At 42.7% G+C, this 104,232-nt stretch overlaps 7 protein-coding genes and 1 non-coding gene across 13 annotated transcripts; 4 read left to right on the forward strand and 4 right to left on the reverse strand.

The window, feature by feature from the left end:
- Positions 1–9,981: 9,981 nt before the first annotated feature.
- LOC109403168 (zinc finger C4H2 domain-containing protein) lies at positions 9,982–15,499 on the forward strand. 4 transcript variants are annotated; one of them, XM_019675912.4, is made up of 6 exons: positions 9,988–10,216; positions 10,278–10,567; positions 10,629–10,800; positions 12,636–12,817; positions 12,880–13,152; positions 14,724–15,491. In XM_019675912.4, exons 2-6 carry the CDS (start codon positions 10,509–10,511, stop codon positions 14,854–14,856), a joined length of 819 nt encoding a protein of 272 aa, XP_019531457.3. In that variant the 5' UTR covers positions 9,988–10,216; positions 10,278–10,508; the 3' UTR covers positions 14,857–15,491. The 4 variants fall into 4 exon arrangements, with proteins under 4 accessions (XP_019531458.3, XP_019531459.3, XP_019531457.3 ...); XM_019675913.4 differs by having other exon boundaries at positions 9,982–10,567; positions 12,636–12,814; positions 14,724–15,499; XM_019675914.4 differs by having other exon boundaries at positions 9,984–10,567; positions 12,880–13,128; positions 14,724–15,497.
- Positions 15,500–29,406: 13,907 nt separating this feature from the next.
- LOC134289796 (uncharacterized) lies at positions 29,407–31,670 on the reverse strand. The gene has a single exon (XM_062856316.1). The coding sequence runs from the start codon at positions 31,257–31,259 to the stop codon at positions 30,057–30,059; it is 1,203 nt and encodes a 400-aa protein (XP_062712300.1). The 5' UTR covers positions 31,260–31,670; the 3' UTR covers positions 29,407–30,056.
- Positions 31,671–32,082: 412 nt separating this feature from the next.
- LOC109403167 (zinc finger protein 709) lies at positions 32,083–37,298 on the reverse strand. The gene is made up of 3 exons (XM_019675910.4): positions 37,119–37,298; positions 34,520–35,117; positions 32,083–34,436 (listed from the first exon to the last, which is right to left on the reverse strand). The coding sequence occupies exons 1-3, from the start codon at positions 37,215–37,217 to the stop codon at positions 32,149–32,151; spliced, it is 2,985 nt and encodes a 994-aa protein (XP_019531455.3). The 5' UTR covers positions 37,218–37,298; the 3' UTR covers positions 32,083–32,148.
- Positions 36,891–36,973, forward strand: Trnal-cag (transfer RNA leucine (anticodon CAG)). The gene has a single exon. It is a non-coding gene; the product is annotated as a tRNA-Leu (tRNA).
- A 238-nt stretch (positions 37,299–37,536) lies between the features above and the next one.
- LOC109622134 (gastrula zinc finger protein XlCGF67.1) lies at positions 37,537–56,867 on the forward strand. Its single transcript, XM_029875679.2, has 2 exons — positions 37,537–37,698; positions 56,326–56,867. The coding sequence occupies exons 1-2, from the start codon at positions 37,588–37,590 to the stop codon at positions 56,848–56,850; spliced, it is 636 nt and encodes a 211-aa protein (XP_029731539.2). The 5' UTR covers positions 37,537–37,587; the 3' UTR covers positions 56,851–56,867.
- LOC109622185 (protein FRA10AC1 homolog) lies at positions 55,828–58,213 on the reverse strand. 2 transcript variants are annotated; one of them, XM_062856317.1, is made up of 5 exons: positions 57,788–58,213; positions 57,444–57,603; positions 57,090–57,365; positions 56,956–57,026; positions 55,828–55,998 (listed from the first exon to the last, which is right to left on the reverse strand). In XM_062856317.1, the coding sequence occupies exons 1-4, from the start codon at positions 58,058–58,060 to the stop codon at positions 56,959–56,961; spliced, it is 777 nt and encodes a 258-aa protein (XP_062712301.1). In that variant the 5' UTR covers positions 58,061–58,213; the 3' UTR covers positions 55,828–55,998; positions 56,956–56,958. The 2 variants fall into 2 exon arrangements, with proteins under 2 accessions (XP_062712301.1, XP_019931974.3); XM_020076415.3 differs by lacking the exon at positions 55,828–55,998 and having other exon boundaries at positions 56,923–57,026.
- A 75-nt stretch (positions 58,214–58,288) lies between these two features.
- LOC109403148 (zinc finger protein 62 homolog) lies at positions 58,289–90,896 on the forward strand. 2 transcript variants are annotated; one of them, XM_029875675.2, is made up of 4 exons: positions 63,425–63,659; positions 63,775–64,523; positions 65,569–65,859; positions 90,779–90,896. In XM_029875675.2, exons 1-3 carry the CDS (start codon positions 63,558–63,560, stop codon positions 65,855–65,857), a joined length of 1,140 nt encoding a protein of 379 aa, XP_029731535.2. In that variant the 5' UTR covers positions 63,425–63,557; the 3' UTR covers positions 65,858–65,859; positions 90,779–90,896. The 2 variants fall into 2 exon arrangements, with proteins under 2 accessions (XP_029731537.2, XP_029731535.2); XM_029875677.2 differs by lacking the exons at positions 63,425–63,659; positions 63,775–64,523; positions 90,779–90,896 and adding exons at positions 58,289–58,531; positions 58,603–59,339 and having other exon boundaries at positions 65,569–66,223.
- Positions 86,791–100,983, reverse strand: LOC109403189 (phenoloxidase-activating factor 2). Its single transcript, XM_029875673.2, has 5 exons — positions 100,699–100,983; positions 100,539–100,624; positions 92,350–92,382; positions 91,903–92,278; positions 86,791–91,266 (listed from the first exon to the last, which is right to left on the reverse strand). Exons 1-5 carry the CDS (start codon positions 100,882–100,884, stop codon positions 90,727–90,729), a joined length of 1,221 nt encoding a protein of 406 aa, XP_029731533.2. The 5' UTR covers positions 100,885–100,983; the 3' UTR covers positions 86,791–90,726.
- Between the last annotated feature and the right edge of the window lie 3,249 nt (positions 100,984–104,232).

Genomic DNA, 104,232 nt, shown 5'->3' on the forward strand with positions numbered 1-104,232 from the left:
GGGCAGTGGAGGAAGCTTATGTTCCTCTGAATAGAGAGACAGCGTGAATAGGATTGACGATTAACACTACTAAGACGAAGTACATGATAGCGGGTAGGGACAGAGGCAGGCCTAATGGTGTTAGTGCTGAAGTAGTGATTGATGTGGATATCTTTGAAGTTGTTGAAGAATTTGTTTAACCTTGGAACACTGACAATATCGTGAAATGAAAAGACGTATTGCAGCTGCTAATAGGGCCTTTTACGGATTGCGTAATCAGCTCCCGTAACTTGCAAACGCAAACGAAATTCGCCCTATTATAAGACGCTGATTCTACGGTCACGAAGCGTGGACGTTTAAGGAGGTAGACCGAAAAGCTATAGGGATTTTTGAGCGCAAAGTGCTGCGGACAATTCTCGGTGAAAAACAAGAAACAGGCAACCAGGTAGAGACCGGCGGTTTCGTGGGCGGTCGCAAACGCACTGGCTGCGGTTGAAAAAGATCTGCGATCCCTACACTATACCTACACTGAACCAACTCTCCCGTTCACAGTTATATGTCAATCATATATTACTGCACTATTGAAATATCATATGAATCTAATCTGAGGTTGAAAATGGGAAGTGAGAGTTATATGCGACGCATGTGGTATGACTCTCGGGTCGCCATGATACTGTTATATGTCATGCATTTTGCTTCTATCATGCGGGCTGGGTGCGCCAATGTATATGCAACTCCAATAATATCCTTCACATTTTGAAAAAAAGTTCCCTCGGCTGGAGCGGGAATCGAACTCACACCGCCTATATGACCGACGCCGCTAGCCACACGACCACGAAGCTCACTTACTGGAATTGCGGAATTCTGCAAAACGTGTTCCACTTTATCTGCCAATGTTGCTTTTCCACCCAGCCAAAGTTATATGCACAGCTGATGTATCGATCGTGTTATGTGCATATAACTCCGATATGCGCAAGTGTCATTTAGTTTCATTAGAAGGTTTTTCAATCGGAACTGTTTATGATATGATACGTATAACGATTCATTTGAAGTGAACGTGTCAGACTAGGGGTATAATGTATATGTAGCGTCTGATGAAATAGGCTCTTAGAATTATTTCAGTGTACACGTTTTGGGAAACTGGAGAAACATCGCCCAAGACCGACGAAGATGGTGCTCTACTATACGCTAGGCCATGGTTTCCCAAACTGTGGGTCGCGACCCCCCAGGGGGGTCGCCAGCCTTCATCCAGGGGGTCGCGAGGGACAATAAAATATTTTACTGTAACAGACAGCAAATGAGGGAATTTCTATGGGGGGTCACGAAAACTACGTCTGCTTACAAAAGGGCGTCGTGCGACCTGAAAGTTTGGGAACCTATGCGCTAGGCGTTGGAGTAAAGTTACTTTAGGTAGGTATTGCAGAAACATTATCAGCATTAAGGCTCAATTGAGAAAGGCAAATGTTCCAGAACTAAAAAAGCACTTTTTCTCAAAACGATCTACAAAGCGAAGAAAATAAGAACGTCCGATTGTTTATTTAGTTAATTATGACAATCGGACACCAGGGTTTTGTTCGCTTTTTTGTCAATCTGGAGAAAAGTGCTTTTTCAGTTTTGGATAATATGGGATTCTCATTTGAGCCTTAAGAAAAGCCTTCCTCCTGGAGTTACAGTGTGCGCATGGAACCATAAACGGCACTGTGAACTAATTCCAGAATTTCGCTTGTCTTGCTCTGGGCCTCCTTCGGAAACGGGAGACGGTGCATTTTTCCTTGTATACCTACAAACTTTACATTTACTGTTGCAGTCGTACCTTTTGTACTTCGTACAACTTCTTCACAGCTTCACAATCACGGTGGCCGAAACGCCGATGCCATTCATAGATAAATTCTATGTTCTCCAGACGTAACCAATTAAATAATCTTTTTGTATTAAACGCTTCACTGAAATCAGGTTTGATTTCATTTCCGGTACAAACAACACCGCATCCATCGTTACTGTTCATAGCAGCATGGTCCAGCAATTCAAGCTTTCGAGATCCACGGCCAGAGGACTTCGCTTTGGTTCCGTTTGCTACCCAAATGTCTTCACGTATACCTGTATCTATTGAATCGAAAAAACTCCAGTAGTTTGATACTTTTGTTTTCATTTTCTGGGTTCAGGACTCAAATTTCTGACAATCCGCCTTTCTATGACTGGGTTTCTCGCAGGAAAAACATTCCATGACTTTTGGACCGGTTTGAAGCACCGTTTCTGAGTCATCAATGCTTCCACGATGTCTCCACTTGTTCTACTCATCAACTAGCTTATTTACTAAAGCTAATGCCAATTTACTATGCCGTTCTCAGTGGATGCACGGATCTAGAGAACTTCGTTGGCCATTCTCAGATTCTCCATACTTGACGAATAACAATTACTTCTTCAATTTCTCCTCCCAGCACTCGTTGTTCGATAAATCGAGCAGGCCGTCCATATGCTTCTATTAAGAATCCTGATTCAGGATACTTGCCCCTACTTGTATCTTGATGTAGACACGAATGTCGTGAAGTGAACCTGGTGTGATGGTTAAAGCACGTGACTATTACGCCGAGGACCTGGGATCGAATCCCACTCCCGACAAACTCGCAAAGTGTGACCCGCATGAAACGGTATCATACGATTATGATACAATTGATCGTTTCCCGATTATGCGTAGTATAATAAATTGTATGATAGATCAATGATACTGAGAATCATATTGGTGATAACATGTATCATATTTGAAGTTTGAATGATAGACCGAATGGGTTGTTAAGTATCGTTACCATTCAAAAATGGTCATTTTCGCGAACAAAAATATTGTCAAATCATTCACATTATAATCACTTTATCATTAATTTTATGATTCACTGAAAAATATAAACAAGATTGAAATATTTCATGATTCTGCATTATCGGCTTGAAAAAAAATGCACACTCCTGCGGGACAATCTGTCATGTTCATGACGTAACCCGTTCTGTTTAAATTTCGAAGTTTTTTTTTTAACCATCGTAGACTCGAACTGCGGTGATCGGCTAGTTGATTTTTTCCTGCCCATGGGACCATATCGACTTGGTGCTCGCGGGTGGCTCGAAAGTAGTGATATTAACCCTCTAATACCCAAATTTTTGATTTTGATCTAAATATCATTTTTCGTCATCTAAAATCGATTTAAACATGTTTTGGAAGATGATTCTTTTTAATTCTCAGTTTCGTAAATTTCAGTTTTTGATTTTTCTAATTTTTATTTTTGAACATCCCCATACGACCTAATTTAAATACAAGTGCGTAAACAACTCGGTCAATATTGTGGGGTTCCCTAATGTAAGAAACCGAAACAGTGATTCCTCGTCTTTACTTTTCAGAGTAATCGAATCGGTGAATTCACGGGAATTTATGATTCAAAATTATTTATTTATCATTGAGTTAATCGTTACCATAAGTTCTATGATCCTTAAAAAGTACTGAATAGTATCAATTTTTGATTTTCAATCATACAATTATTACAGGTATGGAAAACCGAATACCTACAACCTGAATGAGGTACTAAGAAGCCCTGCATAAGAGCAAAATACCTAAAATAATAACTAGTGTGTATTCTGTGCATAACAAGTGAATACTGACATCAGGTATGACAATACCTAAATAATAATCGGCGATTTTTTCATACAAATAGTTAATTTTTCATAATTGAATAATACCTCAAGCAGTCCTTAACACCAAACCAATAACTCGTCGAGGTATTTTATCAATACCTATGAAATACCAAAATAAGTTATTATCAATACCTGAGTAACCGATCAATACCTCGTCTTGGTATGATACCTGACTTTGGTATGCTGCAGTGATGTGTTAGTTATCCATTCCTGCTCGGGTACCGCTGTTGCTGCTCGCTGGTCACGAAATTTTCTGGTTGCTCCATAAATATTTCCTCCTCTAGATTACCCTGCATTATCATGGTATCCACAGAGCCTATCGTTTGAGAGAGAAAAGGGAAATTCAATACTGTGTCATGAAGCAGATCGAAAAATAAGAAAATCAGAATTTGTTAGTACATCAGACGAACCAGTTGTGTTAGACAAGAGTCTATATTCATCCGAAATCTCATCAATCCTGTTAAGGACTAGTCTAGTTAGTTCTTCCGCTTCGTCTTTGTTCGCCTTTGGTAGTTATTTCTATGATGAATCTTCAAATTAATCTGACCGCCAGAGACATGAGTTAACGAACGGTGGAGTATCGAGCGTATCAGACTCAGACTGCAGGCGTGCATGGGTATCGTTGTAGTTTACAACTTTGACCTGAGAAAATCAATCGGGCTTCACTCCACTGACTGGGCCATCGGAGTTTGTTTCACAGCAGAAATCTTAAATATTTAGAAATTCTACGTTTTCACCTCATACACTCACTTTGACATCAAGGCTTTTCGTCCTGCAGGTAACTTGGTTACCTCTCACGTGCAATTCTGGCGTTCGATTTGAATAGGTTGAATCTACATAGGAATCACAGCAAACTTAGGACCTTTTCAAATCGAACGCCTTAATACAGTGGTGCTCAGGTTGAAGCGGGCCAAATTGAGATTTATCGTCTGAGCCGCGGGCCGCAGAATAAAACCCAACATTTGAATAAAAAAAAATTGAATGAATTGTTATATTTTGTTTATTCCTTGTTGGGTAATTTAAATCACTCATTTCATTTATTTAGTTAACATCAAATTCATGATAATACTGAATCATCAATTTGCCGCCATAATACTCGATTTGCAGCTGCAGCTCTCCAACGTCGGTCACGCCCAACACTCGTCAGATCACGCTCCACCTGGTCCGCCCATCGTGCTCTCTGCGCTCCACGCCTTCTTGTACCAACCGGATGGTTAGCAAACACCAACTTTGCAGGGTTGTTGTCCGGCATTCTTGCAACATGCCCTGCCCACCGTATCCTTCCGGCTTTGGCCACCTTCTGGATGCTGGGTTCGCCGTAAAGTGCAGCGAGCTCGTGGTTCATCCTTCTCCGCCACACACCGTTCTCCTGCACGCCGCCGAAGATCGTCCTTAGCACCCGTCGCTCGAAAACTCCGAGTGCTTGCAGGTCCTCCTCGAGCATCGTCCATGTCTCGTGCCCGTAGAGAACCACCGGTCTTATTAACGTCTTGTACATGGTACATTTGGTGCGGGGGTGAATCTTTTTTGACCGCAGTTTCTTCTGGAGCCCATAGTAGGCACGACTTCCACTGATGATGCGCCTTCGTATTGTCAGCCGTTAGCAAGGAACCGAGGTAGACGAATTCTTCTACCACCTCGAAAGTATCCCCGTCTATCGTAACATTGCTGCCAAGGCTTGTCCTGTCTCGCTCAGTCCCACCTACCAGCATGTACTTTGTCTTAGCCGCATTCACCACCAGTCCGACCTTTGCTGCTTCACGTTTCAGGCGGGTGTACTGTTCTGCGACCGTTCCAAATGTTCTAGCAATAATATCCATGTCATCCGCAAAACAGACAAATTGGCTGGATTTCGTGAAGATCGTACCCCGGCTGTTGAGCCCGGCTCGTCGCATAACACCTTCCAGGGCGATGTTGAATAGTAGGCAGGAAAGTCCATCACCTTGTCGTAGTCCCCGGCGAGATTCAAATGAACTGGATAGTTCACCCGAAATCCTTACGCTGTTCTGCACACCGTCCATCGTTGCTCTTATCAGTCTAGTCAGCTTCCCGGGAAAGCTGTTCTCGTCCATAATTTTCCATAGCTCTGTGCGGTCGATACTGTTGTATGCCGCTTTGAAGTCGATGAACAGGTGATGCGTTGGGACCTGGTATTCACGGCATTTCTGGAGGATTTGCCGTACGGTGAAGATCTGGTCCGTTGTCGACCGGCCGTCGATGAAACCGGCTTGGTAACTTCCCACGAACTCATTTACTTTAGGTGAAAGACGACGGAAGATGATCTGGGATAGCACTTTGTAGGCGGCATTCAAAATGGTGATCGCTCGAAAGTTCTCACACATTAATTTGTCGCCTTTCTTGTGGATGGGACAGATTATCCCTTCCTTCCACTCCTCCGGTAGCTGTTCGGTTTCCCAGATCTTGACTACTAACTGGTGCAGACAGGTGGCCAACTTTTCCGGGCCCATCTTGATGAGTTCTGCTGCGATACCGTCCTTACCAGCCGCTTTGTTGTTTTTGAGCTGGTGGATGGCATCCTTAACTTCCCTCAGCGTGGGAGTTGGTTCGTTCCCGTCCTCTGCTGCACCAACATAGTCATTTCCTCCGCTGCCTTGGTCCTCCGTGCCTACATTCTCGTCGCCATTCAGGTGCTCGTCGAAGTGCTGCTTCCACCTTTCGATCACCTCACGTTTGTCCGTCAGGAGGCTCCCGTCCTTATCCCTGCAGATTTCGGCTTGCGGCACGTAGCCTTTGCGGGATGCGTTGAGCTTCTGGTAGAACTTGCGTGTTTCTTGTGAACGGCACAGCAGTTCCATTTCCTCGCACTCCGCTTCTTCCAGGCGGCGCTTTTTCTCCCGGAAGAGACGGGTCTGCTGCTTCCGCTTCTGTCTGTATCGCTCCACATTCTGTCGGGTTCCATGCTGCAGCATTACCGCCCGCGCTGCATCCTTCTCCTCCAGAACCGCTCTGCACTCCTCGTCGAACCAATCGTTTCGTCGACTCCGTTCTACGTACCCGATAGTGCTCTCGGCTGCGTTGTTGATGGCTGCTTTGACTGTACTCCAGCAGTCCTCTAGAGGGGCCACATCGAGCACACCCTCGTCCGGCAACGCTGCCTCGAGATTCTGCGCGTCTGCGGTGGCGACATCCGGTTGCTTCAGTCGCTCTAGATCGTACCGGGGCGGCCGCCGGTAATGTACATTGTTAATAACGGAGAGTTTTGGGCGCAGTTTAACCATCACCAGGTAGTGATCAGAGTCGATATTAGCGCCACGATAGGTCCTGACGTCGATAATGTCGGAGAAGTGCCGTCCATCAATCAGAACGTGCTCGATTTGCGATTCCGTTTGTTGTGGTGATCTCCAGGTGTAACGATATGGGAGGCTGTGCTGGAAGAAGGTGCTACGAATGGCCATGTTCTTGGAGGCGGAGAAATCGATGAGGCGTAGGCCATTTTCGTTCGTCAGCTGGTGGGCGCTGAACTTTCCAATCGTCGGTCTGAATTCCTCCTCCTGGCCTACCTGAGCGTTTAGATCCCCTATGATGATCTTGACGTCGTGGTTTGGGCAGCGGTCGTACTCGCGTTCGAGCTGCGCGTAAAATGCGTCTTTGTCATCATCAGTGCTTCCGGAGTGAGGGCTGTGCACGTTTATTATGCTAATGTTGAAGAATCGGCCCTTGATCCTCAACCTGCACATTCTTTCGTCGATCGGCCACCAACCGATCACGCGCCTCTGCATGTCGCCCATCACTATAAAAGCTGTTCCCAGCTCACGTGTGTTGCCGCAACTCTGGTAGATGGTATGATTACCTCTAAACGTTCGCACCATAGATCCTGTCCAACACACCTCTGTCGTATTCAAACATAGCCACTTTAAACGGACACACATTATTTACTATTTCCCGACCGACTTGAAGATCGAACACGATGTCGACCGTTCATCACAACAGTAGTCACAAAACTGAAGCATGATTTCCAACTCAATGACATTTAGCCGTTCCATTTTCTATTGTGTTCCTAGAAAAGTCACAGCCCTAGCTGTCATGTGTACACTGTAATTCAAATTTACTCAAAGTCTGCACAACCCAACTGTATTCACTACAACCTCCTGCAGCGCTACGATTCCGAACCCGCGGTCCTTCAGTATATCGGCGAGTATGCGGGTGCTCCCGATGAAGTTGAGAGATCTGCAGTTCCACGTACCGAGCTTCCAATCGCAAGTCCCTTTTCGTCGCTGTGGTCGTCGCCATTGGTATCGGTTCGCATTCTTCTCTTGTTGATTTTCCGGTGCTAGTCTTTTTTACGGCTGGCTCGCAGGGCCTGACACCAACCCACTAACCCAGGGAGCTGGGCTTACCTTCCCGGAAGCTACGGGTTCTGCATTGGCATTTCCTCCAACTACAGTGCTAAATAGCTAGGCTCGAGCGCCAGTCTTCGCCGGGGGTGGTGTTTTTAATGGGCGCCCAGGAGATAATATTTTACCTGAGCTTCCACATTTAAATCACTGCGAACAGTTGATTGATTTTTGGTGACAAATTGTTATATTAGATTGTTAGAATGAGTAAATCTTGGAGGTATTCTTGACTAGTGTTTCTGGCCTCAAGAATTCGATCCATTTGTAAGTTTTTATGAAGTTTAATTTGATTGATTTATAGTGGCGAATCATTTGATTCTCGACTGCGTTGTATACCTTAAAATTCAATGTGTAACGTGAAACTACAGAAGAAGGTGTCAATCTAGTGTTACAAAAAAAAATATGATCCAAATATTTATTTATACATTTCACTACTAATTAATTGTAAGAGTTTTTGACTCTTCAAGAACCTTTTGCGAAGAATATTGCATGTTCTTGAAAGATATGAAATTTAGGCGAGGTTTATAATAACATTTTTAATTTTTTCTCGGTATGACCAAATGTTCGACAATTGTGAATAAAATAAACTAAGTTATCTATAGAAGAGATTATTGGGAGCTCACTGACGTCTTCATGAATCATGGTAAATTATTGAAAAGAATTAATTTTATCATTCAGAACCGATGTTGTCACAAATTTTAAAGAAATAGTTTTTTTAAGATTGAGTTTTGAAAAAAAAATCATCATTGAAAACGATCAGCAACCTTTTTTCCTAAGCATTGCGCGGGCCGCATTCACGAGCATCGAGGGCCGCAGTTTGAGCACCACTGCCTTAATAGTTCTGCTGCAGAACTTCTGCAGGGCATCATACTTGGAAATCAATTCCTGATACGTATTCAGCTCTTTGATTACCGCCGAATGGGGATCATTATAATCTGAATACTTTTATAAAACTGTGGAGGATTCGTCGGTGCGACACTGCAACTCATGATAAAGGTGATAAAGTTTTGATACTTGTCTGGGGACACAGGCTCCTGATCTCGAGCTACTAGATCTAGCTCGATGGAATGCATGATCAACGGAATATCTTTTGTAGTAACCAACAGTTCCATCTAATAGGAGGCAATCAGTGAAGTACTAGATTGAAAGTAGTGAGCTGGATTTTTGTATGGTGAGATGATCAATTCTCCATTTCTGCAATGAAATCGTACAAACAGCGTAGGTTATATGCTTTATTGACTAATTTGATGCTGTTTGAGCAAAAGTTTGGATAACTGTGTTGCTGAAGTTGCAGGAAAAAATAATACAACAACACAGTTATTCAAACTTTTGCTCAAATAGCATCAAATTAGCCAATAAATCATATAACCTACGCTGTTTGCACCATTTCATTGCAAAAATGGAAAATTGATCATCTCACCATAGAAAAATCCAGCTCACTACTTTCAATCTAGTACTTCACTGATTGCCTCCTATTGCTGGACAGTAAGTAACTCTGGACCTGGAGTAACTCTGAGCAGTCCAGAGCAACTCGAAATAGCGGGAAAGTGGGTGAGACTAATTTGTGAAACTCAGAGTGATCTGGATAAATGCTGACAATCTGACGAATAATCTAAAATAATTTCACCTCAGACGTTTTCTACATCTCTCCCTATCTCTCCAACACGGTTCAGAACTCTATTGAAGCTGCATTACCGATTATTACGATTTAGCTCACCACTTTCCGTCTCCCGCTCTCAAACTCATGAGCTTGAGAGTGTGCATACTCTCACTAAAAATGCGTGATACAAATAAATTAAAGCCTGTGTTTGTAAACATACTCGGCCAGCAAAGAAATCAAAATGCGGGGGTGAATGAAACAAAAAAAAAACACATTCAATGTCGAAGTTGTGGATGTGTTGTCTGGATGAGTTAATGGTAAAACACCGCAAAGGACTAAAGGCTTGACAAGGGTACCAATAAACGTTATTCTCAAAACCAAGAGGAAAACCGAGTTCCATACTCCAGCAGATAACCTCTGTTCAGAATACAAAGTGTACCCATTATTGAAGTTTCGGACAAAACATTCGCTCAATGTGAGAAAAGGATGGGGAGTTGGAGGAAGTTCTGCGGAAAAGCACAACCAATGCAAATCACAGCCATGAGCTGAGGCAGCAGCGGTACCACAAGAACGGAAAAACGCTCACTTATCATCGCGCATCGGAAAGGTGTGAACAGTGAGCGCATGCAACATTGGTATATCTATATAGATGCCATACAACATTACAGGAGACAGATGAATGAAAGAAGATTAATCGGCCATTTTCCCCATCAACAACATCTCCAGCATCAATTGGGAAGAGGTTTTTTATTCGTGGAAAATTGTGGAAATTGGGAACGTTTTGTGAAGTTTAGTGGAGGAAAACACTTGCATAGCGTAAAGGGAATTGGCAGGAAATCAAGAAACTCCGTTTACTAGGAGATTCAACCAGAAGTTCGTAGTTTTTCAATCAGGTAACAATGACAGCCGTCGACGAGAGAACGATTTATGCAAAGCTGGAGGCGATGAAGGATATCCGGTAGGAATGTTGCCATTGTTATAAACTAAATTGTGTTAATGTTTAAATCAAATTGTTTTAGCTCGAAAACTCTTCAGTTGGAGAAGGTTAAGTTGAAAATAATCCGTGAGGTGGAAAACGGTGATGCGGAGGAAAAGTGCCTCTCGGAATACCGCCGGGAGCTGGAGCTGCTGATGCAGGAAAAGATGAGTCACGTAGAGGAACTCCGGCAGATTCATGCTGACATCAATGCGGTAAGTATTATAATGAAGAGCAATATGGGGAGTTGAAGTGATTAGACATGATAGTTGGATTGGAATGTTCCGGATGATCTGGTGGCCGGACTTGTGTCAATGAGCTTTGTACCGATCGATATACTCACTAAATCGCTAGTCAAGTTGATACGTTTGTAATTCATCGTAAATGTTTCATTATTTTGTATTTAATTTTGTTATACCGTTGCTTAAAGATACGTTCCTGTTTGTTAACTAAACATTTGTAGCGCTCTGGCCAATTCGGGCAAAGATTAACTATACAAGACATGCAAGTCGTTCCCTAACACGGACATCAAAAAGTAGACGGTCTTGTATTGAAGCCCGAATCGAACTGCCCCCTTTTGGATTAGAAATTCCTAGATCAAATTCGAGCTATGTAAACTGATGCTGCAAACAAAAGGCAAGAACAATAATGGAACCTCGTCATCCTGGGATTGGACTTCGTTATCTATTAGTGTAACAGGGCAAAATTTATATTCTGAGTTGTATGTCGTAAGTTTGTGATGCGTCTTCTGTGCATTTATAGGGTTCTATGTCTATGACTGATGTCTTGTCCAATATTATGTGAGCTGACAAAATGGCGACTTGTCTTAGCAGGAGTTGCCAAGCGATCCATAGATTCAGTGGTATCTGATGAATGTACACGTGAGGGTCTAGCATAATATTCTGATATAAATACTTACAAGCTGGAATCCAAAAGTCTTGTTGATCTTTTTGCTCCCTAGTGCGGATGGAGCTCAAACTGCGATCGATGAATTTGTTGACTATCACTGCAAGTTCTTGATCGGTTGAATGGAACGAAAAGTAGTGCAAAATTCGCCCTAATGAAGTTGGTTTTGCATGCCAGTCAGTTTTGACGCTGCTATCTTTCGCATTCTGTAGAGGTGATGCTTTTCCACAATGTCCGTCACGAATTTAGGTCCTCCTCAAAGTCGTCCGCTTTCTGCAATAGTATGATAACAAGTTCAACAGAAGGGATGTTGAAAATGTTCCATTTTTGCGTTACATATGTATGTTGTGTATAACCCCGGCGTAACAAGGCATTGATTTGCATGTTCAGAATTGTCTTCCTCGTTGTTGTTTTCCAGGAAAGCCCCTTCCACAAAGTTCGGCTCCGACTTGGTTATTTGTTCTTGAGAGCGGGTGTCGGTGATATTCTGATGAACATGGCTTGGTTCTTTTGTCTAAGTTATCAGCGCCGCTGTGTTTACATCACACTATAAATTTCAAGATCTTTATAGTGATACAATACATAGGAATATTATTCTTATTATTTACCTTCAAATACGGCCAACGCTTCTAATAAATCTCTCAGTGCTGGAAGCATCTTCTGTCCACAAGCCATTTTGTTTTTGTATGAAAAGCAAGCAAAGCTCATAAGAAAAATGTATGATATTTTTCATACAAGGCTTCTTCTATATTCCACAACATTGTCGTAGGGAATTTTATAGTGCTTCGTCAGCGTTCAAGACGGTTTCGATAAACTTCAGCTGGAAGTCTGAAAAATGGCAGTTGGTTAATATGTATCTGCAATACGACGGTTTCCGGAATGAAAACATTCACCTGTTTTCCAATTATTGGTTTGGTTTGGAACTTCATTGTATCCTCAGAACCTATGTTTGTTGATGAAGCCCTGAACAGTAGTGTAGACGACGTTGAACTGATATCCAACATAGATGATAAGTGTTTACGGACGGAGTCCAGCAAAGCCTGAGCCCATAACCTAGTGAAAGACTAAACGTTAAGATAAACCATCAAGTTAATGAAGTAACGGTTTCAGTGAAACTGAGGCTTATTACAATTACCCTTTCTAGATGGAAACCGTCATCAAGCAAGCGGAGGAGAACCGGATTCGCTCGATCAACATGGCCAATCGCTTCCATGAGGAGTACGTTCCGCTAAAAACGGAAGTGGACACAATGCGTCGTGAATACCTGGGCCTGGAACGGTTGCCCGAACTGCACGAGGAAGAGGGATCGATTATCTCTCCAGAGTAGTAAAAGCTTCCACACTTTGGGTAGGAACCGCCATTTCTAAGTACTTTTTTCCCCTTTTCAGTCGCTTCCAAAACTACTACACCGGCGGTAAAGCTCTCACGGCACCGACGGCAGCTTTCGCTCGGCCGGCGCTTTCCGCGCATCATCCTCTGCCTCCGGACGGGCCCGTTACGGCATTGCCTCCTTCGGCGCCACCAGGTTTTCTGCCACCGCCTCCGGTGGCCATGCGCATCAACAAACCACCGGAACTGCCCACCAATCGACTCCAGCCAGCGCCGTCATCCATCGGAATCGGCCATCCCACGTTCAGGTCTGATTTCAATGTCAATCTGAGGTGATTTTTTTGTTTGTTTCTTAATTTATGATATCTTCCGTTTAATCCACTCCTCCTATGTTACTACTAATACTATTTATGACCCTTCCGTTGAGTATCCTGTCGCCTCGAACTTCTTTGTTCTGTTCAAAACCTTATTCCAGTCGACAAGATTCATTTCAAGATTAGAAAAAGTACATACTATCGTTCACTAGCTATAACTAACGGGTGGCCACTAAATAACGGGAATGCTTTTAGCAGCTGATTAAAAACAATAGAAACGTCCATAGAGTAAACATTTTTTAGACAAAACCATCGTCTATCTATCCACAAAGTCAGCGTATTTTTTATTTTGTGTCAACTTATTCTGTTCTGCAGAAAACGACATTGAAACAGGAAGCACTACCAAAACGCCTTGGACGGCTCTACTGATTGCTCAAAACAACCGTAAAAAAAGTTAATAGTAAACCATTATAAAACTAGAACCCGCCCGGTTTTGAATGAATTCCACATTTCGGCATCCCAAGAAACAGATCCTGAAGGAAATAGAGGAAAACTAGCAAAACCAATAAGCATGATATCATTTCACATAATAAAATCTTCTTTTGTGACATGGGCTGGATAAATCAATAGAATGCCTTGTTAAATAACAAATATTTACATCAAATCACATTTACACATTGAACAACATGTAAATGGTTCGTTATAAAAAAAAATAGCACAAAAAAAGTTCAACAATGAACCGCAGTGCACAAATTACATCGACACGTTTTGGTGATACAGAAAAATAACATTTTTTGGAAATTTCTATAAATGTCATTTACGGGAAAAGGCTACAACCAAAGCAAAAAAAAAAAAAACAAGTCAGTATCCCCATTTTTTCTTATTACTGTTTGAGTGTGTAGATGCTAAAGGTAGCTGAGAAACCATTTATGTTGACCAACGATTTCACAGACGCAGAAAATGCGTGAAAGTAAACTCTGAAAAGTCGTACAAAGCAGTTGCTCCAACATCACTGCAAAAAAATACTGTACAAATTACTACGTTCAACTTTCTTAAATTTTATATTTTCCATGGACGTACATTGTTAAACCTTTATGATAGTTAAATTCAGATTGCCATTTTTAAAGATCATATATTTTTAAGAGCACATTCAAAGCATTCCCGTTATTTAGTGACCACCCGTTATTTTGTTTTCAGAGTATCCCATTAGACATAATGCCGTTAAGCTTTGCCATAATATTAGTGTTGTTTCATCTTCTTAATTTGGCTGTTCTTCATATTATGCCAAACGCCATTGAGCCAAATGCCAATTATGCCCATCGGCGTTATGCTAAATTGGATATACTCTCCCTACCAATAAACTTCTATGATTTTTTTTTATAAAATTATTGAATTTAGACAAAATAGGTTAAAATCCTATTTTTCCATTAAATAGTACTTGGCTATCTGAACGATCTGAACTTATATCACCGACGAACTTATATTCTAACGACAAGAATAGTAAAAAATAGTATATTACGTCGACTGGATCAAGGTTAACACCATATGCAAGCATCTAACTAATCGCTGAAATTCCCCACATTTCTCAGGCAACAACCACCGCCGATGAAGTCGTGTCTTTCGTGCCACCAGCAGATCCACCGGAACGCGCCAATCTGTCCGCTGTGCAAGGCCAAGAGCCGCTCCCGGAATCCGAAGAAACCGAAGAAGAAGGAACACTGAGGAGGAGAACCGAACCTCGCATCGCCGCCACGTCCTTGCCGCCAGTGAACATTTGTCGTCCGTTGCATTTTGCTGCCGCCACATTTGATTTTCTCGTCAACACAGAACGGACACGATGATGAACATCGTCGACCCGCTTTGGAACTGATTCTTTTGTGTAGGTACTTAATGACAATTCTTATTTTTATTGAACGTTGATTTTGGCAAACGTATTATTTTCCTCATATGTGACATTATTTTTATCCTTGCAATTCAATGCACACCTAAACTAGCGTAGCGTTATTATTTTAAATAAATTATGAACTTTCTAGGACGTAAGCATATGAAACAAATATAATCGACAATTTTAGCAAGTAAATTACAAACAATGGGAGGGGTGGTTGAATGAATGCTATCTCCCGTGCAACAATTTTCAATAAATGATAACCAAGTATATTCTACCCCAGTAAAAAAACATGGCATATTCTGTATTTTACTGAGGAATAGTACAAAAGAAAGTGTAATCTATTGGAGAAAAAATGATATTGTTACAATTGTTACTTCAGATTGATTACTATTCAATGATGCTTATTGTTCAACTTGAAGATACAGATACAATCTGCACAGCGCAGCACCCTAGGGACAAGACACTGCAAACGAGAGTAACACGAATAAAAAACATCTCTAAAACAGGAAAAGCAGGTTATCGGCAATGTTGTTTTGATTTTGCGATAGTAGGGACTTTGGGACCATTTGGGCACTTGCTGTTATAAGTCAGTCAATTCAAACATATTAACATGAATTTTTGAATATGATTAGATACTACGTATGTATCTGATCGTGTCACAAAAATGAAGTCAATTTGTTCAAAATTGACTGAGTTATAGCAGCAAGTGCTCAAAAGGTCCCCCTTGCCAAAAGGTCCCAGACCCTAATAGACTTCAGCAAAAACGAGAGTAATCCGGAGAAATTTTGAGCAACTCTGAGAAGAAAGGTACCAAGGTGAACGTTGGAGGTTATGAAATTGGAATCATCTGTTATGCTCGGGTTGAATCCTTTGGAATTGCGATATCGGTGATCTAGTTTGAAGGCCGAACATGTTTACCAGGAAAGTGCTTGAAACCGTTGCGACCGATGCTTCATGGGAACGGTGCTTGAGTTGGTTTGAATGCGACCTAATCAGCTTCTTTTGAACATGCAGTCGTCTGGAAGCACGGTATTGTTAACTCGACCCTGCTCGAGCAATAGCTTCGATAATTACACCGGAACCCCACTGCCACTTGAGGAATTCCTCAAGCATTTTTTATAGGGGCTCGTTCAGGAATTTCTATAGGAATTTCTCAGGGATTCCTCCAAGAATCCCTCCAGAAATTCCTCATGGATTCCTCCAAGAATTCCTAAGGGCTTTCTTTAGGAGTTTTTATAGGAACTCGTTCAGGAATTTTTATATAAGTTCCTCTTGGAATTTCTCCGAAAATTCCTCTTGGAATTTCTCCGAAAATTCCTCTAGGAATATTAAAACGTAAATCCTCCAGGTATTGCTCCAGAGATTTCTCAATGGATTCGTCTAGTAATTTTTCCAGGGATTCTTACTGGATTTCTTGCAATAGTCTATAGGAGTTCCTCCTATTTCTGTAAGAAATTATAGGAATTCCCCCAGGGATTCCGTCAGGAATATCTTAACGGAAGTCTTCTAAGGATTCCTCCTGAGATTTATTTTTTTAATCCTCCAGAGATTTATCAAGAAATTCCTCCAGGGATTCCTCCAAGAATTATTCGGGGATTCCTCCAGGAATTACTCAGGGATTTCAATAGGAATTCCTCCTGGGATTGCTATAGGAACGAATTCTTCCAGGGATCCTCCAGGGAATGAATTCCAAGAATTCATTGATGTATTCCTCCACGAATCCTTTCTAAGATTCCTCTAGGGATGGCACCAGAAATTCCTCCTGGGATTCTTTCAGGTATTTCAGGAACGATTGCTCCAGCAATTTCTCTAGGGATTCTTCCGGGAATTCTCCCAGAGAAACGTTCAGAAATTCCTTAACCCCCAACTTGCCATGGTTGCTCTAGCTAGAGCACTATCGATTTTCGACAAACTCGAGACAAACGGAATAAGATGAATATGATGCAATAGTTTTTAGAATATAATTGTAATCTCATTAGGTAAGCCCAACTCCAAACTACTTGTTTCAATAGTGGAACTATTGATAAACAATTAAAATACTATTGATTTACAACCAAAACAATTTTAGTTGATTTCGGAAAAATTTGATCAATTTGCAATAACTTTTGTTCAAGCACTTTTTTCGGAAACGCTTTCTTGGCATAGAAATAGTCGTTCAAAGTCGTGGGAAGGAAAGGATTAAGACATTTCTCAAGAAAATACCGCAGGGATTTTTCCAGAATTCTTAAGAGATTTGGTGTTCCAGAGCGTAATCAAAAGAGAAGATGCTCGATGACGCTAATGAAAGCGATGCATTCGGTAAGACTATTTTATTCTCATACAGTGGTGTTTCGGTTTTATCACTAGTCGTTTTAATCACTACTCGTTCAAATTCACGGTTTTCTATTCGATTTTATCACGATTTTCATTTCGTTTTTATCACACTTGTTCTAAAACATTCCGAAATCAATATTAAATCAATTCAGCATTGCCCAGTCCACTAAAACTGGTTAAAAATGTGAACTACGACTCATATATTTTGCAGCTGAACGATTTGAATAAAAAATGTACATTTATTTCTCGTTTCGTCAAATTCACGGTTTCGTTTATTTCACGGTAAAATTTTTTTTGACCGTGATAAAACCGAAAAACCACTGTAATTCTTTTTTATTGTGACTACACAACCTGCATCGTCATGAATACAGTTAAATTAAAAAGTAGTTCGCGTTTTTAAAGCGAAACTGATAAAAATAACGATTATTCACAGTTGTCCCAAGCCAACGATGAGAGATCATCGGTGAGTGTTACACTTAGCGATGCTCGCTCATCGCCGCAGCTTGTCTATATCGGAGTACATATCTTCTTTGTGTTCCTTCGTGAACCATGCGACTCGACGAGAGAACATACACCGCTTGGTAATTGAAACAGAACCAACAGAAGAGAAGAGAAACTGCCGAGTGGTTCACTTATCACTTTTTCGTCCAAACACTACTGCCTGGAGAAACCCTGGACAAATCCATGGAGGAGGTTCTTGAGCATTCTCTGGAGAAATTCCTGAAAGAAACTATAGAGAAATAGGTATTTGTAGGAAACTCGGGAGGAATTCTTAAAGGAATCCTTGCAGTATTTCATGGAGGATTTGCTGGAGACATTTTTGGAGGAATTTCTGAGGGTATCCCGAAAAGATACCCTGTTATGGAATGGCAGCCAATTTAATGTGGTCAAAAGTGACCCCATTGCAAAAGGAAGTTTAAGAATTATTTTCTGCAAATTGTTTCCTGGAGATTGTTTCCGTAATTTATCCGGAAATCCTTCCAAAGTTAATCCGAAAAAAAAAACCTCCAGATATTCCTCCTGGAGTTCCATCCGAAGGTCTTAAATGAATTCCCTTCGTAGTTCCTCCAAGAATCCTTTCTAAAATAAGTCAGGGAATTCCTTCTAAAGATCCTTTGGTATATACTTCCATAGCACCATCAGTAGGGTGGGGCTAATTTCAAAAAATCTTTCCGGGATATGATTTCCCAAGTGGAAAGTGATCTACTGGTCGAAATAAGTGAGCTGTACAAAAATGAGCGATTTCGGTTGATATTTAGGGGTGGCGCAAAGGGTTTAAGTTTAATTTTTGCTAAAGCACTTACACACTTTTTACGACCAGTAGATCACTTTCCACTTGGGAAATCACATCCTGGAAAGATTTTTTAAAATTAGCCCCACCCTAGCCGTCAGCTGCTTCTCTAGAAATTCCTCTCAAAGATCCTCCGGGAATCCTTTCTTCCTGAGTTTTTTTATGTTTACCGTAGTTCCAGTGCGAACCAGTGGTGGTTCTATAGGCTAATCCAGATGACCCTCAATTATAGAGGCGCTAGGTGAGATAAGGAGAAAATCGTTTGTTTACACAAAAAAGTCAATTTTTTGTCGTCAAATTTTACTCATTTTTTGCTCTAGAAGTTGCTATTTTCCATTTGCAATGGCTTCCATGATCATCATTCTTGATGCCCACGTCGACAGACATCGGATTGGCCAGCTAACAAAAAATCCGGAAGATCGCCCTCCAGAGGCATAGCAAGAGCTCCTCAAATTAATCACATAAATTGTTCGTAAGTACCTACCGGATCTAAGCGCAACTGAAAAAGAATTAAATTTTCTTTCCAAAAAGTGCTCGTTTGTTTCTCTACGATGCAGAATTCGATACGAAAAAGTGAAAAATGACAAATTTTGGCGGAGTCACGTTTTTCATAGGGTTCTCATTCCTGCCACCAGAGAAAAGAGTGATCGTTAGCTTTCGTCAGATTTGCCTATGGTCGGTCTTCTTAGGAACTTGCGTATGAATTCTTTATGGAATTCCTAGAGAAATCCCAAATTCAATTCGTCAAAAAATCCCTGGTGAAACTCCTAGAGGAATTCCTTTTGACGAAACCACAGGTGATGCTCCTAGAGCAATTCCAGAATATACTTTTCGAGGAATCTCAGGTGAACTTTTGGTAGATTCATTTATTTAGTTAACATCAAATTCATGATAATACTGAATCAACAATTTGCCGCCATAATACTCGATTTGCAGCTGCAGCTCTCCAACCTCGGTCACGCCCAACACTCGCCAGATCACGGTTCACCTGGTCCGCCCATCGTGCTCTCTGCGCTCCACGCCTTCTTGTGCCAACCGGATCAGTTGCAAACACCAGCTTTGCAGGGTTGTTATTCGGCATTCTTGCAACATGCCCTGCCCACCGTATCCTTCCGGCTTTGGTCACCTTCTGGATGCTGGGTTCGCCGTAAAATGCAGCGAGCTCGTGGTTCATTCTTCTCCGCCACACACCGTTCTCCTGCACACCGCCGAAGATCGTCCTTAGCACGCGTCGCTCGAAAACTCCGAGTGCTTGCAGGTCCTCCTCGAGCATGGTCCATGTCTCGTGCCCGTAGAAGATTACCGGTCTTAGCATTTTGTACATGGTGCATTTGGTGCGTGGGCGAATCTTTTTCGACCGCAGTTTCTTCTGGAGCCCGTAGTAGGCCCGACTTCCGCTGATGATGCGCCTCCGAATTTCACGGCTCACGTTATTGTCAGCCGTCAGTAAGGATCCTAGGTAGACGTCCTCCACCACCTCGAAAGTATCCCCATCTATCATAACACTACTACCCAGACGGATCCGGTCGTGTTCGGTTCCGCCAACCAGCATGTACTTTGTTTTTGAGGCATTCACCACCAGTCCGACCTTTGTTGCTTCGCGTTTCAGGCGGGTGAACAGCTCTGCCACCGTTCCAAATGTCCTGGCAATAATATCCATGTCGTCCGCAAAGCACACAAATTGACCGGATTTTGTGAAAATCGTTCCCCGGCTGTTGAGCCCGGCACGTCGCATCACACCTTCCAGAGCGATGTTGAAGAGTAGGCATCAGAGTCCATCACCTTGTCGCAGTCCCCGGCGAGATTCGAATGAACTGTATAGTTCATCCGAAATCCTTACGCAGTTTTGCACACCATCCATCGTTGCTTTAATCAGTCTAGTCAGCTTCCCAGGAAAGCCGTTTTATTCCATGATTCTCCATAGCTCTGCGCGGTCGATACTGTCGTATGCCGCTTTTAAGTCGATGAACAGGTGATGCTTTGGGACCTGGTATTCACGGCATTTCTGGAGGATTTGCCGTACGGTGAAGATCTGGTCGGTTGTCGACCGGCCGTCGATGAAGCCGGCTTGATAACTTCCCACGAACTCATTCGTTTTAGGTGACAGACGACGGAAGATGACGAAGGATAACTATTTCTTTTTTTTTTTTGAAGAGTGACCAGGTGGAGCTGCAGGACAGCTGATAGCAAAGCCTGGACCCTTTCCCAACTTTCCCCCTACTAGGACCAATACTCACGATGGACTAGACGATGTCGTCAACTTGAGCAAAGTGTGTAGTAATTAGCATTGGGTCGTAGTAGTTTTTAAAAATACTGTTTTTAACTTTTCCCATCGCACTAGTGTTTTGATCGAATGGAAGCTCCAAAGATGATTTGATAGTTGAACAAAATTTCAATAATCGAAAATCTCCGAGGTCACTGGGCAACATTCAGAGATAAAAAAAGGGTGTATATGTCTACTTTAACATTTTCAGAGTACTATTCTTAAGAAATATACAAAGAGCAAAAAGAAAAAAAAATGTGTCGTAGCTAATTTTTAAAGATTTGATATTTCTGAAAATGCTTCGAAGACAGCTACCAGAGCTAGCGTTTTTAGCCGATATGGGCAACTAGTTTTTCTGACAGCTTCCCCAAACAATAATCAGATAATATCCTCAGTTATTTTATAATACATTCTGAAAATTATTTCAAGCTGATTACCAATAGTATCAACAACCGATGTTAGTCATTGACAGCACCAGCATCATCCCCAAATAACTCTCATATTAGTGTTAGATAACACTTTTGAGCTTCCATTCGATATTGTAAAGAAATTTGTCAAACCCTATTTGTCAAAATATAGTCAATAATGTATCAAATTGTGTTTCTAATTTCGCTAGTCGTCTTCTGTATATCTGTGATCATCTCAGTCCAAAGTAATATTATATCCATCGTAACCCTTTACAATGTCAACCGTCCTAAGTCCTAACTAAATTCCTGCTTTTTTGATCAGTGAAATAATACCGTCTAAGATATAAAAACAAAAATGTTTAGTCAACTGATTTTTGTCAAAAATAAAAATGATAATGATTATGTGTCAACTTTTATAAATTCTCAAAACCCATAAAATAAGAAATACAAATATAAACTCCTATAATCAACAGTTTTATCTTTACCTAATCAGTCCATAATTTTCTAATTGTAATGAATCTAATCTGTAAGGCTGTAAGTCAACTTATCCTAGCGTCCCCTGTCCTGTGTACTAACGAATTCAAGTAACGAATGATGAGTGTAACGCAGAGACCTCCTCTACCCACTCTTGCGTTACGTTAAATTTAACAGTTATTGTTAAATTTGAGAAAATTCAAAGAATGCAAAGATTAGGTCTATGCAAGCTGAATTATAATTTGTTTTTGACTTGTGATAAATGCACGACGGATACTCCTTTGGTTCCCATTAGCACTTACGGCGATTCCTTCACTTGCGCTCAACTCGTAAACTAGATATATCTAGCTCAAAGTCCAAGCGGTGGTGAATGAACTGGCGCTAAAGTGCTAATGGGTTAAGCCCTCCCATCGCGTCAAGATCGAATATCCAGGGGGAGGGACCATGACGAAGGATAACTATTTCTAATTTCAAAACAGTGGCAAGTTGACGTTCAATGCGCGATTTAGATCTCCCGTTTTTGCTGAAGTGTTGCCTGATACTATCGCAATTGCCCGGTAACCTGCTTTTCATGTGGTTCTAGGGATGTTTTTCGACAAATTTCGTCGATCATTGGTAAATAGAATAATTCTGAATTTCTCCGAGTTACTCTCGTTGGACAGTATTTGCAAATTACATTCGGTGACTGAAACATAAGCATGTTGCACTTATCGAACGTCTACTGTACTTGAAGAAAAGTCTGGAGAGTTTCTGGCATGTTTCCCCCTTCGTTGATTTTGTGCAAAGATCTCTTCGAAGTATCAACGAATCGGTCCGCCTGACCATTGGATTGTGGATGATACGGTGAGATCCGGAAGTGTTGAATACTATTTATTCTGCATTCTGCAGCGAACTGTTCCGATGTGAATTGGGTGTCATTATCGGAAACTATGACGTTGGGAAAGTCTAAACGTTAAAAAATAGCTACAACTCGTTCTGAAACTCGATTACTGCTGCAGGTATCGGAGATCGTATGATGCGAATTTCTGGCCACTTGGAATAAGCGTCAACAACTATCAGGAAGCGGGTCAGCAAAATCGATGTGTAGACGTTCCCAGGGAGCAAGGATCGGTACACTGAACGAAAACCCCATCCCGAAATCGACTGATTTGTCCGACCATCCATTCCAAATTACCAAAATCGTGTTTTCGAATGACGAATCAGTCATACGGCAACCATTCTAAAAAGCGGATGACGATCATCTTGTTCCCGTATGAGTCGACGCACGCTATGTGAATGAATATTAGTTGCAGAGCGAAGGCCGCTCAGATGTACCGAATTTATTCATCGATAGCGTAACAAGTTCCTTGATCGTGACACCCGGGTCGTTGACGATTTTGCATCGCATGTCTTGGACATGCCAACTTTTTTTGAAAAGGATGCCCGCGAGGGTATCCTGGCCACTAAGCACATTGTAAAAGATAGCGGTGACATTATTGTTATCAATCGCTAAAAAACAAGGTTGCTCGACCATATGGTCGACATTCAATTTTCATATCACTGTCATCCGGTTTTAGGATGACATCATTCGGTCGGTGGACCATACGGTTTCCGACCAAATGTCGTTAAGGGGCGTGATCGTATCGCCTCTCAGTCGATCTTGGGCGGGGGGTTTCGTTCAGTGTATATTCGCCTCACTCCATTCATATTCACTCCTCTTTGCTGAAGCGAATCGAGAAAGATGCAGCAAACAGATAGTCGTGATCAAACACGCAAACCCATCACCAGTGGGAAGCAGGGATGCCAGGTCAATTTTTGAAAAATCTGGATGATTTAGGAAGATTTGTCTGGAAAAGTCTGGATTCGTGTGAAAACCTTACAAATTCCGGGCAAAAACCTTACAAATGCGGAAAACAAATGTCTGGATCTTCCAGACTTTTGTTAAATGGGACCTCAAAAATCTGGATAAATCCAGATAAATCTGGAAGGTTGGCAACGCTGGTGGGAAGCGATGCGCAAGTTGGTTGACATGGATATTCGTTGCCGTTCGTCGCAGTTTGGATCGCACGCGAATGAATGAATGGCGAATGGTGGAAAATGCTGGTGAGCGATCGAAGCGGCTATTATCATAACTAGAAGAGAATTTCTGCATGTAATGCATACATTTTTATTGTATTGTTGTTGAAATGCTAGATTAGCAAGGAAAATAAAAAACATTTTTTTGAAATCATCAAAAAATCGTGTGCACAAAATCACTCGTATCACTCACGAATTGCATCGCAGCTTGCGATGCGAACGTGGACGAATGAGTAATTTCCAAGTGGGGCTTCCCACCGTTCGCCGGAGTTTGCTGTTGTCGCTGACCAGCAAACACACAAACTAAAGGGACAATCGTTCACTGCTGACTGTCTTCGAATGTGGAAGAAGATGGAAAGTGGAAATCAGGAACCCTGCCAGGGAGATTTGGCTAATGGACTGCCAGGACTGCAGAGGAACTTTCTCTGGTGTTTTTGAATGGATAGCACAGCTCTCACATCTTCTCAAAATGGCAATGTTGTCATCTATCCTTGGTCAATACACGTAGCTGCGTGCGATAGCTTTCTTTCTCTCCATTTCTGGATGTCCTCTATGGAGCTGCTTGTGGATACGCTGACGGAAGTTCTCCGGAATGACCAAACGGTAAGACAGAACCTGAACAGGTAGCTCCAAGTAGTGTGCATAAAAGGACAACCTTTTACAAAAAAAAGTAAAAGCCAAGACTATTTTTTCGTCGACCCTCTAAACGACATTCCCATGGTCGCCAAATCCTTCGTCTCTCTAAAACCAACAAGAAGGCATTGCTTCAGAGAGAGGATAGTGCATTTCGCACCAAGGTTGCAACCATTCATTTGCAAAGATTTACATTCATTTTCTATTATCTCAGTTCAGAAGCATGCTATCGAAAACCAATATATGGATGAATTTAACCTTGTAGTTTTATCTGAAAGTTTGCCGAATAACATTGGGATCGCACACGCATACCAAAGTCGTGAGCGAGCTGTGAAGGTAACTCTCCACAGCGTGAATGTAATTTACATTCGCCGCGTGGAGAGTTGCCTTCACAGCTCGCTCACGACTTTGGTATACGTTTGCGACCCCAATGTTATTCAGCAAACTTTCAGATAAAACTACAAGGTTAAATTCATCCATACATTGTTTTTCGATAGCATGCTTCTGAACTGAGATAATAGCAAATGAATGTAAATCTTTGCAAATGAATGGTCGCAACCTTGTTTCGCACCCTCAAGGTTAGATGCCGTAGCAGGCAGCAACGAACAGCGATGACTCGCTTGGGGAGTCCACCAAGGTAACATGCTGCCGCTTAGTCAGTTTCCCGAATGGTCCTTACCACTCCCTTTGTCCTCGGAAGGCATTTCAGTGTTGGCGGGCTCATCCGTAGCTTGCTTGTGTAGTAAGCGTTACAACTCAACAGCTACTAACGGGTCTAAAAGTAGTACGCGAATCACATCTTAAGAGTCATAAGTGGAGAAACAACACAGTAGCGACAGGAACACAAAGTTCTGCTCAAGCGGCCTTAATTAGACAGGAAAGCATCATACTCACGCTGTTTCTACCAATTCTCATTGCCTAAACGGTGAACTTATCTCATCATAAAAAGTCCAACTCAATAATTTAAAATTATTATTATTATCTTTATTATCGAGACTTTCAGCCGATGGCTGGTTCATCTCCGTTCGTCAAGAGGGAGAGGGCTTCGCAATGAGAGGCCCCCCTGTCATACAGAGTTTAAGAATATGATTATTGAAAATTTTAAGTATCGTTGTCTTTCCAGTAGTCCGAGTCGTAGTCAGTCGGGTTCAGCGTAGTCGTCATCTTGTATCATCTGGTGATTTAGAGTTGAGTGTAGTTTTGTCCATGTTTCAAATTTTCAGGTAAAGTCCTGCATCTTTGATGAAGGATATAACTGCTGCTTCGCTGGTCTGGTCATTTGCAAGGGCATCCCTTATACTGTATGAGATATTATGGCGGTCCCGTATCGCTTGGTAACAAGGACAGTTGATTATCAGGTGTTCTACAGTCATGGTGACATTGCAGGTGCTGCATATTTTGCGAAAAGGTCTCTCGTGTCCCATGTTATGGGTAACGCGAGTGTGTCCGGATCGAAGTCGAGATAGTATAAGCTGGTCGTGACGATCTGTTACGTCATTCCAACCAGAAGTTACATCTTTAATTTTCCTAATAAACAGGTCTCTGGAGTTAATCCATTCTTGGTCCCACGTCGAGCGGATTTGCGATTTGACCCAGCATTTCAGGTCCATCCCAGGTGTTAGTTTAGTGAAACTACGGCCGGATCTGCCTATGGCTGCGAGATGGTCGGCTTCAACGTTTCCGCGAATGCCGCAGTGGCCGGGGACCCAAAGAAAGGCCGTGTTAGCGGGTGCTTCTTTCTGGATAGCCTGAATCCATGGATGACGTGTTGATGGTGAGTTGAGCGTGGCGAGGACACTAGCGGAGTCGGAGATCACACAGATTGGCTTGGATGCTGGTTTTGTCGTAGCGAGAAGGATTGCAGCAGCCTCAGCCGAAAAGACAGAACATTGATCTGGTAACCGGTAGAAATAGCCGCTATCAATATCAGAGACACCGAAGCCTGTCCTTCCCGTAGCTTTGGACCCATCCGTAAAGCGATGGTGATAGTTTTGGTACTTCGTCGATAACAACTCTGTTACATGCGCGCGCATAGCCACAGAGTTGTCTCCTGCTCGGAAGCATTTTGCGATTGAGAGGTCAACGCGGAAGTTTGGAGCGTCCCACTTCCTGGCTCCAACCCAGTGGACCTGTTCTACCGGGGGGAGTTCCAGATGGGCCAGACTGACGAGAGCTCTGTTCCCCTCTATGAGGAGAGAGACCTCATTATCTCCACTAGTTTTTTCCAAAAAGCTGATTGTCCTAGAGCATAGCGTTTCTGTAGTTTGGTATCGGAACGGAAGAGTACCCAGTTCAACGCATGCCGCGTCTGCTGGAGTTGAAGGAAGAAGTCCGGCAATTATTCGAATAGCTTGGTTATATGTTGGAGCAAGGCGTGTAATTAGTGCATCTCCAGCCAGGCAGAAGAGTTCGATTCCGTAGAACAGTCGACTATTAATGATTGCCTTTGCTATTCTAATGAGGGTCCCTCTGTTGCTGCATTTATGCGGTTTAGACAAGGTGCGGAGAATGTTCAATCTTGTCTGACAGTTCTTCTTAATTCCATTCATATGGGCCTCAAAACGTAGCTGGCGGTCTAGTTGCACTCCAAGTACAGCTATTGTTGTTCTAGTAGGGATCGGCGTTCCGTTTGCTGTTACGGGGGTCCGTAGGCCACGATGCCGGGAACTACATATATGGGATACCACGCTTTTTTCCGCCGACAGACTGAAACCAGTGAGTGTGGCCCATCTGGATACTGCTGAAACAGCTGCTTGAAGTTTTCGTCTGATGAATTTGAGAGTGCGACCAATGACCACCAGGACTATATCGTCGGCATAAACGAAGATGTAGATTTCTTTTGGTAGAGCGTCGAAGATGCTGTTCATCAAAACAAGGAAAATAGTAACAGCGACAACCGATCCCTGTGGCACCCCAGTCTCTTCTGCACGGATAGTAGAGTGAGTGTTTCCGATAATTACTTGGAAAGTTCTGCCAGTCAGAAAATTTTTGAGGAAGTGTAGTATGTGTCCGCGCAGGCCCCATTCAGCAAGCTGTTGGATAGCACGAGGTGTCCAGGCACGGTTATAAGCCTTAGAGAGATCCAATGAAGCGATGTCGGCATGGAGGCCTTTGTTCATAGCGTCCTGCAGGACATCTCCTAAACCGGCGAAATAGGTCCCTGTTCCGTGACCAGGACGAAAGGCGTGTTGCCGGTGGTCTAGAAGCTGGTTGTCCTCTAAAAACCGACTTAACCGACGATTTACCATACGTTCAAGAATCTTGCTTGCGCAACAGGTTAACGAGATCGGTCGAAAATCCGCCGGTGATTTGACAGCTTTTCCCTGTTTAGGTATGGGAACCACTAAGCTGTGTGTCCAGGATTTCGGTATTGTGTTCTCGACCCAGATTTTATTCAGGAGGGAAAGAAAGGTAACCTTCGAATCAGTTGTGAGATGTTGGAATAACGGGTAGCCGAGATCATCAGGGCCGGCTGATTTACCCTTGCAATGGCGTAGGGCGAAGTTCAGTTCCTCCACACGGAAAGGGGAGTTTATCAAAAGAGGGGCGTTTTCTTCCGGTACTACTAGGTTCGCCACGCTGTCAACGGATGCTTGGTTCTTTCGAATGAAACTGGTGCCGTATTGGTCTAATGATGATAGCGAAGCGAAGTGGTCAGCTAGAGCGTTGGCTATCTTGAGCGGATCTCGTGTAAGCCCTTCTGACAATCGTAATGTCATGCCTGTGGCCCTTCGTTTGCCACTTAAAGCGTTTACTCGATTCCACAATTCGGAAGCTGTTTGGCTTTCATTAATTCCATCTAAGAACTCATCAAATGTTCGTCTTTTGGCCTCTCGAATTTTTTGACGGCATTCATTTCGTGTTGAATGATAAGCTTCTACGAGTTGAGATTTTGCCGGATGACCTTTTGGTAAACGTTTAGCGGCTCGGAGGGCTTTTCTTCTCTTTTTGACCAGTTTCTTGATGTCTGGAGACCACCATGGTAGGGATCTTCGACCTGGATTTGGAGTTGTTAGAGGAACAGAAGATAGCGCCGCTTGATGGATTGTGCTCAAAAAGCCTTCGATATTGTTCGGTGCTATGTTGGATATTTCGGAGTCTACTAGTTCTTGGAAGTGATACCAATCTGCCTGATTATATTTCCATCGAGGGCGTCGAGAGATAGACTCTGGCTTTCCGTTGATGTGGATGAACACTGGGTGATGATCGCTGCCCATAGGGTCCCCGCTGGCAGTCCAGAGGAGTCGATTCACGATGTTTGGGCTGCATAAACTAACATCAACCGTGGACTCTTGTTGGCCTCTGGTGAACGTTGTAGCTCCGTCATTAAGAACAACCAAATCTAGCGTTTCTGCAACTTCCATAATTAGTAGTCCCCTGTCATTAGGTGATCGACTTCCCCATTCTGGATGATGGCCATTTACATCCCACAAAATAAGAACTGGGCTCTGTAGACCCTGAAGTGCGTTGGTAAGGCGGAGTTTAAGGTCCTCGATCCGTCCGTTTGGGAGATAACCAGATATCACTGTCAAAGGGAACGGATACTCGAGTCTCACTCCCACTAGGGGTAGCTCTGTATTAAGTTGAAGCGTAGAATAAGGAATGGTGGACAAAACGCCAATAGCAGTTGAGTGGTAGATGTTATCATTGCATTTTAAGGTCCATTTGTACCTTCTCTGCAAGGACAAGTTTAACCTATTAACGCTAACTCTGTGCGTCTCTTGGATGGCCAAAATGATTGGTTGCTGATGTCTGAGAAGAATCTCAAGGTCAGACAGGTTATTGAGATAGCCATTGATGTTCCACTGAATGGCGAACGGAGTGTTTGCAGATGTTTCGTTCGACATATCTTGCGGGCTGGAGATGTTCAGTTGCTGTGATGATGGAATTCTGGCACGGGTTGGGTTCAAATGTCTTGAGCTTGTCGAAGATTTTTTCTCGGGGGCTGCGTATCGGCGTGATGGACTATTCCTTTCAACTCGGTTCGAAGCATTACCAGAAGAACTTGCTACGGGAGAAGTGATTCCTCTATGTTTGAGTTGAAATGAATCATAGATGATGGCGTCTGATCTAGCACTTTGCGGCAGCGCAGGAAATGTGTTTACGGTTGGTCTAGCACTATATCGTAGCTGATTCTGAGGTTTTTTGGATCCCTCGTTGTCCAGCGGAGGGTGATGTTCTTCCCGACTACCCCTGCGAAGAGCTTTGTCGATTTTATGTTGGTTTAGAGATGGCTTGGCTCCCTCGGTGTCCATAGGGGGATAGGAGTTGCCTCCCTTGTCCGTCCCTCTTCCGACCGCCACGAAGTGTCGAGGGGTGTCCGTCAATTCCGGTGTGGCATATACGTCCGCACTGGCGGTGCCTCGACTGCTTCGTAGCTCCGCCGGGTATAAATGTTGAGCGCTTCTGGTTGTAGGATTGTCTGGTATCATGGCGTGGTTGTTCAGTATTGGCGTGGCTTGGCTAGTCCGCTCCATTTTTGGATTTCTCTCTGTATCAATAACAGTTTTTCGAGGGAAAGTTATAGAAGGCTATTTTGCGTTTCTACTAAGGTGTCGAACAGATGCTTCGGAGGGGACTAGATGAGCTGTCTGGTATTTAGGTGTCGGATATATACCCAGATGCGTTCAGCATCGGTTCGTCGCCTGAGGAAATGTCAGTGACGATAACTTCCGGGCTTGATTCTGATGTGGGTGTGCATTCAAGGGTTGTGATTGGCGAAAGGCGGTTTCTAGTGCGTTTGTTGAGGCATTCATTACTGTCGGTTTTCATAGCTTTCTTTTTTGCTTTCGATTTCTTAGCGTTTGCAGCTTCAGGGTTGAGATTGTGGGATAATTTGTGTCCATCGTTTCCTACGTCAGATTCATTCGACCAGTCGGTGTTCGTGGTTCTGTTTCCATAGTTAGTTTTGGTGGTTTTCTTTGGGATGTAAATATCACGAATCACGGCGACTTCTTTGTCCTTTCTTGCCAAATCTGCTTCCAGAGAGCGGATCTTGCCAACAAGATCCTCGATAGTGCCATGCTCCTTTACCAGCTTCAGCCTTTCTTGAGGTGATAGTTTCATTGCCGATTCCAACCTTTCTATCTGGGCGTTTTTGTTTTTGATTTCGGTGAGTAGTGCTTCAATCTTATCGTCCTTGGCTTTAACTTCCTTCAATACGTTGTCCAGTTTTGCCGAGAGTTCGGCAAAGCGCTGATCATTGCTGGCTGCTACGGTAGATGCCATTGATTTCGAGCTATACCTTAGGTCGTACTGACGTTTTGCTGCTGGATAGGATACGCCTAAGTCTACCCGGAGGTGTTGTATTTCATCTTCTTTGACGTAGATGGGGCACTTACGGCTTGACAGTGGATGATCGTTTGTGTTACATCGTTTGCAGAAAGAAGCAAGCGTGCATGGAGTTTCGGGGGTACTTGTGTGCTTACCAGAGCAGTTGCCGCAAATAGGGTTGCTTTGGAGCTGACAGCGAGCACGCGTGTGTCCAAAATCCCAGCAACAGTAGCACAGCATCGGTGTGGGATAAAACGGGCGAGTTCGACATCGGATCCACCCAACGTAGATGTCTTCTGGAACAACGGTGCCTTGGATAGTCAAAATGATGGTTGGGGTATTGACTCGTTGGTTGCCATCGCGCTTGGTAATCCTCCGCACTTCTTTAACGCCCTGGTCCCTCAGTTCTTCAACCAGTTCTTCGTCCGAGTAGATACAGGTGTCGCTGCAGCTTATCACACACTTCGACACGTTGAGAACCGGATGCTCCACGATCTTAATCGGGAAGCCGTCAGTTAGTTTGGACATTTTCTTCAGCTTTTCAACGTGATTTTTGTTCCGTAGTTTCAGAACATACGTGGCGCCTCTTTTCTCAGGGTAAGCTCCGTCCACTTTCACTCACAGATAACTTTCCACGGATTTTCTGAGAAGGAAAGGCGCCTGGGGAAGAATTCCTGAGACGGCTTCCATCCTCATCATCACCAGTTGACCATGGTTGCCGTGCGGGTCTCCCCATTCAGGAAAGAGAGGCCCAGCAAATGTACCATCGCGACGATTTGACGGACCCACATCCCCTAGGGGAAAGGGGTCTGTCCCCGACGCCATGTCGGAGGACAGACAGAGCGTTGTTGGTGATTAGAACACTGTGGAGAAATTTTTTTTTACCGACCGGAGACACAAATTTCACCGCACGAGATACCACTCACTAAGCGGTTTTTTTTTGTCTAGATACGAAACAATGCCAGCCACGTTATTGTTTGGGTATAACAATAACGCTCTAAACGCAGATGATCGTTAAGGCTCCAGCAGTAATTCCTCCCTAGTTCTCGCACTTGTGGCAACTTGGTCAGCCCACTACGATGGGAGTTGGTACGCTTATGGACCTGTCCAAGGCCCTCGTGAAAGTTCGGGTTGGGTAAACTACTCGTTAGCTTTGAAGATCGCGACGAAAAATTGGAGATTTACGGGAGCGATATGAAAAACGCGACCGATCGCTACGACATGAGCTGTCGAACTGAATAATTTAAAATTAGCACTCCACCAGACATGCCCTATTGTAGCTGATAACGAAGAATTGGAGAAAGAGGTGCCCAAGGACATTTCGAAGCGACTAATAATTCACAGAGGCACCTACTTTTGCAACAGAATTCTCCTTGCAATACAATTCACATCAACCATTACATAGATGCCTACCTACTTACCCGACACTGACTTCATCCTCGCGTTCCTCCACAATTAACGCCATGTACGCTTCATCGTCTACTACTTCTACTCCTTCGTAGTGGTCGACTTCCTCCTCGTCGTCCTCTCCGTCTCCCTCCTCCTCCTCTTCGTCCTCGTTCGTCATCTGGTGGCCCACCAGCTGGACCGTCTTGTCGCTGTGAATGACCCTCTCGTGGCGCCGCCGGGTTTTCTTCGACACGAACGTCAACGGACAGTAATGGCACGGAAAACGGATGCCCTCGTACTCGTGCTGCTGCATGTGCCGGCCCATGGTCTTTTTGTCCTTGACGCAGGTGAAGCACTTGGGGCACTCCAGGTAATCGGGGAAATCGTGTATCTTGATGTGCAGACGCATCTTCTTCGCCGAGGGGAACATTTTGTCGCAACGGAGGCACTTGACCTCGGTCTCGTGGATCCGTTGCATGTGCAGCTTGTAGTGCCGCTTGGTGACGAAGAACCGCTGGCAGAGTTTGCAGTTGAACTGCGTTTCGCCGGTGTGCAGCTTCATGTGCTTTTCGAGCTTTTGCGGATCGCGGCAGGATCGGCTGCAGATGTGACACCGGTAGTCGTTTCCTTCGCGCATGTGACTTTCCATGTGCACTTTGAGGCGGTACGGTTGCAGGAACGCTCGGCCACATATTTCGCACATTATGGACTGGTCGTCGGAGTGGTACCGCATGTGCAGCTTCAGACCTTCCGCCGAGGACAGTACCTTGTCGCATTGGTCACACTTGAAGTTGTTTTGGTTGGTGTGGGTGTTGAACACGTGCCGATTCAGGGTCATGCGGAACCGGAACTCCTTGCCACAGATGTCGCAGATGAAACTTCCGGGTAGATAGCATTGGCTTTTTTGCGGAGGTTTTTTGTGCCGTATCAGATGGGCGGCTATTTGTCTTTTAGTGGGAAAACCCTTGCCGCACAAATCGCAGATGTGGTTCTTTTCGTTCTTGTGGTCGACTTTCAGGTGACGATCCAACAGTAGCTGGGAATTGAAAACTTCCGGACAGTTTACGCAGTTGTACAGGATGACCTTATCATGGTAGCGCGAGTGAGTTCTGAGTGCAGCCGGCGTTGAATAGGTGGCCTTACAAATGGGACATTCCAGCAAGGGATCATCGGCATGCTCTTGTTCCCGATGCTCAAGTAACTCCTCCGAGTTCTGGAACTTTTGATGGCATGTCCGGCACTCGGTGCCGTGATGTTTGATCAGCTTGTGGATGTCCTTTCGGTGCTGAATCAGGCCGCTTTGCGTCTCAAAGACTTTCTTGCATAGTTTACATACAAACCGCCCGTGCACGTATCGATGTGCAGTCAGTGCCATTTTTGTTGTAAACGTTTCATCGCACTCTTCACATTTGACAGTTGGCAGTGGTTTCTTCTCAACCAAATGCGTCTTCCGGTGAATCGACAGATTGTGACTTCGCTTGAATTTCATTCCGCAAGTCTCACATTCCCACTTGCGGATGTTCGTATGGGATAAGCGATGCTCGCTGAGAGACGCATTATCATCGTACGTGCTGCCACAATCCAGACAGATGAAATTCTTTGGTGTCTTCTCGTGAATCCGGCGCTTGTGTCTGACCAACACCGTATGCGATGAGAACTTCTCCTTGCAGATCTCGCAGAAGTAACCTTCCGCCGTGTGACCCTGCATGTGCCGTTTGAGGGCACTTTTGGTGGAAAGGTTCAACCCACACTCTGTACAGGTGAACTTCACCCCCGAATGAGCCATCCGGATGTGCTCCTGCAAGCTACCATTGGTCAAATAGGTCTTGGAACACTCCGAACACTGGAACGGCCGTTCCCGGTCATCGTGCTTCTGGGCCATGTGACGATCGAGCAACTCCTGCACCAGAAAGCCCTCGTCACACAGCCGGCAAGCGAGAATTATGGAACCATCCTCACCACCGGGAATCTCCCGAGCTGCCGCTGGTCTTTTTATTTTCGCTTTCATCGTTTTCGTTTTCACCTTCCGATTCTTGCCACGGCGGCGGCGGCGATTATAATCCGAATCCGAGTCCGATTCTGAACTTTCCGATTCGGACGATGGGCTTTCACTGGCACCGCCTTCCACGGTGTAATCGTGCGGTTCATCGCCATCCTGCACTTCGACCTTGACCTGTACCTCGGGCTGTAGGATGTCCATCGGGTCATGGACTTCATCATCTTCGTCGTTGGCGGTGATGGGTACCGTGGAATCGATTGGGTCCTGTTCTTCCTTCTTGATATTCTCCGCCAAACCCGATGTCGATGGTTGTGAACCTGTAAAGAGTTAAAGGTTTATTAAATTTTGGTTCCTCATTGATTAGTTGGATATAGTCAACTCAATGCAACAAACAACTTACCCATCCATCCAACTTCCTGCGACTTCGCATGCCTCAGAATGTGCCTTCCCAATTTGTCCGGGTCATTGAACCGTTTGCCACATTCGTTGCACTTGTGTGGCGATGGCTTCCAGTGTACCTCTCCGACGTGCAGCTTGAACTTCTCCCTGTTCCAGCGGGAAACCGGCCCAAACTCCGCATCGCAAGCCGAACATGTCAGCCGTCCATTCTTGACGATGTAGATAATCGATTCCCCATCGTCCTTGTTCTCTAGGTCGTCGTCGTCGTAGTCGTCGCTATCGTCACTGTCCGACCTGCCTGGACCGTACTCGTTGTTCAACGCTTCCAGCAGATGCTTCCTTAGCTGATCGACCCGCTCGAATGTACGGTTGCAGTGGTTACACAGCAGTTCTTTGTTTGTCGCATTGATGGGCGTTTTGGCATCACCACCCTTAACATGGCGGACCATGTGGCGCCGCAAGGCCGGCATGTCCGGAAACGATCGGCGCCCACTTCCGGGACAGGCAGCACACTGGTAACCATCCTGGACGATCAAGTAGTCGATGGTATCGAACATCGACTGCAGACCGTGCAGCGGCAGCATCGAAGGCGGTGATGGCTGTGGGAGAGATAAGAAAAAGATGAATGCGAGTTGCGACTGATATCTCGCGTTACATTTGAAAAGGGCCTATCCCTAAAATGTAAACAAATCGATTTTGATACCTTTCCATAGCATCCCCCAACACAGGGATGCCAGATGATTTTTTGAAAAATCTGTATCGCTATTTCCAAACATCTGTATCCCATACAAAATTTGGGTGAAAAATCTGTATCCCATACAAAAATAAAATAGCTCCTCTAGCTAAAAAATCTGTATTTCATATAAAACGAAATCTGTACGGATGTTCAAAAATCTGTATAATACAGATAAATCTGTATATATGGCATCCCTGCCCCAACAGTAACATACTGTGCAAACATCACCCTCCTAACCGTTAATCTCATCAGAATAAACCCCACCTTCAAAACGGCCGATCATTGCTTTTTTTCCCAATCATCCATAAGCCCGTGCTCCAAATGGGCCAGTAACGGTAAAATCTTGTTTTCATTTGTTGGTCCTCTCGTTTAAAGGGCCGACAACCGAAAATTTTCCGAACGGCTCTTGGCTCGAGCGCCGAGAGAGAGAATTCTCTCTCTCAAAAACGGCCAAGCCTTGATACGATGTCAACAACGGACTCACACGGGGGGCCAATCCACGCTAAGAAAATTTTAGAAAGACTCACAATAAGGCGTACACCGGGATAAATTTTTCAAATAAGCTTAACATGTTTATCTATAATTTTTCATACTTTTTTGATAATTTTTAATGCAAACTTGATTATTGAAGCAAAGATACATCTATTCTTGTGTCATTAAAACGAAAATCACGTTGAAAAATCCGAAAACTGTGAAATACGATTAGGAAATGTGATGGAAAATGTTTGCATCGATTTTTCTCAATGTTTACGTTCTGGGGATAGGCCCTTTTCAAATGTAACGCGAGATATGAGAGGTAAAATTATTGTTATTAAAAGAATACTGGGAAATTTGATTTGTCTGTCAGTGTAATTTCGTGACATCCGTAATAATTAGCGAAAAAGCCGTAACCAACAAAATGTACACAATTTGAGTAATTGCAGGAGTGAAAAGAAGCTAGCTTTGTCTTCTAAATGCTCACAAAGTTTCCTTGATATCACTTTTCTAACTATTGAAAATCACTGATTGAGTGAAAAGCGTAATCCAATTCTATTCCAAACGAACAAAAACAAGAATTACGCCTTCTACTCCTTTGTTTTGTTTGGTGCTTTGTTTACGAAAGTGAAAGGCGAAACTGAAATCAACACGTAAACACGGCGATAGTAGAAGGCGAAACTGAAATCAAAACATAAACACGGCGAAAGCAAATGGCGAAATTCTGTCAAAATCATAAACAAGGCGAATAGTAAAAGGCGATTCTGAAAATGATATCGATTCGAGGCACATAGTATTGGGCGAAATTAGCATACTCAGGTATCAATTCAGGCGTAATTAAATAAATGCAATTTTTAGTGCAAAAAATATCAAATTCGTGCAGTGTTCTTAGAAAAACAAAAAACTATGTCAGAACTGTATCAATTAACCTTATTTAAGTTGAATTATTCTGTATTACTTCTAAATAGGAATTAAAATTTGACCAGCAAAATTCGGTTGTTGTTTTCGCATTGTTATTGCTTTGTTAGTTACGCCCTATTCGCGAATTACTCCCGACATGTGGGTGGTCAAGGGGTGGTAAACAAGCAAGATCCTTCTCACTGGGGAGGGTTGTCAGAGCTAATCGATGAAAACGCGTTCTTGGCAGGGCCCACCTCACCAAGTCAGGATGGCCGAGCGGTCTAAGGCGCTACGTTCAGGTCGTAGTCTTCTCTGAAGGCGTGGGTTCGAATCCCACTTCTGACAAGGCTTTTTTTTAACCATTTCATTATATCCCGGAGTTTTATTTCTTATTCCATACACTATTTTGAGATAGATAGACCACAACAAGAATGGGTGATCAACAAAAAAAAACTCCCATAGAAAATCCTTTTCAAGGAACAACACTCACCTCATTGTCCACATCGACCGTCTCCGTCTCCTCCTCTTGATCGTTTTTTCCGTCGCCTTCTTCCTCTTTGACCACTGTCACTTCGCCATCGTTCGCCATTATTCGTTAACAATCACGCAAAACCTATTAATTAGCGCATTTTCAGGAGAAATTAACAAATTTCTTCCGATTTTTTCGCACGAAAATTGCGAATCCACTTGCGCTGGATAATGGCTTCTCTCTGGATTTTCTGCTGTCAAAGTCATCTGTATCTCACTCATCCGCGAACTCACCGATGAGTCTCGCGTGATGAAAACGTCATCAATGATGACGCGCGTCTCCGCCACGCCGCCTTCGACCGGCTGATGATTGTTTTTGTTTTGAGATTGTAGCCCTCCAGAAACTTTTGAAATTCAGTTTTGTTGTCAACCAAACGGCGCCGTCGAAAAACCTCACAATTTTTGCATTAAATTTCTAGTTTTCAAAGAAAATGACCTCCGAAGTGCTGGAGGATGAAATCAGTGAAATTTCAATTGACAACATTGGAGTAAATGAAGAAATTGAAACGTACGAAACTCAGGAACATCCGCCCGAATCCGAGGTGAGTTTGCTTCTCTGCCATGGCGTCGAAAGTATAGGTAACCTGATAAAAATGTTATGCATAGTGTCACAACAGCATTTTGCAAATGGTCAAAAATGTTAAGTTGAAGAGACAACGCAAAGAAAAAAAATGTTTTTATTTATCTGTATTAACGATTGATTGATTGATTTGTCTTTATTTGAGACTTTCAGCCCTTGGCTGGTTTTGTGTATTAACGAGATTTTTAGCCCTAGGCTAGTTCATCTCGGGACTCACGCTTTACTTCCCTTCCGAAGGAAGAACTCACATTTTGCGAGTTTGTCGGGAGTGGGATTCGATCCCAGGTCCTTGGCGTGATAGTCAAGTGTTCTAACCATCACACCAGGCCCACTCCACCAAAAAAAAAAAAAGTTGCAAACGTATGCATTGTGTGGGGCACTTAGAGCACCTTTAACGGTGCGCTTCTATAGCCCGTTTGGCAGCCCTCCATCATTGCAGCAAACTTTACCGGTCGCTGCTGGATGCGCTCGCAAAATAGTAGCGCTATGGGTGGGTGACCAAATATAGTAGCGGGACAGTTGCGCTGCTAAAAATGTTATGGAAATATGACAGCCCTCCCAATACGAACCAGGGTGACTAATTTGATTGCTACCGGTGTGGAAAAGAGTGGTTAAGTCAAAATGGTACCGCTGCGCGAGTTGCTCGAATAGTAGCCGCCGTTAATGTTGCTCTTAGAAATCGAGTTAGGAGTATTCAAACACCGCGCGGCGATTGCGAAATTTCACGCGGCTGACGTAGTCATTTCTGACACTGCCTTGATCCTCCATGTCTGCACTCTTTGCGCCCTATTGGCTTCTTTAGCGGTGTTGAGATAATTCCATATTCAGAATCTGCATCCAAAATTGAGCCGAAATCCAAATTTTCATGAATTTTGGTGCCCGGGAACCTATTTAAAAATCAGCTTGAAGTTTGTATGGGAGCGATTTGTCGAATCACCCCTCGTCGCATTTTGTACTGGGCGGAGCTGTCAATCAGTTGGCCAGCTGTCAAAAGGTGATTTTAAAAAATCTCTTCGAAATCGATTTTAGCTACTGTACTGCCCTTCTAAGCATATCTGTCCCATGTTGTTTTGCATTCTAGCCGTATTTTTCTCAGTAACAGAGCCATTATGTGATATTTTTTCCATTTTACATCACAAATAAATATTCCACGATAACGTTAAGCATCTTTCTGACATTGATTTTAAGAAAGAACCTAAGTTAGAGTAGTGGGACAGTATGCGTAGAAAAACAACATGGTACAGATATGCATAGAACGGCAGTGTACTGCCCATAACCGCATAACAGTAACATTCGACAGAAGTAGGCATTGGAGAAAATGGGACCCAAAGTTCCAAATTTTAATAGTATGAGAATGAACCGAAATTGTAATCATTTTTCATTAATTCGTAATCAATTGTTTAGCAATAATATCTTCTACAGCACTTCTTGTATGCTGGACCTATTGTTAGAAAATAAATCGGACTTGAGTATGATTGATGACACGCATTAAAACCAGTCTATTTTCCCAGTGTGACTGTTATGCGGTCACATCGGTTAATGATGGTCAATGAGACAAAACGACTTGGTGTTTATTTCACAAATTCTAGAACAAATTTGAAAATTTTATTCAGGTAGTCGAAAGTACTTGTAATTTGATGATGATCCCCGATATTAAGTCAATAACAGCAAAATATGCAAATGTTACAATTATGCGGTTATAGGCAGTGTATATCTTCCTACAACCAAAATGAATCCTAGCTACCAAAATGAAGTTCTAAAAATCTGAAAAAAATCATGGTGGTTCAGAAAAAGGTACTCTTTCGTATAAAATCAAAAAATCAATACATTTTTCTTAATTTAAAAACCCAATTCAGGTGTTCGTCGTAGTGCTGCTTCCACCTGTGAAACTTGGATATTCCACCGACAATCACCCAGCATGCAGCACCGCTGACCGGGCCACACAACCGATCGCCTCGCGTGTCTGATACTGACTGTGTGCCACTCGTTAGTGTGCTGAACGCGCGATCAATGCCCGTAGTATGCAAGAGTATTAGACTGGTCCATGCCGCAGACTGGCACACTCCACACATCCTCCCTCTTCTCTATAAAAAGTGATGCGTACACTGCAAAAATTCCACACATTTTTATTGGAAAGCATCCATGGATTTAATTTATAAATTTTATTTGCGCACACACTCGATTTCCACGCTGGATTACACATAAAATCGATGGACCTTATAAACACTATGTGTGTCCACACACGAAAAAGTGTTTGACAAATTGTAAAAATCTATGTGTGCGACACATGCATACAATATTTGCAGTAATTTTTTCAGTGTATATTTGTCTTATCCAATTCTTACTCACTCCTCTTCGCTGATTCGAGTCGAGGAAGATCCAGCAAAAGATTTGCCCCAAGTGATCCACCCAAATCCATCGCTTTTTCTTTTTAACACGAACCCGTCGGAGCCCTTCACAAATACAACAGTGAAAGAATTGTGCATATCCACTGACATATTCCGATGATAGATCGTAACATACAAACACCATTCCACTCTCATCAATATATGCAGATGCTGTAACGTTGAACTAACACAGAAAGTAACGAGAACTCCACGAAAGCAACAATAAATCGGATATACGGTCACTCATGAATCGTGTCACTCGTTGATCATTTGCAGTGCGAATTGGAAACGAATAAATATGCTGCCAGCCATGTTATGTATCCGATCGTCTGTGCATGCTGCCGTCACTGGCGATAAATACACAAAAACAAAAGCAACAGTCGTTCGTTGCAGAAACCTTGATACTAGGTTTATCAACAGACTGATTTCTTCAAACAACAGTACATCTATGGAATACCCATGTTTCCGGACACCACCATTAAGGATGTCTCCTGTGGGTGTAGTCGGCTCTCAAGCCAGACAACCCCATCACCCCAAGAACAGTAGCGGCCATTTCCCATAATTCACGATCTATACATGCCTGTTCAAATCTAACAAACCATCTGCTTATCTCTCGTAAATCAGGCGAATGATTCCCGAGTGAAAGCCAAAAACACGGATCAGGCCGTAAGGTAAACTAAACAAACTGCTAAGTATGTTTTAAACAGGTTTCGGTAGCTATGCCAGCCGTCATATTTTAACTCTTGCGTGGTCATCCCGATCAACACGCCTTTGCCTTTTCAATAGACAATGTACAAAGCATGGTCGTCCCGAACAGCATGCCATTTAAACGCTTGCGTGGTCATCCCGATCAACACGCTTTTTCCTTAGACTTAGACAATATATAATGCATGGTCGTCCCGAATAACATGTCATTTCCTTAGGCAATGTACAAAGAATTGAGTTGGACAAAATCCGTCTTCAATTATCCTTTTAGTTTCAAGCAGTCACCCCTCTCGAAACTATACATTAAGATGCTCTCCTTATCTCCGCAACATGGTTTTATCATGTCTCTCAACACCTCTTTATTTTCAATCTCACAGTTGAAAGTTGTGCACAACTTTGGAAAACCATGAGCTTAAGCCTGGATTAACGCATGAAACTTGCATTGAGTAGTATGATCTAAGGGGGAATTGCATAAAAGGCATTAAACTAGTAAGTAAACGAGTGGTAAAAAGTGTAATAAATGGATTTACATCAGAAATCAATCGAAACGCACCTTGTTACAAGCTACGGGAAACAAGCTTTTATTTACCTCCTGACTTCACCGCTTTACTCGATGTTCACCACACAAATTTGCAGTACAACACCCGGGATAGCCGTGTGACTGCCGTACAACGACACATGTTATCAAGAAATTCTCACAAAACTGCCCTCAACGGAGAGAACCATCATCGGCAGCACTAACAACATCAGTCCATGCACCAGCGATGGTGAAAACAACACGAGACATGTTCCACCTCCCAGTACACGGTGCTTCTTAATGAAATCACAAAGATTAGTGATACATAAATATACAAACAAAATGTCGCCAATCTTCGTGCGAACGTTAGTTTGTTTTCTTTCAGTAAATCCATCACGGCTGAAAAATTATGCTTATTCAGCACTGTATGGAAATTTACCAGGACATATCTCAATTATCTTCCAAATCTAGAACAACGCATCGAGAGCATATTCCTGTTTTCTTAAAAAAAAACTCACTCCCACCTTTTCACGAAAAACACAATATCGAGACGGATCACTGTAAACATATCAAACCCACTCACCCGCCAACACCGCACCTGTCCTTATAAACAACTTAAACGGATCAGCGCCCTATAATCTAGATAACAAGTGGGTTCTTCAATGCCTGGTATACATGGTGCAAGTGACTCGATTCAAGTCAATGGGAAATGTCCAATTGAATGCGAATTGAACGTGTAAACACCACCATTCATCTCACTTGATCAACTCACTTGACTTGAACGAAAGTTGAACATGTTGAACTTTCTCATTCACGTCAAACGAAATCATCTCACTTGCGTCGTCTAAACCCGCGATTCATGTGAGCTGAATGGAAAATATCTGTCAAGCGGGATGAATTCAATGAGCCATTTTTACGAAGTAACAACATGACAACAATGTTGATGATGATATTGATTTTCACAGGTAAGGACGCTACCTCCTGTCAAAATTTCATACATAAAAACGGCTCGTAAAATTGACTATTCAGTTAGCATACGTACCGCACGAATTGAACAAAGTAAACACTTGCTTCAACTGAGATGCGTTCAAAAGCATTCAAGTTAACACTCAAGTCATTTTCTAAGTCTAAATACATCACTTCATTGGATTGAACATGTTTGAGAAGTTTGCAAGTAAATTGCTCGTTTCAATTGAACAGTTTAAATCAGACATAAGGGTGTCCAGACCACTCTATATTCGAAATCATCCAAAACTGAATCAACATCCAAAATTTCATCATTTTTGGAACCCCGGAACCATTTTGAATGAAAAAGTTTGTATGATAATACCTCCTTCGGGGCGAGCCGTCATTCAGATCAAGCAGGGAATCATGGTGTATTATTATCAATTACAACCATCAACAACAACAAAAACCCGATTTAATCCACCTATGGTGAACAGAACCCTTCTTACACTTATTAAAATTATTGTTGTATTATTTGTATTTAACATATTTGTTTTGTGGAATTCTGGACGAACATTTGAAAAGGGCCTATCTGCTTTTTGTAAACAAACATGTTTCTGTCTCTGTAGGGCCCATCTGCATCCACCCACGCACATCAACACCCTTAACAGATTGCTTGAAGAACACTCTTTCTGATAAGGGTGTTGATGTGCGTGGGTGGATGCAGTTGGGCCCTACAGAGACAAAAACATGTTTGTTTACGCAAAGCAGATAGGCCCTTTTCAAATGTTAGTCCAGAATTGACCAAAAGTTCTAGAAAATATTGTGGATTTGGCATCTAGTGGATTGGTTTCCAAAATAGCACCATGGACCATGGACTAAACTACCAGAAATGCCAGACACTTCCTAGAGTCTTGTATGGAATGTTTAAAAAATAGCTTACATATTCTGGAATTTTGTATCTTTTATTAACTGCTAAAAGATCTTGAATCGATTAACAAATGGGTAAGAAAATCAGCGAGATACACTTTGTCTAAATCAGTCAATTAAATTAGCTCCGAAGTACTTGGTATTCATGGTTATGGTGTAAAAACGACAAAAATGATATATCTACTAAGTTAATCAGTTTTGGCATTAGCTAGTTATTTTGGCTGTCTGGTTCTTCAAAGCTTTCATTTAACATATTGTTAGTTTCCATAAAATTCCTGTGTATTTGTTATTTATAATTTTGTTGAAAACAATAACCTGCTAGTATACACTTTGTATGAGGTCAGCATCATTTATTGAAAAATAATTTCCCATAGACTGGTCAAAAACAAATGCAAGATAACAAGTGAATATAATAAAAAAAGAATTTATTGAAATACTCTTCGTAAGATATCTCAGTAATCAAATGTCGAATCGAAATAAAATTTCAGGGCCTTATACAAGCATATTGTAGCTTTCATTTGGTGCTTAGAGAACCAAAATCGGTTGACAGAGGGCTGAGATATTTATTATGGTACCCTTGGTCAAAAATCTCTCAAAAAGTTAACCTGTATTACTCCCAAGTACTCTTTGAAAGATATCTCGGTAACCAAATGCCCAATCCTAATGAAATTGTATAGGGTTATGCTTGAATGTTGTAGCTTTTATTTGGTGCCAGGATAACCGAAATCGGCTGACAGACGGCTAAGATATTTATTATGATACTCTTGGTCAAAATTCTCAAAAGGTTTAGTTGTATAAATCCTAAGTACTCTTCGAAAGATATCTCTGTAACCAAATGTCCAGTTGAAATAAAATTTCTGGGCGATCTACTAGGATGCTGTAGCTTTCATTTGGTGCCAAGAGAACCCAAATCGATTTACAAACGGTCGAAATATTTATTATGATACACTTGGTCAAAAATCTTAAAAAGTTTAGAAGTATGACTCATAAGTACTCTTCGAGAGATATCTCGGTAACCAAACGTCCAATCGAAAAAAAATTCAATAGCGTTCTACTAGGATGTAGTAGCTTTCATTTGCTTCCAAGAGAACTCAAATCGGTTGAGAGACGGCTGAGAAACGTGCGTGACTTTTTTTGTAACGCACATACACACACACACACATACACACATACACACATACACACACACACATACAGACATTTGCTCAGTTCGTCGAGCTGAGTTCATTGGTATATGAGACTCGGCCCTCCGGGCCTCGGATCGAAAGTCGGTTTTTCGAGCGATATTTATACCCTTCTTATGGGTAAAAACAGACAACATAAGCATACAATACGAAAAGTAGCTACACTGCCCTTGTCCGATGTACATATACATGCATTCTATTTCTCAAGAAAACTCGCCCAAGAGAATACAAATGGAAGCCTGAATGCCACTTCACAACAACCACTTCCCAACAGAATGTCAATTTTCACAGCAGCCCGTCAAATGTTTAATCCAAGAAATAGAGGCTTGCAGCAAAAACATAACCTCATCGAATTCTCATACGATTTGTAAACATTGCCCTCAATTTTTTTAGGGCAAGGACGGCTTTATGGACCGACGCTGAAGGAAAGAAAGAGAAGGAGACAATGATGACGTTAGCGTGCAAGCTCCCATACCAAAAAAAGGGTTTGTCACCAATACTTATGATAATAAATATGTATTTATTTCACTTGCACACACAAACCCACAAATTCACACACACAGCGGAGCGTGCGAACTGATTTCTGATTCCTCCCCACAACACGACGAAAAAATAACATTACAAGCTCTCCATTGCCGACAACAAGTGACCAATTCAAAGTCAATCCTCTGGTTGAGGTGCTTTTCCACCTATCCTCTACTCTTCTCCTCTTCTTGGCGTAACGTCCTCACTAGGACAAAGCCTGCTTCTCAGCTTAGTGTTCTACGAGCACTTCCACAGTTATTAACTGAGAGCTTCCTCTGCCAATGACCATTTTGCATGTGTATATCGTGTGGCAGGCACGAAGATACTCTATGCCCAAGGAAGTCAAGGAAATTTCCTTTACGAAAAGATCCTGGACCGACCGGGAATCGAACCCGTCACCCTCAGCATGGTCATGCTGAATACCCGTGCGTTTACCGCCTCGGCTATATGGGCCCTATGCTTTTCCACCTATATCAATGTTAAATGGAACCGTTGGTTGTATGGACCAATTCATCTTACCTTCTCCGTGTCTTTTCCTCTTATTTGTGACAAATGAGGACACAGTTTACCAAAATCACTACTTACAAAGCGCCGGAAATTTGAGGGGTAACATCAGCATGCCCATTTACAGATGCACACGTTTGCATACACAAGCAAACAGAAAAAAACGCTTACCACAAATCATCAAAAACCCGACGCACTCCGGTGCAGCAGCGCAGGCATATTCGCCAGTCTTGATGGTTAGAAAAGAACCGGAACAGCAAAGTTAAACAGTGGACTAATTTTATTTTTACAACTAGCTTGATGGAGAGCTTGAACAGGAATGAAAAAAACTAACAGCGTTGTTTATTAAAGAAAACTTAGGTTGCTAAGGAAACCTTTGGTTTCCAAGGAGGTCATCAGCACACTGCGTTACCGATTTACTCCAACACCCCCCCTGAATCGGTAAGTCCTAGGAGGGTCCTCAGTTCGCGGAAACGTCCAGGTTCCAGGGGCTTGGTGAACGTGTCCGTAATTTGGTTTGCTATGCCAATTGTTTCGATTTGAAGTCGTCCTTGTGTCACCTGATCGCGAAAGAAATGGTGCTTCACATCGATAAGATTCACACCCTTGATTTCGCTGTTTGTGACCATGCACCCACGGTTGTCTCCGAACAATGTGAATGCTGTGCCCGGACGAACTTGCTTCAGGTCTTCGAAAATGTTATTTACTTCACCAAAGTCCGGCATCTGGAGCTTTTGATCGTCCTCACCAGATCCATCCGGTGCAAGTTTGATCGCCCTTACCAGATCCATCCGGTCGCCAATAATGAGCAAATTTTCAACGTATTTGATGATGTACACCCCCCCTCGATCGGTGATCCTGGTGTACAAGCAGTAGTCGTGTTGGGAACGGGTGAAGCCCAGCTCCAGAAGCAGGTCCTTCAGCTGATTATTCCAACGATGAGGGTTTCGCTTGAATCCGTAAAGTGACCGTTCCAGATTGCAGAAGAAGTACCGCTCCGTCATACGCTCCGGTTCACCATCGACACACTTCGATTTTGGTGGAACCTGGTCGTTCAGGCGCTCTACCAGCTGCTAAACGTGATTGTCAGCTAGTGGCTTCAGCTCTTCGTCAATCGGTTTCTCCCAGAGGATTTCATCGGCTCGTCCAGTAATGTCCTTGTATGCCTCCGAAACATCGAAAATGGTTTGTTCCTCCTTTCCTCGTCCCACAGGGTCTCTTGGAACTTCACGTGGTGGATAGACAGCATCTGTAGAATTGGACTGCGCGGCAGTGAAAATTTCTCCAATGAAAAAATCTTTCAACTTACCGGGGATCACGCGCTCCCGTTCGCTGCGCCTCGGGGTTACCATTTCGAGGTTTGAACCACGGTCTGTTTGCGAAGGGAGCGCTCCGGCTTCTCCGACCGCGGTGTCTTCATCGTCAGCCATAATGTCTTCTACATCAGGCAAGGCTTCGTTTTGAACAAACTGCTCGGGGAATCTCATGTCGTCTCGAGCTTCGTAGTCCTCTATCAACGGAGATTCGTCACGGACCTCGGTGATGAATGGAAAGCTGCACTCGTCGAACTTGACATCTCTGGTTGGCTCCTCTTGAATGCCTGATACATTTTCTTGTTTGAGAAGGGCTTGTAGGTTCTTTTCTCCCAAACGGTCCAGCCGACGGTGCCACAGGTTACCGTTGGCAGCTCCACACATGTTGGTCGCCACGGTATCGATTGACAAATTGAGCTCGTAGAAATCTCCCCGCATTGGACATTTTCCGATCAGCTCACCGCCGAACTTCATGACAGCTTCCTTCTTCATGAAAGTGACATCCACGTTCGCTTTTGCCATTTTCTTCACGGATAGGACATTTCCTCGCAGTCCAGGTACGAAGAGCACATTCTTCAGGGTAACGCTCGTACCTTGCTCGTTGACGCCCTTTATCGTGCCTCGATGCCACGACGTCAGGGATTGGCCATCCTTAGCCACGTTGATGACTACTGGCTGCTTTAGCTTCGTGAGGTCGACGAAACAGTTTTTCATGTTGACAAGATGATCCGAGGCACCAGAATCCAGCTTGAAGGACATCTTTCCCTCACTCTCAGCAGAACACCTTCCAGTCATGAACACCACCGCCTTACCTCCAGATACAGCATTTGCTTCGCATCGTCCATCCGACTCGTGATCCGACTCCATTTCCACGCGACAGTCCTTGGCTTTGTGTCCCTTCTTTTGACAACGGTTGCATTTGCCAGCAAACTTCGACATCTGCTTCGAACCATGAAATGCGGTAGGGGTTTCTTGGGAGGAATCGAACAGCCGGTCGGTTTTCTTGAGTTCTTCAGCAAGAAGGCGCTCTCGAACAACATCCAGCTTCAGGTTTTCTTCTCCTAGATTCTCCAGTGCAGTAACCAAGGGATCGAACGATTCAGGTAGGGTGGCAAAAAGCTGGGACACAATATCATTTTCTTCAAGTTTCGCTCCGGCCAGCTTCAATTGCCGGATCAGCTCTTCGAACGTTTTCAGGTGGTCTTTCACGGACGAACCTTCCACCATACGCAGCTTTGCAAGTTGCTTCCTGACGAACGTTTGCGACGAGACGGACTTCTTGGCATATACGGTTTCCAGGCTTCTCCAAATTTCCTTGGACGTCTCCTTGTCCCGCACCAGATCCAGCAGATCGTCATCAATGAATGAGACCAGCAGTACGCCGCCTTACCGTCGTCTTCCTGGAACTTCGTGAGCTCGTCCGCTTCCACCGGAGGATCGTTCTTGATGACATCCAACAGCTTCACAGACTTCAAATATTTCTCCACTCGAAAACGCCAGTTGTCGAAACCGGTGCCCGAGAACAGCGGGATCCCGTGGACCGAATTCTTGCGTGAATCGCCCATAACCTCTTGATGGTTAGAAAAGAACCGGAACAGCAAAGTTAAACAGTGGACTAATTTTATTTTTACAACTAGCTTGATGGAGAGCTTGAACAGGAATGAAAAAAACTAACAGCGTTGTTTATTAAAGAAAACTTAGGTTGCTAAGGAAACCTTTGGTTTCCAAGGAGGTCATCAGCACACTGCGTTACCGATTTACTCCAACAGCCAGCCACTACCACGCAAACGCGACCGCCACACACCCTCAATCACCACTCAAACCGACGTGCACACACACCAATATTATAAGTACCGAAATGAACACGTCAGCCGTACAGCTACAGTTGATGCTTGCGCTGCTGCAAAGGTTCGGATCTGCTTCTTTTTTCTTTTCACTTCATGCTCACTCATTTCACAAGGACTTTGTAAAACACTTTCGAAAACACTAATCGCGCACATACTGGGTGATTGTGGAAAGCTTTATCGATTTTGAAAACTATCCTGGCAGGTTCGCCAATGTGAAACTTGGATATTCCACCGACAATCACCCAGCATGCAGCACCGCTGACCGGGCCACACAACCGATCGCCTCGCGTGTCTGATACTGACTGTGTGCCACTCGTTAGTGTGCTGAACGCGCGATCAATGCCCGTAGTATGCAAGAGTATTAGACTGGTCCATGCCGCAGACTGGCACACTCCACACACCACCTTTCGATCCCCTCACGTCCATCAGTCAAGATGCTCCCGTCCTTATTCCTGCACATGTCGCGGCATAAAGCCTTTGCGGGATGCGTTGAGCTTCTGGTAGAACTTCCGTGTTTCTTGTGAATGGCACGGCAGTTCCATTTGTTCACATTCCCCTTCTTCCTGGCGGCGCTTTTTCTCCCGGAAGAGACGAGTCTATTGTTTCCACGTTCTTTTTTATCGCTCCACGTTCTGTCGGGTCACGTGCTGCACCATGACCGCCCACGCTACGTTTTTCTCTTCCAAAATTTCTATACTCATCGTCCAACCAATCTTTTCTTCGGCTCCGTTCCACATACCCAACGTTGGTCTCAGCTGCGTTGTTGATCGTACTCCAGTAGTCCTCTAGAGGGGCTGCTTCATTGATCTCGTCCTCATCCGGCAACGCTGCCTCGAGATTCTGCGCGTATGCGGTGGTGACATCCGGTTGCTTCAGTCGCTCCAGAATATACTGTGTGCTTTACGGTCGGCTTGCAGAGCCTAACACCAGAAGACCAGAATCAGGAATCAGTCTTCTGGTCTTTTGGTCTTCTAGTCTTCTGGACTTCTAGTCTTCTGGTCCTTACAGGAATTCTATGGAATTCCTTTCAAGAATCCTATGGAATTCCTTTAAGAATGAATTCTATGAAATTTATTTCAGGAATTCTATGGAATTCCTTTCAGGAATTTTATGGAATTCTTTTCAGGAATTTTTTGGAATTCCTTTAAGGAATTCTATGGAATTCTTTTCAAAAATTCTATGGAATTCCTCTCAGGAATTCTACGAAATTTCGCTCAGGAATTCTACGGAATTTCTCTCAGGAATTCCTCTCAAGAATTATTGCTCTCGAGAATTCTACGGAATTCACTATTAACTTTTACAGTTTTTGCTAACGTAAGAACTTCACGACACACACGAGACACGAAATGAGACAAGACATAACACTTATCGTTCTTACAATTTCTTATCAATAATACACATGTTAACACATGTTGTCAATGTCACCGTGTTAAGCAATGTATAGTGAAAACGGCGAGCAAAAAGGAGAACGAAAATCGCGCCAACTTCGATACGTGGTGCACAATCCGTCTGTTGAAATCCCGCGATGTGATATACTCTCGTGCCGATAAAGGGAACGCGGTGGTGATTATGGACCAAGAAGATTACGACTCGCGCGTTCGGGACATGATCAGTGACGGTCCGTATGAAGAGTTTAAGTTTAAAAACGGAAAACCGAGAGATCCTCTCAATAAAATGATTGAGGAAGTGAATCATGTTCGACAGAAGGTGGCCAACTTAATGGGCGAAGACAGGCTGGAAAGAAAATTTCTCGTTCCCAACCCGACAGTGGCATCCTTGTACTGCCTACCGAAGATTCACAAGAATCCGGTGGGCATGCGTCCAATCTCGTCAAACATCCGTACCCCCACGGAAAAAATGGCAGCATGGCTGGTAGAAGAGCTGAAAAAATACCCTGTGAAGCATGGAAAAGGCGTTAAAAATTCGGTGGATTTGGCAGAGCAACTAAAGGAGCTCAAACTACGGAGAGGTGAAATATTGGTGTCGTTCGATGTAGTCGCTTTATTCCCGAGCGTACCAGTTACAGAAGCACTGCAAAGCCTACGCCGACATTTAGAACGATGTCGTGTGCCGCACAATCACATCGAGGCTTTTTTTTTTTTTTTTTTAAAGACACGGACACGTTCAATGCTTCCAGTGAGCTATTTGCTCTTTGAAGGAAGCACGACACTAGACAACGGACTAGCATGCAACGCCCAGTGGCACAGCCGAAAACTTTTCCTGACAGCTGCGGCGGGAATCGAACCCGCGCTCCTTAGCACGATGCGACTAAAGGCTTGGTGACCTTAGCCGCACGACCACGAAGCCACAGGCTTATCTCTCCGTTGCACAGGTGTGTATGGACCAAAATTTTTTCAGCTTCCGGGGAAAGTTCTATAAGCAGACCTTCGGTCTAAGTATGGACAGTAAACTTTCACCACTATTAGCAAATTTGTTCATGAGCGATCTGGAAAATAAAGCCCAAAAGGAGAAGCTATTCCCTCGAGTGTGGTGGCGCTACGTGGACGACGTTTTTGCTCCGGTGAAGGAACGTTACGTAGACCAGACACTGGCCATTAGGTTGTCCCAAAATTGCACATGGTCGAAAAGCTTGGGGGCTCACCCTGCAAATGATAGCTAAGGGTGTTAGAAATAAACTTTTGTATGACGGCAACTTTCAGAAATGACGTTTAGAGGTCGCCCCGGCGAGATATTTGAAAAATGGCCATTTTTCATAATAAATTTCATACAAATATTTTTTACCGTACAAAAATTGGCAATACCCACTATTTTTATATTTTTTACAGCTTGATATGGATCCAAACTTCTTGGGAAAAATAATTAACGACATGTTTTGCAGGTAACACCATAATTCCATAACACAATCAAGATAAAAACTTGTTGAGCGTACGTGATTTTTTACTTTGTATGTGTTTTTGGGAAGTTCTTATGTGACATTTTTAGAAAAATACCTAAAAATTCAAATTTCACCAAATAGCAAATTGTGAATAACTCTAAAACGGTTAGAAAAAACGCCATGCTGTCTTCGGCAAAGTTTTTCCTCATAAAATTTTCGATCTTTTTATGGAAATCGTTTTAAATTAGCATAAGGTTCAGATACTTTTTATGATGGGTAAAATGCACAGTATATCAAAAAATGTCAAATTTTAGTAAATACAAAAATTCAGTATCAAAAAGTTACCTGCAAAACATGTCGTTAATTATTTTTCCCAAGAAGTTTGGATCCATATCAAGCTGTAAAAAATATAAAAATAGTGGGTATTGCCAATTTTTGTACGGTAAAAAATATTTGTATGAAATTTATTATGAAAAATGGCCATTTTTCAAATATCTCGCCGGGGCGACCTCTAAACGTCATTTCTGAAAGTTGCCGTCATACAAAAGTTTGTTTCTAACACCCTTAGCTATCATTTGCAGGGTGAGCCCCCAAGCTTTTCGACCATGTGCAATTTTGGGACAACCTACTGGCCATGCTTAACTCGCAACATGAAACAATAAAATTCACGGTTGAGAAGGAAGTAGAGGGGAAATTGCCTTTCCTCGATCTGTTGATTACCAAAAATGAGGACAACTCCTTGAAATTTGGTATTTATCGTAAGCCAACGAGCACAGATCGCTACATTACATCCGATTCTAATCATTTTGGTGCCCAGAAGCAGGCTGCCTTCCATTCGATGGCACACCGACTTTATAATGTGCCGATGGAAAGCGTAGAATTCAAAGAAGAGCAAGAACGAATTTACGCTGCGGCCGAAGTTAATGGGTATGGTAGAACGTTTGTGGAGAAAATTCTGCAAAAACATAAGCGAAAAAAGCACCGCCAAAACATAACGACGTTGGAGCCAGGAGCCGAAGAAACCAAAAGAATCAGTTTACCGTTCTACCCCAAAGTGACCAACCAAATAAAAACAACACTTCGACAACATGGATTGCACGTAGTACATAGAAGCGATAATACGTTACGTGAACTACTCTGCAATCTAAAGGATAAAGTACCCCCAGATGAGCAGTCAGGGATTTATCAGATCCCATGCCGAGACTGCTCCGCAGTCTACATAGGTCAAACGCGCCGGAAGATAAAAACAAGAATAAAAGAACACAAGAATGCTGTAGACGCAAACAAACCCAACGAATCCAGCGTCGCGGTTCATACCTCAAACAACAACCACAACATAAATTGGGAAGAAGCAAAACTGATAAAAAGCGTTCAAAAGATTTCACATTTGAATGCGTGGGAGTCCATGATCATCACAAACAGCAAAGAGCCATTGATGAATGAGGATGATCCCCCAATCGTATCGTGCCTCTTCGGCCTAACTGACCTGACAATACAGTAGCATCTCTTCGTTTTTGGACGTGTACGAACAACGTACGAAAACCAACGCAGTCAGTCGGACATTGTCCTGTAGATGGGCTAGATCACGCCCGAAACCGGTCGACGTAAAGGTAATTTTAATCTTTTCTTGACGATTGTAAGAACGATAAGTGTTATGTCTTGTCTCATTTCGCGTCTCGTGTGTGTCTACGCAATTCCTCTCAGGAATTCTACGGAATTCCTCTCAGGAATTCTACGGAATTCCTCTCAGGAATTCTACGGAATTCCTCTCAGGAATTCTACGGAATACCTCTCAGGAATTCTACGGAATTCCTCTCAGGAATTCTACGGAATTCCTCTCAGGAATTCTACGGAATACCTCTCAGGAATTCTACGGAATTCCTCTCAGGAATTCTACGGAATTCCTCTCAGGAATTCTACGGAATTCCTCTCAGGAATTCTACGGAATTCCTCTCAGGAATTCTACGGAATTCCTCTCAGGTTTTCTACGGAATTCCTCTCAGGAATTCTACGGAATTCCTCTCAGGTTTTCTACGGAATTCCTCTCAGGAATTCTCTGGAATTCCTCTCAGGAATTCTACGGAATTCCTCTCAGGAATTCTACGGAATTCCTCTCAGGAATTCTACGGAATTCCTCTCAGGAATTCTACGGAATTCCTGTCAGGAATTCTACGGAATTCCTGTCAGGAATTCTACGGAATTCCTGTCAGGAATTCTACGGAATTCCTCTCAGGAATTCTACGGAATTCCTGTCAGGAATTCTACGGAATTCCTGTCAGGAATTCTACGGAATTTCTGTCAGGAATTCTACGGAATTCCTGTCAGGAATTCTACGGAATTCCTGTCAGGAATTCTACGGAATTCCTGTCAGGAATTCTACGGAATTCCTGTCAGGAATTCTACGGAATTCCTGTCAGGAATTCTACGGAATTCCTGTCAGGAATTCTACGGAATTCCTCTCAGGAATTCTACGGAATTCCTCTCAGGAATTCTACGGAATTCCTCTCAGGAATTCTACGGAATTCCTCTCAGGAATTCTACGGAATTCCTCTCAGGAATTCTACGGAATTCCTGTCAGGAATTCTACGGAATTCCTGTCAGGAATTCTACGGAATTCCTGTCAGGAATTCTACGGAATTCCTGTCAGGAATTCTACGGAATTCCTGTCAGGAATTCTACGGAATTCCTGTCAGGAATTCTACGGAATTCCTGTCAGGAATTCTACGGAATTCCTGTCAGGAATTCTACGGAATTCCTCTCAGGAATTCTACGGAATTCCTCTCAGGAATTCTACGGAACTCCTCTCAGGAATTCTACGGAATTCCTCTCAGGAATTCTACGGAATTCCTCTCAGGAATTCTACGGAAGTCCTCTCAGGAATTCTACGGAAGTCCTCTCAGGAATTCTATGGAATTCCTCTCAGGTATTCTACGGAATTCCTCTCAGGTATTCTACGGAATTCCTCTCAGGAATTCTACGGAATTCCTCTCAGGAATTCTACGGAATTCCTCTCAGGAATTCTACGGAATTCCTCTCAGGAATTCTACGGAATTCATCTCAGGAATTCTACAGAATTCCTCTCAGGAATTCTATGGAATTCCTCTCAGGAATTCTATGGAATTCCTCTCAGGAATTCTATGGAATTCCTCTCAGGAATTCAATGCAAGGATGTTTTCGATCACCTGGCAATCGTTTGACTCATTTGTCCATAACTCAGTTCAGAAATCTAATATTGAAATGTAGTGTTCGGCAAAGTTGAAGATTAGTGTTTTTCCTACACTTAAAAAAATCCGCACATATTTATTGGCAAAAATCCATCTCACTCCATTATTACAATCTATATGCGCGCACATAAACGTTCTCCACGCAAGGTTGCACATAAAATCTAATAGTCGGATGGAAAATATGTGCAGCGGCATTTATATTCTAAATGCGTAATTTGAATTTATGTGCGATGCATTTATTTTTCGAGTGCAAAGCTTGATAGTAAAATTCTATGTGTGGGCACATGGAAACTAGATGCGGATTTTTCTTAGTGTACAATTATCACCAAGGACGCCATATTCTAATATTAATATTTACCGCGTAAAAGCGTTAGTACCCCTACTCTAATACTAAACGATCGGATTTTTCGATCGTTTAGTATGAGTAGGTGATACTAGCGCTCAAGCGCCGTATATATAAGAGTTAGAATATGGCGTCTTTAGTGATAATTGTAGGAAAAATGCTAATCTACAACTTTGCCGAACATCACGTATCAATATTAGGTTTTTGAACTGAGTTATGGACAAATGAGTCAAACGATTGCCAGGTGATCGAAAACATCCCTGATTCTATGGAATTCCTCTCAGGAATTCTATGGAATTCCTCTCAGGAATTCTATGGAATTTCTCTCAGGAATTCTGTGGAATTTCTCTCAGGAATTCTGTGGATTTCCTCTCAGGAATTCTACGGAATTCCTCTCAGGAATTCTACGGATTTTTTCTTAGAAATTCTACGGAATTCTTCTCAGGAACTCTATGGACTTCCTCTCAGAATTTCTGATTTCTGGAGGAATTCCATAGAATTCATAAGAGGAGTTCCGTTGAATTCTTGAGTAGAATTCCGTGGAATTCCTGAGAGGAATTACGTAGAATTTCTGAGAGGAATTCCGTAGAATTCCTGAGAGGAATGGGGTTTTTTAATTTGGTGAAAATCTCGTCCTTTATTTTGTTTTTTTTTTGCCTTAACTGCCAAAGTTAATCCATTATTCTTGAGAATTTTATTAAGTTTCTCACTCAAATATGGAATGTAAGGTGTGGAAACATACTTTATTTTCTCCACCTTTCTCCCATCTTCCAGTATATTGTAATGTTTATGCACTTTTTGCTTTTTCTTGTTTTGCTTTAGGACGTTCAAAATGAACCATTCCGGATAATTGTTGCATTTTAATATCCTTTTGACCATGTCTATTGCTTGTGGCCGGTTTTCCGCATCCGTGAGTTTGATCGCTCTATCCGCCAGAGCGATCGTTGTGTTGCGTTTGTGCGTGAAAGGACTCTCAGAGTTGTAATCCGGGGATTCGCGTAACTAGTAATGATAAGAAGATACTCATTTAATTATAACATTGCAGAACGCCATTGATCTAGAAACAGCAGCGCATAATTGATCAATCGTTTTATCAACGGAATACACAGTGCCCATTGAGGATCGGACATGTGTGCCGTAGGTTGTAGAAGGCTAGACCAACGGTATTAGAAACTCACTTTTTATCAAGTCCAGAGTTTGTAACATCGTCGTACTCCGTCCGGTAGACGTATCGCTCAGCGGAGGGAAAGCGCAAATAGGCAACGGGGCCAGAGGATGCGTTGAGATTACAGAATAACAGAATCATGCATTTCTATCATTCTTCCTCAGAAACCATCGGCAACCCCCGTTGACGGCCAGGATATTCTCATCGACGCACTGCTAGATCAGACACCGGCAGAGTCCTTAGAAACCATCAAAACCTTCCAATGCAAAACCTGTTCCAAGAGTTTCGACGAAATGCGAAAGCTTGCGCGCCACATGAAATCTCACAATCGGAATCGAATCAAGTGCGAAGAGTGCGGAAAGTTTCTGAAATCCCGATCAAGTTGGAATTCGCACCGTCTACGGCACGAACAGGGCAAACGATTCGAGTGTGAGGTTTGCCGGAAGCGCTTTGCGGCGCCGAAAGACTTGAAAACGCACTACAAAGTGCACGAAGAGAAAACGGAACGGTTTCGGTGCGACGAGTGCGGCAAGGATTTCGGAAGGATCTATACGTTGCTGGACCACCAGCGGTTGCACAGTGGGAAGGAGGTGTTCAGCTGTGACAAATGTGATAAGGTGTTTCCCAAGCGAAGAAATCTGCTGCTGCACGAAAGGTCACATTTGGTCGAAGAAGAGGAGAGCAAATAAAGTGTGAATGAATCGGATGTTTGAGTGTGTTCATTTCAGGGATGTCATCCGAAGAAGGGCTTCCAAAGTTGGTCAGGTAGATATTATTATTTAATAGATACTTACAGTTTACAACAGCAAATCTTCCAAGTATTCATCAAATTCTTCCTCTCGAGTTTTCTCCTCGACTTCTGGACCTACAGTAAAAAAGAATAGAAGCTATAATAGTTAAGCTTAAACCGATGGAGGGTACTACCAACCTTTGGTCCAACAACTGTCCGTTGCTGGTGCAGAACTACTTGGAAGTTCTGCATCGTGTACTGATGTTTCAGCCTGGTTATCGCTATCTTCCGTTTCACGATCACTAGTGCGCTCTTCCGTGCTAGATTGTACAATGCTCCCAGCCTCAACGATGTCTGACTCTTCAACCTTATCCCGTCGAGAGATCTTTTCCTTCTTCTCTCGTTTCTTCAGTCGCTTGATTTCTCGCTTTTTGGAATGATAATTCAGCTTATCGGAGCACGAGGGGCACAATCCTTGCCGAGTCAAGACAAATCGATTAGAAAATTAGAGTATTGGTGTAACGAACAAACGGATCGAAGGCGACTACTCACGCAACTTAACCAGGGCATTCTTTTTGGCGCCTTGCTCCAGATAGGCAAAGTTAACTTCCCAGCTGCGGAGGGCTTCACGTTCCTCGCAGGATCGACCACCGCATATGAACTGACCCTTGCCAAGAACGACCTCTTTCTCGATTCGCCAGCGCATAGCTACCTGAAAGTGGTTAAACATTATGTGTAAGCGCTCGAGAGCATTATCTTATTGACCGAAATCAAGCAATTCAAAGGTATATGATTGATTCGGCAAAACACTCAGAATTAGTCCAAAATACGTCCATTTTTATGTCCATACCGTTCGTCTGTACAGTACAGCCCACAACTGCCACCCACTTATTTACCTTATTCTCCCGGTACCGACTGAGATCGGCGATGCAATATTCGCGAAAAAGCTTATCGTAGTACTTTTTGGCCAGTTGTTTCTCCCACGAGTCCACTGTGTCGCCGTCCTCCCACAGGAAGCGATGGTGCTCCCGCAGCACATCTCGGTCGGTTTTATCGCGGGACGTGTCCCGCTGCAGCAACTTGGTGGCACCCGGCTTGGTCAGGATGTACTCATTGATCAGGTGCTTGTGCAGCTCGTACGGATTCAGTTTGGCCAACCGGCGGGACATTTTTCCCTATTTTAGTGGACACTGCGATCGCGCGCGCGACTTGAGCGAAAACCCAAACGAAAGCACAGAGATTTGTAAATAAACCTTTCAGCAACGGTGAGTGCTAAGTTTTGCGAACAGGAACTGAAGGAAAATGAAACAGTGACGTCATTGATTCTTTTAGCATGTTTTGCTCCGGTTATTCTTTACGGTGCAGCAGCGCATCGCACGCCGCATGAACAGATCGAAAGAAAGTGCGTTAACCCCTGGCCGTAGTATTTACCTGGAGTGTACACCGGGTAGATGAAAAGATGTGAAAACTCTCAGTAAAAGTGAAAGTCGTTTATCTCATAGTTTTCCGCATCCGCAACCAGTTCAGTCGTGAACTTCGTGATGGGAAGCTGTAGGTTGTGTTCCGGAGAGTCTCCGAAAAATAAACGTCTCGATGATCGTCCTTTCCGGGAAAAAGTTCTGGACATCATCTGCATGTGGGTAAGTAGGGACGGAACAGTGGGTGAAGTGATAACAAAAAGTCTAAAAATTGTCGGGTTTTCCTTCTACAGATCGATGTCGATGACCGACATCTGTCGATGAATGTTTGTGATTCGTGCTTCGATATAGTGGAAAAGTTTTACCTATTTAAGAGAAAATGTCGTTTGTTTCAAACTAAGGATAGGGAAGTAAATCCCCCGGAAGAAAAGACTTCTATACCGGAAGCTGTTTTGAACGGAGAATTTGAAGTAATCGCTGAAAACCTCAAAGTACCCAACGAAGATTCTTCTGAAGACGAAAACAATTCAGAAGACGAATACTTCAAGAGTCTTCCTCCTCTGAAGAAGAAAAAGAAGTACCCTTATAAGAAATCCACCAAACCCCCCGTCCTCAATGAAAACGGCGAAAGGGTCATCGTTCCCCGTCCATGGGCACGAAAATTCAAGGAAGCTGTCGATCTTCCTCCACAAGAATATCGCGAGTACGTCCAGACTAAAAAACCGCCAAAGAAACAAAGCGTAGTTTGTGAAATATGCGGGCGGACCGTCGATTGCTGCCGGATCGATGGCCACCGGAATCGGCACCTGGGGCTGGAACCGTACGAGTGCCAGATATGCGGAGACAAGTTCAACTGCAAATACAACCTGAAGTCGCACCACCGACGCAATCACGTCGAGGGTCAGGAGTGTCCGTGTTCCGTGTGCGGGAAGGTGTTTGGTAGCCGGCCGGCGATGGTGTCCCACATGAAGAACGTGCACGGGGAGAGGAAGTACGCGTGCACGCTCTGTCCGCTGAAATTCCACAAGAAGTGAGTATACCTTTTATGTCTATAGATTCAATGAAGAACATTTACCTATTTTAATCTGTCAACCAATAATGCAAAAGCGAATTTTGCTTGCTAATGAATAATGGACGACTAAAGGTATCATGATTTTTTCGCAAAATCGTTAACAATCCTCTGTAGACTATCAGACTATTGTACATTGTACCGCGGGTGTACATTTTGTCAGGTACGATCTTTTCGCGAATTGATACGGAAATCGTATTGCTCAGGCGCAAGAGTGTGTATGGAAAAGAAAATGATATGCGGAGGTTTTGCGAAACTGCCAATGGCGCGCATAGAAGAACAATGCTTTCTACCGTCGAATGCAACGACCGTGATGGAAACTTGATGACAGGCTGTGTAGAATCTTGAACGCTAGACGAGCTCAAGACAGCCATTGATTGATGCACCAAGCGAAAAGAAGAAGAAGTTTTGACATCCAAGCGATGTGCCGTCGATTAGATCCTCGTCGCTGATTGGTCGATGGATGTAAACGGCACACCGCTTGGATGTCAAAACTCTTCTTCTTACCGCTTGGTGCATCAATCAATAGGAGGACTGAAGAACAACAAAGCTTCTGAGAAGGGCGAACTTCTCAAGCACGGCAATGAGCAGCTGCATCTACTATTATATGTACCGTATTATATTCAAAGATATGTGAAGGAAATTTTCTTGATTTTCTTCTTAGCTATAGAGTATCTTCGTGTCTGTCACACGATATACACTCGCGAAATGTTCATCGGCAGAGGAAGCTATCAATTGAGTTAATAACAGTGGATGTACGCATAAGCTGAGATGCAGGTTCTTTCCAAGTTGGGACTTTGAGCCAAGAAGAAGAAGATGGGAAGAGGAAGAACTGCCTGCTAGTTGGTTCGATGGTCTTATTTGCCTCTATATTTTGCTTTTGGTTTAAATCCAAAGTGACCGGCGGTCCAAAAATTATGTTTAAACTACATTAGAAATGACACTACTCAATTTGAATTAGTGCATATTGTAGCTCTTAATTAACTTAATAATGCGCAACAGAAAAATATATTCTAATTTACATCGCAGCTTTTTCGCAGCTGCAACTTCGCATGTGCGATGACCTCGATTTGGTGCTGGGACAATAATACAAGGACATCGGCTGGAGCACGCAAATTCGAATTGGGGTTTTGTATTTCAAAAAATGTATTGATTTTTAAGTTTTATACAAAAGAGCACCTTTTTCTGATAGTACAGTGTAAGCAGCCATCAGCGGCCAGCTGAGAGCATCGTCGGGTACGTGGAACGGAATCGACGGAGCGAATGGTTCGACGGAGAGTGCACAACGGTTTTGGAAGAGAAGAACGCAGCGCGGGCGGTAATGCTGCAGCAAGATACCCGACAGAACGTGGAACGTCACAAACAGAAGCGGAAACAGCAGACCCGCCTCTTTCGGGAGAAAAAGCACCGCCTGGAAGAAGCGGAGTGCGAAGAAATGGAACTGATGTGCCGTTCCAAAGAAACACGGAAGTTCTAGCAGAAGCTCAACGGATTCCGCAACGGATTTGTGGTGTGAGCCGAAATATGCAGGGATAAGAACGGAGGCCTCTTGACGAACGGACGTGAGGTGATCGAAAGGTGGAAGCAGCACTTCGATCAACACCTGAATGGCGTGGGGAACTTAGGCACGACAGACCACGGCAACGGCTGAAACGACGACGCCAGTACAGCGGAGGACGGAAATGAACCAACGTCCACGCTGAGGGGAGTTAAGGATGCCATTCATCAGCTCAAAACCAACAAAGCAGCTGGTAAGGATGGTATCGCAGCTGAACTCATCAAGATGGGCCCAGAAAAGTTGGCCACCTGTCTGCACCGGCTGATACTCAGGATCTGGGAAACTGAACAGCTACTGGAGGAGTGGAAGGAAGGGGTAATCTGCCCCATTCACAAGAAAGACGACCATCAGGAACGTAAGAACTTCTTAGCGATCACCATTTTGAATGCTGCGCTATCCCAGATAATTTTCCGTCGTCTGTCACCTAAAGCTAATGAGTTCGTTGAAAGTTATCAAGCCAGCTTCATCGACGGCCGGTCGAAAACGCTCCAGATCTTCACCGTACGGCAAATCCTCCAGAAGTGCCGTGAATACCAGGTCCCAACGCATCACCTGTTCATCGACTTTAAAACGGCATATGACAGTATCGACCGCGCAGACGCGAGCTATGTAGAATCATGAACGAAAACGGTTTTCCTAGGAAGCTGACTAGATTGATTAAAGCAATGATGGACGATGTACAAAACTGCGTACGGGTTTCGGGTGAACTATCCTGTTGAGTTGGGGACGTTTCTTTGCCACGGACGATCACCTATTGAGAGCAGCTTTTTTGGAGCAGCTTGAATGCTGTTAAATAAATTTATTAATAATAAAAATAATAATTCAATTTACATACAATAACTTACATTATAGTGAACACATCCGTGCGTTCGCAAAGGATCCGATTTTTCAACTAACTGGCCTTTCTTCTAAATTTTCTCATCTATTCTGTCTCTATTCAGTGTTGCCAGTTTCACAGTATTTATGAAAGCTTTCGCAACATATCCAGTTCATTCGAATCTCGCCGGGGACTGCGACAAGGGGACGGACTCTCACGCCTACTTTTCAACATCGTTCTGGAAGGTGTGATGCGACGAGCCAGGCTCAACAGCCGGGGAACGATTTTCACAAAATCCGATCAATTTGTGTGCTTTGCGGACGACATGGACATTATCGCCAGAACATTCTTAACAGGGGCCGAGCTGTAAACCTGCCTGAAACGCGAAGCAACAATAGGTCGGAATGGTGGTGAATGCCTCAAAAACAAAGGAATCGAAGGTGAAACCGAAAACGACTGGATCCGTCTACGAAGTAATATTACAATAGACGGGGATACCGTCGTGTCGAGGTGGTGGAGAAATTCGTCTACCTCGGATCCTCATTGACGGCTGACAACAATGTGAATCGTGAAATTCGAAGGCGAATCATCAGCGGAAATCGGGCCTACTACGAGCTCCAGAAGAAGCTGCGGTCTAAAAAGGTTCACTCACGCACCAAATGCACCATGTACAAAACGCTTATAAGGCCGGTGGGCCTTTACGGACACGAGACGTGAACCATGCTTGAGGAGGACCTGCAAGCACTTGGAGTTTTCGAGCGACGCGTGCTAAGGACGATCTTCGGCGGCGTGCAGGAGAACCGTGTGTGGCGGAGAAGGATGAACCACGAGCTCGCTACCCTTTATGGCGAACCCAGCATCCAGAAGGTGGCCAAAGCCGGAAGGATACGGTGGACAGGGCACGTTGCAAGAATGCCGGACAACAGCCCTGCAAAGTTGGTGTTCGCCACTGATCTGGTTTGCACAAGAAGGTGTTGAGCGCGCAGAGAGCACGATGGGCGGACCAGGTGGAGCGACCTAGTGAGCATTGGGCGCGACCAAGGATTGAGAGCGGCAGCCAAAAACCGAGGAGCGCCGGATCACTAGCGCATTTTCGATTCAGCTTTGCGTATTGACGTTTGCATGTTGCGCATTGGCGTATTAGGGCTTAAAAATACATGAGCATTTCATGCATTTTTCAACACATTGAATTTTTTAGCGCATTTTCAATGCATTTTTCAGCGCATTAGGCCAAATCACGCATTTTCGATGAGGTTGTTGTGGTAGTGATCCGCCCCTCGCTACAAACCGAGTATTAGTGGCGTACTATTGTTGACTATGTCTTAAGTCAATTGTCCTAAATGTGATGTTGAACAAATGAATGTATATATGTTCTTCTGATTGTAGCGGTAAATTTAGATCAATCAAATTAAAATCTAAAATATTTTTTTGGATCAAATTTTTGGACTTAATAGTTGCCATTCGTTCCACTGTGGTTCTACAAAAACAATCATCCGGATTAAAAATAAACCCTTCAGAATATTTAATAATGATCATTCGTTTGAGTCCTAGGTTTGAGTGGCCTTTGAAAACGAAACGATGACGTAATTAGTTATTGCTTTCGTCGTGTTTTGCTCCGCATTATCTTCGCACTTTAACAACGCTGTGGCGCGGGTGTCCGGTTTCGCGAAGTATTTAGTTCTGAACAAAAATTTTGATAAAAAGAATGCGTACCTAGCTAGATGGACCAGTAAAAGTGAAATCTTCCAGTGAAAAGAAATAATACTAAGGTAGTCGTCATTTTCTGACGTGTTCTGCAACCTTCATGATGGGAAGCTGTAGATTGTGCTCCGGAGAATCTCCCAATAACAAACGTCTTGACGACCGCCCTTTCCGAGAAAAGATTCTGAACATCGTCTGCATGTGGGTAAGTCAAACCGGAAGCGACGGCGACCTATGATGAGACCAGTAGGTAGCCTTCGACAGGTGTCGTGTCCGAAACTGGAGAACAGGTGTAAAACTTCTGGATTTCCCATTTCCAGATCGATGTCAATGACCGGCGCCTGTCAAAGGACGTTTGTGATTCGTGCTTCGACATAGTGGAGAAGTTTTACCTCTTCAAGCAAAAATTTCGCTTATCTCACATTAAATCCAGAGAACCGAACGTGGAACCTCCGGAAGAAAAACCTTCGATACCGGAAGCCGTGCTGAAAGGAGAGTTTGAAGTAGTTGCCGAAAATATCAAAGTGCCCAGAGAAGATGACTCTTCTGCCGAAGTAGAAGTCAACTCAGAAGACGAGTACTTTAAAAGTCTTCCCCCACTGAAGAAAAAGAAGAAATATCCTTACAAAAAATCTACTAAACCACCCGTATTGGACGAGAACGGAGAGAGGGTCATCATTGCTCGTCCATGGTCACGGAAGTTCAAGGAAGCCGCCGATATGCCCCCGCAGGAATACCGCGAGTATGTCCTTAACAAAACAGCCAATAAGAGGCAAACCATAGTTTGTGAACAATGTGGACGGAGCATCGATTGCCGTCGGATGGATGGCCACCGGAATCGACACCTCGGGTTGGAACCGTACGAGTGCGAAATATGCGGTGACAAATTCAACTGCAAGTACAACCTGAAGTCGCACCATCGGCGCAATCACGTCGAGGGTCAGGAATGTCCGTGTTCCGTGTGTGGGAAGGTGTTTGGCAGCCGACCGGCAATGGTGGCGCACACGAAGAGTGTGCACGGGGAGAGGAAGCATGCGTGCACGCTGTGTCCGCTGAAATTTCTTAATAAGTGAGTAGATTCTAAATCAATGATGGGTTGCTTATCTAATCTTTCGGTCCGCCTTATACATCATGGTGACCATATGTACGGCATGAGCATCCTTTAGAGGGATGAATGACCAATAGGTCTCGACAAAATCAAAACATACACACATGAGCATCCTTGACATTTATATGTAAAAGCCTTGTGTAGCTAGAAAACACAATATTTCTATCGATGATCAGATTTTACTTTCAGATGCAGTAGAAAGTTTGTCTTAATATGTATCGATCGTCTCTGACAAACTCAGTTGTGAAAACACTACCGTTATACTAGATGGCATTTGAATCTTAAATAATCGATTAAGTATAAAAAAACGTTTCGATTCATGTACCTATATTTATTAGGATTAGAGTATTTAAGTAAATTTAAGTAAAGATAAGATAAAAATGTGATTACTTAATTACTTCTACTTCTTAACACACCCGAATCTAAAGTTACTCTTGTTTCCAATACTTGTACCGTGCGGTACCCATATTCTGAACGGTTAAAGGAATCTCACAACAAGCACTAAAATAAATGGAAGTTCTTGTTGCTAGAGATAATGCTTCACATTACCATCAAATGTGTTTGTTGTCTAGCTAAATGTATACAATAAATTGAATCTCATAATAACTTCCAGTCTCTGATCTAGACATATCTTTGTATCGTGTTCCTAATTATGGACACCATAAGAAGCCGTGGTCCTAATTCTGAACACATAGTGTTACTTACTATGTACAAACACATTCTCTACGTTCGCAGTTCAGTCAAAAACGATATGTTTTGTAACGATTGGATAATAGAGGGGCTTAATAAAATAAACACCTCAACTCTTGATTCAATATATGCTTCATAAAAGGAAAATCTGTTTTGCGTTAGCCGACTGTTCAGAATATGAAGCTGTCTATAATATGGTGCTCGCACGGTATTTTTTGTTTATTTATCATAGATTCTGTCATCTGTTTAACATTTACGTCGAATCCATCTATACTCTATAGCATTGATCTAATTTCGATTAATCTTTCCCCCACAGAACGACTCTGGCGTACCACCTGAGAATCCACAACCAGACGCGTGACTTCAAGTGTCCCGAGTGTGGTAAAGGATTCTACTGCAAGTCCGTGTGGAACATTCACATGCGAACGCACAGCGGCGAGGCACCGTACCGCTGTAGCGTGTGTGAGGCGGCCTACGTCCACCGGAACATGTACGTGGCGCACATGAAGAAGAACCATCCGGGCGTGCCGCTCATGGTTCTGAGTGGCAAGAGGGCAATGAAAGAGGCACTGCTCAAAAAGGGCGTCGAAGGTGTCAAAGTTTGAAGGTAAGAGTTCGTTTCATATGATATCAGCAAATATCGATACGTTGTTATGAACAATTTCAGACTTTTTTGTTCCGCATTGAAGAAGTATGAAATGCAATGTTATTTATTTTGATACATAATTGGTAGGTGTTTATACAAAGCTAGTTTTACGATATGCACTTTTATCTTTCCTTTCAAATCACGAACATAAATACCTAGATTTGCATACTATTCTATAAACGTGCTGATGTTTATCAATATTTTATTCAAGTTTTGAAGATGCCTTATTTTTACATACAATTGTGAAGGTTTGTTTTACATAGCCAGAAACGAACTGTAAAAAACTGTAGCCAATAGAAAGCCACTATTTCCGTGAAAAATGAGATCCGGCAAGCGATGAGTAGAATCTCAGGATATTCTAGGTTAGATTTTCAGTCCACTTCGCCTGAATGATTTTCACACCCAAAAATATCATGCTTCTAATCGGTATTCACTGACGTAAAAAATACAGTATTATTGGTATACAATCGGAGCCGTAGAAAGAACAACTTGTTTGTACAGTGGTTGATCACTCCAATAATAATATTAAATATGCGTATTCATACGCTTAAATATATTCATTTTTTATAGCTTTCTGATGATGCCATAAAAATGTATCTGAACTGAAATTTTGGTCTCAGCAAACTTTGATTTTTTTTTTCATTTTGTTTATTTGGCTGTCAACGAAAATCACGACGAAAATGTAAAATTCGGTAGAGTAATTTTGTGGATATCAACTTTCTAATTTGTTTTTAGGATTTATTGTGCATATTATAAAGAGTGTTTCGGGTGCGATCCGCATATGTATGGAACGTGGTATGGAATCACTGCTTTGGTTATTTTTTACCTGATATTTTGATCGATTTTTTCAGGGCGATAAAGGACTTCTTTTTATGCCACGCGTAGACATGATTTACTTATTACGAACATCGCTCTGCACTAGCTGTGTGAAGCGCAAATAAACATTCAAAGACCAGTAAAAGCTGTTCTCAAACTACATGGGCCAAAGTTTGGGCATCTTAGAACCCCTCTCGCCTTTACGGGCTTAGGTCAGCCCCTTGGTCAGCCCTATCATATCGCCACCCCAAAAACTCTCCTTGGTTTATGAACGGTCTCAGATCAGGATCGCTATGCAATTTCGGAAATGTATAATAGAAAATCAAATCAGGATTTCCCGAAGTTTGTCATGTATAAAATATAAAAAGCAATGAAATATACAAAACTGTTTGTTTGAACCGAAATATTCTCATTCTCACTCATAGATTGGGCCGAAAAAAATAACACCTTTCTTTTTTACTATCAACACAACCTGTTCTATTTTAACCAACATTTTTAGAATTCCAAAATAAAAATCTATGGGATTTCATAATGTAAGCCTTGGTGTTTCCAAGCTGGTCTGGTTTTGACTCTCTGGAAGAGTTTCAGGCACTCCGTAATGGAGCCAAGAATGGAGCTCTTGCGAATACTAGGTTAGAATTCCTGGAACGTCCATGATGCTACTCGTATTCACACTAATGTACAATTGGTTCTTCAAGTAATATTTCCTTCAAGAATGTCCAAAATTTTAATCCTAGAAAGATAAAATATTGGGATCAGACGGAATTAGAATATGAAACTTAATTTTGAAATTATTTTACACCTCCTATAATGACAGACACATGTGTTGCAACCAATGAAAGAAATGCGTTGGAAATCAGTGACTGCTGTGATTGTGAAAATAAATTTTAGTTCAGTGTCATGAATTTTATAGCATCATATTTATGGAATTCAAATAAAAATATTTAAATTTCCTTAATATTATTAGAGTGATCACCCCCGTGGTCTCAATGGTATAGTGTTTCTTGTTGGAATGGAACCTGATGCTGAGAACATGTCGGAACTGCATCATCTTGAAATTCTTCGTCGCTTTCATCACTCGTGATAATCGTTTCATCTCTCGGCATTGTTTCATCGATTGTCTCAGCGGCTGTTACTTCGTCCGGTTCCTCGATTGCATCTTGAATGGGTTGAGGTTCGTATGAAGCTACTTCCACGTAATCCAAACTAACAATCTTCGATTTGTGATTCACCGGAATCTGTACGTCTTGTACGACAGTCTGTGCTTGCTCGCCGAGAAACGTCACATCTCGAGACTTGACCAGCTTTCTTGATGCAGGGTCCCATAGACGATAAGCCTTCGTGTCCTCATCAAAACCGGTTAGAACGCACTCGAAAGCCTTCGAATCCCACTTCTTGCGTTTTTGTTTAGGGATGTGCGCCATTGCAGGTGATCCGAAAATACGCACGTGGGCTAGGTCAGGCTTCCTACCACTCCAAGCTTCTTCCGGGGTCATTTGGTGTCCTTTGGTTGGCGATCGATATATTTAATACACCGCTGTCGCGGCTGCTTCGGCCCAGAACGTTTTGGGAAGGTGTGCTTTGAACAGAATGTATCTTGCTCTTTCAACGATGGTTCGGCTGCATCGTTCCGCCAGTCCGTTCTGCTCTGGAGTATAATCCGCCGAAGTTTGATGCCGTATGCCCAAACGCTGTAGGTGGTCTTCGAATCGCTTATTCACAAACTCCTTGCCGTTGTCTGTTCGGAGAGTTTTTAGCTGCTTACCCGTTTGCTTTTCAGCCATGCTTCGGAAATTTTCAAATGCCTTGTAGACGCTTTCTCCAGATTTCTCCTCCAGAAAATAGATCCAAATCTTGCGCGATTTGTCATCCGTAAACGTCAGGTAATAGCGGCTGCCACCCAGAGACGAGACCTCCATTGGTTCGTCAATATCAGAATGTACCAGCTCCAGAAGTTCATTCGCTCTTGATCCTGATTTCGGAAATGGTAAACGCGTTTGCTTTCCCATCGCACAAACTTTACATTTCAGGTCTACTTTTGCCGTAGGGTGCTTCGAGACTTCCATACCGGTAACCATTCCATTCGTCAAACGATGTAGGCTTGAACTCCGTCCATGCTGAACTTCACTTCGTGGCCTCGCTTCACTACTGTATCTGGTTCACGGAAATCAAATTAACGGACAGTTATGGAATTACCTGGACATCATGCATCTCTATTCCCAACTAACATTTATTGTGAATGTAAACGTCAACAAAGCGTCCTCAATACGGCTTGATGCTGAGTTACTGTGTTGTACATATAGATGGAAGCTTCTATGCAAGCCCTATACCAATGAATCTGGCGAACTTAATCAGCATGTATATGCTGTGCGAGAAGCTTCTATGCCACCAAGTCATATCTCTTTTCTCGGCTCCTATGTAACCACTAACTGAATAACATCTTGAGAAGGCGCTTTTTCAGCCTTTTCGCATTTGTTAAATGATAGTTATACGGCATCCCCAAATTAAACGTTTAAATATAATTAGGTTATGGATACCGTGACGCAATACATGTGGAACTGGAATTATCACTTTTAAAATTGAATAATTATATTACTTGCCGTTATTTGGAATCGAACTCCCGATCTCCGTATCCACTGGTCCCGATGATGTCCTCGCTGCCACACTGCTATATATAAATAACATAGAAAATAGCCCGTTTTGTTTTACTCCAGACAAGGCTTCATAATTGTGCCACAAGAAACCTTACCCAACTTCATCTTGCTGCAAAAGCTTGTGAAACGTCAAACGCAATAATGTTTACATTGAACAAGCTGTGTGATTGCGCCAACAGATTCTTCTTCACAGCTTCTAGCTGAAAGAGTGTTCTTTAAAGGGCTACGAAGCGCTGCTGTTTTGTGTTTTGGCAACATTACAAAACGTACTGTATAAAAGCAGCTGTTGTAGTGGCTGGGACTCTTACTCGATTTGCACATCTTCCGGAAAATCTTCCGGCATTGAATTAAAGTGCAATAAAAGCAACCCAAATAATTTCACAGCACAGAGATGGATAGCTGTAAAGAATTTGTGTAGTAGCTATACATCCCGCTTAAAGTTTGTTTTGACAATAATGTTTACATCCGACAAGCCGTGTTGGTAAACTAACAGTTTCTTTATTACAGATTCTGGCCGTAATGAAATCGCATAACGGCCTTTAAAGCGCTGCTGCTTAGGGGATTTGTCAGTATAACGAATTGTACTGTATAGTAGCAGCTGTTTTGTTAGTGGGGACTCCTATTCGATGTGTTCAAGTTTTCACATCTTCCGGGAAATCTCCCGGAGTTGGAATAGAGTGGAGTAAAGGCAGCCCCAGTGACAAACAATGGATTTCTGAAAACCGAGTTTGGTAGCTGGATGGTGCTTGTTTTGCAGTCGTGTATTAGCTTATGCTTTATATTTGACTAGCTTTCCTTTTATTCAGCGTTGACTGCTTTTACTCGATGGTTACACAACAGAAAGCAAATGACTGTAGCTTATAGCGCTGAAAATGTTAGTTGGGTTGGCGAATCTTCAGGGCAGCATTCGGGGTATACCTTAACCGTTCCTTTCGCAACGACGTTCATGGCACCTTTATTGGCTGCAACGACTTTTCCACCGCACTTACGTGAACTTTCCAGCAATTCTTGTAACCGTTGGTTCCAAATTGGACTTGTAGCTCCGCCACAAGATTTATTGATATTTCCAATTTCCTTTCCCGAATTCCCGGTCATGACTAATACGCCCTTTGCGAAGTAGGATCCCACTAATACCAGTATGGAACGGGTGGCTTCACTCAGTTGGCTTGATGAGTGCAAGAGCTCTGTTCCACTTTTACTGTACCCACTGTTTGACGGGCCGTCTGACAGTATAACATTGTAAAGAGACTGGGTAAAGTACTTCTTGGTCTTTAGTTTGACAGACAGATGGAGCCAGCAAAAATTGGGTATATGACCAAATTATGAGCGCAAAAGATTAAACAATGGATGTATGTTGAATGTTGCATGTTTAATCTAGCTCTGTTCCACAGATGGCCGTTGATTATAAAAGCCAGAAATGCCAATGATCAATCTCTTTTTCCGATCAAGATCACCAGAACAGACAGTAGTGCGCGCGTGTAAATAGTGTACATATTGTAAAAGGTTAAAATTAATTTATAGTTTGTGATAAAATCGTTAATAACTGTTGTTTTGTTCTTATCCTAGGTCTTTAAAATTGTGCAAGTTATGCTAAAAATACATCACAAAAAATATTAAAAATTAGTATTAACGTCCACGAAGATATTACGGTTAGTGTGTTTGGATTAGTGTTATGTAAAAAGGACCTAACTAATATGTGTTATTTCCAACAGTTCTGATGCTAAATAGTAGTGCGAAGATCCAAAAAGTAGAAAGTTAAACAGAAAACCCATAAGAAAAAGGTAATTTCTATTGTGAATTATTGTATTGTATTGCTCATGGCAAATTGTAAGAGGCTTGTGCTAGTGATGTCACGGGGTATTCAAATTTGTGGTTAGGTCCAGCAATTGGCTTCTTTAACGGTGTTGAGATAATTCGATATTCTGAATCTGCATGTCAAACTGAGCCGAAATCCAAATTTTCATGAATTTTGGAGCCCAGGAACCTATTTAAAAATCAATTTGAAGTTTGTATGTGAGCGATTTGTCGAATCACCCCTCGTCGCAGTTTGTACTGGGTGGAGCTGTCAAACAGTTGCCCAGCTGTCAAAGGGTGATTTCTAAAAAAATCTTTGAAATTGATTTTAGGTATCAAAATAAGGTTCTAAAAATCTGAAAAAAAATCATAGTGGCTCAGAAAAAGGTGCTCTTTCGTATAAAATCGAAAACCCAATATATTTTACAAAATTTAAAAACCCAATTGGGCCTTTTTCTTTCTATTTGTGTACCACTGCCTAGGAGTGATCCCGGAAGCATCTGTAGTGGTCAAGTGCGCTCTCCAGTGATCGGAAATCGAATCTCCGTGGCGGCCTCGACAGACAAAAGCCGTGAGCCCCCCCCCCCCCCCCCCCCCCCCGACGTAGTGAGGATTACCGCAGCAACGGCCATTGCGATCTGTCGGTCGAACGAAACCACGATCGGTCGCCATTGCGTCCTCCGAATGGCTCCAGCTACAGCCCAAGAATTCGCCATCTTCATTTGGCCAACCATAGCCCCGACAACCGTCGCCAATGTGGCCGCCGGTTACCTACCTGCGAAACAACAATCTACCACAATTCGGGGATCCGGATCCCGAAGTTCAATCAGCATGCAAGTACCCATAGTTAAGTGTGACGTCACAAAATAAATTATGTAAATTGTAACTAGCCTCAGAGTAGCCACTTTATTAAGGACACAGCCCTGGTTCTAGCGATTTTACCATTTCTGGCCCTTTTTTGAACGGTTCCGAACTCGGAAGGAGTTACCATCCCTCGCTGGTCTGATGATCTGTTCTAATTCCCGTTAGTATATTTATTTAGAGCGTTTGTGAATGTTGTTGGTCGGTCTCAGATTTTCTATGGTGTTCATATGCGCTTCAAATGTTCAATGTTACTGTTGATAGACTGCGAGACAGGAAAGTTCAAGCCATCCTCTATAGACGACCCTGTTGATCCCTTAATCCCTGAGCTACAAGGTTACATTCTTCCGTCTTCGTGAAGTGGCCGGATGCTCCCGAATCAAAATATCAATTCTGATCATCCTCAGCGATCATCGATAATACGGTACACCACGCTTTTCCATTTTCATGCTTCGAAACCTTCACTGGACAATATTTTGCGATATGCCCGAACTTCTTGCAGTTTCTACACTTTGGACCGTTGCTTGCCGTTTTCGTATTTGCATCTTGCCTTTGCTTCCATACTTGCTTCTTGCCTGCGTATGCAGCCCCGGTTGAAGGTATACTTACTTCTTGCAAGAGTTTGGTTTTGATAACATCAGCACTTATCTGCAACCCGGAGTTCTCAATTGCCATTATCATTGGGCGATATTCTTCAGGCAAGCCGACGAGCAGCAACGTCCCGATCCATTCGTCTCCAATATCGAAACCAATACCGCGCAGCTGGTGGGCTGTTGCGATGATGCTGTTCACAAAGACCTCCATGGACGCACAGTTCTCCAGAGTTGTTGAAATCAGCTTCCTGAGCAGTCCGACTTTCCTAGTTATGCTAGGTATGGACCTCAAACGGAATCGCTCAAGTAATTTTCGTTCAGTGCATTAATTTTCCGTGACCGGAATGGTCAAGAAATTTAACACAGCAAGCCCCATTTGATTTGACGTTTCGTTTCAGCTCCGTACTAGGATCCGGAATACAGCGACGCTTTCTCATTTCTTGAGCGATTCCTTGCCTGAATTTCCCACGCATCGAGATAGGCCAAGAAATTTCTTGCGATCTCCGTACTACCCATTAGACAGGAGTCCTCGAATGCTGCCTCCAAGCGCGACCACGTCTCCCGAGCTGTTGAAACGTCCTTGACGTGAACGTAGTTTATAGGATCCAGTGAGATTATGATCTTGCCACGAGCTCTTCTGTCCTTCATCACGTCCACTTCCGCAAATGTTCCATCGGCGTTTCTTCCAGGCTTCACAGCGTCCCACAAATCTTCCAACTCCAAAAATGTTTGCACAGCAAAACGCCAGGTGGACCAATTATCGCGTCCCTGCAACAACTGAATTGACGGCAAACTTAATGGATTGTGGCTTCGACTTGCACCAGCAGCGATCGTTCTTCGTGACTTCGACCAGATCCGGTAGCCATGTCACCTCCGCCGTATTGCGTATTCATCTTTGTTGGAATTCCTTTGGTTCGATAAACTATTCTTCAGTACTTCAGAAAACTTTCTAGGCAAGGCCCATAACCTATTGGTATACAATCGGAGCCGTAGAAAGAACAACTTGTTTGTACAGTGGTTGAAACAGGAATGAAACTTTATTTAAACTAACCTAATGACATTTGGGAGTGTAGGGTTACTGTGATGTGTTTTAGTGTTCTACAGACTACTGTGATTGCTAGTATTGACGCTTCACACTCCAATAAGTATGATTAGAATAAACATTTCTACCATCAGATCACACTCAAAAGTTAAAAGAAGGAAAAAGTTGTTTGGAGAAAAGTATAGTTGGAGTAGTGTATAGCTGAAGAAGTTTCCGGCACGGAAAAGTGAACAGAAGGAGAAAAGGAAAGTGGAGAAGTTGGAGTAATCTGCACATCCAGGATTTCATGGTTTTTTTTATATATTAAACCAAGCTTCACGGTTTCGAGACCATTTTACCGTAGCGTAGACCCTACTAGTCGATTTGTAGTGTGTCCGCACCAGCCCTGTACCCGATACAACCACCAAGTGCGCCGACGGCCAAGGCCTTTCCAGCGAGTCCACGTATTACTGAAGCCTCGAGTCCGTCACCACACGCGAGGGGCGCACGGCCTCCTGTCCCGTCCTTGGTCGACGTCCTTGGTGATAATTGTAGGTGTTAGGATATTGTCGCCTCCGGAATTTAAACAACTTATCAACAGCAGCTTTCATTTTACGCAGCTTCAATACTGTAAATTTATTTCTAATTATTGTTTGATTATGTACATAAATTGACATCTTACATTGCAGTTTTCATTCCCATTTTCGAGAAGACAATTCTCCTAACCACCTTGTTCAACTCTATGTCAACCACTGCCGAAGCTCTCCGAAACAATTCACTTCTTCGGTTATATCTTACTTTTAATTCAGGGTTGCCAGTTCCACTAACTACTAGCGTATTGCAAACGTACGCAACAGTAGGAAAATCACTTATTATCTACAAGTTTGCCGAACACCTCATTTCAATATTATGCTTCAATTCAATTTCAATTTAATTTATTTTTCCAGAATTCAACGGTACTACATCTAATATTTACATTTACATTTCAGAGATTTGGTTTAACTTTCAACTGAGAACAATTCAAATTCATCATAGGAGACATTATTACATACAACATGAAAGTACTAGCTATGTAAAGCTTTTTTAGGGAAAAGAGTAAAAAAACCCTACAATTCAGAATGTCTTAAAGCTAATATCACAGATGTTGAGGGATGAGTGCTCCGATGAGCGGATTTGCTGACATCTCACAGGAAGTCCTGAAGGATCTGGTGGCCTGTTTGATGCTTGTTTCGATGGTGTCGACACCAGCCAGCTTGTGGAGATCGTCGGTCGGGTACCTGGGGTTCAGGTTGTGAACCATCTTAAGCAGCTTGTTCTGTTTTACTTGCAGCCTTTTGCGGTGAGATTTGGCGCAGTTGCCCCAAACTGCCGATGCATAGGTGAACATTGGCCGGGATGTTATGCTTCTGAACTAAGCTATGTGTTGTATACCGCGTTTTCGGGTGGTCGAGAACATTTAAACGCGAGTTTTACAAACAATAAAACGAATAAAAAAGTAACATTTATTAAAGCTACATTGTACTGACTACAAGACTAACATGACGAGACGAATGACTACTGACAATAGACAAATAAGTATATAGATGGATGCTGATGATGACGTCATTGTTGCGACACAGATAGTTGTCGTTGATGAGTCCAGCTGCTAGGGATGTTCATTGACTCCAACACTATGGATAAATGAGCCAAATGATTGCAGGATGATCGAAAAAATCCTTGCTTATATCTTTGATTAAGGAACTTCCTATATTCTTGATCTCGTGCACTTTTATTTCCACTTCCTCTTGACGTCCTACTCTACTCTCTTCTCTCATCTTCTCCCTTTTTAGCTTTTTGGCGCCCATCTTTAACACTGGACGACACCTCTCACTTCCTTATGGACTAGTCCTACCTTAATCGCTTCATTTTACTTCCTCTTTTTTTGAAGCCCCGCGCACTGCACGCCTCCGCTGCCGCTCCTTTCGCCTGTCCGATGGCTCCTTCTCTCCTTCCTGGGCCAGGGGGGCGGTCGATTCTTCTCATTCCTCTCTGTTGCGTTGATGGCAGCCTCTCTCGTGGACAGCCTCTTCCTCCTGTCCCGTGCGCCCCTCGCGTGTGGTGACGGACACGAGGCTTCAGTAATACGTGGACTCGCTGGAAAGGCCTTGGCCGTCGGCGCACTTGGTGGTTGTATCGGGTACAGGGCTGGTGCGGACACACTACAAATCGACTAGTAGGGTCTACGCTACGGTAAAATGGTCTCGAAACCGTGAAGCTTGGTTTAATATATAAAAAAAACCATGAAATCCTGGATGTGCAGATTACTCCAACTTCTACACTTTCCTTTTCTCCTTCTGTTCACTTTTCCGTGCCGGAAACTTCTCCAAACAACTTTTTCCTTCTTTTAACTTTTGAGTGTGATCTGATGGTAGAAATGTTTATTCTAAGCATACTTATTGGAGTGTGAAGCGTCAAGACTAGCAATCACAGTAGTCTGTAGAACACTAAAACACATCACAGTAACCCTACACTCCCAAATGTCATTAGGTTAGTTTAAATAAAGTTTCATTCCTGTTTCAACCACTGTACTGTGGATAACTGTGCGTCCATGGAGGTCTTTGTGAACAGCATCATCGCAACAGCCCACCAGCTGCGCGGTATTGGTTTCGATATTGGAGACGAATGGATCGGGACCAAAGTCCCAATTAAGTCGTTGGACTCCCATGCATTAGTGCGAAATTTTGGTGTTCATGAAGTACTAGACCAAAAAACTATAATACCTTTGTATAATAATACCTTGTACTCTACTACAAATCGAAAATCAAGTTCTCCGCTAGTTGCTATGAGAAACAAACTACTGTTATGCAAATATAAACAATAAAATTACCGATTCTGGTGGGTAACGTATTGAGCCGAATTGAGTAATGCTTTTCTTTGTACAATTAACCATTTATTTTATTTTAGGAAAATTAATCTTTTGAATTTGCCGAGTGGACGAAGGAGCCCCAATGACGTGCACATTAGACGTCATATAAAGATTTCAGCTTGTCATTTCCCACCAGGTGCGCCACTGCTGCGACTCAGTGAGCCTAGGGCAAGCCGTTCCTGTGATGCACGATTTCTAGCTACTTTGGAACATTATTCAATTTTCTTTTTATTTTAGAGTTCACGTAACACCAGGATAACCTTCAGTATGATCGGAAATTCCGCGGGGTACGAGTTAAAAATCTGAATATTTGTGCTATGCAACCTCTAGATGCGTGAAAATTTAGGTCCAAAAAGCCATCCTGATCGTACCATGTTCTGCTTATTAAAATTGAAAAGTATATTACTTAAAATATTAAGATAGAAAATTGAAGTTATTTTTTCTTTAAAACCCTGGCCTCAACGCCTCAACGCACCGCCGGAAAAATGCCGAAAGCAGTCTCTCTCGTTGATCCAAATAACCTACTCGCGACAAGAGCAATTGTCTACACGTCTCGTTCTCGTAAGACTTTTCCATGTTGAGATATGATGGAATGCATTTCGATGGTGGTGTAGATATTTAATAAACGATCTTGACCGGAACTGGGAGGTGTCAGAGCAAGTGTCAGGGAAGGCAGACGATAACGAGGGAGGGTTATGAGCAGCCTTAAGGGCCATTCTCATTACACCGACAATAACAAGATACTTCGAGTATATGCGGTATTGTTGGTAACCAAAGAATGTATTGGCATTGGAAAAAGTATTATTCCTGGGAGTGTTTCTTCGACTCCATAAAGTAATACAATAAAGCTTCGAAGACCTAAACACAAGCCTTAACTATAAAAATAAATTATAAATTATATTGAAAAATTGCAATAAACCATTGTTTCTTAATTCGCTGGGTCGACAACACATGTGTCAAATTGGATTCAGTGTTGAACTAGATTCGTTGTCGTTGGCTACTAAAACACAATGTTAATCAAAAAAGAGGTATGCAGTCAAATGTCAAACTTGGGTACCGGGGACCGAAAGTAGTACTAGAGTTGGTACCCAGTTTGAGCCCGAGTGCTACGACTTTATTTGGACTTTGTCGGGACGTTGCTGCTCGCCGGCTTGCCTGAAGAATATCGCCCAATGATAATGGCAATTGAGAACTCCGGGTTGAAAATAAGTGCTGATGTTATCAAAACCAAACTCTTGCAAGAAGTAAGTATACCTTCATCCGGGGCTGCATACGCAGGCAAGAAGCAAGTATGGAAGCAAAGGCAAGATGCAAATACGAAAACGGCAAGCAACGGTCCAAAGTGTAGAAACTGCAAGAAGTTCGGGCATATCGCAAAATATTGTCCAGTGAAGGTTTCGAAGCACGAAAATGGAAAAGCGTGGTGTACCGTATTATCGATGATCGCTGAGGATGATCAGAATTGATATTTTGATTCGGGAGCATCCGGCCACTTCACGAAGACGGAAGAATGTAACCTTGTAGCTCAGGGATTAAGGGATCAACAGGGTCGTCTATAGAGGATGGCTTGAACTTTCCTGTCTCGCAGTCTATCAACAGTAACATTGAACATTTGAAGCGCATATGAACACCATAGAAAATCTGAGACCGACCAACAACATTCACAAACGCTCTAAATAAATATACTAACGGGAATTAGAACAGATCATCAGACCAGCGAGGGATGGTAACTCCTTCCGAGTTCGGAACCGTTCAAAAAAGGGCCAGAAATGGTAAAATCGCTAGAACCAGGGCTGTGTCCTTAATAAAGTGGCTACTCTGAGGCTAGTTACAATTTACATAATTTATTTTGTGACGTCACACTTAACTAGGGGTACTTGCATGCTGATTGAACTTCGGGATCCGGATCCCCGAATTGTGGTAGATTGTTGTTTCGCAGGTAGGTAACCGGCGGCCACATTGGCGACGGTTGTCGGGGCTATGGTTGGCCAAATGAAGATGGCGAATTCTTGGGCTATAGCTGGAGGCATTCGGAGGACGCAATGGCGACCGATCGTGGTTTCGTTCGACCGGCAGATCGCAATGGCCGTTGCTGCGGTAATCCTCACTACGTCGGGGGGGGGCTCACGGCTTTTGTCTGTCGAGGCCGCCACGGAGATTCGATTTCCGATCACTGGAGAGCGCACTTGACCACTACAGATGCTTCCGGGATCACTCCTAGGCAGTGGTACACAAATAGAAAGAAAAAGGCCCAATTGCTGGACCTAACCACAAATTTGAATACCCCGTGACGTCACTAGCACAAGCCTCTTACAATTTGCCATGAGCAATACAATACAATAATTCACAATAGAAATTACCTTTTTCTTATGGGTTTTCTGTTTAACTTTCTACTTTTTGGATCTTCGCACTACTATTTAGCATCAGAACTGTTGGAAATAACACATATTAATTAGGTCCTTTTTACATAACACTAATCCAAACACACTAACCGTACTATCTTCGTGGACGTTAATACTAATTTTTAATATTTTTTGTGGTGTATTTTTAGCATAACTTGCACAATTTTAAAGACCTAGGATAAGAACAAAACAACACTTAGTTATTAACGATTTTATCACAAACTATAAATTAATTTTAACCTTTTACAATATGTACACTATTTACACGCGCGCACTACTGTCTGTTCTGGTGATCTTGATCGGAAAAAGAGATTGATCATTGGCATTTCTGGCTTTTATAATCAACGGCCATCTGTGGAACAGAGCTAGATTAAACATGCAACATTCAACATACATCCATTGTTTAATCTTTTGCGCTCATAATTTGGTCATATACCCAATTTTTGCTGGCTCCATCTGTCTGTCAAACTAAAGACCAAGAAGTACTTTACCCAGTCTCTTTACAATGTTATACTGTCAGACGGCCCGTCAAACAGTGGGTACAGTAAAAGTGGAACAGAGCTCTTGCACTCATCAAGCCAACTGAGTGAAGCCACCCGTTCCATACTGGTATTAGTGGGATCCTACTTCGCAAAGGGCGTATTAGTCATGACCGGGAATTCGGGAAAGGAAATTGGAAATATCAATAAATCTTGTGGCGGAGCTACAAGTCCAATTTGGAACCAACGGTTACAATACCCCGTTGTCCCTCCTGAAAAAAATGAAGAATTTTCATTTTGTTTAAACATTCTAGTATCGGTTCACGCATAATTGATGCTGGGAATAGGCCTTTTTTAAACACTTGTTAATCTTCATCGCTCACGAGATGAAGCAAAGGTTCTCATCAAGGGGTACTTGGTACTCATACTCATACGTATGCAAAATTATCCACTTGTCACTTCTGATAATGTTTACGATCGACGCGAAAACAACGGTCCGCGAAACCGAGTTTACAACGTTTACCCGCGATTTACACGACGAAATCCCGTCCAAAAAGGTATCCGTCAGCAAAGTTCCAGCTATATTCGGACCCGCGATTCAACTATTCATTAACCGGTCAACTTCCATCCATCTGTTCTGGGAATCTGTCCGATAGCGATCTTCTTCCTACGGAGGCGATTATGGGGGTTTCCACGTAAGGGTAATATATGGTAAACATTAGAGATGACTATTGATTGGTTCTTTTATTTACAGGGTGGCCACTCAACCGGGAATTCCGGGAAAACCGGGAATTACCCGGGAATCGCCAACAACCGGGAAAAACCGGGAAAAAACCGGGAATTTGCTTAGAACATAGACCACCCTTAAAATTGAAAGTCCAGGATAATAATTTCTATTGCATCTACATGAGAATCATTATTTTTTCTTAAACATGATCAATATTTTTGTAATCTAAAGATACTATATCGCAGATACTAGATGCAGAGTTCAAAACTTAATCATAAGATTTATTTTAGATTTTTCTTAAATTTTGATTTTAAATCTTGGACTTTTTTAATAGAACTGTTGTAGAGAATTACAATTGTTTTTGAAAAAGCTAAGGTATAAATGGAAAACTTTAAATAATGTGTCTTGGGTAGGACAGTCAGTGTATTGTATCATTACAGAAAAAAATATTGCCATATTAAAAAAATACCTTATTTTAGCGCAGTTTTCCTTTACAATTACAAATATGTATGATTTTACCCTCGCCAAGTTCGCAGGGGTTGACGGTATTAAAGTGAAGGAGTTTCATTTTAATTATTGTAATGTAGTGTTCTTTAGTGAAACATATCACCTTTTTAACACTTTAATGCGCCTCCAACGGTTCATCATGAACCGGCTGCTGCAGATGGAGTATGGCTGATCATATGCATCAGACATGCTCGATAAACATGGAGGATCCGCCAGGGCTCATTAGAGTCTATTCCCAAGCAATAATTCCAAGTCGGTTGGATTTAAGAAGGTTTTGATGATCGTTACAAATCCTATTAAAAGTATTGTTGGATTTGTGACAGGTTTTGGAACCTTTTACAGCCAGCTGACTTCAAAATGTTGTTTGGGCTCTATTTCCCACGTTTCTCGGTTGATTTTGATTAGTAATTTATTATTTTTAATGTCATAGTCGTTTTTTCGAATTTTTACAATGTTAATTGGTCATATTTTGTTTAAATAAACCAATTAAAATCGACCGAAGAATTAATGGGAAGGAGATTTGCAGCACTTAATTGTGCTGATAGATTCGAAGCTAACGTGCGAACACTTAAACGCATTGTTGACGTCAATGCGTTCGACGTGACATTTTGGACAAAAACTGACTGCTTTTTATTAACTGAACAACGTTACTTGTTTATGACTAGGTTGACATTTCTAGGTTACGCTTGAGAAAATGACATGGTTTATCTAGGTAGGACCTGGTAGGACCGATAGGACAATTGAACGAATTTGAATATTTTTCATAGTATTTGTAGGGAGATGAATACATAATAGTTGGCGAGCAATCTTTTTTTTTTAACTTTATTGCAATCAACTGACTGGCGTATTTTTGTTTATCTCTTAGCTGGTATTATGACACCAACAGAAATTCAGTTACATGTTTCTGTGGGTTTTGGACCGATGACAATTTAAGGACACAAGAGATGAACACAGAGTAGTAGAAAACAATTAACGAAATCAAGAAATCAATTTGACACAGGATCGACTATATTTAATCATACGGGGTTCGATTGATTCGATGAAAAAAAAAACAAACATACTACAACTGACTTAACGAGGAGAAATACATATTGAACGAAACCATACCACAAAATCAAACAAGAAGACAAACACAAACCGTGTGACCATAACACTACATAGGCAAATTCTGACTGACTGACCAATTGAAAACTTTCCAATCTTCTACCGTAACTTTTTGAGTCAGTTTGCAACAGTGTCTTAATGGATATCATTTTCCGCGTACGGCTGGCAAACTGCTTCTGAAAGATTACGTACTCTTTTCTATCTTCGGGTCTAGTGTAGAGGTTTCAACTCTATTCAGAGTGCAGCTAGAAACCTAGCAAAAAAAAAAAAAATTACAAATGTGTATGATTTTAGAAATTCTGTTAAATCGATCGTCTTCAAGAATTTCATAACATTTTTTCCAGTATTCCATGTTGGACATGTTCTTTAGATAGTATACAATCGATTCAAACATTTCTCTTGATGATAAACCAAGGTTTTCTTCGCAGATTCTCCTAGAGATTTCTCCAAACATTCATTAAGAGATTTAACCAGATATTTTCCCAGGGATTTCTTGAAACGTCTTACAAGTAACTTTTCCAAAACAATTCAACCATATCAAGCAGTTTTACCAATAGTTTCCTTTTTTTTTCAAGAAAATTATTGATAAAATAATAAATAATATCTAAAGACGTTCTTAAAGATTTTACATGCTTTTCGTCAAATACTTTTGGAGTAATTTATTTGGGAATTCCAACTATATTTTACCTATTTGAATCCTCCCATGGATTTCTTCAGGAGTCCCTCTTTCATTAGTATACTGTCAAGCATCTCAACAATGATAATGTTCACTTTATTCCAGAGATTCCACAAACAGTTTTTACATTCCAGTAGGCGAATTCCGGCGCACTTTTTCTTCGAAGAGAAGAAAATTTTCTTGCTGGTAGGCAATGGAAGAAAATTTCTTCTCTTCGAAGAAAAAGTGCGCCGGAATTCGGCCACAGATTACCTTTACAAGTTTCTTCAAGAGATTTTTCGAATAATCTCCCAGGGATTGCTCCAGTAGATTCTCGAGAAAATGATTTGAGTTTTTTTTTTCAAAAATTTCATTTGGCATTTCTATTAGAAATCTCTACCCTAACTTTGAATAGAGCATATGTATCTAATATGTATAAAATTCCGAAAATACTTTCTTGAGAAATATTTTAAGTTTTTAAGACTAGAGAAAATATGGGCTTCTTACTAAATGTGGCCTATATTGGATTTCGTTTTTCCACCAAAGATGCTCTAATAGCAGGGCTCATTCACTTCTAATTGTTAGCCATGATTTAGTTTTCGGTTTGTTCGAGATTTTACTAACGTTTTCTGAATTTTGAATGTTGATAACTTGCACATAACAAAAGAACTTCTGGTACAAAAAATCGCATTCAAGTATTTTATGTCATTTTGAGCGTTAAACAGTTCAAGCTTAAAGCATAAAATTGAACAGTTATGGTGTTATGTTGTTGGGGAATTCAAAAAATATATAAATGTAAAATTTATTAAAGCCGCCAGAAATTGTCAACCTCTGATCGCCAATTGAGCCAAAAGTCTACTTCACTTGGGCTGTTTATGATGAATGATATTTTTTGACATTGTTAGACCTTTGACAATGGTGCGCTTCCAGTAAGGTTAAACTGTTTACAAAATCAGAAAAGTGAGAAAATAGAAAATAGCAATATCAGTGTTCCGATTTAACCATATAAATCAATTTCTAGAAAACCGGGAAAAAATTTTAGGTATCGGGAAAAACCGGGAAATAACCGGGAATTTATTTTACCGAGTTGAGTGGCCACCCTGTATTTACTATCTTTAGCAACATTCGTGCTTCATTGATGCCCGCGTCCGGACGACTGAATGGTGAGTATACTCAATTGAACGACTGATCTGAAGATTATTTTCATTGATCAGTTTCGGTGTAGTACCGTTGAATTCTGGAAAAATAAATTAAATTGAAATTGAATTGAAGCATAATATTGAAATGAGGTGTTCGGCAAACTTGTAGATAAGTGTTTTTCCTACAATTATCACCAAGGACGTCCTTGGTGATAATTGTAGGAAAATCACTTATCTACAAGTTTGCCGAACACCTCATTTCAATATTATTATTATTAATATTTATTAAAGACACTTTACCACTTATGTGGATTTCAATATTATGCTTATGGATAAATGAATCAAATATTGCCAGGTGGTCGAAAACATCCTTGGCTATAAGTATTTTCTTTTCGCAAAGTCTTGCCGACCCTGAGGTTTAAAGGCGGAGGTTTCATCCTTACTGGGAGTAACATGGCCCTTCACAACAAACAACAGATGAACAAGCCGCTCTTGAGCTCAATTTTAAACATTTTGGCTGAATAAGCTTTTATTCAACTATCATTGTTTGATGGGTTGCTCAGTTACAATACCAAAAGCCCCTCTACAATCGGTCAGCTCGCTACAGCAATCTTCGACGCTGCTAAAAGTTCTATACCTAGGATGAATGCTACTCCAGGGTGTAAAGCCCTCCATTGGTAGTCTGCAGAAACTCGTTCAGCCATCAAAGCGAGAAGGAAATCAATGAGAGCGGTAAAGAGGCTTCCTGCCAATCACCCAAACAAAGAAAGCATGGTTTTGGAACACTGCTTAAAGGGAAATGAATGTAGGCGCAGATAATCAGAGACGCCAAGTACAGGCATTGAGAAGATTTTATCGACAGAATTAGCATCAACCAGTCTACAACGGAATTGTTGTCCAAGGTGAACTCTCTTTGTGGGAAGTGGAGAACAAAAGGAAAAGGCATCCGTCACGACAACAGAATCTGCAGAAACTACGATCACCATTTCATCAGAAGAAACAATGTTTCTTCAACTTCGTTGGAAGCTGCAACCATTCTTTAAGATATGTCCTTTCTGACAATAGATCAACCTTTCACCATGATGTTACTTGAGTTACTTGAGAACTTAGTTTTGCCCTAGCTAGTGGTAAAGGTGAATCTACCGGTTCCTATGTCATTGTGTAGTCCCTTACTGCAGCACCTACCACGAAGGGCAAAGCACTACTAGATCTACCTACTAAACAAAACTTGTACTGATGACCTTTTTCCAGAACAATGGAGACATAGCCTGGTAACTCCTATACCAAAGAACGGCGCATTCTCTACCGAACCAAAGGACTACCGATTCCCGACCATTTTGGTTGTCCCGGGATTCGGGATAAAATGTGTTGCTTGTCCCGGGAAATCCCGGGATCCCGGGAAATTTTTCAATGTGCTTAACCCTTTCCTTCCCACGACTTTGAACGACTATATCTATGCTAAAAGCGTTTCCGAAAAAAGTGCTTGTAAACAGTGTTGGTAAACTCACACTCGAAGCTCACTCATGAACCGCTCCTGCGTGAGTAAACTCGCGCGCGATTCTGAATCATTTTCTCAAGCGCGAGATATTCATGCAAAATCTCGCTCTCACGAGTCAAGCGCTGAAATCTCGTTTGCTTGTAAAACGAATCCAAATCAATTTCAACGACATTCTTTGTTGTTGTATGCTAGATTTGGTCTTGTTCTGTCATACAATCCTAAAAACTTCGTTGTAAATAATAAGACTACCAAGAAATTAAGGAATGAGTAAAATCACGAGTCAACTCATGCATGATTTTTTCGACGGTGAGTTTGGCGAGTCAAGAATCGCGCGTGAATCAACTCAACCATGAGATTTGAGAATTTGAGTTTTTACCAACACTGCTTGTAAAAATGTTATTGTAAATTGACTAAATTTTTCGAAATCAATGAAAAAAATTTTGGTTGTAAATCAATCGGTTTTCGATTGTTTATCAATAGTTCCACTATTGAAACAAGTAGTTAGTAGTTGGATCAACCTTATGAGGTTACAACCATAATTTTAAAATTATTGCATCATATTCATTTAATTCCATTTGTCCCGAGTTCGTCGAAAATCGATGGTGCTCTAGAGCAACTATGGGAAGTAGAGGGTTAAAAACGCATTTTTGCGATCAGGAATATGTTTTATTCATCAATTAAAAAAATCAATGGTTCAAATCAAGTAACTGGACTTATTAATTTGAATTGGTACGCTGAAAATACAACTTGAGGAAGCAAATGTAATTAATAATTTCATCGGACAGTGAGAGTTGCTCTTTAGAACAGATTGTTACGGGTCATGCCGATGCGAAATAGTATGCATAAATGTAACGAATTACCTATCATTAATTATGTACTAAACCGCCAAATTAAATAAGCAAGCGAAGTTAGCCCCTTTGTACAACCCTGCTGGTAAACGTCAACTTCAGCGCACGTCATGCACATTCGTCAATCCTGCCTGCATACACACAATCGCACATCAGCACAGAATAGTTTCCGGTCGATCAGCGCCATCGCGAAGTGAAAGTCTTTTCACTCCACGCATCAGACTGATAAAAGCCCCGAAGCACCTGTCCTCACAATCGCTGCCTCCAGGAAAAGCGCGAATTCATCATTAGACGTAAGTGAATGAGATCTTTGCTGCTGACACAACCGTTAATTGCTGTTTTACCCAAATAAAGAATCCACGCTCAGCGAATAAAGAAGATCCGGAGGGAAGCGTCGATTGAGGACTCGGCGAAAACTCGTTCGGCCAGCCAACACCAGCCCGGAATTCACCCCACTCCACCGGCGACAGGTGAATGTGATTAGAATGTGTCCCCATCCGATAAAAAGTAACTCCAACATCCTCATTTTAGCTCAGCTCCAGCGTGCGTGAAAGATCTTTCTCTCAAGGGAATCAGCCGGTAAATTGGAGAAGGCCTTCCAAGTGAGGTGAGCCTCGTCACTGCTAGAAACGTGATCAACCCCGATACTAATTGATCTATCAATGACATCCTTACAGGGCTCTGTTTACACGGCTTCCACCCCAAACACCACTCCGCACGTTGCGACAAGAGCTGAACACCGTCCGGGACTGACCAGTATTCTGTCCGCGTAACCGGCTAGGGTAGAATCACCGACTGCGTCCAGGCGACGAAGGGAAGAACACCCACGAACACCAAAATCACGATTCGACAAAACCCAAGCGAGTGAACCTTCGCAAAGAAGTACGTGCCTTGCAAGTGATTCGTCCATGGATACTTATTAACGATTTCCCACAATTATTTTAGGGCTCGTTATACGGGATTTTGACCCTCACCAACCCCATTTTGGTGCCGGTAAAACAGTGCGGTCACGGAATCCATTCACCGAATAACCCAACCAACATTACGAAGGCGTGGTAGACGTAACCCTGACCTTGGCCACTAGGTCCTGCATCGTATGGTCGTGAGGTGCACGGGGGCGCACTGGAGGAACGTCCCAACTAATTAACCGAATGGTGGTTGATCGGCTGAGTAGGATAGCTCCCTTCATCGTCATTGGGAAATTCTACTCGCCTCGAGAATAGGAGTCCAGAGCAGCCAACCCCTCACCGAGCAACGCAACACTCGCCTCATTGGCGGCACCTTCGGCCATCGTAGACCGACCTACTACGGGAAGGAGAAGCTTGAGAAACCCACGAATGTGTGTGCATGATGGCGTGCAGGTGACGGCGTGAATAAGTGGCGCCTATAATCGCGCTCTCGAGAGCAGCGAGATCGGATCATCATTCCTGCGGGGCCCCGCCAGCGACAGCGGTGTCAACGATGGCAGAAGCAGTATAAGGTTAGATTAGATAAGTTAGTTTTAAGAGATGCTGTGAATAACACCATAAGATTCTGCCATGCGAAGCCACATTTATGTTCATTTATTTTGTATCGAGCATACGTTATTGGCTGTGCGGCGATCCTCATAAACATATGATTAGCCTAGCCGGGTGGGACTGCGAGTGATTGAGGCGCCGACCACCCAATGCACTACAGTACCCTCCCGTTTTTGTGGCTTTAGCCCGATACCTATTCCGTAATTTAATAAACATAAGAACAAAACATCGCCTCATCGTTATATGGCGCCCAACGTGGGGCCCTTGCATTTGTAGGGTTCCATGTTGTATTTTGTAACAAGGCGCCCAACTAAAAAACCTCGTGTATGCAAATGAAAGTTAGTTGGAAGGATTATAACTACAGTTTTAAGGCCATTTTATTTTTGTGGACAGTTACCCTCCATAAAAGTAAAGTTTAGTTTAGGTTAGATTAATTCGTTACGTGATTTGGAGAGCAGTTTGGCTTTCGAGTAACAATCTTTAGTTTTGAGTTGAGGTGTTTTCTGGGGACTTGTTAGTCCTGTTCACCGCTACGTTTCTGGAAAGCATTGTGGCTTTCGGGTAGCATAACTCGTTTTGGTTTTGTTTTGAGTTTAGGTTAAGTTATTAATCTTTATCGTAGTGTTAAGTATATGGCCTTAGCACTATTGTTATGAAGGATATGTAGCATATGGGAGCTGAATTTTTCGTGAATCGGTGAACGATTCACGAAAAATTCCTGCTCAAACGTTGGATTGTGTTACGGGTATAAATATTTGTTACAATTATAAGACAGAATAATTGTTAAATGTGTTATAAATATTATATTCGTACGTTCTTTGTGTTATATGTTTTATTTTACCTTGTAAATATTCCCCGAGTTTTAATACACATTTATAGGGTTCTGGCTGAATAGAGGTACATGAAATGCAATCCACTGTTGATTGCCAACTTTCAGGCTATTTCGGGCAGCGGTCAAGTACTAGACATGTAAACCTTTCCCTGCCACGGACTTCAAGTTCTTGAGCTCAAGTATCGAACCCTGACACGGGATGCCCGATTAGGATTTTTTCCTAGACAAAAACAAGCTATGAAAACAGCAGCAATGACTGTCCACTAAAAGGCAAACTGCCAACTAAAATACAATTCCAGGATGACTGATGGTCCCAAACCAATACATGAAACCTCGTCATCCTGTGATCGGAAGATGTTATCCATCTCGATAACAGGGCACATTTATGTTATATGTTGTGCTGTGTCCATATGTGATGTTTCTAATTTGTGCATTTGTAAGGTACTATGTGTCGTTATATGTTGATACATTGTATTAATTAATTTCTTTTATTTTTGTAACAAGATATTTCCGGAGTTCGATTTTAAGATTCGGGCTCAACTTACCATGTAGCTCAAAAAGTGAGTTCTTTCGCAATTACTTTTGAAAAATCAATCATTGCCAAATCAGTCTAAGACGGGCTGGCATATTACTTTATAGCCGATTCCAGTTCTTCACGCATGTTCGATGGTGTTATGCATACAAGACAATCTAGCATTCAACTCGGCAGCATCATTATCGGTCTTTCTTTGGCAGTCTCGCAAAAATCGAACTCCCAGTTCCTTGATGAATTTAATCATTTGCGTTATCGATGAGCTTTCCAGATCTCCTGGCACTTGCGTTGGCGACGGAAGACCTTGAAAGAACATTAATGCTGTTATTATTTCCTTGTGGTGCCGTTTGTTGATTCTTTTCATAATTGCATGCAAGAGGTCGTTTCCAACTTTAGAGTTACTTTTCGTAAGCTTCGAATACAAGAAACTCAAGCTGCCTTCCGCATACAGTAATATAGCATCTCGTATTCCCAGTGCTTCCGAAGCAATTCTGATTGGCTGAAGAGAGCTTCCTGAAGGTTTTTTGCAACCTCAAAATCATTGTCCAACATAAGTCTAGAAAGGCCTATTTCGAAAAAAAAAGTCTTTGATGCAATCAAAACCGTGAATGAAGTGTTGCAGCATCGATTCAGTGAAGTTCCAACGAGTTTTGATGTCCACACACAGTTGAAGTGGTTTATGTTACATTTTCGTGTTTTTTTTTTGTTGAGGCCGATTTTCGAAAAAAAAATCACGGCTCTTCGAATACGTTTCAGATACTCTCAAAATTCAAATCAAAGGGAATCAAAACGAGTAAGAAATGTGTGTCCCGGGAATCCCAGGATTTTCGGGACGGTGATAAATGTTATCCCGGGATTCGGGAAATCCCGAATTTGTCAAGATCCCGGGATTTTTTGTCCCGGGGTATCCCGGGTTGAAACCTCTACTACCGACCGATTTCTCTAACGAGCTGTGTCGATAAAATCTTCGAATGCATGGTCAACCGCAGCCTCACTGAGACAATAACTTGCTGGATCAACGGCAACGCGCCTTCGTTCAACTGAAACCTTCGTTCTGAGTGTCCTCTTGACATGGGTGAAACTTCTTCAGCATCCCCGATGCTTCGGCAGCGGGATTTAGCCTTTCTGATGTTCACCAACTGGTTGTCATCCACGGCCAGTCTAATTGTCTCCAGCGCTTGTTCGTCCTTCGACTTTAAGGGCAGCAGCTACGGACTCGGGTTTGAGATCTTTTATGGCTGTCCATCTTCCTGCCTTCAACAAACTACTCTTGTTATCGTATCTCCAGTTATCGTAGTTGGTCCCCATTATATTGTCCCCGACAACCGGAAGTTGTCCGGTGGGAAGATATTTGAGCAGGAAATTCAAGAATAATTGTGGAGTGTTCACTATTATTGGTTCAGGCTTCACTATTTCCTTCTTCACCCTAGTGAAGTAGAATCGAAAAGGTGTTTACGATGAAGAAGGATTGGGGTCTCCAGGTAGCCTAGTGGTTAAGGTTACGGATCGCCAATCCGGAAACGACGGGTTTGATTCTCGTTTCGGTCGAGAAAATTTTCTCGACTCCCTGGGCATAGTGTATCATTGTACTTGCCTCACAATATATAAACTCATGCAATGGCAGGCAAAGAATGCCCTTCAATTATTAACTGTGGAAGTGCTCAAAGAACACTAAGTTGAAGCGAAGCAGGGACTTGTCCCAGTGGGGACGTTGAGCCATAAAGAAGAAGAAGAAAGATTGCTTTCGTTCAAACAAATGTGAAATACGTTTTAAATTTTTCATAGGGCTACTTTGGGTATTATCGGCAGGTTTGTTCTCTTCGTCATGGGGGTTTTTTGTCGACCAAATTGTCTGAAACCTAGACCAACTTTGAGTTCAACAGGTTTAAAAAACCCACCACGACGAATAGAACAAAACTGTCGAAAATACATGAATTTCCCTAACTAATCATCATCAATATTTATTTCTTCTCCTTGCAACTTGTTCTTAATCCAGTCGATAAATTTCGACACTTTGACGTATGCCGCCGGAACATCTTTAACGCCACAACCCACTCCCCACGAAACGATTCCCGCCTGAACGAACCGATTGTCCAGTTTACATGCCAACGGAGATCCTCCATCGCCGTAGCAGGTATCTACTCCCTCCTCACCTCCGCCGCACATGAAAGTCGGATGCAGCTGGAAGTACGGTCCCAGCCTGGTATTCCTGAACAATGACTGACATCGTTTACTGGGTACAACTGGCAGTTCCACCCTTTTCATCACCTCGGAGTACTGTCCTTTGGGATGGAAATTGTCTCTACCCCAACCGGAAGCCAGACAGCGCTGGTTATCGAAGATGTCGTGTATCGAAGGCAGGCAAATTGTATTGACGTTCACTTTCAAATCGGCTTCCTTCTTCATTATTAACAAAGCTATATCGTTCTGGTACTTTTTGGCCACGTAGTTTTCGTGAATAATGATTTTTTGTACGCCATATTGCTGGAAAAAAAAACATTGAAAATTGTAACTCGACGAAGTCTGTTCAATAGAATGCGGCTTATTGTTCGAAAGTTGTTGGAAATTGGATTCGGTGTGCTCTTCCAGATTTATGTCACACAAAAAAGGAAAACGCAAAGGAAACGCAATTCAAACTAAATGTTTAAGAAGTCGCATTGTTATAATCGTTATCACGGAAAATTCAACAGCATTTTTCTCATTCATAACTGAATAGTTCACATTAAAAATGTAGGTATTCCATGTATTCCATTTCCTGCTGGCTACACAGTGAATGCATTCTCACTGGGAAAATTTCAGTTTTAAACGAGAAAACTTGTTTCGAGTTTTTAACAATAACGTTACATCAATGACGATTTTTTCAACCTTTAATGTGTTCATCGAACACGTGTTTCTGTTGTGCATATGGATGGACGCCAAAGAATTTGAAAATTTTATGTGCTAGAAATTTGTTAAAACCTAATTTTGCTAACAGATCTGAAATTAACAAAATTATGAAACTTAAGACGATCGTATCAACTTTAAATCTGATATCTCTTTTTAAAACTGAAAGAGCACATGAATTGAAATTTTTCAACAGTTTTCAAAGAATAAAATGCACCCACTATTCAATCAACATACTTGATGTTTGACCGGTTCATTCTCGTTGACTGTGTCCCATTCCCCCAATCGAACTGCCAATATGTCCCGTGTAACGTTCTGGACACAGTGCGCCGCTGTCAGAATCGCCTGCTGATGAATCAGGGAACCGCCGCAGAAATATTCGACCTTCTCATTCCCCAGAAGCTGGACACGCTTCAAAAGGGCCGCCATCCACGGAAACTCTCCAAATTGAGCTTTGGCACTGTTGTTAACTCCCACGACATATCCATTAGGTCGATTGGTGCCACATTTGGTCGGAGGAAGCTCGTTCGGTTCGCTTGAATCATACCGAGGAACGATTTTCAAGGCGCAACATGTAGCTGAAAATTCGCAAGTACGGTTCCCTCGTTCAAGTCTGTGAGAATAGTTGAAGAAATTGTGATGACAAAATCAACAAGGTTTTTACTACTAAATTGTCATACATACTCTACGGTCGTCACGTCCTCATAATCATTGAATCTGAAATAGATCATAGGTAAATCATAGGGTACATGAATTGGATTGGTGTATGCATCTTTCTGATTTTTTTCACAGCTAATAAGTCGTATGGCATAAGTAGTGCCCATTTGGCATTTTCAAAGTGAACGAGCCGGGAATTGAAGGTGTTACTTCCCGTTCAAAGCTTGAACGGCGCACAGGAACTACAGAGCAATCAATTAGCACCACACCTGATCTTTCTTTTCTTCTCCGAAGGTAGAATAACTTCACTCGCACCTTAAGTATTGAGCGATAGCGAAAGGAGCACTATTCAACCGCGGATATCCCCAATCGTACCACCATTCGCTAGCATTAGATTGCTAGGAGTTTGCCTTTTGGTCACTTATCGTTGCGTTCGGATCTTGAACAGAATTCAATTTGTTCTTTATGCTATAGTCACTCTATTTCACACGACCGTGTACACGGTTACAGAAGTTACACAGATTTGTGTACTACTAGATCAGCCTCACCGCTGTGTCAAATGTACACAGATACTTTTCCGGCTCCAGCGCTGGCATGAAAACAAAATTAACAATTATTTTTGCACTGATCGATTCCTGATAATGCATGTCATCGTTCAGAGAAAATTAGTTATGAACTTTGCTCCCATACCAGCGCTAGAGCCAGAAAAGTGACTGTGTACATTTGCCACAGGGGTGGAGGCTGATCTAGTAGTACACAAATCTGTGTACATTGTGCACAAGCCTGTGTATATTGTACACAAGCCTGTGTTGTTTCATTTTAGGGTGTAGACACAGAACAATAAACGACCGGCCGTATAGCTTCTGCTTGCTATAGAGGTAGGTATATTTCAGACTAACTTCTATCAATTATTTTGCTGTGCTGCGCACAGTGGTCAGCTTGGCGGATCATGACTGAGATCATTTGCTCTTTTCAAATCTCTCAGAGCGGTTATCTTACATTAGGCTGGTTCAGTTTCATAAGGGTTAGTTTAAATTCAATTGATTTCATATTACGACTAGGGTTAGTATTATTTACATATGTACAAAGCCAATTCAGTAAGATGTTGTTATTCATGAACGGTGAATACCGATCATTCCGGCCACCTTGAAACAATGTGAGTTGTTTAAACACTGATTCTCTCTCGCGTTCTCCTCTCGCTGATGATCCTCTCTTGGCTGCTCCAACGATCGAAATCTCTTGGGTTGTTCGCTGACACGAAGTCAACGGTGAATGGAACCATTCACTCGCTTCGCGACCGATTCAGCAAATCTCATTGATGGCGGAAGTCGACGTTGGATGAATGGACAGATAATCTGGAACTATGAAAGGATCCGGTAGATCGAACAGATTGGGTTACAGTCATTGGAGCGCTAATCACCTGATTGCGGTCAATTAGCGCATTGAGCAGTTTCGGACTGCTCTGCCGATCTTTGAAGATTCCGGACCTGATGACATCGGAGACACGAGCGAGTGACGAGGTTGCGGATGACGTAGTAGGATGATCTGCGAACAACAAAGACCCGGTAGACCGAACATACTGGACTAGAAATAAAGGAATGCTAATCACCTGATTGCGCCTTATATGCGCGTTGAGCCAGATTCGGACTGCTCTGCCGGTCTTCGTAGTTGCAGGAGCTGACGAATTCATGGGATTCTACGGTAGACTCGAAACGGAGGGTTGATGGACGGGCAGGCATGGTGATATTGATGGCATAAAACTTGGCGGCTGACGAGCTGGAACAACAGAAGACCCGGTAGATCGAACGGACACGAGTAGAAATATTGAACCGCTAATCACCTGATTGCGCTTCAATTGCGTATTGAGCAAGTTCCGGATTTCTCTACCGATCTTTGAAGGTTCAGGAACTCTTGTTTGTAGCGGTTGATGGCTCCTGACCGCCGTCGGTTGGCATAGGCAGAATTGCGATTTTCGCAACCGGTCTCACTACGTTATCAGCTTCAGCAGTCTTCAAGGTGACGACACGAACGATCCCGTCCTTCCCGGGATGCAACTGGGTTATTCTCCCGAGCGGCCATTGCACAGGAGGTAGATTGTCGTTCTTGATGATGACGATTTGGCCCAACTGGACCCGAACTGGTGACAGCCTTTCATTGCACGCGCCTGAAGCTGTGCGAGGTATTCCGGATACCACCGGGCCCAGATGCGCTGAAACAGCTTTTGGGTAAGCTGCCAATGGTCCAGACGGTTATCTGGTATGTCTACGCAGCTCGAATCCGGAACGGCTTGAAGACTGGATCCTACCAAGAAATGTCCGGGCGTCAGGACTTCCAAATCGGCAGGATCGGACGGAATCGGAGTCAACGGCCTCGAATTGAGGCACATTTCGACCTGCGCTAGTAATGTGACCATGTCCTCGTACTTCAGGGTGACGTGGCTAATTTCCCGCAGGAGATGATGTTTTGCTGATTTAACCGCGGCTTCCCACAATCCTCCGAAATGTGGAGCGCGGGGTGGAATGAACTTCCACTGAATCTGGTTTTCGGCACACCAGGTTTGGATCTGAGCACGGTCAGCGTCTCTGGACTTCAACATCTCATAAATACGGTGGAGAGCATTAGCTGCTCCCTTGAAGGCGGTTCCATTGTCCGAATGGATTTCTCGAACGAGACCGCGACGGGCGACGAATCGGCGGAGAGCCGACAAGAAAGCTGGTGTGGACAGGTCCGTAATCAACTCAATGTGGACAGCCTTTGTTGCGAAACAGACGAAGATACCAATGTACGCCTTGGTGGGCGCCGATTGCGTATCGGCGACTTAACAAACACCGGGCCACAATAGTCGATGCCGGAGATCGCGAAGGGACGGGCCGGTGTAACACGGGATCTTGGAAGATCAGTTGTACTCTGCTGCAATGATGCAAATGATCACCTCACTAGTGCTCATCACAACTCATCAACTGTATATTTATCGCGTGTGATTGAACTGTGCACTGATCAGCGATGACCAGCAGCAAAGAGGCGGCAAAACGAACATGATGTAAATCACAAACGATTTTGCACACATCTGACTGGGCCGTCACACGCTCGCCCGAACAGCCGAACCATACCGAATAGGTTGGTTTGCGAAGCTACGGCATGAACGCTCGACACGCACACAGAAGCAACATTCGCATGTACCGATACCATACTAATAAAGCTTCCAGCCAAGGATGCTTCGCGATAAGCTATCGAAAAGCATCGAAAGCGATGAAAAGAGATGCTTGGCTAGAACGCAACGGCTCAACGGCGAAAAGGAAGAGTCAACTATGCTGATCAGTGTTGAGTCCGTTCGTGTGCTACTCGTATGGGAGGTTGATTGAATAAAGCGAGGATGGGTGAAAACGTATTCGTTGTCGAAAGCAAATCGCATCATTTCGCGAATGTTTTCATCAAATTGCAAGCTTGCTCTGCTGGATAAGCACGGGTTTGCTCCGGAAGCACTTCACACAACGGTGATACGTACGGCGAACAAGATTCCTTCCTCCGATGACCCAATACTTCTGGCGAATTGTAGCCAGCATCAGTTGCGGTCCGGCGTGTAGTAGGACCTTGTGGTAATATTCGGCAAGTAGTTCTGTCAGCGGATGTTTCGCCGACAAGATGATTGGGTGTTTGACGCTATCCGGTATTTCGGCATTCGAGAGACGTCCGCCCACACGGAGTATTCCATCATCATGGACATGGGGTTTCAGTAACTTGAGTGGCGAGGACTTTAAAGAATCTTTGCTAGCGGAAAGCTCTTCCGAGTAGAGCTGTGATTGGGATAGACGGGCTAGTGCATGATCAGCAGCTTCTAGGTCTGCTGTCGACAGCACGCTGGATTTCGGTTTGACTGATCCTTGGGTTGCCGCTCGAAGGGCGCTGATGTGCTTCAGGCAAGACGCTACGACTCGACAAAGTTTGGTGTAGCTTGAGTAGCGCGTGAACAGTGCTTCGGCAAACTGATGTTCGACAGCGCGGAACGTGGTGAGAGTAACCTTTCGAGCTTCTTCGATGATCTTGGCGGATTCTTCTTCTGGGACGTTCAACACAGGCCAATTACTTGGAAACTCTGATAACCATTGCGGACCCCTCCACCACCTGGCTTGGTTGAGCAAGTCCGAGGGCAGAAGACCACGGGACAGTTCATCGGCTGGATTTTCTATTCCTGGTACATGGCGCCAGGCGGAGATATCTGTCGAAGATTGAATGGTGGAAACGCGATTTGCCACAAACGTTTTCCACCGGCTTGGTGGAGACTTCAACCATTGGATAACGGTGGTGGAATCAGTCCAGACGAAGACATCTCTTGGAGTTTTGATTGACTGTTCCACCTTACCACACAACTTGGTAGATAATACCGCTACGCAGAGCTCCAGCCGCGCAATGGTGTGCTTCGTTGCGAGAGGAGCTACCTTGGACTTCGATGTCAGTAGCTGCACCTTAACACCATCGGCGTTCAACGAACGGACGTAGCAGCAAGCTCCATAGGCGACATCAGAAGCATCGGAGAAGAAATGTAGCTCAATCTTCGAAACACTAGGCAGCGAAACAAATCGGGGGATTTTGATTTCGGCGAGAATCGAGAGTGTAGCGTGAAACTGCTTACATTCTTCTTGCAGCTTCTCCGGCAGCGAACGATCCCATTCGTAGGGAGACTTATCTTCGTTCTTCAGCTTCCATAAACGCTGCATGAATATTTTCGCCATGGCAATGGCGGGGCCCACGAGGCCCAGAGGATCGAAGATTTTAGCGATATAGGAGATGGCCTTTCTCTTCGTGAGGACGGACGATGGTAGCGGAAGGTCGACATTAAACCGTAGCATATCAGTCCTCGTATCCCATACCAGTCCGAGCGTTGACACAGACTGATCATCTTGTAGATCATGCACGGGTTTGATCGCTAAGTTTTCTGGAGGAATGTCAACTAACGCTTCGGGCACGTTGGAAGCCCATTTTTTTAACGGAAAGCCGGCCGACTCGAGTATTGCGGATAGTTGTCGGCGTTTTTCCACTGCAGCCGCCAGATTTTCCGCTCCTGTTAAGACGTCGTCCACGTAGAAGTCTTCGACGACGACTTCTTCAGCTGCTGGATAGTTTCTTCCTTCAGCCTTCGCTAGTTGCTGTAGAGTACGTGTTGCCGAGAACGGAGCCGATGCTGTACCATACGTAACTGTCAGCAGTTCGTAGGTGTCGATTGGATCCGACGGACGTCGGCGAAACAGCACTCGGAGGAATCGCTGATCATCAGGAGAATGTAGGATTTGGCGATACATTTTCTCCACGTCAGCGACGATAGCAATCACGTGGAATCGGAAGCGGATGACGATAGAATCCAGGTTTTGCTGCACCACTGGACCGACACGAGCAGGGTATCGTTGAGCGACATGCCGGATGAGGTCTTATAGGAGGCATCAAATACCACGCGGACCTTGGTGGTGGTGCTGCTCTCCTTGAACACAGGGTGATGTGGCAGATAGCAATGCGGTGATTCATCGTCTACGTGAGTTCGAGTGGTGGTCTTGGAGTAAATCTCCTCGCACTGTTTCTCTTGAGCGGAGAACATCGGGCTATGATCACGAGCCATGATCACCAGAAGCGTTGAAGCGCGGATTCGAGTGTTCGGTCGACGGTCGAAATGTAACACACTGGTGGAGCTACGGCGGGATTGATGGATGTCTTTCCAGAAACTGTCCATCCGAAGTGTGTGTCGACAAGCAGAAGTAGACCATCTCCGATTGATAGGCGGTTGCCGGTGTGGAGTTCATGGTAGCATTCTCCACCGATAACGATGTCGATCATGCCCGGAATATGGAAGTGCGGGTCGGCCAATGGAACGTTTGGCATGTTCCATGACGAGGTGTCGATGATGACGGTCGGAAGATGAGCGGTAGGTTTCTTCATGACGAGAAACTCGAGGGTGGTGGAAAATGTGTTCGTTTTCGATTTGATCGTAGCGGTGAGCTGGCGTTTAACCTTCTTGACGGATTCACCTAGACCCGACACGGTGATGTCTACGGTAGTTCGTCGAATACCAAGATCGTTTGCTAGCTTCTTGGTGATGAAATTGGACATCGATGCTGAGTCCAGGAGTGCTCTGACAGCGATCTCCTTGCCGCGATGGTCGACGATGAGAAGCGATACCGTTTCCAGTAGGACCGTGCTGTACTTCGAGTGGACAGTCATGCTGACATCCGGTGGATTCGCTGATCCAGAGGTCCCCGCGATTGCTGGTGCGGATGGATTCGGTTGATTCGTGGATTCGACGATGCGGCAGGAGTACTAGACTTCTTCGATGCTGCAGCTGGATCATGTAGCATGGTGTGATGTCTGGCCCGACAAGTTCTGCAACTGAACTTCGATTTGCAAACTCGTGCTTGATGGCCTGGACGGAAACAGTTCCAACACAAGCTTCGCTGGACTACCAACTCTCGTCGTTGGGTTATGGACAGCTTGGTGAACCAGAACTTCTATGTAGAAAAACTTGGTGGAACTGCTAGAGAAATAGGGAAAGAATTTCCAGGTGAACCTCTCAGGTGGAATTTCGAGAGGAATTTTCGATGATTCTCCTAGAGGAGCTTGCGGTGGAACTGCTAGAGGAATTCTCGGTGAAATTATTTGATGAAGCTCCTCGGGACTTTGCGGTGATACTTATGCAGAAATTCGAGGTGGAACTTCTATAAAAATTTCCGTCAAACTCCTGGAATTTCGTTCATAACTCCTGGGATTACTGGGCGAATGCCATGCTCGTTGATTTTTCCGGTTAAATTCCTAGTGGGACTAATTTTTTTTTTGTTTTTATTTATGTGTATTTTAACTTAGATGCTAATTCTACACTTAGTGGGACTAATGGAAGAATTCCTCAACGGATTGTGGAACTCCCCATGGAACAACTAGAGGTATTCTTGATGGAACTGTTAGGGGATCTTTCGATGGAGCTCCTAGAGGATTTTTTGGTGGTGTTCATGCGGGAATTCCTAGAGGAATGAAAGGTAGAGCTCCTAGAGAGATTATTGCTTGAACTCCTTGAGGAATTCCTGGTGGAACTACTATCGGTGGAACCTACAGAGAAATTTTATTGTTTTTTTTTTTTAATTTTCACCGGAGCTGGCAAATGCCTATTGGAGTAGAACAATTTTGCGACGTGATCATATTTGGAATACCTAAAGGAATTCATGGTGGAAGTGCTAGAAAAATTCCCGACGAAACTCCCTCAGGAAATCCCAAAGGAGCTCCTGCCAGATATCCCAGTGGAACACCTGGAGGAATTCTGGAAGAAATCCAAACAAAAATTCCCGGTTTTATTCTATAAGACGATGTCTATGTTGAACTTCTAGAACATTTCCTTGTGGTGTTGCTAGCTAGAGGAATGTTCGGTAGAACTTCGGTAATGATTCATAGTGGAACACTCACAGGAATTCCCGTTGGAACTTGTGCCGGAATTCTCTGTGGAGTTCCTAGAAGAATTTCCGGTGGAATTTATACAAAAATTTTCGACGGATTTCCTGTGGGAATTCTTAATTGAATTTCTATAAGTATTTTCTGTGGAACTTCTACAGGAATCCCTGGTGAAACTCATAGAGGATTATTCTTAGGGGATTTTCAGGTGCAGCTTCTAAAGAAGTTTCCGGCGCAACTACTTGAAGAATTTCAGGTGGAATTCTTAGAGAAATTTCTGTTGGAGCTTCCCAGTGGAATTCCCAAATACTTTTTAAATGTTTGCTCTAGCACAAAAATGCACTTATACCCTTTACGCCACCCCTAAATATCAACTGAAATCGCTCATTTTTGTACAACACACTTATTTCGACCAGTAGATCATTTTACATTTGGGAAATCAGATCCCGGAGAGATTTTTCAAAATTAGTCCGACCCTACTGTCACACGATTTACACAAATGCAAAATGGTCATTGGCAGAGAAAGCTAATAGTTAATAATTTTGCTGAGATGCAAGCTTTGTCCCAGTGGAGACGTAACGCCACGAAGAAGTAGTCATCTGCATTTATTTATTTTTGTATCACAATTTGTTTCACAAAAGACAACTTCCCCAAAATTTGCTTGACTTAAAACATAGTTATGCAACTATCAGGTTTACATTTTCAAAATTACAAATTAAAAATAATTGTGTATGAAAAAGTTGCTAATCAAGATAAATATGGATCGATTCTAATTACAAACTCAGAAAAGCAATTACCTTAATTCGAGGATGGTTTCACCGTCTGTTTTGATGATGCCGTCATTGCATAGATGTATTGGAACACAATAACCATTGGGACATTTCTGAAAAAAATGTTTGAACCAAAAAAGAATTCAAGCCTAAATTGATTCGCCTGCTCAAACTAGCTTGCACTTACATTGAATTGTTTTAAAACTTCCAAGACGTCCTCCTCCGAAGATGCATCTCGGCAGGAAACTAAAGAATTCCACTGCATTATCAGCACAAATCCTAACGTTAAAACTGCACTCGTAGACTTCATAGTTTCCTTGTACGCGTGGAGTGCTCTTGTGTCTCTCGTACCTAGATCGTCCCCTTCGGTCATCGATCACTCACGAACTGAAGTGAGATTATTTTCACCAGAGCAGTTGAAAATAATACCTTGGGTACGGGCACCGGTTTTGGCCAGTCTAAGGGAAATCATTTTTATAAAAATAATCAAGAATCCTATTAAAACTACCAATGTGTAAAATTAAAGGTTTCAATCTATATTTTGAAGGAAAAAAATGCAGAAGTCAAGCCAATACTTGACTTGTGTGTTAAAAGTGGCACTGGCTAAAATAGAAGCACAGCGTCAGTTTTGGTCATATTTTTAACTTTGGTTTCTATTTTGGCCAATCTCGTGTATTTCTTATAATGGTGGCCAAATTTGAAGCACCCTGGCTAAAATAGGCATAAAGGAGCTGATTTTTTAAGGAAAATGGTTTTTTCTTGCATTTAAAAAAAAAATAATTTATGGTTTTCACAGCTTTGATCATCATATTATAATAGAATGTAACGATAAAGAATAAAATTATGTTGTTTTAGATCGCAACAGGCTGAATAATGCACTATGACCAAAACTGATGCTTTTACCCTACGCGTAAAATCAGGGGTTTCCCATAATCTCTTATGTTGCTGGGGTTCCCTTCTATCGCTTTGTTTGTTAGATGTTCTTTATATTGATCGGGCAAGAATTCAAGGATTAAATCAAAAGTTGACAGAAGGGATACTGCTTTCAGGAGAATGATAAAATCAATATATTAACTGTAAATATAAAATATCAGTTCAGAAACAACAACGTAGCAACGGTAGCAACCCCACAGATACCATTCACGTTTAACTTTCTCAGCACTAAAATTGGGCAAACTCCATGACATTCATCGAGTGTTTCCTAGTTACACAGATTGCCAATTAGCTCGTACACCCACTTAAGCAAATATTTTGCAATATTTTTGGCATAGCAATCTCTTTTGGTTAAGAAATCACCATTGTATTCATAATTCACAAAAATGCAGGGGTACGAACAAATTTTAAACCTGGGGGAATATTACTCATGAGAGTGTCAACACCTTCCTTAAAAACACCTTGGTCGCTACTTTACGAAAAGTATAAAGTTCCATTTCCAACACCAAAAGTGCAAAATTTCATTTCTATCGAAGAAACAATATCTTGGGGAAAATTAATTTTCCAAATAAAATGTCGCCAAAGGTCACCCCTTAATCTCTAAAAATAAGTTGATAAATGATTCTGTAGGAAACTTCACGAGGAATCATACCTCCAAAGACCGTAAAACGATGCGACGTTCAAGGAAAAAATATTTAAGCTGTTGGTAGGGGTAGGCGGGGCATTATGGACACCCTAAGGTTTTTGCCAACTTTACCTGGCAAGATGTCAAAAAAGTTTAGTTTTTTGATACATGTATCCTTTTAAAGTCTATTTAGCATCTATTGCATAAAAATGCTCACGAAGAAAAATTATTTATCCACTTCAAAAAATGTTATGAAAAATGTTAGTTTTTCATGACCGTCTTCAAGCATATGGGGCAGAATGGACACCCCCATGGGGCAATATGGACACCATGAGACTTTTACGAATTTCGTACGTTATTTACACCTATAAAGTCATTTCATTACAAAACAACTATTTTGGATGAAGAATACGACGAAGTAGTTCATTTTTGTTCAGTTAATTTAAATTCAGGCTGTTTTGGATAAAAAAGCTTCGTTTTTGTCTGCATGAACAGCTGTGCCTAGAACAACTATTTTCCACTGCTGTCGTTTTTGACCAATTTGTTTCACCCTATGTCTACTATAGTGAACATTTAACCGAAAATACACTGAAATCGAAGAATTTGGTTGGTTTGTGATTTAGATTATATTTTTCCCTTGCTGCTTCTTTCAAAAAGGTTAGTGTCCATTTTGCCCCGGCAGCAGAAGATATTTCCAAACTTGATTTTTGATATAATAAAGAGGAAAATATAAACATGTTAAGCATGTAGATACAGCAAAACTACTTGCATGTGTTCCAGAAATATCAGGTTTTAATCGACCTGCAATAAATTAGTCACTAAATCTTATTTTAGATGGTGTGAAAATTATAATTTCCATGCACAAAAGACGGAGGACGCAACTTTTTCGTGTAAAATCAAGTATAATTTTAATTTCGAATGTTTCTTTTCTGAAATTACGTTTTAGACAAATGGACTATATCCTCTATTCATTAAAAGTTCAAAAAAGTTCGCATATTGCAAAATATTGAGGGTGTCCATTCTGCCCCGGGTGTCCATATTGCCCCGCCTACCCCTACACAGGGTAAAATATTTGTCCAAAAAGAAACTAATGCTCAAACATCTTGTTTGACTCAATCGAATATTCATTAGTGTCAAACTGATGTTGTTTCTTCAGTTCTTTCCTTGTCAAATATTTGGCCCTAAGCCACACCCGATCGATAAAATAACGAGGTTTTGCTATTTATGATTTCTGACATGTTAAACAGCGTTGCTTGCAATTCGGATTTTAGTTAAAAACTTGTTTCACATGCATCAGAATGGCTTTCTTCCGCCGCACAATGGGAAAAAATAGGTATAAAAAGCGAATAAATTCAATATCTCTGCTCGGAGTGGACGGATTTGAATGAATTTTTGACACAAACTGTAGAAATCTCTATAGTTTCAGATAAGGAGGGTGTCATTCACCGTACGATGCTGGAAATCAGAGTATCGGGCCCGTTTTACCCCATTCTCTCTCATTTTCACCTTTCAGAAAAATTCTGGAGTGCAAAATAAACGATTTATTTTACTCGTGATTGTGTGAAAACTTCCGTAGCATCGAATGGAGCTGGTTTGGCTCACCGCACAGCCCTAAAATTGGAATATCTTCAAATTACCCCGATATCCGCTATTTCTTTAAAATTTCACATGCATCTTCGCTCGGAGTGGAACGCAATCGATTAGAGCAGGACAAATCGGCACCAACATTTCAAAAGGGCGTAACTGCATTTTGAAACAAACCACTTTTTCACATCTGCAGAGATGGCATGCTCCTCAGAGCGCTACACGGTGTCAAAATTTTGAATATTATCGAACTTTCATGTACCTCGGATTTTTCTTCATAGAATGTTAGAATTTCGGCTATAATTTATAAATGCAAAATTTGAAAATATTCTATCGGGGAAAATTTGAGTTAGATGAGTTTTTAGCTATTTCCCATACTAAAAATCAATAATTACTATTTTAGGCCAAAAAACGTCCCATGCAAAATGTATGGAAAAATTTTCGCCGATGAAATATTTTCTAGTTTTCCGATTATGAATATATAGCCCATATACTAATCATTTTCGAAGTAAAATCCGAGGTACATGAATGTTCGATAATAATCGAAATTTTGACACCGTGCGCTAAGTGAGAAAATAA

Source organism: Aedes albopictus, chromosome 3 (genome assembly GCF_035046485.1).
Source record: "Aedes albopictus strain Foshan chromosome 3, AalbF5, whole genome shotgun sequence".
Taxonomy (NCBI): Eukaryota; Metazoa; Arthropoda; class Insecta; order Diptera; family Culicidae; genus Aedes; species Aedes albopictus.

What these genes read in the sequence shown, in the direction of transcription:
- LOC109622134 (XM_029875679.2), top strand. Translation starts at nt 37,588, where the DNA reads ATGACCTCCGAAGTGCTGGAGGATGAAATCAGTGAAATTTCAATTGAC. An exon ending in AACATCCGCCCGAATCCGAG is followed by an intron (nt 37,699 to 56,325) that starts GTGAGTTTGCTT and finishes ATTCTTCCTCAG; the next exon opens with AAACCATCGGCAACCCCCGT.
- LOC109403167 (XM_019675910.4), bottom strand. Translation starts at nt 37,217, where the DNA reads ATGGCGAACGATGGCGAAGTGACAGTGGTCAAAGAGGAAGAAGGCGAC. An exon ending in CGGTCGATGTGGACAATGAG is followed by an intron (nt 35,118 to 37,118) that starts GTGAGTGTTGTT and finishes TCTCTCCCACAG; the next exon opens with CCATCACCGCCTTCGATGCT. An exon ending in GCAGGAAGTTGGATGGATGG is followed by an intron (nt 34,437 to 34,519) that starts GTAAGTTGTTTG and finishes AACTCTTTACAG; the next exon opens with GTTCACAACCATCGACATCG.
- LOC109403189 (XM_029875673.2), bottom strand. Translation starts at nt 100,884, where the DNA reads ATGACCGAAGGGGACGATCTAGGTACGAGAGACACAAGAGCACTCCAC. An exon ending in GAAACCATCCTCGAATTAAG is followed by an intron (nt 92,383 to 100,538) that starts GTAATTGCTTTT and finishes GATCTATTTCAG; the next exon opens with ATTCAATGATTATGAGGACG. An exon ending in ATGAACCGGTCAAACATCAA is followed by an intron (nt 91,267 to 91,902) that starts GTATGTTGATTG and finishes TTTTTTTTCCAG; the next exon opens with CAATATGGCGTACAAAAAAT.
- LOC109403148 (XM_029875675.2), top strand. Translation starts at nt 63,558, where the DNA reads ATGATGGGAAGCTGTAGATTGTGCTCCGGAGAATCTCCCAATAACAAA. An exon ending in TGAACATCGTCTGCATGTGG is followed by an intron (nt 63,660 to 63,774) that starts GTAAGTCAAACC and finishes TCCCATTTCCAG; the next exon opens with ATCGATGTCAATGACCGGCG. An exon ending in CCGCTGAAATTTCTTAATAA is followed by an intron (nt 64,524 to 65,568) that starts GTGAGTAGATTC and finishes TTTCCCCCACAG; the next exon opens with AACGACTCTGGCGTACCACC.
- LOC109622185 (XM_062856317.1), bottom strand. Translation starts at nt 58,060, where the DNA reads ATGTCCCGCCGGTTGGCCAAACTGAATCCGTACGAGCTGCACAAGCAC. An exon ending in GTCGGTACCGGGAGAATAAG is followed by an intron (nt 57,604 to 57,787) that starts GTAAATAAGTGG and finishes AACCACTTTCAG; the next exon opens with GTAGCTATGCGCTGGCGAAT. An exon ending in GGACAGTTGTTGGACCAAAG is followed by an intron (nt 57,027 to 57,089) that starts GTTGGTAGTACC and finishes TTTTTACTGTAG; the next exon opens with GTCCAGAAGTCGAGGAGAAA.
- LOC109403168 (XM_019675911.4), top strand. Translation starts at nt 10,509, where the DNA reads ATGACAGCCGTCGACGAGAGAACGATTTATGCAAAGCTGGAGGCGATG. An exon ending in GAGGCGATGAAGGATATCCG is followed by an intron (nt 10,568 to 10,628) that starts GTAGGAATGTTG and finishes AAATTGTTTTAG; the next exon opens with CTCGAAAACTCTTCAGTTGG. An exon ending in TTCATGCTGACATCAATGCG is followed by an intron (nt 10,801 to 12,635) that starts GTAAGTATTATA and finishes TACCCTTTCTAG; the next exon opens with ATGGAAACCGTCATCAAGCA.
- LOC134289796 (XM_062856316.1), bottom strand. Translation starts at nt 31,259, where the DNA reads ATGTCCAAACTAACTGACGGCTTCCCGATTAAGATCGTGGAGCATCCG.